At 44.1% G+C, this 121,896-nt stretch overlaps 17 protein-coding genes, 3 non-coding genes and 1 pseudogene across 25 annotated transcripts; 9 read left to right on the top strand and 12 right to left on the bottom strand.

Annotated features, from left to right (window-relative positions):
- Nucleotides 1-2,712: 2,712 nt before the first annotated feature.
- LOC108104637 lies at nucleotides 2,713-3,638 on the bottom strand. The gene has a single exon (XM_017210812.1). It carries the CDS (start codon nucleotides 3,628-3,630, stop codon nucleotides 2,908-2,910), a length of 723 nt encoding a protein of 240 aa, XP_017066301.1. The 5' UTR covers nucleotides 3,631-3,638; the 3' UTR covers nucleotides 2,713-2,907.
- Nucleotides 3,639-7,903: 4,265 nt separating this feature from the next.
- Nucleotides 7,904-9,169, bottom strand: LOC108104674 (glycoprotein-N-acetylgalactosamine 3-beta-galactosyltransferase 1). The gene is made up of 3 exons (XM_017210866.1): nucleotides 8,637-9,169; nucleotides 8,217-8,586; nucleotides 7,904-8,159 (listed from the first exon to the last, which is right to left on the bottom strand). The coding sequence occupies exons 1-3, from the start codon at nucleotides 9,080-9,082 to the stop codon at nucleotides 7,956-7,958; spliced, it is 1,020 nt and encodes a 339-aa protein (XP_017066355.1). The 5' UTR covers nucleotides 9,083-9,169; the 3' UTR covers nucleotides 7,904-7,955.
- Nucleotides 9,170-9,255: 86 nt separating this feature from the next.
- LOC108104673 (glycoprotein-N-acetylgalactosamine 3-beta-galactosyltransferase 1) lies at nucleotides 9,256-10,737 on the bottom strand. The gene is made up of 3 exons (XM_017210865.1): nucleotides 10,096-10,737; nucleotides 9,665-10,031; nucleotides 9,256-9,609 (listed from the first exon to the last, which is right to left on the bottom strand). The coding sequence occupies exons 1-3, from the start codon at nucleotides 10,533-10,535 to the stop codon at nucleotides 9,394-9,396; spliced, it is 1,023 nt and encodes a 340-aa protein (XP_017066354.1). The 5' UTR covers nucleotides 10,536-10,737; the 3' UTR covers nucleotides 9,256-9,393.
- A 627-nt stretch (nucleotides 10,738-11,364) lies between these two features.
- LOC108104671 (ubiquitin carboxyl-terminal hydrolase 10) lies at nucleotides 11,365-35,408 on the bottom strand. 3 transcript variants are annotated; one of them, XM_017210861.2, is made up of 10 exons: nucleotides 35,048-35,408; nucleotides 33,351-33,920; nucleotides 32,328-33,233; nucleotides 31,962-32,202; nucleotides 16,467-18,315; nucleotides 15,893-16,148; nucleotides 15,748-15,831; nucleotides 15,523-15,690; nucleotides 14,987-15,215; nucleotides 11,365-14,927 (listed from the first exon to the last, which is right to left on the bottom strand). In XM_017210861.2, exons 2-10 carry the CDS (start codon nucleotides 33,807-33,809, stop codon nucleotides 14,581-14,583), a joined length of 4,539 nt encoding a protein of 1,512 aa, XP_017066350.1. In that variant the 5' UTR covers nucleotides 33,810-33,920; nucleotides 35,048-35,408; the 3' UTR covers nucleotides 11,365-14,580. The 3 variants fall into 3 exon arrangements, with proteins under 3 accessions (XP_017066350.1, XP_017066351.1, XP_017066352.1); XM_017210862.2 differs by lacking the exon at nucleotides 35,048-35,408 and adding an exon at nucleotides 34,165-34,347; XM_017210863.2 differs by lacking the exons at nucleotides 31,962-32,202; nucleotides 32,328-33,233; nucleotides 33,351-33,920; nucleotides 35,048-35,408 and adding an exon at nucleotides 18,445-18,462.
- LOC108104672 (monocarboxylate transporter 12) lies at nucleotides 24,935-29,570 on the top strand. Its single transcript, XM_017210864.2, has one exon. It carries the CDS (start codon nucleotides 25,922-25,924, stop codon nucleotides 28,367-28,369), a length of 2,448 nt encoding a protein of 815 aa, XP_017066353.1. The 5' UTR covers nucleotides 24,935-25,921; the 3' UTR covers nucleotides 28,370-29,570.
- A 259-nt stretch (nucleotides 35,409-35,667) lies between the features above and the next one.
- On the bottom strand, nucleotides 35,668-41,163 carry LOC108104740 (cyclin-dependent kinase 12). 2 transcript variants are annotated; one of them, XM_017210977.1, is made up of 6 exons: nucleotides 40,804-41,163; nucleotides 38,878-39,426; nucleotides 38,564-38,753; nucleotides 37,721-38,365; nucleotides 37,455-37,658; nucleotides 35,668-37,273 (listed from the first exon to the last, which is right to left on the bottom strand). In XM_017210977.1, the coding sequence occupies exons 2-6, from the start codon at nucleotides 39,371-39,373 to the stop codon at nucleotides 36,604-36,606; spliced, it is 2,205 nt and encodes a 734-aa protein (XP_017066466.1). In that variant the 5' UTR covers nucleotides 39,374-39,426; nucleotides 40,804-41,163; the 3' UTR covers nucleotides 35,668-36,603. The 2 variants fall into 2 exon arrangements, with proteins under 2 accessions (XP_017066466.1, XP_017066467.1); XM_017210978.1 differs by having other exon boundaries at nucleotides 37,721-38,086.
- Nucleotides 41,164-42,225: 1,062 nt separating this feature from the next.
- Nucleotides 42,226-47,002, top strand: LOC108104745. The gene is made up of 7 exons (XM_017210986.2): nucleotides 42,226-43,126; nucleotides 44,664-45,156; nucleotides 45,303-45,417; nucleotides 45,598-45,823; nucleotides 45,883-46,060; nucleotides 46,122-46,258; nucleotides 46,314-47,002. The coding sequence occupies exons 1-7, from the start codon at nucleotides 42,811-42,813 to the stop codon at nucleotides 46,436-46,438; spliced, it is 1,590 nt and encodes a 529-aa protein (XP_017066475.1). The 5' UTR covers nucleotides 42,226-42,810; the 3' UTR covers nucleotides 46,439-47,002.
- A 123-nt stretch (nucleotides 47,003-47,125) lies between these two features.
- LOC108104625 (enoyl-CoA delta isomerase 2) lies at nucleotides 47,126-48,488 on the bottom strand. Its single transcript, XM_017210800.1, has 3 exons — nucleotides 48,133-48,488; nucleotides 47,957-48,076; nucleotides 47,126-47,898 (listed from the first exon to the last, which is right to left on the bottom strand). The coding sequence occupies exons 1-3, from the start codon at nucleotides 48,403-48,405 to the stop codon at nucleotides 47,503-47,505; spliced, it is 789 nt and encodes a 262-aa protein (XP_017066289.1). The 5' UTR covers nucleotides 48,406-48,488; the 3' UTR covers nucleotides 47,126-47,502.
- A 359-nt stretch (nucleotides 48,489-48,847) lies between these two features.
- Nucleotides 48,848-55,644, bottom strand: LOC108104631 (centrosomal protein cep290). The gene is made up of 14 exons (XM_017210806.1): nucleotides 55,330-55,644; nucleotides 55,094-55,267; nucleotides 54,629-55,036; nucleotides 53,986-54,572; nucleotides 53,675-53,919; nucleotides 52,627-53,561; nucleotides 52,435-52,567; nucleotides 52,216-52,369; nucleotides 51,464-52,153; nucleotides 50,740-51,387; nucleotides 50,541-50,673; nucleotides 49,494-50,482; nucleotides 49,108-49,438; nucleotides 48,848-49,039 (listed from the first exon to the last, which is right to left on the bottom strand). The coding sequence occupies exons 1-14, from the start codon at nucleotides 55,642-55,644 to the stop codon at nucleotides 48,848-48,850; spliced, it is 5,934 nt and encodes a 1,977-aa protein (XP_017066295.1).
- Nucleotides 55,645-56,803: 1,159 nt separating this feature from the next.
- LOC108104715 (gustatory receptor for sugar taste 61a) lies at nucleotides 56,804-58,615 on the bottom strand. Its single transcript, XM_017210936.1, has 8 exons — nucleotides 58,471-58,615; nucleotides 58,208-58,399; nucleotides 57,963-58,157; nucleotides 57,743-57,909; nucleotides 57,454-57,576; nucleotides 57,243-57,397; nucleotides 56,935-57,187; nucleotides 56,804-56,884 (listed from the first exon to the last, which is right to left on the bottom strand). The coding sequence occupies exons 1-8, from the start codon at nucleotides 58,613-58,615 to the stop codon at nucleotides 56,804-56,806; spliced, it is 1,311 nt and encodes a 436-aa protein (XP_017066425.1).
- Nucleotides 58,616-58,708: 93 nt separating this feature from the next.
- Nucleotides 58,709-60,366, top strand: LOC108104712 (bifunctional peptidase and arginyl-hydroxylase JMJD5). The gene is made up of 2 exons (XM_017210931.2): nucleotides 58,709-59,300; nucleotides 59,350-60,366. Exons 1-2 carry the CDS (start codon nucleotides 59,028-59,030, stop codon nucleotides 60,274-60,276), a joined length of 1,200 nt encoding a protein of 399 aa, XP_017066420.1. The 5' UTR covers nucleotides 58,709-59,027; the 3' UTR covers nucleotides 60,277-60,366.
- A 287-nt stretch (nucleotides 60,367-60,653) lies between these two features.
- On the bottom strand, nucleotides 60,654-62,611 carry LOC108104714 (B-cell receptor-associated protein 31). 2 transcript variants are annotated; one of them, XM_017210933.1, is made up of 3 exons: nucleotides 62,496-62,611; nucleotides 61,832-62,397; nucleotides 60,654-61,143 (listed from the first exon to the last, which is right to left on the bottom strand). In XM_017210933.1, exons 2-3 carry the CDS (start codon nucleotides 62,333-62,335, stop codon nucleotides 60,961-60,963), a joined length of 687 nt encoding a protein of 228 aa, XP_017066422.1. In that variant the 5' UTR covers nucleotides 62,336-62,397; nucleotides 62,496-62,611; the 3' UTR covers nucleotides 60,654-60,960. The 2 variants fall into 2 exon arrangements, with proteins under 2 accessions (XP_017066422.1, XP_017066423.1); XM_017210934.1 differs by lacking the exon at nucleotides 62,496-62,611 and having other exon boundaries at nucleotides 61,832-62,469.
- Nucleotides 62,612-62,982: 371 nt separating this feature from the next.
- On the top strand, nucleotides 62,983-63,797 carry LOC108104741 (protein DPCD). Its single transcript, XM_017210979.2, has one exon. The coding sequence runs from the start codon at nucleotides 63,114-63,116 to the stop codon at nucleotides 63,780-63,782; it is 669 nt and encodes a 222-aa protein (XP_017066468.1). The 5' UTR covers nucleotides 62,983-63,113; the 3' UTR covers nucleotides 63,783-63,797.
- A 23-nt stretch (nucleotides 63,798-63,820) lies between these two features.
- Nucleotides 63,821-64,877, bottom strand: LOC108104742. The gene is made up of 2 exons (XM_017210980.2): nucleotides 64,683-64,877; nucleotides 63,821-64,618 (listed from the first exon to the last, which is right to left on the bottom strand). Exons 1-2 carry the CDS (start codon nucleotides 64,704-64,706, stop codon nucleotides 64,010-64,012), a joined length of 633 nt encoding a protein of 210 aa, XP_017066469.1. The 5' UTR covers nucleotides 64,707-64,877; the 3' UTR covers nucleotides 63,821-64,009.
- Nucleotides 64,878-65,023: 146 nt separating this feature from the next.
- Nucleotides 65,024-66,555, bottom strand: LOC108104633 (UPF0415 protein C7orf25 homolog). The gene is given in 4 exon segments (XM_017210808.1): nucleotides 65,024-65,246; nucleotides 65,319-65,870; nucleotides 65,929-66,255; nucleotides 66,312-66,555. Coding segments are annotated over 4 exon segments (1,116 nt in total). The 5' UTR covers nucleotides 66,471-66,555; the 3' UTR covers nucleotides 65,024-65,168.
- Nucleotides 66,556-66,918: 363 nt separating this feature from the next.
- On the top strand, nucleotides 66,919-73,398 carry LOC108104702 (splicing factor 3B subunit 3). 2 transcript variants are annotated; one of them, XM_017210917.1, is made up of 11 exons: nucleotides 66,919-67,036; nucleotides 67,312-67,571; nucleotides 67,966-68,331; nucleotides 68,592-69,066; nucleotides 69,129-69,463; nucleotides 70,022-70,329; nucleotides 70,509-72,483; nucleotides 72,670-72,724; nucleotides 72,903-72,948; nucleotides 73,123-73,175; nucleotides 73,233-73,398. In XM_017210917.1, the coding sequence occupies exons 2-7, from the start codon at nucleotides 67,346-67,348 to the stop codon at nucleotides 72,480-72,482; spliced, it is 3,684 nt and encodes a 1,227-aa protein (XP_017066406.1). In that variant the 5' UTR covers nucleotides 66,919-67,036; nucleotides 67,312-67,345; the 3' UTR covers nucleotide 72,483; nucleotides 72,670-72,724; nucleotides 72,903-72,948; nucleotides 73,123-73,175; nucleotides 73,233-73,398. The 2 variants fall into 2 exon arrangements, with proteins under 2 accessions (XP_017066406.1, XP_017066407.1); XM_017210918.1 differs by lacking the exons at nucleotides 70,509-72,483; nucleotides 72,670-72,724; nucleotides 72,903-72,948; nucleotides 73,123-73,175; nucleotides 73,233-73,398 and adding an exon at nucleotides 69,642-69,747 and having other exon boundaries at nucleotides 70,022-70,133.
- LOC121529926 lies at nucleotides 72,522-72,600 on the top strand. Its single transcript, XR_005993697.1, has one exon. It is a non-coding gene; the product is annotated as a small nucleolar RNA Me28S-Gm3113 (small nucleolar RNA).
- LOC121529927 lies at nucleotides 72,752-72,834 on the top strand. The gene has a single exon (XR_005993698.1). It is a non-coding gene; the product is annotated as a small nucleolar RNA Me28S-Gm3113 (small nucleolar RNA).
- On the top strand, nucleotides 72,984-73,055 carry LOC121529923. Its single transcript, XR_005993694.1, has one exon. It is a non-coding gene; the product is annotated as a small nucleolar RNA Me28S-Cm788 (small nucleolar RNA).
- A 22,175-nt stretch (nucleotides 73,399-95,573) lies between the features above and the next one.
- On the top strand, nucleotides 95,574-96,029 carry LOC108104619 (calmodulin-2/4). The gene has a single exon (XM_017210792.1). It carries the CDS (start codon nucleotides 95,574-95,576, stop codon nucleotides 96,027-96,029), a length of 456 nt encoding a protein of 151 aa, XP_017066281.1.
- Nucleotides 96,030-101,806: 5,777 nt separating this feature from the next.
- Nucleotides 101,807-102,291, bottom strand: LOC108104618 (annotated as a pseudogene).
- Between the last annotated feature and the right edge of the window lie 19,605 nt (nucleotides 102,292-121,896).

Raw genomic sequence — 121,896 nt, 5'->3', positions numbered from 1 at the left:
GCAATAATTAATGTTCGAAAATGCATCGTTTATGCGGCATAATGCATTTTCATTTCCATTCTCCTTTTCATCTGGCTGTGGACTGTGTGTGTCTCAAAAGGCTTTTCAGGCTTTCCAGCAAGCCGCGTGCACTCTTGCTTGGGCAAATCCTCAAGGATCCACTCCACTTGTAGCACATGTTGCCCATTGTGGAGATGAGGCTGCCTTTTTGGGGGTTCGCTCTGTGTCCTGTCAATCCTCTCGCCACTTCCACTGCCACTGAGCTGTAATTAAATTTTTCGCTTTCATAATTTCATGCAATTTCTGCTGCTCGAACAGGAAACTGATTTGGTTTCCAGGGCGCGAATGCTTTTTAATTGCATTTGGCTTCCTTGCAGCAGAAGGGGTCGATAAATCTGCTACCAATTTGCATTACTCTATTGGGCATTAAACTTGAAAGCCCCAAATTCGCTGTATCTCCGGGAGATTCAGATGCCAATAAGCCAATCACAGCATGTGCGACTTAATAAATATTCAGCCCAAAGAGCTTAGGGTATTTGGACAAGCTAATCCTCATTGAAAAGAGCGGAAAACTGAAGGAAAACACAGCTCTCCCCCAAAAAGGCTGGAAGCGAAAGAAAAGGAAGTCCTGCCATAATCATAATAACAGTCCTCCCGTCGTGAGTCATGCTCGAATTTAAATAAAAACAATTATAATTTTTAGCTGCCATAATCATATGCAATTTGCAATTGCAGCCTCGGGTCTTTAGGGGTGTGAATATTTTTAATTGCATTTCGGATGAGTGATGACGGGGTGTCACAAGAGTTTACCTCACATAAACTGCATCTGAAACTGAAAGTCTTGCAAGCCAATGGCAGCAATAGCTTTCCTCTAAGCTTAAGGAATTTGCTCGCAAATCCCACTAACAGAAAAACAAAACTCCCCGAAAAATTGCGAGTGACTAACCCCGGGAGAACCCGGCATAAATATGGTCGAACTCGTATTCCTACAGTTGTGCAGCATTCATAAGGACGCCGCAGGACGCCAAAACTCAAAGGGCCAGAGCGAGATAGAGAAACGGGAATTTCTAGAGGGGGATCGAAATCGAGGAAAACAACAAAAAACAATCACAATTCACAATTCTGTCGGGTGTCGAAGTGCTCCGGGCACGCGACCGTCGACCAACGTTCATTTGCCGCTGCCCTGCCGAGGATTGTAAACTGCGAATTGGTCCGGTGCACATACGTCAGTATATACGGTGGCATGTGCGACAGGGAAATCACAATGCAACCACCACAGTCAGCAATCCGAGGCCGAGTTCCTAGTTCCCTCCCCGAAAGTCGAACCACTGGCAATCGAGGCCCAAAATTTAGCCAGGTGCATTTTCAAACACCAAAACACAACACACGAGCCAAATAGCAGCACCACTATCGCAAATGTGGCAAGGCGAGACAGTGAGCACTGGCTATGGGAGACGAAGAAAACAATTTGTTCTTACATCTTTCATGACTCTGAGTTCTGACTGAGTTTGGAACCCTTAAATTTCACCTAAAAGGAAAAGAAAGATGGGTCTAACATAAATTATAATCAAGTAAGTTCTATATAGCCTAGTCCATCAAGCGATTGCCTACTGTAAGCGGCATAAAGCAGAGCTCAAGCGTGGTGCGATTTCGATACCGCTCAAGTCTGAGGCTGTTGCTGATTCGGAATAGGGTTTTTTAAAACGCTGCGCCCTTAGGGGTGGCAAAATGCACCCAGAGTGGAAGGAGGGCTGCTCCGCTGGCATATCCGCATGTCAGTCACAGTGCATGAATGTCTAGGGAGGGTTTAGGTTTAGGTTTACAGCGGCGGCGAATATAAAATATTTCATTTTTACCCCTTGGCTCGCTTATCAGACTATGCATATAAAATTCCAATTGGACGCGTTCACCGCAAAAGGACGCGGAAAACGGGGGGTGGGGTTGAGTTCTCCCCTCGCGTTTTACGCCTAAGCCTGCCAAGATCCTGTGCAGGATTCCCCTTCAAGCTGATGCTGCACTGAGGGAAAAGGTAAGCAGCTATGTTTGATCAAAAAATGAAACGCAGGCATGAAGCTAGCCAAGCTACCAGGATTTTCTCGCAGTGCCTTCTGCTGCTGTGTGAAAATTGCACGACTTGCGCTTCTGCTTTTGACAATGGCCTCACATTAACTAGTTTCCGCTGCACTCGCAGTCGCAATCCCAGAACCCAATGCCAGTTCCACTTTTAATGAGTAACTGAGCGAAATGGGAACTTCATTACAAAAGCACCCCATTCGCAGGACCCCTTCCACATGCCCGCGACGCTTCCTGTTTGGTTTGTTTCAATTAAATCGCATGTGCGGCCCACGAACAGGCGCAGGACACCAAGGCTGGCATTAAAACAGAGCCACAAGCACAGGACACATTGCAGGACACATGGCTCATCTGTTACTTAATCATGGCATTGCCATGGATACGCGTACCTTGAATTGCGAGGGTGCCGTAGTTCAGCCCGACCTTTGAGCAGCCAGCAAGGATATTTATTGTTATTGCCCTGGGGGAGAACGAGATTTCTCTGTGGCTGGTTGGAGAGCAGGAACTTAAAGTCCTGGTGAGATTCTGATTTGGTGGTATTTCTCTTCAGGTCTTCAGTCTGCCATTCATGTGGAAATGCCTTCAAGATTGATTTATAGTTGCTTATGACAGAATCACTTTCGTAGCCAGAATGAGTCATTGAATGTTCTTTCGCATGTATTTTAAATCGATAAAAGGTTAAAAGTAAGTATAAGACCAGAGTTTTCGCACTTTTCAAACTTAATTTGATCTGTTAATACATTCCTTTGTAACAGAAAGTAAGCAAGTATCATAGTTGGTAATACTTTAAGGGTAAAGAGGATATTATCTTAGAGCCTTTACCGTGAAACATCTCTAGTACCACAGGTAATTCGAGTAATCAGGGCTGGAATAGGTGCTGTTGCTCCAGCCGAATTGATACCGTATAAGGTTGTCCAAGCCACCCACATCCACGCCCAGTCGATTGAGCTGAGCAGTGACGGCCTGGCCTGAAGGAGTGGCCAGGATCCGTTCGTAAACTGGGAGCAAGGCCACCAGACGACGCCAGAGTTCCGAAAGAAGAGGGCTAGTTTGGATGGCACTTGGTTCCAGGAGTGATCGAATGACTTCCACTGGATAAATTTGGGCAAACTCTGTCTCGAATCCCCGGATTCCATTGACGACCTGCGACCAGAAAGGATACTTATTGATGATCTTGATCTCCAGTTCCAGGTACTCGAAGATCTTGGAGGAGCCACCGGACAAGATCAGCTGTTGGGCAATCCATAGTTGCAGTTGTCGAACTTCGGGTTGGCTGACTATTTGCCGGTAGAATTGATACGCGGGTATAGAGTTGATGGTCCGAATCAGACCCTGGAATTCGACGTCGTTCAGAAGGTATTTCTGTACTAGTTTCTCGATGCTGCCGACGGGTATCTGTCGGATTACACCTTTGAGCTCCAAGGCAAAGTTGCTTTGAGGAGCAAGGGTTCCATTCACACTCTGCTTATATTGGATAGGAGCCAATAAAGCCGGCGTGGCAGCTGGAAAAGCCACCAAACAATGCAAGGCCAAGAAAACACAAGCGATGAACCGCATCCTGATCTGCTTTCCCTACTAGAACTGATGCAGAAGGCCAATCCACTGGCTGCTTTTATAGCAAAGTGCGATCTCTGTTATCTGGCTTTGTGTTTGTGGTTTAGCTGCCACAGTGGACACTCTTATCGGAGACAGTTTGCTTTACAATAACTGACGTGGTTCACCCAGGTGGAGAAGGCGAAGATCTGTGTACCGCCAAATGCCAAGATAAAGGGAGTCTATTTACAACCCTTAGTCACTTGCCTGCTAAGCAGTGGCTTCTTCTTAAAAAGTCTATCAATGGGTTCTGAGAATTATATTTAGATATGTTATTATACCAAAACACAGAACAGTTTTCAGATTACAAAATGAAACCATCAATCAGATCGATTAACATTTATTGCTCTTTACTTTAAAGGGAAGTATATAAGTTTAGGAACATAGAGGAAGCATAGAGATTCATTCATTCTCCTGAAACCACCAACACCAAATGACTTGGAATTGCGTGTAAGATCATCATATATTTAGAGATTTAATAAGGCGGTGATTCTCGTACACGTACCTGAGATAAGAGAGTGAAAAAACAAACAGCAAACAAGTTATTCTAACTATTCACGGCAGACGACTTCTCAGTGATTAATCGCTTTAGTCTCACCTGGCGAAATTCGGTCAAGTTAAAAAGCACATTTGACTGTTATAAAAAAGCGGAAAGTGACAGTGAAGATAAGGAATAACCAATTTTACAATGGGAAATCCGTATGCAAATATCATAAAAACAAATCGTTTTAAAAAGTAATAACTAAAACACTGGAAATCCTCTTTATGTGAGGTTGGAACATTATTCGGAGCATAACAAAGGATGTCATTCAGCCGATCTTAATCTTCTCTGATTGAATAAAATGGCAACAATGGAACAATGAAATCTATATAAACTGATGAATGCATCAAAGCCAAATGGTCTTAATAATCTCCGAATGCAATCTCCGACAGAACTTTTCAAGGACACCCTCTGGTCAAGTGCAGTCCCTGGGACTTTAGAGGAAACTAAACAGCCTGGGCATGTAAATGGACAGATGTTTGTGGGTAATTAGTTAGTTAGTTGCCTTCACCCGATCGCATATCCGGTCCAGGCGACATTAGTTCCACTCGAGGAGAGCCCTACTGGAATGTTACATGCATGGTAATTAGGATTGGCCAGGACACACCTCCTCTTCGATTCGAGCAGGAAACCCTGACAGATTTGCTGTGTAATTTCGAAATTACCAAACTTTTGAGAGAGTCTGTAGAACTGGAGAATCCAGAGAGATGCAGGGCGAAGCCTCCCCCAGAGCCAGAGAGCTGGGAGGTTAGGGAGATTTAGGGTGATTTCGGTTAGGGGGTTGGTTTTGGCCGCCCGAGCATAAGTATTTTCGTTGGCCAGGGGCGATCGCATGTTTGGTTATCGGAATGGTAAGGGGAGTTGGGCTGGCAGCTGCAAAAAGTACACAAAACGAAACCCCTTGCAGTGCTTGATAAATCATGTGTAAAGGTATTTGTATAAAGTTTTTCGGGTTTTATTTTCTATCTTGTATGTTCGATTGGCGGCAGCTGCAGCTCGAAATCCTGATGCTGGCCCAGGAAAAGCCGGAGAGCGGAAAGCGGGAAAGCGGAAAAGCCAGTGTTGCCATGGAAAGTATGTAAAAAAAAACAAAAACGCCTCGCCGACAGGACGAAGAAAATATTTCGTTTTTAATTGATTTGGCATGCTTCAATTTAACGCTTCGCTGCCACTTCCTCTTTTGCATGCGAGTCCTGCACGTGTCCTTAGTTTAGTTTTTAAAAATTTCAATATTTCTACATACTCACTCGTATGTGAAAAGTGCAAGAACAGGCCCTTCCGCTCTCTGACATGCCAATGAGTCAGAGTCCCGCAAGGACCTGAACCTGAGCTCCTCTACTTTCCTAGCTACAGGTATGTCTTGGGGTTATTCCTTGCCTTAACACCACACCCCTCCCCTTTTTGGCACGCGTCAGAAAGCGAAGGGCGAGAAGTCAGTGGATAATTTTTAGGGGTTGCTCATCGGGTTTTTCTTATAAGAAGCATTCCTCAGCCGGAAGAAGCGAGCAACACGTCCAAGACATTGTTGAGTCACCACTGAAGTTATGATTAGCCCCGGAGACATCCACACTTTACCCCTGTGTGCCGGCATTTATTCCATTCAGGGGACCTCGCGAACCTTCGGGATCAGCGTTCTTATCGACGGCGCCTTGCTCGGGGCTTGTTCTTTTAGGGTCCTTTCATTCAGCCATTCATTCATTCCTTCATCACTTAATTGAGATGTGGAGGGAAGGAAAGGAAAAGAAGGAGGAGAGAACGAGGAGGACAAACCAGAACGAGCCCATAAAAGGGGCAATTCCTTTCGCCGGCTAAGTGCCAATTGTAGGTTTCACTTTAGGCTACAAATTGAAACGCCCCTTGCCAGGACTCTTCCCTTCTTCTTCCCCTCGTCCTTTTCTCCCTTTGTTTACCTTTTCTCGGTCTGCCTTGGCTTCCCTTGAGGAGAAGCCATTAAATTGATTATAAGACATTGTTGAAATGTGTAAACTGTTCCGTCCCAGACACTCGGTCGCCCAGGGAAGTCCCCTTTTTGTCTCAGTTTCTCTGACTGGTTTGCCCAATTTCTCAGTTTCTGAAGGCGTGGCATCTCTGAGTGAAGTCGAAGCTGAGGAATTCGACTAATTAGAGGGGAAGAACGAGAGTTGCATACAAAAGAAATAGGTGTCGAGGGGCCATTTGGGTAGGTAATGCCTCACCTCAAGGGGTTAATGAAGGTAAGGAGTCATTGCTGTGTTATTGAGGCAACAAGGTGTGCTTGGTTACCAAGGAGTTCCCCCGGAGAAGTCAGCTGAAACCACAGCTTAGAATGCTTTGTTCATGGGGTTAATGCCCGGAAATGACTCAAGGTGTGAATGAAGATCGGTGTAAGAGATTAATACTAATGGGTTAAGAAGTAAATAAAGAAAGGGAATCCTTTTCTATGTGTTAAAGTCAGCTTCTTGTGAGTAAAAAGCAGCGAATCAGAATGTTGTGATAAAGAACCAAGTTCCTTTCTGGTAATGAAAGTCTATATAAAAGTTGTAAAGCCAAAAGAGGAGTGTTAGCAATGCTTACTGCCTCCTATTATTAATAAAAAGAAAATCAAACAAAAAGAAAATCAAATGCAAATTTAAAACAAGGGTCCAATGACTTTCCCCGCCGGTTGCATCCTGTTCAGCTGGAAAAGTCAGCAGCTGCTGCAGGCGAAAACCTTAATCGGAAACCCAGATAGGAGTTACAGCCCAGAAATCTGTCGGGAGCCCGTTTTACGGCCCGTTAGCCAGCACACGTGTGCCATTGCATTAGCATATATTCGTGTGTGGATATCGAAATAGGCATAGGAAGCCCATGACGAAAGCTCCCTCCACGAAAACCCATGCTAAAGGGCGTCTATTAGGGGAAACAAAGCAAACAGCGCCGGCGCAACTGGGGTTCGAAGTTCAGATACCGAAACTGGGTTGGGCACGTTCCGAGGGTTCTTTTTGACTAGGACCAGCACCACCCCTGGCTTAGATAACTGCACACAGGAATATCGGAGTACCAGAAATACCAGCTGCCTTGCCAAAAACGAGTTTATCCTTATCCAACAAATTCAGGACTCCCTGAACTCGCGTGCCGTTGGACCGGCTTTTGGTTCCCTTCGAGCTCATTTCGTTGCTCATAAATAACAATGCAATGATCCCCAGGTATTTTTCACGTGTTTGGCACGTTTCACTCGATTTTCCGGTTCTCGATTCCCTCAATCCTCTGCACTAATCCCCCCGGAAAGAGGGCACGCGTCCTGTTTGATAAATTGTGCTTTAAAGCGCAGGGCAGAGAGGTGTTTCTGGGATTCTGTTTCTGGAGCAAACGCCTTGACAAATGGCCAAAACAACTCCGGAGGACAGGCCACCACGAAGAAGACGAACCATTGTCAGCCTTATTACTGGAATAAATCTTCATAGCCTCCAGTGCTCCTGGTTTATTTATCGAGCTATAGCAATTACATTAACTCTGTTATGGTCACGAGACAACGACCTGGGACCCGTATCGCAGCTGGGCATGCATGCAGGAAGAACTCCCAGAGGTCACTGCCCGGGGGAAAGCTGATCGGGAACTAGAGCAACAGACATGGGACTGCATTCATGATTTATGACTCACAAATAATCGAGTAAGAAGTCCTTTAAAAATATTTATTAATTAACTAAGGTAATTATTATGGTTTGAATGTAGCTTAAATTCCATCCGAATACCTATAATCTGAGTTTGAGAAAGTTTGAGAAAACCTTCGTCAACCTCTGTTGTCGGTGACTTGGCGGGACCAATGTTGCAGGCGCTCATTCATTTGCCGGAAGCCCAAGCGCGATGGAAGAGCCCTTTGGGCCTGGTGAAGACCAAAGACTCTCAAATGGTAGAGAAAGAATTCGAGAAACTCGAACTCCACGTCCTTGACATAGTGGAAGGATATGGCCGAGGCAGAACAGCAGTCGCTTCTCTAAAAAGATTTAAAGAATAATTTAGAGTGAGAGGGCAAATCAATACAAAAATATACATTTGGCTTGTGGAAAAAGTAACCATTGGTCCATGATTGCAGTTCAATGAAGGGCATCAATTCATAGGGACTGATGGGCAGAAAGCGGTGGCGTCCTTGAAAGTCCCGCGTATCTCCAGCTATAACACCCACATCCTGCAGGCAGTGACCGATCTGGAGGTCCTCGGCGAACTCATTCAACTTGCAGGTGGTGGTGCTGTTCAAGGCGAACAAGTTCAGACGTCTTAGGGCATCTCGGCTGAGCACATAGCCTGCGCCACCGGACATGTAGCCCTGGGAATATCCAGATTTGAAGCGACAGCCGAAGAACACCGACGATTCGGGATCGTAGGGATAAAGAAACAGGCGCAGATTTTCCATCACAATATAACTGGGAAAATAAAAATCTTTAAAAGATTCTTAACAAAGTCATCCACTTACGTGTCATCGTCGGCCTTCAGGAACCAGTCGAAGTCATTTAAGTAATGCTTGTGGGCATAGGCCATCCCTGTGCGCACTTTGGCATAGAGATTACCCCGGGTTTCGGGTATGTCCATCTTGAGAATACTTAGATTGGGATCTGTTTGGCTGCTCAAGAAGATCAGCTTGTTGCAGCGGGCTCCCCAGGTGCGGTTCACTCGGGCAGCCTTTGTGCTGTGTGAGGATGGCATGGTGAGCACTAAGCAGAGTATTCGCACCTCTCGATCTAGCCAGGTGGCCAGGACTTCCTCCGAGGCCACCGGATACTTCAGCAGAGCCGCCTTCTCGCTCGCCCGCAAGTCGCTTTCCCTCCACAGCTTCAGGTAACCTATAATATCAGTTAGTCGAACGCCCAACATGATGCCTAATACTAAGAAGACAGTATTCCGGACCATCACTGGGACCATTTCAAACTGTGATCGCAACGATTTTACGAGGAATGGGGAAAGATCTGACTAGCGTATCAAATTAATTTCATATACCTAATTAGCATCCATTAAGCCATAAGTTTTGTGCTAGTCTTAACATTATTTTAGTAATAATTCAAACTTCTTTAGCCCAGTTTCTAGCTGCTTACAGATTGGTTTTGCGGAAGTTGATTTATTTGACTAAGCATATCCTTCGTTAATTGGCAATAATAAACACCTTTTGGATTGCTTTCTCATATAACTACTTGTATTAAACTCTTGTTACTTCTATAATTAGTTGTAAATACTTCCTAAGTTAGCCAGGCGTTAGGGTTCGTGCTGTTTTCCAGAGACCAGTGGTAAAGCTGGTTCTGCATTTGATTGGGTTCCAGCCTGGGTGGCAGCGATCTCTGGGACAAAGGATGTCCAAAGACCCGTAATCGGTAAAGCAGAAACTCGTACATTTCGAACTCATAGTTCTTGACATAGTGAAAGCTAATGCCTGAGGTCGAGCCAGTTTCATTAGCCTAAAAAGGGCCTATTAATCTTGGTAAGCAAACACATTTAACAACTTGTACTTACAGGTTCATAGAAGGTCAATTTGTGTAGCCAGTTATCGGTGGGAAAAGAGGGCAGCATAGACTTGAGAGACAAGGGCAGAAACCGGTCACGTCCTTCCTCATCTCGGGAGTCCCCCGCCACCACGCCCACATTCTGCAGACAGAAGCCGATCTGCCTGTCCTCGGACATGTTGTTAATCGGACACAAGTGGGTGTTGTTGAAAGCAAAGAGATTGAGCCGACGCAGTGCATCCCGACTCATCACGTAGCCAGCACCTCCGGACATGTAGCCCTGCGGAAAGGACGATCGGAATCTGTGGCCAAAGTAGAGAGCTGCCTCAGGATCATATGGGTAAAGCAGGAGCCGCAGGTTTTCCATTATCACAAAGCTGAAATAAGGAGGATTTTATAAGTGATAACAGGAGGGTAAAGTAGGGACCTACTAAAACTTACGTGTCGTCATCTGCCTTGAGGAACCAGTCGTAATCCTCTCCATAGTTTTGGTACACATAATCTAGGGCTATTCTCATCTTTAAGTATAAGTTTTTTCGTTCCTCGGGCACGCCCACATCAATGGCGCCCAGTTCCCGATCTTCTAGGGTGCTGATGAAGATCAGCTTATTGCATCGCTTGCCCCATGTGCCCTTCACCCTCCTGCCTCTCGTGAGGTGATTCTTTGGCGTGGTCAGCACCATGCACAGCACCCGCGTCTCGTTATGGAGCCAACGGGCCAGGGCCTCCTCTGTGGCGAGCTGGGGCGTGGCCTCATCATCGAACTGCGTTATCGGCGTGCTCCCAAAATCCGATCTGGTAAGCTGGAAATACTCAAAGAAGTCAGTCAGCCGGATGCCGATGATGAGGCCCAGAGCCAGGCAGAGTATATTCCGATACATTGAGAGTGTGTTCCAGGCAGCGACTAACCAGCGCCAGCTGGCATTTGGTGATTCTCCGGAGGGGGACTTGTGGGCAGCGGAGTGGAGCTCTTACAAAATGAGCCGGGGGAACAGCGAATGCATTTCGCGGTGACGTTCATCGCCGCCAGCTGATCGACGACTGCTCGATGGCCAACTTCGCAAACAGCTTAAAGAGTCTCCCATAACAGAGAGAGAAATCGGCAATTAAGTATTTCGGATTTTTAAAAAATAAGACTCATATTTCTTCAAAGTCAACCCAAAGCCATTAATCATTCTGGACCATTTGGCATTTAGTTTTTAGTCTCCTACGATATGACCATAAAAATCATCTTTAATATTTTATCACATACGGAACCAATTTGTCCAAGGTTAATCCACTTAATCAAATATTCCGCTAAAGTTTTCTTCAAGTGCACTTCTCTCAGCCACGTTGAAACAAGTTTTCGAGTTTGGCTTGTGATTGGCATTTCTAATGAGTCACACGTGGAGCGGTCGTCTTCGCTCTCGAGCTGTCCACAGTTTATATTCGGCAAATCTTTCAAATAGTCAACAATAGAGAATCAAAACAAGACTCACGACTCACGTTGGGCCAATGCCGAAGCCTATCGTCGGTTGACTAGCCGCCGAATGGTTTCCCTTTCCCTTTCTCGAACCAAGATCATCCAGAGCAGCGCCAGCTATTTTTGGGAGCAACCGGTTTGGAGCTTCCTCTTGACCCACTCTGGCATAAATTAGCGACTCTCGCCCACTGAAAGCCAATTTAATCCACCGAACCGAACCGCTGAACCGCTTTGCTTGGGCAATGAAATCAAATCAATTTTAGTTTATTGCTAGATAATGTTTCATTTCATTTCGTTTGTGTTTTAGATTTCCATGTTACAATATATAATCGGCTTGTTATGCTTACTTAGTACAACTGAATTCGTTTTAGTTTGTAGATTTACTTTAGCATGGTTTATTCTTTAGACTAAATGTGGACTAAATATTTCGCTTTACTTTGTTTTGTTACTCGTTTCGCGTTGTTAAACAGCAAGTATCTTGTTATTCTTTGTTTTTCCCTTTTGGCCATTATTTTTCTTCGACTTAACTGCGGCCTAGAAAACTTTGTTACAAGACTTTAAAGATTTGTTTGTCTGCAGGCTAAACGTACTTAGAGCTGCTCTGTTACTCCGATCTATTCCCCGATTACACGCTAATATCCTCGTTATACGTTTAGTAAGTGCACTTGCCAATTTCTGTTTATCGGAGGAGCCGCCTCTGGCCTCAAAAAGTAGAAAAATGTTGCAAAATAAACAAAAATTGTCCGGCAAACTGAACTTCAACAATCGGGGTAGTAGTCCCTCTCCACTCTCACACCTGATCATACGCAAAGTGTTAGTACTTATCGTTAGTTAGTTACACAGCCTTAGAAACTACTTAAGAACTAAAACATACATAAATCGAGGAAAACAAAGTGCCAAAGGGTGTTACAAAAATGATCAAAAAATACAAAAATCCCGATTTGGTTTAACAAACTAAAAGGATAAAAGAACAGTGTGTTTTTAGACCATTAGGCAGTTGGAGGCTTACGCAAAATAAATGTTGATTGATTAAATATGAAATAAATTCAGTTTCGACTGCGTCTTCAGAATCAACTCTAAAACACACTCTTCGGACTGGACATAACAATAAGTGCTGGCATAATTGGTAATTTTGTTTTAAAATAAAAATATACACAAATTTTTAGAGTATTACATAAATAATATAACAATTGACAAAAAAAAAAAATGATGTTTGAATTTAGCGAAAATTGTATAATTTTACGTCTTTAGTTGTATTTTTATCCTAATTTTTCTTTCGTTCATGTTTGACATATTAATTTCGCTTGCAAAAATATATGTTACTGGTAATTCAACTTCTTTCAATCTTTCATTGTAGCTTTTCTTGGTTTTGTATAAATTGGATTTATAAAGTTATATGTATTGTATGCTTGTTTGTTTTCAGTGTATTTTTACTGTTTATGGTTTTAGCTTGGCTTTAGACTACATTTATCAGTATCTTTATTGTTTTTCAATTTTCTTTGCTTCAACATTTCGTTACGTTTTGTGGTTTTATCATTATCATTTTTTTTTTTTTCCATTTTTCTTATAGTTTTAGGAACCTATTTGTAACTAGCAAAACGCAGACGCGTACAAGTTTCTATAAAAATGTTTCCCTATAATTTGGCTTACAATTAGTTCATATTTGTATAACATCAAAATATATATGTAGATTTATATTAATTCGCTTTTGTGTCCTATCCATAATATGTTATATATGTCAATGTATTCCTCTAGTATACGATTAGCTTAGGGATATTTCAAGATTTTCCGCCTTCCTACTACCGAAGTCCTGGTACTTAAGTAGACCGCAGAGTTGCCATCTATTTGAGAACGAGTACTTTTCTGTGGTATCAGCACGCATACCAATGATCCTTGGGGAATTCGAAACTGTACTACTGTGCAGTCTAAAAGTATGCAATGAAATTTCGCATTCCCCAACAGATGTTTAGATGCGTTATTCTTAGTTAGCCGCTTGTATATATTCCTTTCTTGCTTAGCCGCCGACTATACAAAGCTTTGACATGCTATTAGCTTTTCTTTTTTCAAATTCTTTTTTTTTTTTTGTGTGTTTTTTGTAAATTATTAGATGCTTTAACATTGGCACGATATCTATAATATATATGCGTTTACATATAGCTTAAGAAAATATATATGGGGTGTATACGTTTGTTAGATAGCTATCAACTAGTATGATTGATTAGTTTTAGTTCAGACCCGATTAGACATATTTAGTTTTCCCTTGCAATCGGTCGCTTTAAACCCAACACAATTCTCTAACATGGTATACTAAATGCTCTACGCCTAGGCAAATTATGTTAAGAGCTTGAATATTATAAAGGCAAACAACGAATCTAAGCCAGGGGTGGGATCCCAAAAAAAGTTTCACTAACTATGAATAACAAGTTCCGTATATATATATACATGAATCTGCCTGCCTAACTGATTGCGTATAAAACTAAACAACATATAAAATAAATTACAAAATGAACGCGCTTCTAACTTAGTTACTTCCTCTAAAAAATACAAAATAATGCAATGTACAGTGTGGTCAAGCTATAGCCTTCACGATAATCATTTCTTGACATTATCTTTTCATTTAAACTATTGGAGGTTTCATAAAGTACCAAGTTCAACCTTCGATCTGAGCAAATAAAATTTTATCAAGGGAAGATCCTATCTGATTTCGGTCTCCAAGACCACATTCAAAATTTGGCTTTTCGATTTTGAGATTTTGCGGCTATTACTCTGACCACCACTGCCTTTAACTTTTACTTTTTGTGTCGAAAAGACCTTGTGTTCTAAATGTATATTCCTTTAAAGCATATTCAAAGCATTCCATATATTGTTGCTGGGTTGTTTGTTTAAATGCAAGCTGCTTGCCGCGAAACTGATCAACTACAATATATGATTATTTTGTGTATATTTACAGCTCTAAGCGTTTGTCATAACATATTGAGGGAAATTCTAGAGGGTTTTGGGGGCTTCCCTAACAATTACTACGAATAAAGGCTGGGAGAGCTTTTGTGCCACAGATTAAATAAGGGAGTTACATTTCGCTGGAGAAGTTTGTAGATTTAGCACTAGGTTTACTCGCTGTTTAGTTTACAGAGCCCTTTCGTTCCTCCCACTCTTTGTACAAAGTTTTCGATTATCGAGTTCTTTTTGCTGCTTATGCTTCTGCTCAATCTTAATTCTAGGCTAGCTTAGAGCTAAGTTTCATTCTTACACAATCGCACTCTAACACACATGCATGCGCTTTGGACTTTTGGGCTTAAATATATACCGCTCGAATATATCTAATTGTTAACTTGTATATGTATATGCATATAAAACCAAACTCTCACTACTCTCGCTCACACGCACTGACACAAAAAAATATATGACTTATATAGCTAACACTTAAAGTTCTGATGTATTCTTACAAAGCCCCTTGCGGTCGCTTTTCACTTGTTGTCCCCGGCATTCGATGAAGAGGAGCTGTTGCCGACCACTCCACCCGATCCTCCACCATTGGTGGTCTGCTGCTGGGCATTCTGCTGCTGTGGGGGCAGGGTATCGGAGCGGCGGTAGTACAGAAGGTAAGGCACCCGTGGAGTATGCGGCTGGAGAACATGCTTCTCGCTGACCGGCTTCACCGAGCTGTCGTCGTAGCGCAGCCAGCTGCTGTAGCCCGTGTGGAACACATCCGTGATGTAGTGGCCCTTCGAGGCCTCCTTGCCATCGTGATAGACAACCGCAAACAGGCGATAGGCGCGCTGTTTCTGCGAGGTCTTTTTCGATCCAAGGATTTCTGCGAAAGGAAAGGTTAATCAATAGGAATAGGATTTGGGGAGTTCTACGATAACATACTGGCATCGATCTTCAGTTCTACGGGGAAATCCACCTTCTTCAAGATTTTTGTGCACCCATCAGACCGGTAGTCGAAGTACTTTAAATGCAATATCAGGACGACGGGCAGTTTCTCCAGCGTCATCTGCTGCCAGGCCACAACCTCCTGCTTGGTCTTGCTGCCGGTGACACCCTCTAGCTGGTCGCGACCCACCAGGATCTCCAGCGCTTCCTTCACAGAAGCAGCTTTCTGTAAAGTAAAATAATTCAAGCATTAAAGTAAGCCATCTGACTGAGTACCTTAATATTGTATTATTTCTGTTTGTGCCTACTGTTGAAGAGAGAACCAACTAGACCGGAAATTCTCTAATTAAAAGCAAAACACGTGCATCAACCTCAGCGTCTAGTGAAAATCGCCAGAACGGAGATCATCGCCAAACGCAGACGAGGCTAATAACAATTAATCTTCCACGGACGTAACACAGACGGCGGCAGTTAGTAGAGGCCGAAGTGTCTGTTGACTTGCCCGTGGCTGCAATGCATTTCACAAAACTTACTTCGATGTTTAATTGAAGCGTAAAGAAAGGCTGAATCACATCCGTCGAGTGTTCTCCCTCGCGTTGCAGCCGGGAACGCAGTTCTCCCCTAAAGATATCGCTTACAGGAGTCCGTCCAAAGTCGGTTTGACGGGTGACACTTCCCTTGTTGCGATTGTTGCAAATCATCTGGTGGAAGAAATATTAAATAAACTGAAGTTTCTTCGTAATAAAACAATTACTTACCTGCCAGACATCGCCGCCATCTTCTGGCTCGGCTGGCTCCTGGCCGTTTTGCTGGGGTACAGGTTTGTCAATCAGTTTGATCACCTAAGACAAGGTAAAAATATACATGAATAAAATTTAAAAATAAATATTGTTAAGTACTCACCTCCAGCATCTCATCGTTGAGCTTGTTAAGGACGTAGCCCAAAAACTCTTCGGCATCCTCCTGGCGACCTTCGACGTGCTCCTCCCGACTGTCGTTCCACAGCTTGTAGATCTCTGTAGGCTCAAAGGCAATGTCGCATTGCAAATCAGAACCCACAAACTCGTCCTTTCCCTTGCTCTGAGATCCCTTGTTGAGATTGTTCAGGCGCAGACGTAGGCCACTGGGCAGCGATGAAAAGTTCGTCATAAAGGACATCCTAAAAGAATTTTGGAATTTTAATAAAAAATATTGCATTTTAAGTTGAAAAGTGTTTGTGCCCGATTCGAGGATGTACGAAAAGTAGAACCCTCTGCTCAGAATCGGGGCACGTACAACAACCCCAACGGTCAGCAGTTACCGCCAGAACGGCAGTAACCAAAGATCGTAGGCGGAGTCGCTGAAATTTCATCTTCCACAAACGTAACACAGACGCCGGCTGGCAATTGGTGCCGAAGTGTCTGTTGACTTGTCTGTGAATCGGAATCAAGTCTTCGACTCTTCCTAGTTATCAAAAAATTAACCTCCCATCACTTACATGGCGTTCACAGTCGGCGTTTTGACCTCGCTCAAGACAGCTGCCTGCTTGGGAATGGAGCGCAGCAGGTTATAGAACGGCGAACAGCCGAGAAGAGCCTGCAGGATGGAGTTAATATAGCAGTAGTTGGACCTGTTGGTCAGTCCCCGTGGACGCAGGCTTATCGGCACCAAGTTAGTCTTGTGGCGTGTCAGGTACTCCGCGTACTTGTTGGTCCATTCATCTAGTTGTTGCTGCACCGCGCGCGGGGGCTCTGGCTTCAAGGGCTTCACGGATGCGGAGGCGGGATTAGGAGCAGGCACTGCCTGGGCAGATGCAGCCGAATAGGACAGAGTTCCTGGAGTGACAAGCGGAGCTGTGGGCGCCGGCACAGGAGCTGGCAACTGCGATTGCTGGTGAGCCGTGGGCAGTGGCAAATTTTGGGTTGGCGGTGCCTGTTGAGGCACTGGACCAGCAGCTACCACTTGAGCTGGCTGCGGAGGAGCCAATTGGAGCACTGGATGAAGCTGCTGCTGCTGCTGCAGAGGCTTGCTGGACTCATAGGGCGCCACTTTGGCCACGGGTCTGTTACTGGCGAACAAACTGGCCCACGAAAGCTGGGTACTGTCGCTGCTATTCTGCGAAGCTGGTGGAGCAGGCGGAGCAAGATTAAGCTGTGGTTGAGGACTGCTTGATGAACTGGAGGCCACCACAGAGCTTAAGGCCACTGTCTCATAGCTTTGATGCTTTTTAGCAGCAAAGCTGCTGTATGATTTGGTGGGTGCTGCTGCTGCGACAGGCACATGTTGCTGTGGTGCTGGATGCGGAGCAGCTACTACTGGTCCTGCGCTAGTGTTGCTGATCTCCTGTTGGAATTGATTTGGGGAAGCCGTAATGCTGGCCGTTGAGGTAGTTGCTGTTGTGATTGCCACCGTCGTCGGAGTAGCAGCTGGTGTTGCCGCTGCATGCTGGCTGTTCTTACGCTCCAGCGTTGGTGCTGTGCTAGCCACCGGAGAGGAGGGCACCTTCATAGTGCCATAGGTGCGCACCTGAGGTTGATTATTAGTGCTGCTTGAGCTGCTGTTGCTGCTAGTGTTGCTGTTGTAGTTGTTCTGATTCTGGTAGTGCTGCTGCTGCTGCTGGTAATGCTGCTGGTTGGTAAACGTCTTTGTGGTGTGACTGTAGTTGGTCTTGCCCGCCGGTCCACTGGCAACACCCGATCCATTGTTTACATTATTTGGCGAAGCGGTGACCGAAACCGATTGTGTGGACTTTTTGTGCTGAGCAGAGTGGGTCCAGGACATAGTCTTGGTAGTCTGGATGCCCGTGTCGCTACTACCGTGCTGGTGGTGGTGATGATTGTACTCCGAGGAGTACTTACGACGCACCTGTTGCTGCTGGGATTGGTTGTATTGCTGCGGTGGCTTGCGCTGTTGCTGCGGTTGTTGTTGTTGCTGCTGCTGCTGCTGTGGCAATTGATGTTGATCATGGTAGCTAGTCTGCTGTGGTGGTTGCTGCTGCTGCTGCTGGGGTGGTACCACCACCGGCGATGTTTGCTGCTGCTGATGCTGCTGCTGCGATGTTGGCTGTTGTATTTGAGGTGCCACTGTAGCTACTGCAAGGTTTGGCACTTTTGTTGGCTGCTTTTCAGTTTGCTGCGCTGGCAATTGTGGTTGTGGCTGTTGTTGTTGTTGTTGCTGCTGCTGAAGCTGCTGCTGTTGTTGCAAATGCTGTTTCTGTAGTTGCTGCTGATGCTGCAGTTGCTCCTGCTGCTGCTGGTGGAACTCCAATTCAATTTGCTGCTGCTTCTCGCTGGCCAACTTTTCATCCAAGGCCACCTCGTTGTTGTTGTTTGTCAAGCCCTTGTCAGCTGTAAGAAGCGAGAACGAAAATTGCAATCAATAAGTGCTTTTACTTTGACCTTAAATGGAATTCCCACCACCCTTCAAGTAAGACCAGATATCCAATTGCCGCATGCAAACTAATTTACGAGATCTACATAATTGATGCCAATTGATGCTAAATGCTAAGAGCAAGCATGTTCAGCAAGCACTGAAAGAATGCTACTGATGGTTGAGAAAGAAACTACACCCAAGCAAAGGAATTTTCGGAAGCCACGGGCAATTAATGCTTTATTAATTTGTTAATAAGTGGAGAGTTGGGACATTTAATAAGCTGTATCCAGAGTAAATACAGATTGTCTGCTGCTAATCATACACATATAGATGGTCCAATAACTGCCGCCAGGCATTGTTCTCATGTCCGCATTTCTGCTTTATTTGCCCTGATAAGCGAGCCATCGATTGCAGCTATCAGCTATCAGTGCAAATAGAAAACATAACTAATCCATGTCAAACTCAAGTAGGGAAAAAACAACACGAGAGTTCTGGGGAGTAGACCCCATTTAGGGGTATTCGACGGAGCAAATTGTTATTAAATCACTAGCCGATGGCCTGTTGCTAGGTGTTTGAACTTCGCTCTCGACCCTGATATGGGGCAAAAGATAAACGGCATTGCCAGCCACCACCCATTCGATAAGAGCCACAACAAAGTAAATCCGGAATAAGGTTAACCCCCAGCAACAGAGGAATGGGAGTCAACATCCATGTGATCTCCCTACCCAGATTAAGTTCAAACAGATCGCTCCCTAAATTAAACTCGTACAAAGAGGAAATCAGATCATTAAATATTGCATTGCTTCTGATAAACATTACAAATGATCTCAATTTTATGATACAACATATTGATCATTTCTATACTTATCATGATGAAACATCGATGAGTATTAAGCCACAAGCAATAAGCTATCCTTAACATTGGTTTCTAGTTAGATCATAAAAGTAAATGGGAAACCCATTCCGTCAATGGTCTACTTACATTTTCCCGTGATCCTTCCCTATTTGAAATGCCTTTCATGAATTGGTTATAAAAAAAGGAAATATATTCCTTGACAACATAAGACAACTTTCCCAGGGCAGACTGTACTCTTTGCTATCTCTGATATTTATTTCTATCTTTAAGGCATTTTAAACGTGCTAAAACTAGATTGATTTGATACCCTCCCTCACAAGGGTTTTATTTTGGCGGGAAATTAGCGAACGAGCACTAACTAAGTGCTCTTCAGTTGGGAATTTGGCAATTGGTTGGCGGTGTTAAACGCCCATTTATGGGGCATATATTATAGGACATGATAGCAGATTCACCCCCGCACGACCCCCATTTAAAAGCATCATATGACAATGAGGCCGCCGGCGCACTTCCTCACTCCCCCTCTGGAACTTCGAGTGCGCTAATTAATTTCAATTAGCGACTAACAGCCCGAGAACTAAGTGTGCGCGTTGTTATTCAATAAATATAAATATAGGTGAAATCGAGCAGATCGAGTGCAAATATTGTATGGAAATGTGTGGACCAACAGCAGCAGCAACAGCAGCAGCAGCTGAGATTAATGCATTAAAAATAGTTGCAAATACGAGTATATAGGCGAATCTGAGACGTATCTGTGCCAGGGTGTCAGTTCGGGTGCAATAACAACAGCTTTTCGAACGTGTTGCCATAACGATTCAATAGAGAGGGACGCACTGTGTTTGGGGTAGTGCGAGAGAGAGCGAGAGATCCGCACTGTCACAAGGTTGGATGGATAATTACAGACATGAGTGCACAGGTAAATTGCAATAAGTTGACTGCAGCAACAAAAGCAAACAGGGAAATTGTCAGGCACGAAGCAACAATATAACACACAAGCAGCGAGACTGTACTTCATTTCCATTTGTTATTCCATGTTCCGTGTGATAAATGAAAAATCGACGGGGTCGGGGGGTGGAACAAACACAATCCATTAGAATATACAGCACCATCCCCACCATGCACTTCCACTTCCACTTTCGAAAAACCAACTCGTCTTGAATATCGCTTTCGGTTTCATCTGTATAACAGTTAGCCCCCCAAGCCCGCCAAGCTTCATTAATTCAAATGAATTTGTTTTCCAGTCTCAAATGAAGATACAATTTTAGAGAAATCCATTGGGTTTCAGTAATTGTTTCCCCCTTCCCAAATTGAGCATAAGCATCCAATGAAAATGGGTCAACTTTTGGTTCATTTACTGGCATTCCTAAAGCCTCCCCCTTTTCTTTATTCCAGTTTTCATTTGTTGATGTTATTGAACGCGCGATTTTATTCAATTTTTTATTAGCTAGCAACAGAAATCGTAGGAGCCGGAGGCCGGGACCCAGTCTATGAGTAATTTATGCTCATTGAGCTTCGATTCGATCCGAGAGAGCCGCAAGTTGTAAACACGATATGGGCGCTTTTTAATTGAAAGAATCAACAAGCGTAGTACAGAATACCATTCCGGCTCCAATGTTTGAATATTGGAATATAGTAAAAATCGGATCACAAATATATGTACAACTATATAGATATGATGTGATAATTAAAGTGTGAAAAATAAACTAATTACCACGAATTAAACTCTTTATTTTAAGGCTCTATTGACGGAAGCATAATATTTATTGATATTGATATTGATATTAACAGAAACTGTCCCATAAAAAGTTTAATAAAATATATATTATATTTTTCATACTCTGCTGATTAGTTTTTAATCAGTTCCCTCTGAGTCACCAACAAAATGAACACAAACCAAACCAGTCTAAAGTATATTTTGATGACAAAGAAACCAGAATAAAGAGTTCTGTAATTATGACGCACATATGTAAGTAGATAGCATTGCTCTTCTTCAAAAAATATACAAAGTTTATATAAATAAACTTCTTGAAAGACAGCTTGATGCATATAAAATATTATTATTACTCATCTGTTTATTGTTCTCACGATTCTTCCCATGCCTTTAAATGCAATTAAATCAAAAAGTGACTGAAGAAAGCAGTAGAATTTTCCAGCCAACGAGGCATGTGCGTAACGTGAGCCACAGACATTTCCCAGCCATCCATCCGTATTGATTGAACTGACCCGCATGCGATTAAACGAGTGGTCTTGCCATAATGAAACTTGTTCCCGGCATTCTAACTGCCGAGCCCCATTGAAATTGATAAGTAATCTGCTCCAGCGATGGTTCATTCAATCCATTGCTCCAGCAGACTGGGGGTACATGGGGGATACAAAACCACATACAAAACAAAGACACTCAGTATCCACCGCCTGGCAACAGGGCCGAAAACGAATTGTTGTAGACAATTCAATTGAATTCATTTGTGTCAATTTACAATAAATAATACCCAAAGCAGAGCAGACACAAGCGGGGTGGAAAAGCTAAAAACAATAAGTGAAATTGAGTGCAGAAGAAAATTGCATAATTCTATGAGCCACGCGACCTTCGCCGCAGAAGAAAAACAAACAAACTATAAAGTTTTACTGCGGATAGATGGGTTAGTGTTCCCTCATCATATCGCCGAATTTTTACGAGTGGGCGGCTGTTGACGGTTTTTTTTCGAAGTGGCTTTAAAGAATCCACTGATAAGCATTGATGGCGCGACGAAATGCCAAAAGCAGTAGAAGTTAAGGTAAACTGACAGCCGAAGGAAGTATGAGCAGCTACTGAAATGTATCCTTTGGCCACCCCCTGCCCTCATTAGCATATAAATGCGTGTAACAGATTACGAAGGACATTTGTGCTCACTTCAATGTAACCTGTACATACAGTCCAACTTCTTTTGACGAAAAAAAGGATTTTTAGCAACTTAACAAGGAGCAGCTGACAAGACAAACATACAAAATATGGTGCTAAATGAAATCTCTAGTTAACGTAAATTTTAAAAGTAAAACATCGAATCGAATTCAATCCCCCCAAGGTATGTATCCAACAAGTTGGATTGATTCCCCTCCAAGCTCGACTGTAACTGCCAGATAGGCAATATATCTGACAGATACTGAGGCCAGGTTCGTCGGTAAAACATGCGCTGCATGCCAAGCGACGCAACGCAACAAGTTGAACAGGCAAAAAACAGCAAGGTAAAACAGTCGAAGCAACAAACTGCGTCATTTTGAAAACACAATATTCTACAAGCTGTATTTTTGTATCTGTCGCCATGTATCTGTATCTGACTCGGAGCAATGGCAATGGCAAGGAAAGCGTTGTCAGCGTAAAAAAAACGCTTAGCAGCGAAACAAAGCGAGAAAAGCATTGACTGCACAACACGGCGTATGCGCAATTTTCATTTTCATTAACAAAGAAGGCATGGGATCTAGGAATCGGAGGGGGTACAAGATATCACGGGGGTGCTCTTAATGGGGTGCTGCAAAGGAGGTGGGGCAGCAATAATTGAAGAGTCATCACTGGTTCATTCAACCTGTTAGCAACGAGGAAATAAAGGAAGAAAGAAAGCTCTTGGCCAGCTGGAGAAATCTTTTTATGTTCTTGTCTCTGTAAAGCTCTTTTCTCTCGGCAAAAGATGAATAGTTCAAGGATAGTTTATTCATTACTCAAAGTGAACATCTGAGACAGTGAGAGAAAGAATGTAATACAGCATCTTTACCTATCTTGGGGCCATTAATCAAACAATAAGTATCTTTAGTAAAACTTAACACGTAACCTTTAAAAAGAAAACACTGATAAATGCAGAGTAAATTATTCTTTACTACCTAATTTGTTTTTCTGAATAAGCAACTTAAGATAAATGAGTCAGAGTAATACTAGGAATTGAATTTTTAAATAGGTTTTTTAATGTTTTTCCCAGTGCATTGCCCCATTTCAGCCGCATTTCACTTGGTTGCATTTGATTTTTTGGCACAGAACGCAGTACGAATTCCGTTGAAAATGGGGCAGCTAATTTCACAAAGACACCTGGTTCATGCGGCCACTACTCAACCCTTTAGTTTTACCCCTTGGCACTGAAAAACTTTAGCCACGCGCCGGGATATTGGGTGTCCTGTGCCACCTCCTCATTTTCCCCAAAGTACTATGCCTTTTGCATTTTGCATTTTGCGCCCCATGCATTTTTAATGAAGCTTTCTAACCACACGCATTGCGGTAGAACAGTTTTGCCGTGATTACCGCTATTTCGTATTACGTTTCAGTTAGGCTAAGTGTAATTTGCAGACACACTCACAGATTGTCGTCCAAGATTGGAGGCGTTGGCCATTTGAGTCCCGACGTAATGCTTTAATAGTAGGGCAAACAAATCGAGTTAGGAAAACGAAAAAAAATACGTGGGAAATCGGAGAAAGAGCCAAAGTGGCGCCCTCTGGCGTTGACCCACAATATCGGAGGGGTTTCTTTTTCCTCCATGTGTGCGTGTGTTTGACATGGAATTTTTATGAATGACATTGACCAACCACCCGAGAAGAACAAGAACTGCACACATCCCTCCCCCCGAAGAAAAGAGAGAGCAAAAGAGAACGGAAACCCTCGTACGAAATCTCTTAAGACGTTTCACCGCAACTGCTACAAAAAAAGTGCTAACCATGCCGAAAAACTGTTATAAACCAGAAGGCGAATAAGCACATTTTACGTTTTTACGACCTGGCAACAGTCGGAAAGACTTGATAAACAAAATAACTACAAATATCTCAAAAGCCTTCTTATCGCTGCGTGTCGAATGCATTTTATTATTTAGGTGAGCCAACTGTTAAGATAATGCGCAGATTATACAATTTGTCGGCGCCTAAAAGGCGGCAGCCGAAAATAACACTTTCACCCAAACACGCACTTAATGGAACAGTAATACTTCAATAACTGAAACTTTGAATTTAGGAGTTTTTAAGTTGAAATTCCAAAAAAAAAAAAAAAATATATTAATAATAAAAATAAAATAAAAAAAAAGTCATATTATATCCCCGAAGTTCAATTAACTTTGTAAAGGAAAGGTGATAAACATTTTAAATAAAACCTTTTAAGGATTAAAGTTCATTCCTCATTCATCAATTTCATCATTAAATAAAGGTTTAAGACAGTTTTGAAGAAAGTTCAATTTGCATTGTCTTCAAAAGTTGTCCTGTACGAATGAGAGTGTGTTTTAAAAAGTAAAAGTCTTTTGGGGGCGAAATACAGTTAACCTTTAACCTAAATCGCCAACAAAGAGCAACAGTTCCGGCGCTCTTTGATACTTTTACTGCTGTTATACGAGCGCTGTACGATAGTACAATTAGAACAGTAACATTGGCCATGTGGCAAAAGGCGGTTACCGGTTTTTCAGGCTTTACCTTTTCAAATTCAAATCAAAGAAAAGCAAAAGATGGCACAAAAAATGAAAAAGACAACCCTTGGGCAAACAAAGAGGGGTTGTTTGTCTAGTTCGCTTACTCTCTCTCGTTGTACTCCTCGCGCTTTGTTTTTGTTTCAATCAGCTGTTTTTTGGGGGCAAGAGAGCGAGCGAGAGAACGTTAGTGGAGCTTGCGCTCTGTGAGCTTGAACTTCAAATGCAACGAGCGAGAGAGTGAACGAGAGGCAGCGAGAGTGTTTTTACAGAAATTTAGAATTTGTCTTTGTATATCGTATAACAGTCGCTTTTTGCTGCCGTTACGAGGAATTTTCATTTTCATTTCGCAGCGAACGGCGCAGCAGTCCAGAACAAAAGTCGGGCAATTCGAAATCGGAATCGGAGATTGTTATTTTTCGCCAGATTCGCAAAAACCAAAAAGAATGAAAATAAAATTGTCGCTAAAATGCAACTGCAGCTAAAAATTATCGAGTAGTGTTAGTGCCGCCGAGTGTGTGTGTGCGCTTTTTATCGATCACACTCCGCACTTCTTCCTCCTTCCTTCCTCCTCACTCCTCTCTCTTTCACTCTGGCTCTCTCCAATTGAATTTCAAAGCTGAAAATCGGAAAATTATACAATTGCATTCGCAAATTACGACGTACACACGTACGTACGTACAGCACCCCCAAAAAAGCTGAGCAAAAGCGAGATAAACGCAAAATCAAAGTCAAAGAAGAAAACAGCAAAAAGGCAAGGAAAATCTAAGGAAAACAAACATTTTCTGGTGACCTCAGATGCAGCTGCAAGTGCAAGTTAAAAATACACAAACAAAGCGGAAATAAGCAACAAAAAGCGGAAAAAGCACAAACAGTAACGGTTCAAACTAAATCGAGCACAAAACAAACTCAAAACTAGAGCTACAGTACTTATTTACATGGCTGGAAAGGCAACCATCATCTAATATTTACTTAAATATACAGGCAGGCAGGCAGCCCACGCCTTTTATCGCTTGTGAATTTATGAATTTATCAAACTAAAACAAAAACAAAAACTCAATAACAATTGACACACACAAGACCAAGCACACAACTGCAGTGGGAGAGCCAAAGAGAGATTCAAAGAGAGCGTGAGTCGAAGAGATAACTTGGGCTCTCTCCTTTGCTTTTGGCATTCGCACGCGGGCAGCGACGCCAAGCGGACGTTCCTCCTCCTTCTTCGCCATCACCATTCGTGCTTTTCGACCCCTTTTTAACTCCACAAAAACCGCGTGTGCTCGGTACTTAGGCACCTAGGGAACCCTAACCCCCAATCCCACCACCATGGTGGACACAAACAGTTCAAATCCCGGCAATATGGGCGGCAATTCCGCCTCATCTGCACGGCTAAGGAGATTCGAGAGGACAGACAGCGAGTTGGCCTGTGAGGAGGCGGCTAGACTGACGGCCGAACAGAGTCCAGAGGATGAGGACAACCAGGAGGAGGATGATGAGGACGAAGAGAGCGTCTATGGGGAGCTGCCGCCTCCGCCGGACGGAGGATACGGCTGGGTCATCTGCTTCGCCAGCTTCATGTGCAACATGATAGTGGACGGCATAGCCTACACATTTGGACTCTTTCTGCCGGAGTTTGTGTCCTACTACAACGAAGGCAAGGGCACGGTCGCCTGGGTGGGCAGTCTTCTGTCCGGAGTTTACCTGAGTGCCGGACCCATCGTATCCGCCCTAGCCAACAAGTACGGATGTCGAGCTGTCTGCATAGCCGGCAGCATAATCGCCTGCATAGCCTTCGTTCTCAGCACATTTAGTGGCACCGTGACCATGCTGATGGCCACCTATGGTTTCATGGGAGGATTCGGTTTTGGTATGATATATCTGCCAGCTGTTGTAGCCGTGGGATATTATTTTGAAACCAAGAGAAGTCTGGCCACCGGAATCGCCGTTTGCGGTTCCGGCGTTGGAACCTTTGCCTTCGCCCCTCTGGCCAGATATCTTCTGGAACAATTTGGCTGGAAGAACGCCCTGCTCATATTTGCGGGTCTAATCCTCAGCTGCGCCATCTTCGGAGGTATGATGAAACCCCTGACCTATCCGAAGAAGAAGAAGCAGAAGCCCTTGATGCAAAGAATGTACGAGGAGAAACAGCTGCAGCTCGAAAGAGGGTCTTTTGCTGGTTCCCACTTCATGGTACAGCTACCCGATGGAACCATGGAGCGTAAGCTTAAAATGCCACTAAACGCCGATCCAGGAGTTCACTCCAGCTTGAATCTTGAGCTTCTAGCTCAACAGTCGGGCGGCGGAGGAGGTCTACATCCAGTTTCCACTCTGCCCACCATCACGGAATCCAAAGTGGTTGATGTCCATAGGCAGAACGGCGCTCAATCCCCTCCAAATGGTGACAGCAATGGGCAGTTATCAGCTCGGTCCGCTGCTGGAGCCGGACGTCGCCCTCACAGGAATTCCGAGTCGGAGAGCAGTCCATATCACTCGCAGGATGCCATGACCCGCAATGCCTCGCAGCCCGCTTTCCTCGCCGGCGATCATCAGAGTTTGCCCAAAAACGGATCCGTGCCTTCGTTCAACACGCGGGTAAGAAAAACCTCTGCCTCTGAACGCTATCAGCCTTCATTGGCCGCCATCAGAGCCTCTTCTCGGGGTGACTTGGAGGCAGGAGCTGGCGGCGATTTCGTCTCGTCCAAGCTGTCTCTCTCACAGAGGCAAGGCGGCAGTCAGTCGGGCAGCAGCGGCAGGATGGTCCGACCCATGTCTCGTAAGGATATCTTCTACTCGGGTTCCGTCACGAACCTGCCTCAATATCAATCCCAGAAGTCCCTAACCAACTACAGGAATTCGGTTCTTTCGCTGACAAAATACGAGAAAAGCATGCAGAGTGTGGCCAAGTTGGATCCCTTGGCTGAGGCAGAGAAACACCGTGAGGAGTACGACTTGTGCCCCTGCCTGGGTATTCCCGATTCCGTTAAATCTGTGGTCAACACAATGTTGGATGTGAGTTTGCTGAAGGATCCTGTCTTCATGATGATAGGAGTCTCGAATATTTTCGGCATGGCCGGGCTGTACGTGCCTTTTGTCTACCTGGTGGATGCGGCACAGGAACATGATGTACCCAAGAGTGATGCCACCATGCTGCTGTCCATCATCGGCATCACCAATACAGTGGGTCGTGTTTTCTGCGGATGGGTGGCGGATCTGCCCCAGGTCAACTCGTTGCTGCTCAACAATTGCTGCCTTGTTGTGTCCACCATAGCCGTGAGCTTGACTCCATTGTGCTATAGCTACTCGGCCTACATAACCATGTCGATATTCTTCGGACTGGCCATCTCGGGATACATCTCGCTGACGTCAATTATCCTGGTCGACCTACTCGGCCTGGACAAACTAACAAATGCCTTTGGACTGCTGATCCTGTTCAGAGGATTCGCCGCCTTGATCGGAACGCCTTTGGCGGGAGCCATCTACGATATGACACAGACATACGACCTGCCCTTTTACATGGCCGGTGCCTTGTTCGGAATCTCTACGATAACCAGTTTCCTGGCGCCCTTCCTGAAGCGATGCAGTCCATCCGAAGAGACTCCCGTGCATGTGGAGACACTCACGCCCATCGACGAGGAACAAGGCGAGGATGCAGAGGACGAGGACGAGGATCAGCCCATCACCATAGTGCCCAAGATCATCAAGACGCTGGCGAGTCCACAGCAAGAGGAGGGACATCCACAGTTCCCCCAGAAGACAAACGAATCGAAGCTCTAAGTGGGATCAGTTGAGGATAAGATGAATTTACAGGAGACATTGCGGGGCTCAAGAGGATCCGGTGAGATATTTTTCTATTTACTTATACAGCAGAGGAGGAGATCTGAGATCGAGCACACCTATATACAAAGCGGAGAAGACGGATATATATATAAAGCCAGCCCCATACCATATATATATACATATACCTTTAAGCCTAAGCAACAGCCGGGGGGATGAGATGAAGAAAAAGGAAAATCCACTTTTCTACCAAGATAACTCAGCTTAGCTTGCGATAAGATATAGAAGAAAAACCTTCGGCTATATATACACTATAGTACGCTCATAAATTACCGATCGAAAACTGATACCGATCGCTGGTAGATTGCAACTGTTATACAGCAACCACAAAATATTGTAAAGTAACCTCTATTATTATTTGTTTGTTAAACCCTACGATTACTATGATTACCATTATGATTACTATTAAAGATTATTGTGTACTACTATAACATAGTTGTTGGCCAGGCGTTAGAAATGTGTCATACCGTAGAGATGTGCTATATGCGATATAGCGATATATAGCGTGTGTGTAAACTGTTAACTGTAATCTGTAGCTAAGTAGAAGAGGCCCCATTAACTTAAACAACAACAAACAGCGGCGACAGCAGCAACTATTTCGAAAACTAATAAATTGTATATTTTTTAAGAAGAAACGCTACACACAGAACTCAAAACAAGAGCGAAAAGAACACAAATGAACCGCATTAAGAACTAAAATTGTTTTCAATTTTACACTCATCATTTAGGTGGCTAACACAAAATACAAATTTACGGCTCATTTTTGTAAGTTATTAACTAAACTAAACTCAAGTCCAGCAACAGAAAAACCAAAAGTTAATACATTTTTAAGGCTTGTGTGTGTCTGTTTTTAAGCTATCCAAGTAAATAGCCTAGTAGCTACGAACCATAAGCAATACGGCAAGTGCAGTTCTATACAAACTAAATTGTTCACGCGGCTAACTAACTAACTAATTAAACAGTATCAAATATGTACCACAAGAAATATTCTAAATCTGTTATACGCATAAGGACAGGAGCAACAACAAGTGAACGAGAGGGTAACACATCAAATAAACATTTAGAACAATAAGTGTTGAAGGAATGAGAAAAGCAGCCAGAATATGTTAGTAATAAAAGAAATTGCCATACATTTTAAAAACTGTCAAAACAAATGTTTTTTCGACGATTCATCGAAGGGGGAAAAGGGGTTAAAGGGGTAAGTAACTCTACATTTGCGACCTTCGCTATGTTCGGCTAACAGAACAACAAACATGGATTCCAGGTCTATTTGAATAAGTACTTGTATCAAGAGGCAACTCGTGAAAGCCTTAGCTTCCAGGGTAGCGCGTGGCGCTCTAAAAACCATCGATCAAAAGTTCGCCTTGGACTTAAAATATTGCGTTTGTCAGTATCAGTGAATTTGAAAATCAGATCATAACGTGCTTACTCGTAAAACCCTCGCCCCAAATGATTAGCCTAATCAATGTGCCACAGGGGAGTTATGGCTGCACTTGAGCAACACTACTAATTGCGGGGACCAAGGGAGTAGTATCGCCTATCAATATAGTCTTTGGGCAAACACTTGCCGGTATCGCTGTATTAAAACCCGTCTAGAACGCCAAGTGCTTCGAAAACAGCCATAAAAGGAAAACCTCTCCACGGAGCTCTGCCAGACACAGATACTGATATGGGGTAAGAACCAACTGGAGTCCAATCAGGCTGCATTGTCAAGACCTCTTACATTACGTGTGTGGTTTCTAACTGCTCCATGTGCATTCAAGCCCAATAGCTAATAAAAATAACACTTAAATATCAATGAAACAATCATAAATCAATCAAAATCGTGTAATCTGCTGTGTGAGTTGAGTTTCAGGCGAAATCAAGGAAATCTTCATAATTGCCTATTATAAATAAGCAATTTATCGCTTTCTATTAACGGAACTAAGAATACAAATAGAATGCTACTATAACCCATACATTATATTTCTACTTGTGAAAAATAATGACTCCTATAAAATGAGCAATTCGAAGTAATTAAATTTTTAATTGAGTATTATTTTATTTTCAATTAATAGGCCTAACAATGTGTTACTCATTCGAGGAATTATTAACCAATCCGTCAAATTTTATGAATTTATTATTCTCAGTGAACATATTTTCCCCTCCACCAACTCTCCATTTAACAAGAACAACTTAAATAAGTAAAAGTTAAACAGAACTGCAAACTTTTAGTGTATATCATCCGTGCCCACTTGGCCTATTGTCTATCAATTAGGCATGACACGAAGGGAGTTGCTACGGCGAATCCCTTGGCCCGGCCACATGACACACTCAATTACGATTCGTATGCAAGTGGTCAAGAGACGAGTACTCCGGCTTTTCCACTCGGACCTGTCCGTCTGTTCGATTGATAAGCGTGAACAATGCACACAACAAACGGGCAAAAAAATAATAACAAAGAATTGGACGGAAGCCACTTGAGTTGCTGATTAGAGAGTAGAGGATTTGCTGGGCGAATGGGTGTCTCTGTGGCTGATTGGGCGCAACTAAGTGGTCAGCAAGTTCAACACCTGTTGGAGGCTCCACGGGGAGTGAGTAAAACCCAAAGCGAAAAAATCCCATCCGAAAACCATTGGATGGCTGGCAACAAGACAGACCAAATAATTAAGGCTCAGAAACTATGACAAAATGTGTTGACATCAACTTTGCTCCCCAGAGGCTTTTCAGGTATATATGTCATGTGACACCCGAGAAGAGTGTAAGCCAAGGGGAGAGAATATAGTAAAAGAGAGCGTGGAAAGGCAAAAGTAAGCAAAAACTGCATATATACACGGGGCCAGTCGACGATATCGAAGGCACGCCATGACGAATTCCAAAACACAACATGGAAAATGCCATTAAATATGTGTAGAGCACCACGAAGCCCAGATACTCTGGACATCACTTCGGTGTAAAGTCCACAAAATACTCCTATTGGCTTTATCGGGGCCTCGTTCCAAAACAATAACAAGATAAATCGAAAGTTCTTTTATAGTACCGATAGAGTGGTCGGCTATTAAAATCTATTAACTGAAGCTTCCCCTAGTAGACTATAGAGCAGAATGGAAGTACAGAATGGGTAATAATGAAAAATATATCATAGTTCTAATTTAAGGAAATCTTTAAAATAATTTTGTTTTAAATATTAACAGGAAGTTTAAAAAACTTATAAAAATGTAAAACTCTTAAAGAGAAGGTTGTTAAAGTGACAACAAACAAAACATACTACTATCATCGTCAGACGATCCCCAATCTGATAATTCAAGAAAAGTCATTGACCCACAACAAAAAGATAATTCTAATGCTGGTGATTCAGCCAAAGTGGAAATTATACATTATACAACTGCCGTTCAAAGTTGAATAAATTATTCATTATTATCAACTGGCATCTTTTGAAATGAGATTATAAGCGGCAATATGAGAAAATGGGAGATTAATTTGCAATTTAGTTTGAATTATCATTTTCAATTCCCAAATGAATCACTAATCAATATTGGGCACAAGCACTCACCTATTTGCTCCTGGTGCGGTTGTTGCTGCTGAGGAGTGGGTGTTGGTGGTTGTGGAGGTTGAGGTTGAACCATCTGGGCCGGTTGTTCGATTAAAACCGGTGATGTTTGCTGCAAGATGTGATGCGGCGGGGGCAGCAGAGCTGGCTGAACGCCATCCGGTGGCAAGGGCATGGCAGTAGTCCAGGCCACCGGAATAGCGCCAGGTGGCGGAGCTCCGCATTCAGCGAGTTCGTCCTCGTACTATGGACAATAAGAAATAATTATTAATGCTACGGTCTTATATTATAGAAGATCTCATTCAGTTTTCACTATTGATTGTTCTGTGAAAACCGAACTAGGCCTGGTTTTGTGCCAGGCACACTCACCTGTGGCACGGGACCCGCTCCTGGATGAATTGGCTGCAGGGCGGCAATTTGACCATCTTCGTAGATCTGCATCACGCCCATATGGTGCTGCATTTCGTGGATCTGCGATTCGTAGATTGGGTAACTCGGACTGAGCATGCTCGACGTCTCCGAGGAGGGCAGAGAAGCGCTGTTGTGGTTGAGCTCATCGCCCACATTAGCTACTCCTCCATTGGGATTTACACCCACCTGTTGCTGCTGCTGTTGTTGCTGCTGGAGAGCTTCAAAATCCTCGGCGTACATTGGGGGAGCCGAGTGCCAGATCTGGGTCATTCCACCATCGGGCTGACCGACACGTTCATCCACTCCAGGCTGGCCAGCGTCTTCCGACACATACTGATATTCAGCCGGATGCATCATAGGGTAGATGTACCCACCTGGATTAAACCATGCAGGATTGCACATAACCGGTCCGGAGAAGAACAGCGGTGTTCCAGTCGCCTGCTGGGCTGCTGTGGGATTCGGAGGAGGCAAGCTCGCATGCTGCGGTGTGAAGTAGGGCGGGGGATACCCGTACGAGTAGGTAGGTGGGGCAGCATAGTACTGCTGCAAGTGCTGCATATGCGCCTCCGGCGGCGGCAGCTGTTGAGCCATCTGATCTGGCTGAAGTTGAAGTCCAGGAGTGGCTCCATCTTGAGGCGGCAGTTGCTGCTGCGGGGGCAGAGTGATGAGTTGCTGCTGCTGCTGCTGCAGATGACGTGGCCCATGGTAGTTATTGCGTCGCAGACCACCACTACCATCACGGCCACGTGCGCGTCCTCGTCCGCGTCCACCACCCATGCCGGGTGTGTGAGGATTCGGAGATCCGCCCTGGGGCGTCAAGTTAATGGGCACAGGCACAGGCATATGCGGCATAACGGCATTGCCCTGGAAGAGTTAAAAAGTCAGGAAATTAGTAATTTAGAACATTTTTAGTTTCTAACTTTAGTCCACTTAGCTATAGACCCAAACGTTCGATATTTTCTAAGTGTCTGCTGTTCCTACCTGTTCTTGGGGCATATCGCCGTGTCCAATATAGTGGTGCTGACCTCCAGCCGGCATGTAAGTCGGAACTCCGTGCGGCCAGCCATGCAGGTTGACATTGGCAGTGACGTTGTTCACGTAGACGTGGTTGCTGGGCATCTGGGGTATCATGGTCGGATAATGGGCTCCAGTGTGCGGGTGTCCGTGGGCAGACATGTATACGTGTGGATTGTACATGGGCTGTCCGGCCGGAGTAAAGGCCTGCACAGGCGTCAGCACGTTGTTGTTCCCGGTGGGCGAGACCAAGGTCGTGTTGTTGTTATTATTGTTGCTGCTGCTGCCGCCAGTCGGCTGAGGCGTCGACGGTGTGGATATGGGCGTGGCTGATCCCCCGCCTGCTCCGGAGGATCCTGCCGCCGTGGTAGCCGGCGTCGAAGTGGACGGCGCTGCCTGCTGCTGCGGCTGCGTTTGCTGTGCCATGGCCAAAAAGCCAAAAGTGCGGAACTTGGCTCAGATCCTGATTGGTTCTAATAACGGCTTAAATGAGTCTCAAGAGTCGCAGCAGGCGTCAAACATTGAAATTGTTGTTTGCTGTTCCGAATGAGAGGCAGAAACAATTAACATCAGTGGTACAATTAGAGAATAATGAAAAATAATAGATACTTAAATAAATGATCAGACGTTGCTCAGGAATAAGGGAAAGCCCATATAAGTCCAATGGATTAGTTAAGGAATGATTAAATGAACAGATAAGTGACATAAAATGCAGCTGTTGGGTTCTATACGTCCAAATAATTTCTTAGATCAACTTAATTAGATTTAAATTAAAAATTACCTAAACAACAAAATATAACAAAACTAGAATATGAATCATAGCAGGTGTTCCATTCTCTACACAACTATTATTAAATACACAAAGTAGGTGAATAAGTTAGCCACATCTGCGGGCTGCAAAGCACATTTTACACTTCTTTTTTTTTTTTTGACACGGGTTAAATTCTAATTGAATGCGATTTTCAATTCACGCCACTCCGCGTGCCGCAGCCACGCAAGCGATCTGGCAACTCCCAGCTGCTGTCGGTGTTATAAGTAAATCAAATAAACAGAGCAAAAGAGACGGATAGCACAGATGGAGACTTGGTAGAAGGGGTTGACAAAAGAGCAGACACATCAAAAAATCCATATTAATCCAAACAAAACTAACTGCATGCGATTATAATCCGTATTTTCTGCTCAATTTTGTGGTGCCACACGCCGCCCGCTAGAGATGGGCAATCGCAACTATTTGCCGGCTCACGAAAATATCGACTACGAATGTAACAGGTTCAAAGTGCTAGTTTTATGGAATTAGTTGGTTTGAATGGGGAAATGGGGAGGAACACTAATAATGGTTAAGTAGTTTAAGGTGTTTTTGAAAGTTCTTTATCCCGTAATTGTTTTGTGTGTGATTTCATGGTTCTTCGGCAGTTGAAATTACTCATCTCTGCCAAACACAACCACACACAGACAGGAACGCACACACACACTCGAATGGAGGCAGGGCAAATGAAAGAAATTGGAAAATAACTTTTGCTGGAAGTAAAAGCTTAGGATTGTCGAGTATTTTCTAGGGTTAGGGGAGTTATTGGATGCCAGTGTTTATGAAAATGGAGCCAATCGGGGTTCGATGTTAGTTCTTGATAATTGTAAGGGTGGGGAGACGACTTGATCGAACGTACCTTTTGTTGAGTGGCCAATTGAAATCAATTTTGCAATTTGATCATATTTTATGCGTGCGGCAATCTCTCTTTCCTCGCTCTCTCTCTCTTCTATCGCGCTCTCTCTCTCTCTTTCTCCGCGCGGTGCCACGATAATTCCGCAACTTTTTACACGCTGCCTGCTCCAAATTCTGCTCCAACAAATTACCACGAATCAAGCACTTTCGCGGGTCTACAGGTCACGGGGCACGGGCGAGAGGTCACCGGTTAACACGGCACTCACTCTCTTCGTTGGCGATCCCTTTTTTGTTGCTGCGGGCCACAAACGTTTTACTTTATTGTTCTTTATTTTTCGACCGAAAAACCTTCCTGCTGCCAGGGTTATCGCACATCGATGACAGTGCGATAATTAGCGGTGTTTCTTATCGATTGGCAGTGTGGCCACTCTATTTAAAATCGAAGTGACTCGGGTGGGAGCGCTGCGCTTATTAGGCGCGCAAATTCAAATATCAGGCTGGAGTCTACAGCTTTAAAAACCACCAACCTGAAAATGAAATTTAATGAATTTATTCGTAAAAAACAGCTTATATAATATTTCTGTTACACAAAGGCAATAGCTAGTTAGTAAAACACAAAATCAATTTAATAGACACACATTGTTTGCTTTTATTTATGCAATATTAATCATGCAATGAACAATATTACAAAATTCGCCGCACATCAACAGGGTTTCTTTGCCCGCCTTCTATTAAAACTAACTCCATCATTTCGAATTTTCGGGCTCTGCGGGGTTATCAACACTTATGGAACGAGAAACTTTGTAATTGCTGGCTTACAAATAAACACTCAGATATATAATCGTATAGGTACTTGTAATGTGGGGAATAACACTGAGAGCGTAAAACTAATTATGTGTATCGAACATAATCCGTGTTCCGATTGCTTTTCATTGACATGTTTTCTTTCGCTGTTGACCAATTTTGTAAATCAATTTGCTAATCAGTCTTTACTATAAGCTGATTGTACTTTTTACAGGGTATGCACAAGTCTGGCAATTTGTATTTGGCCTCGCCCTCGTATCTAGATCGTTGTGACTACACATCCTCGTAGAGATTAGCAATAACAGTAACCGATAAATAGTATTGATAACAACAGTACACCTATAAGAGCCTCGTGGCCCAGGATATAGGCGCTGTAATAACGTGATATTTCTCATATTCTAACAATAGGAAGACTAGTGCCGACAGCTGCGAATGAAATAATATTTTTTGCATATGTTCAGTATTTGCAAAACCTATATTTTAATCGCAACTGCAGTTAAATGTTTAATAACATCAGTTAATCCAATTAATAGACATCGTTGAAGATTCGTTAGTTGATTGCTTAGGCCCGAGGCAACACAGAGATAATTGCTGGTATAATATATATATATAACACTTATCTAGGTACGATCTAGGGGTTATAAAAATAAACGACACACACGCACAAAAATACATATACAAACATCAATCGAGTTGCTAAAGTAATTGTCGATGGCTGCTGGCTAAACGCTATGACGTGGGGTTATCCTTTCGATCCTAGGGATCATTGTCCTGGATTGTTTCGGTTGGAGGTGGATTAAGCGAAGGCGGAGGAGGCGTTGAAGGAACAGGTGGAGCAGGTGGAGGATCATGGGGCTCATCTGCATCCATCTCTATCTCGATGGAGTTCTCCCGCTCCGTAATCTCAGGCATTTTCAGGGAGAAGCTGCTCAGCTTTCGTTCTGCCGACCCCAAAGAGCTTTGCGAGTCGGCCTTCAGCAAGGTGGTTCTCCTTTCGTTGATGACCCTCAAGGAATCATACATCTGCTCATCCGCACTTCCACTTCCGCCATTTCCAGCCAATCCCCTTTCCATGGATCGTATGTAGAATACGGAATCATCCCGCTCGTTGGGTACTCCCTTTTTGGGTCTGTAGAACTGGCGCGAACTGTTACTCCTGTAGAGCGGATTGGCCACTGGCCTCTGATCCTCTTCCTGTTCGCTGCGGGCGATTGGCAAAAATCCAGGACGCGTCTTCTTCGGTGGCAAGCTGCTCGTATGGTGCTGCAGCTCGGTAATCTCCTCGTATGATGTCTTGGGCTGGGAGGTAGTCTCTTGCTCCTCCGACTGATCGAGACTCTCCTCGGGAACAGCTGGCTCCATGCTGGATTGTCCTGACAGCTGGCGCACCGGTGGCGGTGGCTCCGAGCACACGGACAGCTGGCTACTGTAAAGGAAATTAGGAATCTCAATACCGAGAACTCTTTCTTGGAAATCGGTTAGCGATTTGCGTCCTGGTTTCAGGAGCGATGGCTATATGGATAGAAGACTATATGGATAGATATATCATAGCAGGTGAACTTCTTGACTACACCTTCCCATGACTTTAATCCTACGAATTTTCTTACCGAAATTCCTTCTCCACGGAGGGCGTGGCCGATGGACCGGAGCTGTAGCGCTTGGGCGATCGCAGAATCGACTTGGGCATCACCTCTGGACTATGCAGATCCACTTGAACACGCCGAGATTCAATACTAGATGTTCGACTAGCGATGGACGCACAGCGAGCCGTCCAGCGGCCGCTATACGAGGAGTCCGACATCGTGGAGTTCCTGTGAGATTGACTTTTTAGATTTAGTTTAAGTCCTTGAGGAAGCTTTTTTCCAGAACTCACCGCCTGTGACCCAGAGGACTGCGACTGTGATCGCGAGCCTCCTCCTGCTCGATCGGTCTCTGCCTGGAGAGTACATGCCTCTTGGCGGTGTCCGACCTCTTGTTTCGCTCGCTGCGCTTCTCCGCCCCGGAACTGATGCCCAATCCTGGCGGTGGGTTGCTGCCGCCGTCGAAGGAGGAGGCCTGCCAGTAGACACGACTTGCAGCCGGAGGTTGGAGCAGAGAGCACTCCCTGGTGGCCCTTTGGATCAAGCTGGAGGAGTTGCTAATGATCCGTGCGGATGAAGAGGAGCCAGCTCCTCCTCCTCCGGCCGGATTAGAGCCCGATCCGGATCCAGGACGCACTTGGCGCACTCTACGCACACTGCTGCTCGAGGATTTGTGGTGGTGGTGCGAATGGCGATGGTGGTGGCGACGATGTCGGCGGTGCGAGCAATACAGTTCCCATTCCAACGGCGACAGTCGATTCAGTGAGAGCAAATTGTAGTAATTAGTGGTGGTCGGATGTTGGTGGTTTGTGGTATTGGTGGTGGTGGTGGTGGTGGTGGAGTTGGTGGTGTTGGCATGAGCATGAGATCCGGACAGATCCGGAGCGGAGCCAGCCCCTGAAAGGCGGCGCCACTGGTGACAGAAGCGATTGGATGCACTGAAGCGGGATGCGGATGCGGATTTCAAATATCAGATGTCGGATTTCAGATTTCAGATTTCAGATTGCGGAATGCGGAAAGCGAGAAGCGGGCGGTAAGAGCGAGAAACAGCCAATTGGATAAGTGAATTTCGATATATACATATATTGATTATGTTCCCAATGAGGTGTCCTTGCCCAATGACCCACAACCTTTACCTGAGTGACCTGGAGAACTTGACCAGTTCGGCGGTGAGTGCCTCGCGATCGAAGGGCTGCTGCGAATGTGAATGCGGATGCGGATGTGTGGCCGATATGCAGGCGGTCTGCGGTTGCTGGTGAGGATCGCCGGGCGAGGAGCGGAACACCCCGAAGTGCTGATCCCAACGGCTAGACTGGTACTGAGCCCCTGATATTTAAAGAGATTTGATTCTATATTACTGAGAATATGACTTCATTTACGAAGGTAGATTAGGTCAGAATAGGTCAAACTGATCTGTTTTACCGAAAACAAGTAAGGGCTTGCTGCTTACCCATTCCGCGTCGCTGAGATGCGGAGCTCCCTTGGTTGCTCCTCGAAGGATTCTTGCTGCTGCCGCCTCCTCCAGCTCGCAATCGAGCTGGAACGACCTTTGCGGCGGAGTCGCGGGCTTCGAAGGTCATCACGCAGGAGGCCACCACGATGAAGCCACCGAAGCCCATGACAATGGGGCCCACGTAGGCAAAGTTGTTCAGATGGAAGCCTTTCAGGTCGTTCTTGACTCGCACCGTGACATTGCCCCGCAATTCTGATCCCATCGAGAGGTGATCCGCGTAGTAGCCCAAAGTGGCCATTCCTGCGCCGAGGAGCATCAAAGTGAGGCCCAGAATCAAGGCTCGACAGGCGTGCCACAGGCACTTCGAGGACATCTTGCCCCGCACCACCTGAACGTTCCATGTGGCACCGGATGCAGGATGGGCTCGACGGAGGTTTCCCAGCGAGTGTTTCCTCTTGGTGGTGCCACCGCCACCGGAGCGACGTGACGGCATCGCAACGGCTCCTCAATTCCTTTGGCCTAGATCTGCTATCATCAATAGGGGATCTGGAAAATGAAGATAGGAGACATTACACTAGACTACAAATTATTTTATAACACCATGAATAAATGATAACTTGGTCAAATCTGGGTAAAAATATATTTTCATATAGAAAAGTTGCACTGAAAAAGATGAGCTTCCAGCGATGCTGCCACCTCCCCACCTGTTGTTCGAGGAAGGTCACCATGGGTGCGGTGCTCACGGCTGTTTGCCGAAGAGGAGGTGGAGTCCCGAAGCGGAGGAATTCAGAGGACGAGCTAACAAGGAGGGGACGCCGGACCACCGGTGCAACCTGCGAGTGCCGAACAATTAAAATCCAAGGCACAATGCCAGCGACAAGAATAGCTGAAGCGGCTGACAACCGCGTGACGGGGCTATGAGAATGGCCAGAAGAATGGCCGACACTCCTCCAAGGGCCCAGAGTCGGCTAAAGCCGCAATTAAAGCCAAACAAAACGCACGACAGTCAGATAACAAGGCCCACAATGTCCTCAGTGTCCTGTCCCCTGCTTCCACTTCCAACAAGTGCGGTGCTTGACACGCTTGCCACGCTTGCCTCGAGATCCTGCAGCTTCTTAAATTTAGACATATGTACATGCTGCGCTTCTCAGCAGGCACTTGGCCTAATTGCAGGGTGTCCCCAACTTACGAGGAGTGACGCTGAGAACTAATACGATTATGTCTTGAATATCTTAAAAATTGCATCCTTTAGTAAGGCAGGGAATGGGTAACATTTCGGTGTTAGCAGAAGAAATTAATATAAATCTAAAGTGACTTCAATATCTTGTAGCCGATCTCAACGAAGTTTGATGACCAATTCATGTTTTTCCTTAAAATCAGATATAAAACAACTTTTGAAAGATATACTTAGTACGAAACTCTGCTAAATCAGTTCTCTAGGACCCAAGGATAACAAGGTTCCTTGCAAATGAAATATGCATGCAAGCCAAATGCCACACTTTTGCATTTCATGTTTATTTCATTTTTCAAGCTCTTATTTTGCCGTAAACTTAGGTTTGCTTTCTGTCGCCTGACTTATTTTAAAGGTAAGTAGATTTATGGTTCCTTACTTTTAAAAATGCTATAAAAAAAGGCCTTAATTATATGTGATTCATTTGAATTTCGTCGGATTGACCTTTCGCTTTAATCATAACATATCAATGAACCTTTTTAAGTCACAAAGTACGATAGAATAAATGTCTATCTGTTAACCGAAAGTCCAAAGGATATTTTGCCTGATTTAATAAGACTTAAATGAAAAATAAACGCATGATTTAAATCAAAGTTATTGCTATCCTGCCAAAGTATCCTTGAAATCGGGACACTTCAGGGGAAAAAGGCTTTGTTTGCTGAGGGAGTCTAGGACGGCAGTCGACGGCTTACTTGTTGGTTCGTTCTTGGAATTCCTTGGCTGCTCCTGTTGATGTTAATGCTGGTCCTGCTGCTGCGAGAGCCTTTTGTGTGACCTAAAAGCAGATTTGCCTTCGCTCCGTCTGTATGTATACTGGCTTGTGCATATATTTTCGCGACTTTCTTTGTGCAAAACCCCACTCGTCATCGTAGTCGGTGGCTTCTGTGTCCTGGTGCCAGCATTGTAGCTCCTGCTCCTCCTGTGGCTGGATGCCAGGCGATTGCTAATTGGGAATTTGATTAATTTTCACAGGTGAAAACACTGGTTCCCGCAGGCTGTCTCTTCCCTCAACTCGAAACACTCGATTCTGGCAGCTGTGCGAGACGTCTGCACACGAGCAGCTTCCGCGCGCGTCTGATAAGACGAGGTCCGTCTGGAATCCATCCGAGATACCAGAGCCACAACAGAGTCAAATCATCCCTCGTTTAATCCACTATAGGGACTGCTGCAGATTGATCTAAAAGGACAGTGGGCACCCGCTTTCATTTCTTCTGTAGGAAGGGCTTACACTCAATAAGAAAGTGCTGAAAAGTATGCTACATAAATTTCTGGAACGTGTCCTTGGATCTTCGCTGCAACAATTTTATAATTTGAGGTTTGTGAGAATAAGAATCCACTGTGAAAATGAATAAGGTACGGGAAAGTAGGGAGGTCTTACTGTAAGCTGAATAAGTGCCGCCCTCTGGTGTACTTTTTCTATTATGGCACTGTATAAGTTCACCACTTTTCAGAGCGTCTTATACTTCGACTGCTTTAATCGACTGCTTGTGTGTTATATGTTCTCTTTCTAGGAATGGTGTTAAACCAGTAGTTCACTGCTTGGATTTAAACTGCTTCCTTCCTCTGCTTCTCGCATGCTAGAAAATATGTGGTCTGAGGACTACCGTTCAAAATATTTTGTTGCATACTTTTAAACAAAGATCTTAAAATGATTTTAAGACGAATAACTAACATTTTTCCAAGTGTGTAAAAAAGTTTATTTCGGTTTTTAATTGAATTTCTGATTTATATCAAATGTCATAATTTATCATTGTTTAAAATAATTCAAAAATGTTGCATTTTACTGATGTTTTAAGAAATTATTGTTCATTTTCACCCTGCCTTTGGTAGTTTTTCTATAGTGGTGTCCATCAGCAGCACTGCTTGAAACTGCTTTTCCCACACCGAATCCACCCACGCAGACACCCCAGCCTAACTCCGAAAGGTGAGTCCACCGAAACACACCACAAACCACCACAGAGGAGTAAAACTGAACGAAACGAGAACATGCGCAGATGAAATCCGAGAGAGAGCATCCTGTGGGGAAGCCGAGAAGAGGACGAACAGGACATTAAGAACACCCAGTTCCTCGACGCGACTTGGGTAACCAGTCATTGGCGAAGTCTTCAGGCGCGTTGACGTTCTTCGCGAAGAACCGGATGCCGAACCCCGATATCCCGATTTCGACCAAGTCGGTGTCGTCTATTGTACGTGATGCAGTTGAGCCCGTCCCAGCGACTTGCCTTCGTGACGGTCAATCTGAAGAATGCATGAGGATTAAGTCGCCTGCCAAATGCATTTCCCAGCCTCAGATCCAGCCTCGTGTCCTCGCTCCGTTCCCATGTGCATATTACAACCGGAAGTGTGCCAGCCAGTGAGTTCCGAAACAATGTGAATCTCGAAAATATTCTGAAATCGCAACGGCAACGGAAAGTGTAGTTCTTCGGGGTTTTCTTAACGATCGTTCCTAGAGCACATATTAAGCTAATCAATAAGGATATCCCTGCATTATGTGAATTAATCAAGTTGATATTTACGTGACTCCGTTCCCAACCGAAACCGAAACCCAAAAGGATGGAAAAAACAAATGGCTGAAGTGCGTGAGACGCCATAGGTGACCCCAAAAAAAAAGTTAAAGAAAGAGAAAAAAGCGGAGAAGTCGGCCATAAAGAAATCGAGTCCAATGCAGTTTGTTAGAGCCGACTACTCCAGATTGCAAAATGCGTTTGAATGAACCAGCTGAAAGGACGCGACCCAGAACTAAATCAACGACAGAAGCCTCCAAGCTCTCATCATCCTGGGGTGACCTTCACCTCGAATGTTCCATATACAACCTGATCAGGCTGCTCCTCCTCATCTCAACGATCATGGGCGGCGGATTTGTCCAGGCCAAGACCATCTACGACACCGTTAACCGGATTCAGGCTGCGGGTCCCTTGCTGGAGCCACAGGAAACATCGAAAGTTCCCCTGCAAACGACTGCTGGCACGCCCACTGCCGCCCACACCCACGTCTCCACGTTACGGAGTAGTTACGGTAGGCAAATTGCGAAATTGCTACTTGCAACTTTTGCAATGCGGTTAATGCATAATTATATAATTGGTTTTCAATTATCCTGCTGACTCAATTGCTTGCCATCCGTTGTCTGTGAAGTCCTGAGACGTCCAAAATACATTCCACAATTACACATATCCTTGGCTTTACGGCCAGATAGGACACCTCCTCCAGACACTGAAAGTTATGGTTGGAGAAAGGAGGTCACTGCTAGTGGGCTTACTTTGCTGCTCGCAGACAGGTCGCCTTTTCAGGAATAGTTTAGATTAGTTTAGTCACTGCTCGTGGCCCTGAACTTAATTACTCAATTTGGTTCCCTAAAATTCAAACCCTCATTGAATCAAATTTATTTGCACTTCAAAGGTTTCTAATTACAAAAGTCCGTATTTTGTGTAAGGGTCTACGAATTGTGAATCAAATTTGCCAATCTAAATTATTAACATTTAATATTTCTGTAATAATCGAATTCAGTTCAATCCCTACCTGGCTATAATCTTAACAATTCAGTGATGTAAATAACCATTTTATACATCCCCAACAAGATGTTAATATTTGTCAGCAGGAAAGACAATAATGTAGTTAGATGTTTTCATATTTAATTTATTCATAAACAGTCGAAATTGTCTGTCAAATAAAAGTTGTTACTCATAGTTAGGCAAACTAACTTTGGTTGAATGAAAATATAAACCTTTTTCCATAACCTTGACCGTATCAAACTCAAAACTCGTAATTTTCAAATCAGTAAAATAAAAATTGTGAAAACTTTGAAACCGTAAATTAGATTTCCGAGAGCAGAAGTTTAGCTTTGCCAAATATCAATACACCCGATGACTGGCAAAATATTTCTGCGTTTGCTTTTGGAGAATCAAACTAAACATTTGTCTAATCCCAGGAGGTTTCAGTGTACTCGCAACGAGCAAACAAACTGCCCCTCCCCCACACATGTCGGCCAACTTGGCATTAGAATATGAAGATACAGCTGCGTTAAAAAGAACTGGAAAGTAGTTATCTTAAAGCAGATTCCTGCGATAAAAACTCGTTTTATTTTATTTGTTAAGATATACCAGGATATATGGGAAGTTAAATACTTCTGATGAATGAATTATTAGTTGAAGGAGTAACACTAAAATGCGCCTTAAATTAAAGGTTTACTTCGGATTCCAATGCAGGGCAAATATTCAGAAATATATTCATAGCTGTATTTATGCAAAGATCTATACAGTATAGTATGGAACTTGAAGTTCATAAGTTAAAGAATTTATTTATAAAAGAATATCCATGAACTATCTCTTACTTTAGTTCTTTTTAACTGCTTTTAATGAAGTGAAAAAGTTATAATTATATAAGAAAGATCTAGCAGAACGTAAGCTTTAAAAGGCAATAAATCTTATGAATTGACCCTGCCCCAGTACTATTGCCATGAACCCTGCTGTATGCACACTTGAGTCGTTGAGCCATGTCATCATTTCTCAAATTTCGCCCACATCTCCTCTATTTCTCCCACAAAACCAAAACCTAGATTCGAGTGAAATCGATAACTCCTTACCAGAGGATTCGGATAATGGTGCGGCTGAGGATTACGTCATCCCAGATGGTCAGACATCCCCAGTGGCGATCCTGGAACAGGACAATACAGCCAAGGTCCGCGATCTGGAGTCTTTATCCCTGCAGGCAGGATCGGGCACAGTTTCTCCGAAGGCAAATCTCGATTCTGCCGGACGGAAGAACTCCTCCTTCCAGCAGATCGGCAGCCAGAATGTAAATGCCTTAGTGCCGCCCACAGTGGCCACCACATTGTCCGGCAGCTCGTCTAGTGCCAACGCCTCCGCATCCTCCTTGGCCACTCCCACTGAGCCGGCAAGGAACCGGAGCACCGGCCATGTCCGCAACTCCGCCGTCAAGGTGGACAGCAAGCATCCACTCTCAAAGGGCCAGAAAACGGATGCACCCATGCTGAACTACATCTTCGACACGTTCTCGTCGGCCAACAAGCATCACCATCACGATCAGAGGTGAGTTGGGTAACCTCTAAAGGGATTAGGACATATATATCTTTCAGTTAATTTGGATAAAAGTATTATTGTTTAGAATTTGACTTGATTTGATTTGCTTATAATTTTTTTATTGCCTAATTTTCGTAACTTTTTTTTCTCTGCAGATATGGCCCCCACTTCGAAGATGTGCAGCGTGTTGGTCAGGCCACCAATCTCACCGTTCAGGCGGGCTCCAGCATCCACCTAAACTGCCGAATATCTCTACTGCAGGATAAGACTGTAAGTAGTAAACTAAATTTAAAATTAACATAAATTTATAAGTTTAAAATGAATGTCTATTACTTTAACAGAGGGCAACTATTCTAAGAGTGTTTCAAATTATGTATGCTACTTATTAAGTCTTTCTGAATTTCAAAGAATCTTATTTTTGTGACCTTCTCGACATCCTCTAAAAACCAGGTCTCTTGGGTGCGCCACAACACGCAGGATGAGGGTAACGCCCTGGACCTGCTCACAGTGGGCATGCACACTTACACGGGTGATAAGCGCTACAAAATGGAGTTCCAGTACCCCAACAACTGGCGACTGAAGATAACCAACGTGAAGAAGGACGACGAGGCCATATACGAGTGCCAGATCTCAACCCATCCGCCCCGTGTCATTCAAATCAATCTGCATGTGAACGGTGAGTACTGAGCTCTATGATTTGACAGGGAACGGATTTCAAAAATAACTATTACATAGCTCCTAAAGTGATGATAGTGGACGAGGTGGGGGATCCGCTGCAGGAGAAATACTACGAGATCGACTCCACCCTGCAGCTGTCCTGTGTGGTGCGAAATGTGGCCATGACGAGTTCTGTGGTCTTTTGGAAGCACATCGACAACGTCCTCAACTACGACGTAACTCGAGGGGGAGTGAAGTGAGTGTTTGCTCCAGTTTCCTGGGACTTTGAATTCCATAACATCCCGAATCCCTTTCAGCGTCAAAACAGAACTGATGGAGGATGGAGCCAACTCGACGCTCTCGATAGCGAAGATCAGCAAAACGGATTCCGGCAACTACACGTGCTCCATCAGCGAGTTCCAGAACTTCACCATTGTGGTTCACATTCTGAATGGTGAGTTGGGAATACGAAAATATTGATCCTTCGATGAACCTACATCTCATTCCAGGCGAAAGCTTTGCCGAGCTGCATCATGGAGGAGCGGGTGGGATGGCAACCACGTGGTGGAGTCGGGTGATGATACATTTAATGGCACTCCTCGTGCTAAGTAGCTTAAGGGGGGAGTTTAGCTAAGGTTCCCGGTTATTTTCAGTAGGTTAAGTGGGAGTAAGCAAATTGAGATAACATCGTTTTTCCTGTAGCACTTTTTGTTGATTAATTGTAAAGATTCTTAATTGGATAGGGCAGTTATTAGAAATAACTAAAAACGCAGCCTAAGTTTAACTGGCTATTATAGATATGTTTCTACGTCTATCATCAAATTGTACATGAGCAGGCACGCCTAGGAATAAGTTAAAGTTAAGCTTAAGTGTATGGAAAGATTAAAGACAGAGAGAGAGGCCAACGAATTTCCCTAGCAGAATGAAAGAGACATTACGGGCTGGCCTAGATCTAGTTGATACAGGAATGTAAAGCATAGTGTAATCTAAGTCACTACAAGTTCATTATCACAAGCTTTGGCGGCAAGGATCTGAACTCCTGTGGGAACTACTCAATGTTGAACTATTATAAAGTGCAATACGGTCATATACATATTATATACATACACACACACACACGAAAGGAAGCATTGGTCAAATGATATGTTAATAAACGAGTACTCGTATGTATGCAATAATAAAGTGAACTATAAATGAATGCAAACTGAAATAAAATTTGAAAATCGATAGTTGGTTCCCTGTGCTCATATATCGATAGACAGATTATCGGAGGGCTGCCAGACTTGAATTCATTTTGAATTGCTTTTATAATTTAAACATATTTTAACAATAATAACTATTTTTATTTTCAGCACCAATATTCAAACACATACAAAATTTAATTTACTATTACTATGATAATGCGCTGTTTGCTATATACAATAAGACATATGCTGGAGTACTTAAATTATTTTTAATCAGCGCAGAACATATGTATGTACATATATAAATTCACATGTTCATTGAAAGTTCAAGGAGATTAGACTACGGAGCTTGGTGCAAAATACACTCATAATACCTTTAATCTAATCTTCAAGACCATTCGTTTTCCCTTATATTTTATAAAAATAAACAAACGAAGATTTTGGGTCTAAGAATAGGCCAGCATAAAGCAAGACACTGAGACATCATAGAGATAGTAACAGACTTTAAAAATATTTACAGTTTGGACTTGGTTTTACGGCTAGCAAAGTCCATAATCGCCTGGAAAAATTCGGGATGCTGGAACTGCTGTAGCAGCTGTTTGCACTCCGCGTCATTGGCTTTGATCAGATTCTCCAGGAATCCCTCTTTAACAAGGCGTTTTCCTTGCAAAAGAGAGTTTGTGGGTAGCTCGGAATACTGACGAAGTTTGGGCCAAACCACAGAATCCAATTCGCTGTTCTTAAAAATACGTGACACAAAGTTAAACTGATAGGCCTCCTGGGCGCTAAGGGGTTCATTGAGAAGCAGGACCTCCGAGGCTTTGGAACGGCCCAAAATCAATGGCAGCATGTAGGAAGAACCACCTTCTGGCACAAGACCCAATTTGGTGAACGGGGTATAAAAATAGGCCTATAATGACATTTATTGGTGAAACATTGGGTAATATCGTAAGAAACCCAAAACTCACGGTTTCGGAGCACCAGGCCACATCGCACAATCCTACGATGGTGGCTCCAATTCCTATTGCCGGACCGTTTACCAGGGAAAATACTATCTTCTTACAGTTCACAAAACTCAGTACCATGGCCTTCAAGTAGAAATTAATCAAAATCTTTCGGTATCTAAATGTCAGACATATCGTACCTTGAACGTTGCATTGGATTGCTTGAAGAAGGCGTCGATGTCTTCGCTCTGGGAGGACTGAGATAAGTCGTTTCCGGCCGTAAAAAAATCGCCAACACCAGTGAAAACCACTAGGTTCACACCGTCATCGCCGTTGACCTCGGTCAACACACGGGTCATCTCCTGGTAGGCGAACCTGTTGATGCAGTTCTTCTTTTTCGGATTGTTGAACTTCACCACCAGCACTTTGCCCTGCTGCTCCACTAGCAATTGTTGGTATCCTTGGTACGACATCTTCACGGAAAAGTTCGGCTAGAATGAATGGCAAAGTCCGATTAGGGGATCATTTAACTTTGATTGCCGGTGTTTATTGTTGTTAATTTCATCCGATTACTGATTATCAGGGGTACTCCCTTGCATAATAATTGATAAGCAAAATGGTGTGCGATAGTTGGTGAACTGTTCGCTATGATAAGAAGTAAATGATTGCGGTTCTTTAATTTAAAATAAAATGTTCTAATTTATTCAAATTTAGATGAACAAATATAAAAATATTATTCGGATCATAATACACACTATAACAATCTCACGAATAAAATCACAAAAATACAGCTACGCCCCACCATGTTGATCTGGCAACTCCGGAATAAGGCGCCTAATTCATAACACCACCAAAAATGAAAAAAAAACTTTAGTTTTATTTTTCTTTTCTGTACAACATTGATCTTATTATTGGTTATTCACTAATTTCATCGATCACGGGCACATTTTGCAGTTCAGAGCACTTTCGTTTCCATAAGGCAAGTTGTTCCCTCAATACTTTTTCTTTAGCGGCAGCTCGGGTCAAAAGGACTTTCGCCTTCTGCAGGAGTTGCGTCTTTTTCAGTAATTGCTCCTTGATGAACTTAAGCTCCTCGTTGGCAGCGTCCTTTTAGAAGTTCAGGTCATTACAATTATATATATATAAATTCCTATAGAATATTACGATCTCCTTACCTTACTACGTCCGCCGCATTGGCTACACTTGGTTCGCTTTTGCAGCTCCTGCTGTAGAGCGCTAATCTTCTCCAGAGCCTCTGCATTTTGCTGCTGCAATCGCGTGGCATCTGCCGGTGTGGAATCCGTAGAGCTTCTGGACTCTGTGGAACGTCGACCGTCCTTCAGAAACTTATTCTCGGAACGCAACTTCTCTACGAGATTGCGCAGGGACAAAATTGTCTGTTCCGCCGATTGACCCTGATTGGTGTTCATTTTAAGGCCACTGCACTTGCACAATTCTCGACGCGATTCATTGCGAGCCATCTCCTCCTTCAGGGCGATGATGTAGCTGAAAAAATGGGACTGTGAAGTCTACATCTCCAAAACGAAACCATTTTACTCACTCCTCCAAGTGCTTGATCCTCTTCTGCAGGCGATCGCTACTGTCTCCCTGCCTCAAGAGATCTGAGTCCAACTGCAGTTGGAGGTTTCTGGCCTCAAGTCGTATGTTTTGGGCCTCAATGGCCTGGCTTCGTTCCTGCAACTTTTCCATCTCTGTGGTCAAAGCATTGCTGCCCCTGCCCTCCAGCTCCATGGCAATAATCTTGCGCTGCTGTAGTTCTATGCGGGATTTAAGGGCCTCTATAAGGTCCACCTGACTTTGGTCAAACATCTGAGGATGATGATGCGCTGGGGAACTGCACTCGCTGCTGGGACCCGTATAAGTTTCAGGACTTTCGGAAGGTGAGGGCGTGAACTTATTGACACCCACATGCTGGAGATTCGGACAGGATGGGGTTCGGCAGCATTTGAGGTTGTTACCACCAGAGCCATTACTCGGGGGACCGCTCCTGCCCAGCTTGGACTCCAGGATTTGCTTGTCCTTTTCCAAACGGGCAATGGTGGTGCGTGCTGCTTGCAGGAGAGCTCGGGTCTTATCCAGTGCCAGCTCAGTTTCCTCTAATCTGGTCTTGGTCTTCTCCGCCTGCTGTTGATACCTTTTTTGCTTTTCCCAGAGTTGGACCTCATTGGCACTCCTCGTGCGTTTGGCCTCCAAAAGGGTTTGCTGTCGTTGCAACTGGCCACGTGCCTCATCCAGATCCATTTCCAGCTGCTGGATTCTCTTCTGTTGGTTCTCGTTCTTCACCCGTGCATTCAGTTCAGTCTTTATAGACACCACCGGACGTTTGAGTAGCTGCTGGCGCAATGATTGACTGAGATCCCTGGCTTGTTTTTCGCGCTGAGTGACATTTGTCAACTGGCGACGAAGTGCCTCCATTTGGGTGTGATAGATCTTGTTGGTGGCCTCGGTTCGGTTGAGATCGGCAGCCAGTTTGGCTATCTGATCCTCTGAGAAATTGGAAGTGTCTTTGATATAGCGCTGTTGGTCGTCCTGGAAGAGCAGATTCAATATAAGAATAAGGATAAATAAGGTAGGTTTCAATATTTACATGGAAGTTCTTAAGAGTATCCATCAGATCCTTAATATGCTTATCTTTCTCATCCAGAAAGACGCGAAGCTGATCCAGTTCTGGATTAAGATTGCTTTCAACAGATTTTTCCCGCTCTTGGCAGAGTTTTAACCTGTTTTTTAATGATTATTAAATTTAATAATATGCCTTATAACTTAATACCTGCCTTATAACTTACTTTTCCTTTAATATCTCCAACTCCTCTTCTCTACTTTTTAAATTCTTTTCGCTGTACTCTAGCTTATCCTTGAAATCCTTGATTTGCTTGTGCAGCGTAGACACTTCCTTGAGCTCCTCTGTGTCTTGCTTTTCCTCCTCACACTCCTGCTCTTCAGTTTCGGGGTCCTCAGGACCGGTATGAGCTTCAACTTCTTCTTGAGGTCTCTCCACCGAGCTGCTTTCAAACAGTTCCTCGATCTTTTCATCGGTCAGCTCATTAACCGAGTTCTCGGAACTGGAATTCGAGACTGTCGACGTTATATGCTCTGGAACTGTTTTGGGCTTCTGCTCCAACTTCAACTTGAGCTCCTCAATTTCTGCATCCTTGGTCTTGATGTTGAAGTTTAGGTTGTTTACTGTGGCCCTAAGGGATTCAATTTCAGCTGCCTGCTTACTGATGGCTTGCTGATTCTGATCTCGCTCGGTCTGCAGAAGATCCTGGTACTTCTGTATGGACTGATCCTTCTCCAGGAGGAGTGTGTGGAATGACAGTATGGTTTTTTCCACCACTCCACTGTGAGGACTACTCTCGGACTCGCGGCTCACCGATCTAGAAGCCTCCAACTGCTTGCCGAGGACCTCGATGCGCTGATTTGCTTCCTGGAGGCTGTTAGGGAGTGTGATAACATTTATATAATGTATCCTTATAGCTAATGAATCATTAATTTAATGGGGGAACTTACGTTTCTTGCATTTTCTGTAGCTCCGCTTGGGAATCTCTCCTGCTGTCCTCCACTGCCTCCGCTGTCTGAACGGATTGATTCTGCTGGCTGAGTATGCCATTAGTTTGAACTGCCATCTCCGAGAGTTTAACTTGAGCCTCTAGAGTCTGGGTGGCAGAGTCCAGATGTGGATGCTTTCGGAGAGGCGATCCAATGGGTGAAGATTGCCTGTCAATTAACTGTGCTGCCCTTCTAATGGCCGGAATAGGAGTGATTAATGCTTCCGTGTTGGTTTCTGCATCCACTTTGGGTTCAATTTTGTGAGCTCCTTCTCCGAACAATGCCTGAATGGTGTTCCAATGTTCGGTGTCGGTGGCCTGTCTCATCTTCAATTCACCCAGTTCCCTGTGGAGCTCCTCCTGCTTTGCCTGCATGGTCTCACAACGCTGTTCCAGGAGCCTAGTTTGCGTTTCAGACTTTATAAGCTTCACCAGCTGCTGGGAAGTCTCCTCATTGGGTGCCATTTTGGCATGGACCAATGCGGTTACTTCATCAATAAAGGCAGAGTGATCTCTCTGCCCCTTCTGCACTTGCTCCTCCTCCAGCCGACGCTGGAACTTTTGGTAGGCGAACACAAAGTTGGTAAGGAAGACCAAAGGCGTGAATTTGGCATATTTATCCTTGAGCATAAACAAGGAATGCTGGAGGAATCTGAAAGATTTGATATTATACAGGATTATTATATGGATTCGATTATATAATCTGACATATACTTGTGCTTTATATCGCTATTAGTGCGCTCCTGCTGAAAGTCCTTATGGGCCTGCGTCAATGAGGTTTCGCTGGCCTCCAGTTGAGCTTGCAGGGAGTCCGCTTTCTGCTGCAGTTGCTCTCGCTCTGTTTCCAAGCGGGAGCACTCAGCTTTTACTGCAAAGTGGAATGACAATGAAAAATACAAAGTGTTGATTAGATTATAACCAGATTGGGCTTACCACTATCCAAGTCCCTCTGCACTTTAGCTAACATTAGCTTCTCGTCGGAACTGCTCTGTAGATCGGCAACCAAATGCCGTAAGCTGATGTGGTTGTCTGTGATCTCATTGAGAAGCCTTTGCTGGGAGTGAATCTAAAAGGAAGTTAAAAGTTAGGGCTTCTTTCAGTAATTTGACCTTGGAGGTCACCCACCTGTTCATTGGCTACTTGGAGAAGACCTTCCAACTGTTTGGTCTCCCTCTGCAGTTCCGCCTGTTTGCTTCTCCAATCTACCAACTCCTTCTGCTGCCTCTCAAAGTCCTCGGCTGTGATATAATCCAACTGATAGTTATCCTTGATAATACCATACTCTGCGCATATTTCCGAGGGCTTGAGCTCCCCCAGCATGTGCTCCACGGCCTGTCCAAGTTGCATGCTCAAAATGGCGTTACGTTGCTCCAACTTCTGGTGCTCGTCCGCGGTATAAAGGTTCCTACGTCTCAACTCCTCCAATTGCTCATTAGTTCCAAATAATTCACTCTTTTGCTGTTCCAACTGCTTGGATAGTAACGCCTTCTCCTCTATGAAGCTTAGTTCCTTTTTCCTAGTCTCAGTGAGCAATTGATCGAAATCCCTGCGCATATACCTATAGGAATTCCCCTGCTTTTCCAACTGCAATTCTAGTGTGATTACTTTATCATGGAGTTTTTGGTTTTGGTTCTTTAGTTCACTGCCATCGGCGGACATATGGAGACGCAGTTCCTCGTAATGTTTTCGGAGGATGTTTAATTCTGCCTGGACCTCGTTCCTAGGTTCCACTTCGGGATCTGGTATGATAGGTCTCTGTAAACCCTCCGTTGCTTCAGTGGGTGAGCTTGGTCTGGTGGCTGTATTAACACCGGGATCCTCCTCAATGGGTTGTTCCTCTGCAATCTCAGGGACATCGCAAAGGCTTTGGACAGAGGATAGTTCTCCTGTTTCCGAATCACTGCAGTTCTGCTGCTGGAGCAATTGCCGCAGTGCCTCTTCCCGGGCCTTTAGCTCTAAAAGTTGACCCTGAAGGCGCTGCGGAGTCGCCGTCCCGCTGGGAAGAGCTTCGATAAGGCGCCGCAGCAGATCTGAATCTATGGTGATATGCTCTGAGGTGGCTAAATGATTTTACATGGTAAGACATAAATGGATAAACCCGATTTAAATTAAATTTAAATTAATTCGTCAAGAACACGATGATTGACCAGAAATCTTTTTTTCTCACACTTACCATCGTATTCCCGAAGCTTCTCTAGAATCTCGTACATGCCAGATCGTAGTGTCTCGTTCTCTGCCAGCACTTCATCGTAGCGATTCTGCATTTCGGAGCTGGCTGCCCCATCGCCTTGCCCTCGTCTTGGTGAATTCTCCAAGGGAACACTGGCGGGTACCTCGCCCACTTCGCTGGGAGGCTGCAGAGACTCATCCAAGGCTGCGGGCTGCGTGGGATCCTTTTGAAGTTCCATGAGCTTTCGTCTGTGGAAAAGATAAGATATTAAATTTTATGGTAAGCGACTTACAAGAATTACTTCGAGCACGCACCTCAATTCACTCTTGTCCAACTTCAGTTGCAGACGCAGTTCCTCGGAAGTCCTTAGTTTAAGGGCAAGTCTTTCGATCTGCTTGTCCTTATTGCGCTGCTTGGAGTGAACGTTTTTGGCCAATATCACCACATCATCGGGGATGTTGAGTTGACGCCGCAACAGCTCGTTCTCCTGGACCACTTCATGAAGGGAGTTTAGTTCCTGGATGTAGCTCCTCAGCTGCTTATCACGGGCAGCTAGCTTCTGCTCCAGCCCGGAACATCGTCGCAGAGCTGGGGCCAAACCATCTTTGTCCTGTTTGTAGGACTCCAGCGCACTGAGAGCATGTAGTGCCTGCTTGGACTTGAGGACATTGTCCTGTTCAGCCGCCTCCAGCATTTCCGAGAGCTGCTGACTCCTGGCATTGGCCTCTCGGAGGCGTTCCTCGATCATCTGACAGCAGGCACGCGGCTGCTCGGGATCCTGAGAACGCTCCTTCTCCAAACACAATTGGTTCATGACCTTCGTGGAGCTAACCATCTCCTCCGCCATCGATTTAAGCCTTGCCTCCAACTTCTCGATGCGCTGCTCCCGGGATTCTAAGAGCTGCAATGGAACTTGTCAAGTTAATCTGAAAATTTTAAAACTTTAAAAATACCTACATGTCTTAGTTTAATATGATCCTCCTCCTGTTGACTCTGACTACTGGAAGAATTGGTCTGGACAGAGTGGATGCTTCTGCCCTCTAATTGTTTTCTGAGACGTTCCACCTCCTTGTCCCGATCATCGAGAGCCTGCCTCCATCCCAGAGACTTGGCCTCGTGCTTGTCCAGGAACTGGCGCATTTCCAGCTCCTGCTTTTCGCGCTCCACCTCGAGGAAGGTAACATTACCCTCAAGTCGTGTAATCTCAAGACCTTGCTGCTGCTCCTTTTGTTTTAGGGACTTGCGCTCCTGCTCGACTTTAGTGATGTCTTGACTTAGCTGCACTAGATTGGCCTTGATATTTTGCAGTTCTCGTTCGTGGAGTACAATGGTCTTGGATTGAGCTATGTTTTGGTTTTGAAGAGTCTAAAAAAAAATTGTTTTATTTTTTCAATTGAAGGAACACCCAAAAATCTGACTCACCTCGATTTCCTTTAGCAGTCTTTTAATGTGTTTGTTCTTGGAGTCAATGTTCTGTAACAGATGCTCCTGTTTGTCCAACTCCGACAAAGGATCCGACGAGTCCTTGTCGCTGACCTCTGCCTGTTGGGCTGCCTCCCTCAAGCGCAGTTCTAGTCGTCGGATTTCCTCCCCTAACTAATGGGATTTTGGGGTTAAAAAAAGATTGTCTTCACTATTTTATGTAATCCACCATTCACCTCCTTTGTTTTGCCTTTTAGGCCATCACGCTCATCCTCCAGCTTCTGCAGCATTCGCTGCAACTTCTCATTTTCATCATGCAGTCGTCGGTCAGAGGATAATCCTCCAGTTTGATCCTGCAGCCGTTGAACCTGCTCGCCTTTGTACTCCAAAACGGCCAGAGTGAGTTCCAAGGTTTTCCTCAGGGACTTCTTGGGCAGCTCCTCAATGGATTCGGCCAGTTCGAGAAGTGTTTCGTAAAGTTCCTGCTTCTGGCGCGCCGAAAAGTCGCGGAACTTGCGCAGGGATACGGTCTCTGGAATATCCATGCTCATCCTGGTGGCTCATGGCCTCGCTCCTCGGCGGTTACTGACGTTCTGAGTGAAAATATTCCCCGATTCTCTACAATAACTCTCCCGTTTCGGGTTTTTCAATTTCCGAGCGGTTGCCATGACAGTTGGGTCACAACAAAACCGAAACGCGCTCAAGGGTTGCCAGTCCGGAAACGAGGGTGCCGGTTCTTTTCCAAGTGACCCGGCTTTGTTTTTGCTGGCATTCTGTTTTGCTACCTGCTTCGGATGCGTACAAAGTTTCCTGACAGGATAATTGCCTTCTGGGTGGCTCCACCGAGGCGCGCTTGGGAGTACCCTGGGCCCCACCACAAACAAAAATGGCAATCGGTAACCAGGAAAGTGTTAATTGGCAAAGTGTCAAAGGCCAAGTTCTGAAATTGAAAACCCATTTCGGTTTAGTAGCTTTTTCTTCCTTCTCTTCCTCTTTATATTAACTGTTCATACACGGAAAGAAAATATTATATGATATGCTAGCAATGAAGAATATGTAAGAGTAAGCTAATGTATTAATCAACATAAATACATATTTGATTGGGGAAAAGGAAAATGAAATATTCAAACTTGTGATTATTTACGATTCGGTTAAGCTATGTTAAACCGTTATCTTTGAGAATGACATTTATGGTTCTGCTTTTCCTGTGTACTCCATCTCCTGAAATTGAAATTTTCCAACTCCTCCTCCAAACTCATCGAGTTGCCATCAACATTACGTTTGTCTACATGTGTAAGAATAATTGAAACTAATGGCAAACGACTTTGGTTGGCCTCCCATTTGTGGATTCGCCCTCTGCTAGTGACAGCCTGGCAGAAAATTGAAATGATACTTCAAATAGCCAATTATCTGGGAAGCTTTTAGGCCATTTAATAACCACCCGAATCGGGTGAGATTGATGAACTCGCACACGAACTGCAGTCGAAGCAAATGCTTTACCCAATACCTATTGTTACCTTAATTGAAACGATTTTTGAGCGATTTAACCGTAACCATAACTATGTGTATTAGGTCCTCCAGATTAAAAACCTTTAAGATATATAAATCTACAAATAAATTCAAAAATTACGAATTTAGTTTTATTAAGTTAAACTTTCTGTTATTAATAGAATTTATCATACACACGTAATTAAAATATTTATTAAAGTTTTAAGCGCATTGTAGATCCTTGTGACTCTTCGCGTCCAATTGGAGTAGCATAAGTTCATAGGTGACCAAGGTGGCCAGCATCTATAGGAAATGGTTAAAAATAACCATAATCTTAATGAAAAAATACCTACTCCAAATAGACTCTTTCTTGTCAAATAGAACAGACGATAGCCAGACAATCCAATAAACTCGCTCGTCAGCTGGTTTGCGAATCTCTGGACTTCCTGAGTCCAGTGGCCACTAGGGACCAGATACAAGGATCTTAGGGGCAGAAGCGAAGCGTCATGTATCCTGGAGGCGGTCATAAAAACAAGACTAGTCCTGGCCAGCAGGAAGAGCAGAGAATACCAGAAGTACACGTAGTTAATGGGATGCCGTAGCTTGCTGAATAGATTAATATAATAAATTATATAGAATGGTATCAGTGTAGCCCACTCACGTGAAAATAGCAAGTGCCTGATTGCAGATCACATATACATTATTTGCACAGGACACGAAGACTATATTCGACATGCTGGCATCGACCAAACTGGTCAGTTCACACAGGCGAATGTGATCCCGACGGATTTCGTACCACAGAGCATCGGGAACATGCTAAATGAGAAAGTTGATTAATACAAAATGAGGGAAAATATATTTCCAATGTTTACGCGACCCTCCAATGCAACAACACGGTCGGCAAATTGTTGAAACCTTTGAGCCAATCCTATACTGGTGATTACTATAAAGATGTCCGTGAAATTCCACAAAAAAGTAAATGCTCCATTTAACCACTAGAAAAAGTGTGAAGCTTTATGAAAAGACTTAATAACGAACGATGCCACAAAAATATCAGTTCTTAAATCACTGTAAAATTCCAATTTATAAATGAAATTTTTTGAAGTTATTTGAAATCTGTGTGAGTTTCTGTGGCATTTCGATATTTGGATTACTGCTCACAAATCCATAGCATATAGAGAATAGGTTGTGGGGCATTAGGAACGTTATGTCAGAGAACTCCTTTTCCAAGTAAAATCCAAAGGTAATCTGAGACTGATTTGTGTGGCACTGCCAAATGTGCATGCTATAACTGCAATATCCAGAGGCGTAATACATCATGTGATCTCCTAAATAATATAATTTGCTAATAATAATAAGAGGAATATTAGGAAAAACTCACCTACTGCCAGGAATCCCACGATCAGTACTATCATGTTTACCTTTGACCTAAGACTACGTTTGCAACGTTTATAGGGAGGGAATAGCATCAAGATATCCAAGGAACTCCAAGGTAGCATTATGTGCGACCAGGAACGGGCAAACCCAACGAAATTTAACCAGTTGACGATGCCCACAACAAGGAAAACCAATCCAACTATTGAGTTTGAAATTAAGTTAAGATCTTATTTTACCACAACAACTCACCCATATTCTTGGCATTGAGTCCTGCTTTAAAGAGGATATTTGCACCTATTAAAGTCTTGATGCTACCGAGTAAAAGAAAGAGGAAAGTAACTGCCAGACTAACGCTTCTTACTTTAAACTTGACATCCTGGGGATCGCGACTCAGGAAATTGGATAAGGGCATAATGCCAAAGAACTGGGCCACACAAAGATCTAAAGGAAAAATATGTAAACCCCATATAACCATATTTTTGATGGCAATGAAGAATTCCTAGTTCGCTTACACGGCCTAATGGCTCTGTAGAAGGTGTCCAACTGTTCGAACTCGAATCCTCCTTGGGCACATCGCCATCTCATGGCCAGTACAGCCCTTTGCTTTTGGCGTCGCGCCTTCAGGTGCTTCAGGATGCTATCCGAAGGGTTCGACATGCTTTTCAAGTCTAACCTCCACTAATCGCATTTTACAAGTAGCGTAATTGTTGTTTACATCCCGAAGCCAGCTTAGTTAAAAACCCGTAATTAGTGACACTTTAGTGCAGGCAAATCCATTGTGGGGCTTTCGCGGCCCAACTCCGCCCATAAAAGCTTGAGACTTACTTAAATTCCATGTCAGTGCAAAATAGAACAGCGTCATGAGAGGACCGAATGTAACATTTAAAAACCAAACTGTTTTTCCATACTTAGCAGTTTTAATAAGTTATATTTAATTTAATTGTTTTTATTGTTTAAGCCGTTAAAAATCGATTAGAATATCAATTATCGATATACAATTTATGAAATAAATCTGGCAACTCAACGACGATGTAAGCAAATTAGTAAACAAATAAAGGTTCATGAACATATGGATCCAGAGTTTCTTGATCTAACGAAATTATTTCCTCGTTGGGCAGATATAGAAAATGTGGTCCAGAATGAAGTCGAGGCACGCTATATACTCAAAAGAGCCACCGAATTCATGGAAAATTTCCGTTTTAGAGAAGATTCCAGTGAAGAGGATATTGGCTACCTTATAAGTGCTTTGGTGGACAGATACTGGGAACGAATACACACGGGTCACTTTAGCAATGTGCCTTTGGTTACAAGGAAGATATATTCTATAGGTTGTTACTTTAAGGTAGGAGTTACTTGTCCATAAATACCCTTACTAAATGTGAATGTTTTAGATATACTTCTTACTCCTGGAGAGCACAAACCCTGGTCAGAAAGAGCTGTGTAGTGGGATTTTGGATGAGGCTCAGCTATTGGGCTGCATGGAAAATTGGAGTGAGCTGAAGGAGGCCTTAGTAGATTACTTGGATAAGGACAGACCAGAAGATCCCGAAACCTTACCCATTTTAGAGCCCTTGCCCCGAATATCCTGTACTTGCAATATACTTCAACTGGAAGCTCCCAGTCTGGAAGAGTTTCAAACAAAGTGCTTTCAGGCAGAACAGCCATCACTCCTTCTGAACACCATTCAGCATTGGCCAGCTCTGGATAAGTGGTTGGATCTCAATTACCTTCTCCAAGTGGCAGGAAATCGCACTGTGCCCATAGAAATAGGTTCAAATTATGCCAGCGATGAGTGGTCACAGCAGCTGGTGAAAATCCGCGATTTTCTACGCAGGCAATTCGGAAAACAAGACAATAATTCAAGCCATGATATTGAATACCTCGCCCAGCACGAACTCTTTTCCCAGATCCCAGCTCTTAAAAGAGATATTTCAGTTCCTGACTACTGTTCTATAAGCAAAGATGATCCCCCGGGAGTTGTGGACATTAAAGCCTGGTTGGGACCAGCTGGAACCATTTCACCCATGCACTACGATCCCAAGCATAACTTACTGTGCCAAGTTTTCGGCTACAAAAAAATAATATTAGCTGCTCCTGAAGACACCAAGTACCTTTATCCCCACCATAACGAGTTCCTTGCTAATACATCCCAAATAGACGCTGCACATTTGGATCTGGAGACCTATCCTTTGTTGGGAAAGGTAAAATTTTACGAGTTGCTGCTTCAACCTGGCGACTGTCTATACATGCCACCCAAATGGTGGCACTATGTGAGATCTGAGTCCCCTAGCTTTTCAGTAAGTTTTTGGTGGGAGTAATAACATTTTTTAAATAGTAATTATAGTTTTAACTTTGATTATCACTTTTCTTCTTTTAGTACTTGAAAATAAATGTTTAGCAAAGTCTTACTTTCAAGTTTGTATTTCTTATCAACACCCTTCAACAAGTTCCAACTTAAAATACCTACTTAGGAAAGCCTAGGTAATGTTATTTGATAATTATTAGAATATTATTAGTTTATTCTACGCAATAATAGAATAACAAGGGTAATGTGTAACAGCTGTTCAAAATGTTTTCTAGCTCCGAACGATCATTGACCGACAGCTGGACAAACAGGTTCCCATCTGACGTCATTGCAATAAACTAATAAGAAATGATGTGGGCTATCTGCCGAAATATGAATCATCGTATCGACTGGAGTATGATTGTTCTTTTAATAGCCACGACGCTTTTTGTGTGTGTTTCTGTGGCAAACAAATCTTAACACATATGAATTAAATACAACAAATTTCAGGCAAAACGAACGCAAAGAGGGACCATTATCAATAATTCCCATTCGTTATCAAATGGTATAGTGGTGTGAATGAGGATTATCATTAAGATGTGTGTGCTTCTTATCGATTTGAAATCATTTATAATCTTTTTAAATGTGCCTGCTTTCGCTGCCCCACCGCCAAGTATAAGTCTTATCGTTATTTAAATGTTGGACTCGGTTCCAGAGCTTAATCATCCTTGTTTCCGGCTCCGCCGATGGTGATCTTCTTCTGCAGCTTGCTGTACTCCTCGGTGAGTCGGTCGTACTCGCGGTTTAGGCTCTCCGCCTGGGATTTAACCGCCTCCTTGTCCTTCTTCTCGCGGTTCAGATCTCCGGTGAGCTCCTGGACGCGATCGCGCAGCTTGTTGAGCTGCAAAAACGATTTCGGTTTGAGTTTCAATTAAGTTTTTATTCGATTCGGTTCGGTTCGGGATTTTGGGAATGGTTATGAGGTGGGGGCTCTAGGTGGGATACTTAGGACACTCGGGCGGTGAGTCCTTGGACACGTCTCCGCAGTCTTGACAGCTGTTTAAAGAGTTAACAAAAGGTTTTAACTTTTGAGTAATGGCTGTGGTTTTTGAAGGCCCAACTTTTGCGTTTGGGTGTGGTTTCAGAACGTTCAGCTGCGGTCAAAATTTAAGCGTAATCCTATAACAAGCTGCAGTCTCTACGCTGCTTTCTGTTTAGGTGTAACTTATGATCAAGGAGTTAAGAATGTTAATCATATTTACATAAAATAGTTGAAGTTCTGCGATTTTGTAAGTTCTATATTTCTAAATGCCATTTGTATATAAACATTTGTTCACACACATATACTTCAATGAAAAATGTTTTGGAGCAAATTAAATTTGTTTGAATATCGTATTGGTAATGGATATTTTGTTCGCTTGCATTTATGATATTTATTTGATAAACGTTTCTTTTGACCACACCTTCTATATGCATTGCCATATCTTTACAGCTGGTAGTAGCCAGTTTAACTCCAAAGTCTTATATGTTAGCTCTCTAGACATGCCATTTCTGGTGATCGGATGCAGGGGGTTAACAGATGGACTTACCTCGATAAGAGTGGTATCCTCGCCGGCTTCCTTGGCCTTTTCGGTCTTCTTGTCTTCCAACAAAGAGCGTGCGGCAGCTGTGGCACTTTGGGCCTGCTTCATGGAGGCCTCGCTTTGGGCCAAAAGATTGGCCTGAGCGGAGATCAAAGACACCAAACGCCGGATGACCAAGACAAGGAAAATGGCAAATCCAGAGATGTAGAAGTTTCTCTGGGCACGGAATAGCTTCATGCTGTGCTGCATTTCCACGTTCAGGTGGACATCCCCACTATGTTCGTAATTCGAATACTTTCTCATTTCGCGAATGGCCTCCAGAAGGAACAGGACCAAGAGACCCATGATCAGGAAGAAATACAAGTGCGCCTGTTGGCCCAGCATGGACAGGAACTTGGACTTGAAGAGCCGGTTCCACCGGTAAGGACTTGCTACTGGCAGAACCAACAACAGGACAAGTGCGATTTCTGCATAGAGAAATCCAGCGATCAAAGTCCACTGCAAACTCATTTTTAATGTTTAATTAATTCCCGTTTTCGAAATTTCTATTTTCACTTTTTTTCGTCTGCTTTCTGAAAGGAGAAATGTGTCCAAATTAGCTAGTAATTCTACGGATTCCGGACGATCTTGTGGCTATTTATAAACTACACCCGGAATACGTGCTGCTTACTTTAAATAGCAATAATTAAATCGCTGCCGTGATGAAATATGCGAATATTTTATGTAGTCACTGCGGCGGCCACGTCAACTCTGTTTTTTTGTGTACAAACGGGGCTGCCATCCCGCGCTAAATAATTTACTGCACTGGAAAATAGCTAAATCTTCTAACTCATTTATTTGAAATACAGTTTACCCTACATTTTTGGAGAAACCATGCCTACAATACATGCTTATATATGCATCTTAATACAAATATTTGTTAGTAATAACTGTCATGAAAAAATGTAAACAGTATAGTGTTAAATATATTTAAAAGTATAAAACATCAAATTTTTACTCGGTTAAAAAGTTTTCCTAATTTTAAATCAAGCTGAATCTTAATTACAATTTAATTAAGTTTAAATAAATTTACTAATGTGATAAAAATATAAATAAAAAAACGAATTTTTTTTATTTTCATTCGCGGTGGCAGCCATGTGTTCGTTGTAAACAAACTAACAGATGGGTTGCCAGGTTTCCAACGAAATGTGCTTTTCAACAACTTTTCAACTTTGCGCCATCGATCAAATTTTCTCCTCCAATCAGTTGCTAAATTCGAATCCCCGGAAACGTAATCGTAATCCCTAAGATGTCCTACCAAACCTGGCTGAACTATCTGCAATCGGCAGAGAAGAACTCGATGATTAGCGGTCGTGTTCGCAAGGTGCTCTATAAATTTCCAGACGGAAGGCAAATGGCCGAGGAATACAACATGGATACGGGAATTGTACAACGAAGGGCCTGGAAGTCGAAGAGCAATAAAATAATGGGCGAATCGGAATGGGAAATCGAACTGGGCGAGGAGCCCCGTCAACTAAACTGGGCTGGCAATAAATCCCAAGGATCTGGCGATGATGCGGACACCTTAGCTGGTGGTGACTTCACTTTGCGCGAAAGTAACACAGCTCCCCTTTTAACCAAACGGATCACCAAGAAGAACATCGAGTGGCGCATCCGTAATATGCCTTATTCTCTGGATGTTTATAATGTTGCCGCTGATCCAGAAAAGCGGGCCATAGTTGTCCGCACCTCGAACAAGAAATACTACAAAGTCATCCAGACTCCTGATCTGGATCGCTGTGGGGTCAAGCCTTCGCAGGAGAGTCTTTCCGTGCACCACCAATTCAACACTCTTATAATAACCTACCAAAAGCCCGCAATTCTTTGTGAAATGGAGGCGCAGGTCTTGCTTTTACTGAAAAATGTCGAGACCGAAACGGACATGGATGATCTGCTTAAGGGTCTGATGGCCAAATAAATGTCTTAGATTGTAGATTGTATGTTGCTTTGTGTGTATGGTTGGCTTGTTTATTGCACTTCTAAACTTTTTTAACATATGCTTATACTAAATTAGACATATTTCATTTAACCTAAGCCCTTTTTAGAAAGGGTGCTTTAATTTGGGATCTTAGGGTACTGTATTACAAAGAGATCTTCCAAACTGAACGAAGTGTGATATAGTGTGTGGGCCTTTAAATCTTTATCCTATTTCTGGAAACTTTCGGCCATGCCGGCATAACTGGCTAACGAAGGAGCCGAGGAGCTGGTGAACAAACTATAATCGAAGGAGGGCAACTCCAATGGTGCCAAGGAGGGCAAGTCTAGATCTCCGCTACCAGTCAGCCGGTAATCATATGTATCTCGTACGGGTTCATCCTTTACAGGATCGCTCTTGTTCAGCGTCTCCATTTGAGGCTCCGAGTTGGTGTTGGTGGCCTTCGCCACCAAGGTTGAAGTAAACTTGGCATCGAATTCCTGGACTGTTTTGTCGATGGCCTTGGCCACGGATTGCGCCGAGCCTGCTGCTCCACTTGCTCCGTTTTCCGGCCGGAGAGGCAACATTGGACTGGTTTCTTTCAAAGGAGCAAAGTCTTTTAGCTTATTTAATCCATGCTGGGTCTTTCTCATCTCAATTTGGCGCAGTTTCCGCTGAAAATCTAACGTTAATGTGTCCAAAACTTCCTTGGATTTGGGCAAAGCCACCCGCTTATGGGCATCCTGCATGTAAATTAATGAGGTTTCCAAAGCTTTAATGGCTTCCTCGTAGCGATGATTCCGCATAAAACGTTCAGATCTTCGCTCATGGAAATGAGCCTTCAATAATAACAAATTCTTATTTTTATAACTTGGCTAGAATATCTTTTTTTCGAGTTCTTACCAAATTTAATGGTGCGCAGTCCATTGTTATTAAGATTTCCTCGTCCTATTTGTCGAGTCAATCTTTGTATCAAATCAAATATTATTAAATTTCAAACAAACTGTACTATTATTAAATTTTAAATAAACAAAACGTTTATTCTTTTACAAGAACGCAATTTCCCAAAATTTCTTTTTTGTTTACATATGTTTTCTGCCTGATATGTGGCAGCTCTGGTACACATATTATCGATAAGCCAAATAAATCGCCCTGAAATCCTAAAACAATCAAATTCAAAAAATTATAAATGTAATTGCATATAAACAATTTAAAAGTTTGTATATTAAGACAAAAATGTTTTATTTTAAATAAAACAAAATTTATTTAGTCACAGAATTATTTTCGCACAGAAAATACTCATTTCATCTTTTAAGTTTAATTTTTTTTCCAAAGCGCAGTTTTTACAAAACCAGATAAAATATATTTAAATAGTCAACAAATTGCTTTTCAAAGTGGTCTTCCTGTAGCCTGTTTACCCTCAGTAAGAGCAACGGAAGCATGGACAAAAACAGGCACATTGATACCCTGCAAACCACAAAAATGAAATTTTGAAGTTGAACATCTGTAATTTGTAAATAATTCTAGCTTAAAACGTACCTGCATTTTAGCTGATCTAACAAAAGCCTTATTCGAAGTCACGGTAAAAATTTTTCGGGCCAACCCAAAACTAAAGATTTTCAGACTTCGCTCGTTCACATTGGCAGTGAATCGTATGTGTGAAAATTCCTCAGGTATATTTTCAACATCTGGAAAAACTGTAACCCTTTTCATCAGTTCCTTCGCTCGTTTTCTTTCGCCCTCGCCACCCACAATATCTAAAATACTTTGGAAGGCATCGTAGGCTAGTTGGCAGCAGACCAAAGTTTTCCCTTCAAGGATTTTTTCCAATAGAGGCTTCAAAGGTGAGGCTCTTTCCCTTTCTGCTTGTTCGGTGAGCAAGGGTTCCTTGTAGACCCAATTGGCCGATCCATTAGTCAGGGCACTTACGTAGGCCAATAAAGTGGTCACATCCAGATTCAATTCATTTGAGGCTGTGGCGTATTGGTCAAAATCACTATCTGGACAGTCCAAGGAAGCTGTTTGCACGCCCATTTCCAAAAGTTCTTCATGAAGGGAATCCTCAATTTTGTTGGAGAAGTAAAACACTATCTGAAGAGGGAATCGAAAGCTTTGGACATAGAATTTCTGGGCTATTGTACAAAACTACCTTAGGCCTCTGGAACATGCAGAAACTCAGTTCACTGGCCTCCAGATAGTCCTCCGCCTGATCCAAAACACTCCTAGCTCCGATGCTCACACATCCCCTTGCCGCATCCTCGACGGATTTCGAATTTCTGGCTATCACCTTCACCCACTTTAGACCGTTATTGGCCACTATATCAACCCTCAGTGGATTATCCCTGTATTCCAGACGGAATACGGCATTGATATCAACAACTCCTTGTTGCAAACGCAGAGTTTAAATGAGAAAATCATAGTACACAAAGTTACTACTAGTTATATGGTGCTCCCTTACGGACTTTGTGGAAATCACCTAAAAAAAACACCTGTTGTAAGGTTGTTGCTCTGAGAATTATACAAAAATCAAACCTTATTAAGAAACTTTAATTCCTGCTGAATTTTTCGCTGCACTTTGCTTACTCCCGGAAGGTCCTCAAAGTCTTTAAGAGATTTTTTTAGTTCTTCACCCAATATCACTTTCTTGTTGGCTTCTTTGTACAGCTTTTCCTGATCCTCTGACTCCTCCATTTCAATTTCTATAATATTTACAAAAATCACGAAATAAATGTTTTCATCTGTCAGCTGTTACAGACAGCAAACATGGCAGAGGATATCAAAATTTTACAACACTGATAACGGGTATTAGACAATTACGGTAGTTGGTCACTTTAATTAGTTAATCGATAGATATATTTTATTGTAAATGGGCTACTCATTTAAGGGATTTTATTTGAGTATTATAATAGTATAAGCAATTCAGCAATCTTTGTTGTGGTTTTTGAATGCGGTAATTATGATGATGTTGAAATACTTTGGTTTCATTATACCACATAACAATTTGAACGTGTGACAGTTTACCGGTAAACCGAATACCCAATATACATTCGACACCATCAGCATTTTTAAAAAATCGACTATCGATAAATCCATCCAGCCATGTTTACCCACCCCTATTTCCACCTTAATTTTTCTTTTACTTTTTGTCGGCGAAGGAGGCGGTTGTGTAAAATGGAGTTGTCTAATTAATATACAAAGTTTATATCCAAAGATATTGCTGGTAAAATGTGCTAAATAACCCATTTATCCGGCAAAAGGTAAGCAAATACACTCGCTTCTACCAGCATTTTATATTACTTTAGGGTTTTTGCACGAAGTATCTCCAGAAATCAGAAGTGTCTGTGCTTTGGTCGCATTTGAAGCGTGCTAAATTAACAATAAAATGCTGCTTACTAGCATCGTTAGGCGACACGACTTCCCATACTGTGGCCATGGTTTTCAAAGTAGTACAAAAGATAATACCGAAATTTCGATATTTAAGTGACTTTTGACGGAGACTGTACATAACCTCAACTGTACTTTTCTCTTGCAGTTCTGGACAAAAGTGAAAAGTGTAGTGCTGCATCATGTATCTGTACAATCTGACCCTGCAAAAGGGCACGGGGGTGACCCACGCGGTGCATGGAAACTTTTCTGGCGGCAAACAGCAGGAGGTCCTATTATCACGTGGTAAATCGCTGGAGTTACTCCGTCCGGACCCAAATACGGGAAAGGTCCACACCCTTCTCTCTACGGAGATCTTCGGGTGCATTCGCGCTTTGATGGCATTCCGATTGACGGGTGGAACTAAAGGTAAGATTTATCCTTTAATATTTCATGAGTGTTGGCAGAAACTTGGATCAAAAACCCACGCGGAGACCACGTGTTTTTTTTTTACACATGATTTTTTTTATTTTTTTTTTTTGTTTTAACAATCCTGAATTGCTTAACAAATTGTTTTTAACGACTGCAAACCGCACAAATCCCTATTGAGGCAACATTTTACAGTTGACCCCAGTAAGACCTTCTGAACGCGTCTAAGTGCGAGAAAGACCGAAAGACTTGACGTCGCATTTGCCATAAACCAACTCAACGGAGTGGCGAATTGAAACTTCGAGTTACATTCAAAAAATATATATATTTTTAAATATTTTAAAATCTTAAATGTTTTTCTAAAACGCAAATTCATTTTCGTGTTAATTTCCAGATTACATAGTAGCTGGTTCCGATTCGGGTCGCATTGTAATTCTTGAGTATATTGCTTCAAAAAATGCTCTCGAAAAAGTACATCAGGAGACCTTTGGAAAGTCGGGATGTCGGCGAATTGTGCCTGGTCAATATTTCGCCATCGATCCCAAGGGAAGAGCTGTGATGATTGGCGCCGTGGAGAAGCAAAAGTTGGCCTACATCATGAATCGGGACACGCAGGCTCGTCTGACGATTTCTTCGCCTTTGGAGGCTCACAAATCGAATACCCTGACATACCATATGGTAGGCGTGGATGTGGGCTTTGATAATCCTATGTTTGCCTGCCTGGAGATCGACTACGAGGAGGCCGACATGGATCCATCAGGTAGGTTAATACATTGTTGTTTACGAACCGAAGATGGCGCTTTAATTCACAGGTTTAGTGGGTTATCCACCACGAACACTGACTGTACTTAGTGCTAGATAAATTGTGATCACTGAACCATTGGTGTTGCTGTAATTACCTAGCCACACTTCACTGATTTGTGACCCACACTTTGAACCTAAAATAATTGGTTGAGATTATGATTATTTTAGAGTATTTTTAAACCTATATCTAACAAATACTCCATCTGTGTATTTCAGGCGACGCAGCCCAGCGTACTCAGCAGACGCTAACCTTCTACGAGTTGGATCTTGGCCTGAACCACGTGGTTCGCAAATACTCGGAACCCTTGGAAGAGCACGCCAACTTTTTGGTCTCAGTTCCTGGAGGTAACGATGGCCCTTCGGGAGTGCTGATCTGTTCGGAGAACTATCTGACCTACAAGAATCTCGGCGATCAGCATGATATCCGTTGTCCAATTCCGCGAAGGAGAAACGATCTTGATGATCCTGAAAGGGGCATGATCTTTATCTGCTCCGCCACACATCGCACCAAGAGCATGTACTTCTTTTTGCTGCAAACAGAGCAGGGAGACATCTTTAAGATCACTCTGGAGACGGACGATGATGTGGTATCTGAGATCAAGCTGAAGTATTTCGATACAGTGCCTCCGGCAACGGCCATGTGTGTGCTGAAGACAGGCTTCCTGTTCGTGGCCAGCGAGTTTGGCAACCAGTAAGTAACATAATTTGTTTTTTCCTGATTGATACTAATTATGGATTTTCTTTAACTTCTAGCTATCTCTACCAAATTGCTCACCTGGGTGATGATGATGACGAGCCAGAGTTCAGCTCAGCCATGCCTTTGGAGGAGGGTGAAACCTTTTTCTTTGCACCACGAGCCCTAAAGAACCTGGTTTTGGTAGACGAACTGCCGTCATTCGCACCAATTATCACCTCTCAGGTGGCTGATCTTGCCAACGAGGATACACCTCAATTGTACGTCCTTTGTGGCCGAGGTCCTCGTTCCACACTGAGAGTCCTTCGACATGGCTTGGAGGTTTCCGAGATGGCCGTTTCTGAGCTGCCTGGTAATCCCAATGCTGTTTGGACAGTGAAAAAACGAGCTGATGGTGAGTGTCTCTACTCGTATAAATCATGATTGTAAGCTAAGATTAGACTAAGATTGAAACATGGCTAATAACTCAACTGGTGCATTGATACAGATCGAGATATAGATTACACCTAGCTTTATACACGATTCAAAACAAGTCCCACAAGTTATCAACCACCAGTTCTCTCTTATTTCAGGCGCTTAAACACAGACGTCAATGTGTGAACTATCGAAAAAGACAAGCGAATAAAGAGAACTTTCTCTCGTTTGTGTAAATTTAAATTGTCTTTTGTGAAGCGATAGGTAAGGCAACATTTACTGCAGCTCATAAGTGAAACAGATACTACTACTACTACTACCACTCGTATTTGAAAAAAGAACATACAAACCTATATTTAAGTCAGTCGGACATTGAACATGATGCGATATTTATCAACCGTGTTTCAGCTGAATTTTCCATTGATTACAACTTGATAACCTGATTATTCAATGTCCCCTATAATAGGCAAATCTTACTGCTGTTCAAACATTCCTTTATACTCACGTCCAAAGTACTATTTTGTTCCCCTACTTTTAGACGAGTTTGATGCCTACATCATCGTATCCTTCGTGAATGCCACTCTGGTTTTGAGTATTGGCGAAACCGTTGAAGAAGTCACGGACAGTGGCTTCCTGGGCACCACACCCACACTTTGTTGCGCGGCCCTTGGAGACGATGCCTTGGTTCAGGTTTACCCCGACGGTATTCGCCACATCCGATCCGACAAGCGTGTGAATGAGTGGAAGGCTCCGGGCAAGAAATCAATTACGAAGTGTGCCGTGAATCAGCGCCAGGTGGTCATCACCTTGTCCGGCAGGGAATTGGTCTACTTTGAAATGGATCCGGTAAGCATTCAGATCATAGTTTCCTTCAAAAGTTACTAAACTTAGCTCTGATGACAAAAACACGAAAAGAACAATCATGTTGAGACACTATGTGTCCTGCAGTGCTGAGCTTTATCGTGAAATAAAAGCGTTTTTATCTGTTTTAAACAACAAACTAATCAGGATGTGTATCTTTACAGACTGGCGAGCTGAACGAGTACACAGAACGCTCGGAAATGCCTGCTGAGATTATGTGCATGGCCTTGGGTACTGTTCCAGAGGGTGAGCAGAGATCTTGGTTTTTGGCCGTTGGTCTCGCAGACAATACCGTGCGTATCTTGTCTCTGGATCCCAACAACTGTCTCACTCCCTGCTCAATGCAAGCGTTACCCTCGCCAGCCGAGTCCCTTTGCTTGGTAGAAATGGGACATACAGAGAGTACGACACAAGGAGCTGCGGACGATGATGCGCCTGCTCAGCGAAGTGGAAGCAATAAGGGAACCATATACTTAAACATTGGCTTGAGCAATGGTGTCCTGCTGAGAACTGTACTTGATCCTGTGTCCGGAGATCTAGCTGATACGAGAACTAGGTATCTGGGTTCCCGACCTGTAAAACTCTTCCGGATCAAGATGCAGGGAGCCGAAGCTGTACTGGCCATGTCCAGTCGATCCTGGTTATCGTACTACCATCAAAATCGATTCCACTTAACACCGCTTTCTTATGAAACGCTCGAGTATGCTTCTGGCTTCTCCAGCGAACAGTGTAGCGAAGGTATAGTGGCAATATCCACCAACACCTTGAGGATCTTGGCACTGGAAAAACTGGGAGCGGTCTTCAATCAAGTGGCATTCCCCTTGCAGTACACTCCTCGTACCTTTGTAATCCACCCGGACACAGGCCGCATGTTGATTGCGGAAACAGATCACAATGCTTACACAGAGGACACAAAGAGTGCTCGAAAGGAGCAAATGGCTGAGGAGATGCGCAGTGCAGCGGGCGATGAGGAAAGGGAATTGGCCCACGAAATGGCCAATGCTTTTATCAACGAAGTTTTGCCCGAGGATGTTTTCTCATCTCCCAAAGCAGGATTGGGTCTTTGGGCCTCGCAAATCCGGTGCTTGGATGCCATGCATGGCCAGACGATGTTTAGTATTCCGCTGACCCAAAACGAGGCTATCATGTCGATGGCCATGGTGAAGTTCTCCATAGCAGCTGACGGTCGCTATTACCTAGCTGTGGGAATAGCTAAGGATCTTCAGCTAAATCCAAGGATCTCGCAAGGCGGCTGCATAGATATCTACAAAATAGACCCAACCTGCTCCAGTTTGGAGTTTATGCACCGCACAGAAATCGATGAGATTCCCGGAGCTCTTTGTGGCTTCCAAGGTCGTCTGCTGGCTGGTTGTGGGCGAATGTTGAGAATCTATGATTTTGGCAAGAAGAAAATGCTGCGAAAGTGCGAGAACAAACACATTCCTTACCAGATTGTCAACATCCAAGCCATGGGTCACCGAGTCTACGTGTCGGACGTTCAGGAATCTGTATTTTTCATACGTTACCGCCGAGCGGAGAATCAGTTGATTATATTCGCTGATGATACTCATCCTCGATGGGTGACTGCCACCACTCTGCTGGATTACGACACCATAGCCATTGCCGATAAGTTTGGTAACTTGAGCATTCAGCGACTGCCTCACTCGGTGACCGACGATGTGGACGAAGATCCCACGGGCACAAAGTCACTCTGGGATCGCGGCTTGTTGTCTGGAGCCTCGCAGAAGTCGGAGAATATTTGCTCCTTCCATGTGGGCGAGATCATCATGTCGCTGCAGAAGGCTACTCTTATTCCTGGGGGATCGGAAGCCCTTATCTACGCTACGCTAAGTGGTACTGTAGGAGCGTTTGTTCCATTCACCAGTCGCGAGGATTACGACTTCTTCCAGCACTTGGAGATGCACATGCGCAATGAGAATCCCCCACTTTGTGGACGCGATCATCTCAGCTACCGAAGCTCATATTATCCAGTAAAAAATGTTTTAGATGGCGATCTTTGCGAACAGTATCTGTCCATTGAGGCAGCCAAGCAGAAGAGCATCGCAGGAGATATGTTCCGAACTCCGAACCAGATCTGCAAGAAGCTGGAGGACATACGTACACGATATGCCTTCTAAGGTGAGTTGGAATCCTAGATTAGATAGTAGTCTGCAGGGATTTTGTGATGACATAGCTATTTTACCTTGGGACACCTATGAAATGCCTTGATTAGCGTAAACTTCAACAACTGATAAAGCAATATAAGCAAGCCGTTTTGTAACTGCTTAAAAAGATAACTAATGTAAAATTCTTTACATTTTTCAGCTTTCTGCATCAGACGAAGACGAAAAATGTCAAAGGGAACTTAATTTTGGATTAGGTAAGTTGGGTTTTATGCCACAAAATTTGGTTCAATGATGATTTACGTTTTTACCTTGGGACACCTATGAGAGACCTTGATTAGTGTAAAGTTATGTTTTTCTGATAAACAACCAAAAGCCTAACTATGTTTATAGTAAAGGAATATTATTAATGCATTTTTTCAAATTATTTTCCAGTTCCAAATGACAAATCCATCAAATGCTGCATCCAAAACGTTTGAAGGTGAGAAAAAGACCGATTAAACCCTTTTGTTCTTAGAAATCCAATGATGTTTTTACATATGTTAGACTAATGAAATGATTTGATTGTAAATTAGTAACTGAGCTTGATAAATGCATTTTAAGCTTGATTCGAGTTTATATACTTCTTATTAAATTAAAGTTTTTTATATTGCAGATCTTCTTTCGTTGCGGTATGTGGCGTTTATTTTAAAATTAAACATGCATTAGGTAAGTTTAAAAAGATGAAACATGCTTTATGTCGATACTAATTAATTTCTCTTACAGTTTGTACGTCTACATTAATTTCACATTGAATCACCGATCAACCACTAATCGACTGCCGCCTATTTATATTAGTATAAATCACTGCAAATTCGACTGTTTGCACAACATAAATATATAACCATCTTTAGTCTAAGCAATTTTCAAATAAAAAGTAACCAAAAACGAACTATAAGGAATGCGAGGAGATTTGTGGTCGGGTTTTGCGGAGACGAGACTTTGCATAATTTCAGTTGATGTTCGCATGCCTTGTTGCGGCCTTATTATGGCCATTACCATGTGTCTTGGTTATTATATCTCGGCCTTGTTTGCACTGCTCTTTATTTTCCCGGCACGGAGAGTCCCGTTATGGGATGGGAGATATTTGCTAAACGCCTCGTTTTCCATCCGCCCGGTATGTACGCAAAATCGTTGTAATTTGTTATGTTTGCGGCATAAGCACAGTAGTTATGCAAATTGTCTGTCGGCCCGGTGGTCGACTCACTTGCCAAACGGGCCAAGTGCAGCAGTGCTGCTCGCCTGGCTCCTTGTTAGCTGGATCTTTTGATTTTATATCTGAAAGGTGGTTTTCTTTAGCTGTGATAGCTCGATCTGAAGTGTAGTCTTGTTTTATGCTTTATGCTTTTTATTTAGCATTAAAATGGTCCAAAATTGAAATAGAAAACAAATTTTGTAAGTTAGTAACAAATTTAACAAGAGGATTCTTTAAGAATTTTCAAAACTCCCTCATCTCTGATGCCCGATGTCTGGGACTTGAAGAATCCACAGAAGCAGCCAGGCAGCCTCCTTTCCGATCTCTAGAAAGAGCTGTGCCATCTGGTTAAACGATTTATTAACTTCATTTCTAGATCATTAGATCGCATAACACGGACATTCATCACTTGGCACTGGTTTTCTCAGCTTTACTCTTTTTTCCTCGGATGTTTTTGCCAGACTGGCACGCAAGTGCAATCTGCGATCTCTAGGCAGCATCTACGCATGCAATTCGCGCCGCCTTTCCTGTTCGGTTCCCCTGGCCACAGCGATCTGTGCCTTCGATAAGGACAATCAACGCTTGGCGCAAACACTTGGCACTCCCAGACAAAAAAAAAAAAAAAGAAACCAGCCCTGCAACACCTGCCACGCCCCCTTCTGCGGCGCCTTGCAGCAGTTGCCATTTCTGGGATTTCTGTGCGAGTTGGACTGGGGCGAGATGAGCAGATGCCCAGCTGGAGATAAGACAATGGCGTCCACAGTCTGCGATGCTGCAGAGTGTTGTCAAGTTGGCTTTTAGCTCGTCGAAATAGGGATTAAAATTAAGATAGCTATATACATATATCGACCATAAGTAAAGCCAATATATGGCTTAAACTGGCGCAAATCGAAGTCTTTCTTTTTAAGAAGTAAATATTAAGATTTTATATGTTATGTCTTTTATGTTAGAAATATTTATCTTGGCTTCAGTGGCTATATAGCATCACTGATCCTTTGTTGAGGGGCGTGAATTTGGACCGCGCGCATTTGGCGATATCAGAGCATGCTGATCGGAATCTCCTGGCCAAGATCGCGGAATCGAAGTCATATTCGCAGAGTTCCCGGGTCCGCAGATGCTTATCATCTCAAATGCCTTGCGTGATAAAATTTCGCACGAAATGCTCCACGATCTGATCTGGGGACTTTTTGAGGCAATGAGGCAATGGGTGTTAACGCAGCAACTTTTCAGCTGTCCGCCGCTTGCGTGTAAGAATTTTCTGCGAAATTCTGCCGGACACGCCGAGATTTTAATCAGATGTCTGGACCGGAGTCTAGATGGTGGACACTGGCTAGAACTGGAGAGGAGCCAGCTAGACCGACACTTTCCCTGTGCGCGAGTGCGAGTGCGAGAGCGAATTAAATAGCCATTCGCCAGTCACGTCTTTTCACAGTTAGCAACTTTATTAAAACTAACGGGCATGGCAAATAATTAAAACGCAGCGGAAAATTGCAAATTGCCTGCCGTGTAATAAATAGAATCATCAGAGCGGCTGGCGTATCCGAAGGGGAGTTCCCGAGTTCCCGGGACCCGGCCTCATCAGCATCGCCAACAACATCATCATCAACATCAGCGAAAGGCAGCAGCGGCAGCTTTATTTTAATTCACTTAGCATCGCTGACATCGGTTTTGGATACACGTAGAGAAATAATGCATTTTAGACAATAGTTACAAGCATTCCCGAAGAGCTAGAGCAATTATCAGCGAAGTAATGAGTGGATTATACAATAATTAGTGTTTCTTATTTCCGAAATAATATCAAAGTTTTCCTCAGTGCCTGTCTTCAGCCGAGCTTTTCTTTTCTTCAGCCTCAACGCAGACACATGAGCATGAGCTGAGGCTTTAAAGACTGAATCTGAGGCTAAGACTCCGACTTGGCCGGCTGCTGGCAGCTCGACAAACCAATTATAAAGCGTAGAGTTTGATGTGCACGTGTTGGGAGAGATTGGGATTGGGATTGGGAGAGGCTGTGATCGCGATCTCTAACCCGCGGCGGGTATATCCAATATACGAGTATATCCAAATCGGCCAGAGGCCAATTAATGTGCGATAAGAGCTGAGCAGAGATCTGGGATCCACGGAGGAAAGTAGGTGAAAGATGGTGAATGTGGAGATAAAAGGTAAGTGGATCATAAGAAGTAATTTCTATAGCGGAGTTATGGAGCTTACAGAAATGACTATGCTTAAAATAAATTACTATCTCAGCTTATTAGAAGAAGTTGTATTAAGTAGTATTAGTAATCTTAACATTATAGGCTAGTAATGAAAATATAAAACTATCCTTCCCTTTGTAGTGTCGCTGACTAGTCGGTTATGACCAGCTGACCGCTTGCAACATATAAACTGCTGACTGTCAAAGGGGGAAATGAGGTGGTTTCGCTGAAGGGGCAGAGTGACACTCACATGCGGCAGAGCCCCAAGACCACGAGTCCACAACCGTTGATTGCTGTCAGCAATCTTTCGCCATGATTCAAACCCGTCGTCGCTGCTTTTTGCGGCTTTTTGTGGTTCTTGGGGCCTGACCCCATTCAATGTCATTAACTCGGCCCAAGGTCTGTTTGTTTTTGAGCTAGCCCCAAAGACTCTGGCAATTTCGCATAATTGGCTGAAAATTATGAAATGCTCCGAGGGACCAATCGCAGTCTCCTCGTTGCGGTGGCATCTTCATTTTATTCCCTGCCTCCTGAACTCCAATGAACTCTCTCCTGCGGCCTGCACTTGTAGAAAATCTTGTTAAATCAGGAAGATAACCCCGATCCCTTGTCAACAACCAAAACACATCTTCATGGGTTCGGACTGCTCCACTTCCTTTCACCGACGATCTCAACCGTAAACGTTTCAGTCACTTAGTCAACAATCTGTTGCATCTAATTGTCTTTGCAACAAATTACTCAATTCCAGTTGGATGCTGAAAGGAGATTGCGACCGGGAATCAGAATAAGATTCTCAGATTCAGATCCAGATCCAGATGCAGGTGGACAACGAGAGGATGAACGAGATCCAAACGACGACCGGCTGGTCAACAGGTTTGACATAATTTTCACTTTAGTTTGTTTTTAAAAGCACAAATTTGCACGCAGCTGAAGGATCCCCAAGACGAGCCGAAGATCTGAGGAGCTGAAGAGCTGAAGAGCTGAAGAGATCTCTACGAGGACGATAATGATAATAATGATGACGCTGCTGGAGTAACTCAATCGCAAGATCCCACATGGGCATCCCGATCCCATCTCCTCGATGAGTCAAACCGGCACTTTAGTGGGCGTGGCGCACTTCCGCAAGTAATTTGCTGCGGTTTCGGTGGGGATCGGGGAGGAGGTCTTATAATGGAACATTTTAATGCTGAAACCTATGCTTAAAATCAAACTCATAAAAAAGAAATAAGTGCGGCACCGTGGAGGTAAGATAAATATTTGCTCTCGAAAATCCAGGTAATTGTTTATAATCGAAAATTTCCCTTTAAACCAGCTGGTCTTTATAAAGAATAATATTATGAAGTCAAAGATCATTACTAATAAGATGTTTTATGAGATAAAACCCTAAAGAATGTTTATTATATTACTTACTAAAAATGATTACATTATTTAAGACTAAAGTTTAGTTCGCTTTTCAGAGGTTTCCATGCCATCGTACTGCGATGATGGGGACAATAATGGTGCTGTCGAGAGTGCAGTTGCCACAGTCGCAAGATAAATACAGAAAGCAACTTGATCAGTCGCACACGGAGATCATCAACACAGAACACGAAACATGGCCCAGATGGACCCGATGGAGAGAATGGAGAGGATGGAACGGATGGAACCGATGGATATGGATGGTTAATGGAGGAGGGTAAAAACTTGCCAACGGAGACACGTCAACAATGAGGCATAAAAACGGGAGCACAGTCGCATGCAACGTAATTGAAAGCAATTTGTGGTCCTGAATCTGAATCTGTATCTTTGGATCCCGGGCCCCAGCGTCGGCATAAACATTACATTGATTGCCATTGCCCCACACTCACTGCACACTTCACCCATTCCATCCACAGCCACATCCACATCCACATCCATCGGCCATCCAGCCATCCAGCCATCCGCTCATTCATTCATTCATTCACTTGCCCGGCCAGTCACTCACTCACTCGCTCACTCCATCAGTCACACGTGTTGTTTGTCAATCTGGAGCATGAGGATCGCACACTTTTGCACTGAGAAAAACTATAGGAGGTCACCAGAAGAGACCTCTTAGGATTCAGTGATCAAAAAGCAAAGTCCTAACTTCTAGCTGATCTAACTTTATAGATGTATGACCATAACAATCCCTTTAGTAAGAGTTATGAAATCACCAAATACTTTTTCTGTTTTGTACAGTAGTTTTCTTGCAGTGTATGGCTGCATAAAATCCCCAGAAGCCGAACGGCTGTTCGAGTGGAGCGGAAGTTGCTTAGTTCCGGCGAATGGCAGCCCCATTCGCAGTTCATCTTCATTTTCCTGCCACCTGAAATGTAAACTCATTGCTCATGCTCGGTTCCAGAACCGAAGATCTTGTATCTGGGTCTAGATGGGGTTGTGGGGTTGTGCGGCTGTGGGGCGGCTGTTACGCAATTGTGGCAATGTCTTTGATTTGTATCTTTGACGTCGTGGCCGCTGCTACTTCCAAAAAGTAATTGCCAACAGCTGAGCAACATGTGCGGCCGCCAGTCGGACTTCCATTTTGGAATTGCCTTTCCCAAAATTCCTGAATTGTGCAAAGTTTTTGGAAGTGCGCTGCTCGTATTGCCAGCTGCCCCATTTTATCAACTATTTTTTGTGGTTTGTAAATATTATTTAACTGCTGTTCCATAAACCTTCCTAGCTGCCATTGTTGCTAAGTTTAATTCAATTTAATTTGCAGATAATGTGACCATGACAAATGGCAATCTGCGAACCATTAAATTCAGGGCTGAGTCCGTGACGAAGTCACCTCCTGGTTGCTGCTTTGCCATCGCATTTTTGGGGTCACTTCGCTCGAGATAAGCTCCGCTGAGCAATCGACATGGGGAGGGGAGGGTCTTGGATATATGTACATATATACACACTCAAGTACACTCATTTGCGAGTGATACATGCAATAGCCACTTCCTACAGATGTCGGGGCTTTATCATTGCGGCGATGTTTTTATTGTTTGTCCGCCAGACAATGATCAAAATGATGTTGCTACTACTTATAGGAACTCTTTAGAGCTGAAACTGCACAGTTGGCTGAATAACTGGAAGTAGCTACGTTGATGTTAAGATTTTCCTCTAATAACCAAATCGATTTCATTTTGGCCAGTGCAGTTTGAATGCCATCTCCACGCACTTTTGCCCACTTAGCATTTAAATTGTGGATTTGAACGGGCAAGGCGAACGGCAGTGGGGCCGGGATCCAGGTGGTGCTAGTTTAGCGATCTTTGGATCTTGGATCGAACAGCTGTTGGCCATGCTAATGTTAATGCCAGATCGCGCATACGCCTCGTTGTGCAGCCAAGCGTTGGAAGCCGCTTGTGTTTGCTTAGGTGGCCCTTAGCCCCCAGCCCCGAACCCCCATCATTCAGCAGCAAATTCAAGTGCAGTCCTCATCAATAAAGTGAAATTTGTTGGACGGCTTCGGATATTCTGCTTCTGCTGCTGCTGCTGCTGGGTCTACATAAATGCGGTACGTTATCCACATACTCGTACTTGTATTTATTTTCAACAGCAGCAGCTGAGCCGCAGCAACCGGACGCACGTGTTCATTTTCATTTGGCGCAGAGAACCCAACAACGATAAACAGCCGCAGCGGTGCACTTGGGGAAAAGTGTTTAGGAATGGGGAAAAATATTGAGATACTTTTAGTTAATATTAAGGGGTTATTTCTTAAGATGACATGGCTTAAAGGTCGAAAAGAATATCGCTAGAATAACTTTTTGTACTTTCAAACCTACTAAAAACTCTCCAAATCATTCTTCTCGAATTGAGCTGCTTATTTTTTCGAGTGCCTGACAGAATCTTTGTAGACGGGGCCCAGCGGAAGACGACCGACGACTGCGGAAATTATTCATTCAAACTGCTCGACTGCGTCGGCCGTGGCTGCTTTGCTGCTGCTTCTGCGGCGCTGCCGTTTTCACTGGGCTTTTCATATTCAATGCTGAAGAAATTTGAAATTCATACAAATTGCAGGGCGCAGCAACAATGGCTTTGGATGGGGATCGGTGGAGAGCCACCCATGCAGCTCCCCGGTGTCCGGCAGTTGCGATAGTTACTGTAACAATGAAAAGCAACGCGGCAACTGTCCGTCAAAAAGTCAGCGAAGCGCAAAAGAGCAAAAACGCTACGCTTTTGTTTAGCTTTGGCCCCTAATAATTATATGTTGCTTGTTTTTGTTTTTGTTTCTGTTTTTGGTTTTTGTGTTAACAATTGCGTAACACAAAGGCCGGGATGAAAGCTTCGTGCGGGCAGCCCGAGCTTTCTCTGCCAGTCGAACCCAATCCAATCCTATCCATCAAGATCGGCTTTTTGGGAGACACACAAAAAGTGAAACAAAAACGAACGAATTCAGTTCGTCTCTCACACAGGTGTGCGCAATCAATCAACGTGAGATCACATTAATCCGGAGGGCAACAATGGCCACCATAATCACACTCAGCTGGGCCGAGTCTATAGCCCCTATACTGCAGTCGGACCTGGCTAAGCCGGATTTTTTAATCATCAACAAGGTCAAAGGGGGGTTAACTTGAAACTCTAAATACATAATCTTATATTTAATTACAGCTTAAAAAATCTTAAATATTTTGATACTTCTCTTAAGGTATGTAAAGAGTGATGAATGTGGTCAAAAATGTGCAAGGAAAGCCTTAAAGTCACATAAATTTAAGTTGCTTCTAAGACTTAAAGGCTACTAATTGCCACCTATTCTAGCAAAGTTGGCAATAGGCAAGCTTGCCTGATCTACGCACCCGCAACGTGGTCCATGGCTCCACGCACATGAGCGTTGATAGCTTTTGTTTTTTGTTCACATAATATTTGGCTTTGGTTGGGGGCCTCATTAAGACCCTCGCATTCAATGACCATTTGTGGCCACCTCGGGTGATGTCGAGGGGCAGCAGTGGGGCCGCTGCCTGGACCGCTGAATAGACCTGGCTGATTGCTGTAACATTCCACACTTAATTAGTGGACCTGCGAGCGGCGGTTGAAAGAGCTCTACGCCTGTATAGACATTTCCAACTCCGTTTTCTTCATTGTTAAAAAGAGTACAGGCCAAGGGAGAAAAAAGCAATGGCAATTCGACTTCGTTTGGGTTGTGTATCATTAACGTTGCGTGATCTGCCAAGAGGAAGTCGAAATGCTGGGCCTTTAAATTGACTTTATAACCAAAAAGTTAACTTTTGTCTATAATCAGAGAATGGCTAAGTTGAACTTGAGATTCGTAGATCAGCAAAAGAGCAAACTTAACTTAGATTTCCCCGCTGTATGACATTGATTTTCCATGTCTATGCCCCCTCATTAATTAGACCCAAGTGTTAGTTATAGATCTTAATCCCTGGATGGTGGCACCCTGTCAGTCGACTTCCATATGAAAGTAGTCAACCGATTCCCCACTCCAATTTGTCCCCCTTTCGAACTCGCAGGGAGTGGCATCCACATAAAAAAGAGCCGAAAAGCCGCAAGTCAATATTTGTCGCCGCGATGAACAATTTTAATTGGATATTTGTCGTAACCCCGACTATATGGCACCCCCTTCTCCGATAGGCCCACCGCAAGTCAAGAAAGCGACAAGTGCGGCCGCCTGTCCATATTTCTGTGTCTTAACGCTGGCGAAATTAGCATATGAATAAGCTCTTCGACGGCTCTGCGAGCGTGTGTTTGGGATCGTTTCGCTGGCTTTCTGGCTCGGCTCGGGTGTCCCACTGTAGAAGGCGGCCTGGCGGCGGCGTCCATCAAAGGCGGACCACACCGAATCGCGGGGAGGGGCAGCATGTGCACTTCAACTTAACGCACATGAAACTGATCCCGAATTGGAGGTCACGTAGTCGTCCGCAGCAATGGCCAGTGCAGCACACTCGCAGAAAAGGAATGTCTCAGTGCGATTAATGGAAATGGAATTAATATTTAGAGGCAGGGAAGGAAATGTTGAATGAATATTACCTTTGTTTGTAGATCGATTATATCACTTTCATATTCGTATGAATATTTATTACTATTTTCAGTTTTGTGCATTTTTCTGAGTATTTCTCAGAGTGCTTGCCGAATGCCTTCGTTTTGGCCTGCCTCATATAAATTACACAATGCAGCCGCTGGAAACCCAAGCAACAATCCAAAGGCGGCAACGGCAACGGCAACGGCAACAAATCGAGTGGCAGCGGACCGCAACCGCCGATGGAGGCAAGTGAAACCCTGTAAATGCAATGAAATGGTTTTTAACTTGTGCAATTTTTCAAAAGCAGAAACCGAAATGCAAAGCCAGCCGAAGACGAAGATGAAAATTAAAGATCGCAACTCGGCCAACAGAAACAACGGCGGCATTCCGATAATTTGGTTTTGATGTTTCAACAAGGTCAAAGCATCTGCCACAGCCGCCGCTCCCGATCCCGCTCCTGCCCCCTGACCCCATGACCGCCTCCACAGTTCCAGAGCAAACAAAAGCCATAAACATAATGCGCGCTTCACGCAATATTTTAGCCAAGGATCGATGCACTGAACAAAATTGCTTACTTAGTTTGAAAATTACTCTAAAAATAAGTCAAGTTTATCCTAAGAGGTTGGTGATGATCTAAGTTAAGGGCCTTACTAATGATAAAGAATATCCAAATCCGTTTAAAGAAGTTTAAAAATGATATTAGCATGATTTCCTCTCAGTTTAGCCAAAGTTCGAAAGGTTTCGGCCTGGCCATCGAAATGTATTTGGCCCTGCCTCAGTTCGTCCTGGTTAGCTTGAGTTCGCTTCGCTGGTTCCTTCGGTTTGGGTCTTTCTCTTTGAACCTGAAGCGCCGGGTTCGCGGTTTCGGGATTGAAGAACGGAGCTCGGGAAATGGGGTCTTGGTACCTGGGTCCTCTGATTGGCAGTCATTCGGCCCATCATGGCCATCGATTTGGCATGCTCGGGGATTGGCGTCAGATGCAGATCGTGCAGTCCCAGGGGTCACAGGCAGTCTGAAAGCCATTAGTGGTAATGGCTAGGGACGTGGATCAAGGGCTTAATCGGTTTTAGTTTACACTCCAATTTGGTTGTCTGAAATCTAACAAAGTTTATTATAATTTAAATATAATTTAAGCTTTAATGGTGATCTTAACCTACTAATGGGCATATCAGAAATCTGTTCCTTAAGAACCAAGAGAATCTTCTACAAAGAACACGATGTTTTGATGTTTTTATTAATTTCCAAATCAGATCTGGACATTGTCTTCATATCACTTTATTGGCTCACGAAGACATAGGCAAGGGATCTTTGACTTTGACTACCTTTTCCACCCAATGATTTTCCACCTAATTCAATCAATAAAATGGAAAACCCCACACTTCTGCGATGAGGAAAACTGATCAAAGGCACGTGGTCGGCTGTTTGTATACGAATAAGTATCAAAATGTATATGTTTTATTGACTGCGGATGCAGTTCATAAACAATGGCAATGGTGGGCAAGCCGTAGTCGAAGTTCTCCTGCCCGGGACCGGAGTCCAAAAACAGTCCGTGATCCGTAGCCGCAATATGGCGCGCATCTGTTACATGTTACCATATTTTTCCCAGCCGCCGATTCGAGGAGAATATCGTGTATTTATGAAATCAAACATAAGGTAGCCAGTCGATTGGTTCTATATCTGCCTTCCCCCTCTGCAGCTCAGCTGCACATTTGGCACACATGACAGCGGAAATTTTCTGAAAAAAGGGGGGCAGATGGGGCGGCCGAGGCGGAAAACCACACACATGGCGTGGCACCCGAAAAAAAGGGAAGATTTTTATGCGTTTCCAGTTAAATCGGAAGTGGAAATCAAGATCCAGAAAGAGGGCAGGCCGGCGTGCCGCGATTATCACTCTATTTCTGGAAGATCGGATGGTATCCACATGTCACTGGGCCTCCTCTGCCACTGTGTGGGCGGGGGCTTTCCCGGCGAGCTGCTAATGATGCCAACGGGTTAAAATCTCTGTTTTGTCGTCTACTTCGAGGGAGACACAACTTTTGTTCATATTCTATCAAGTGTGAGATTCTTGAATATTATAAAATATTATATAAATGAAGATTGGAATGATTTCGAGGAGACAATAGGCTTTTTTTCTTTTGGCAACTATTTAAAGTAAGGAAAAGCGTCGACCTATCAAATCCCCTGGGGGAAGAAGATGAATGCTTAATTTTTGGTCATAGTCCACCGGGTGGTGTTGCCCAATATCTTAGCTTTCTTTATGGCTTCTTGATATAACCCACGTGTCATATTTTACGAGCTGCCGCAGTCCACGAAATGGGCCTGCTCTTGGGAACACTTTTCCCGGTGTTATGAGCTTTAAATTTAAACTGGCAGCCTGATTTCGGGGCCTCTACAGCAGCATGTCAAACGATTCTTCGATTCGACCATTTTGGCCCCGGCATTTCTCGGGCAGTCGAAATGCGTTTTGACACAAAATTGACATTTAACAAACTTGTTGGCCATGTTGAGGCAACTGTTTAGTGCAACGAGCCGCGACAAGTGCATAAAACACGCCCAAAACGACGGCAAGTGCGTTGTCAATGCCTGTAGATGCCGCAGAAAAGCAAATAGCAAAAAAAAAAAACATCGAATGAAAAAAGGAAAAATAAATAACAACGCCAAAATGGTCAGCACTGGGCGAACAGTTGGCCACGATCCGTAGCGATCCGATCCGATCCGATGCGATCCGACCTGCCACCGCCATATAAAGCGGCATATGGCGGCGCTGTCTCTGGCTCTATATGGCCATTCGACCGATATTTCAAATATATACTTCACTATGTTAGTTTGTTTTTGCGTATTTGGCGAAATATTTCAGCCAGCTGCCGCGATGCGAGTCCATAAAATCATATAATTCCTGCACCTGGTGTCGGAGGCCTTACACCTTTCACAATCAGACATAACTTTCGTGTTGCGCGATACGAGAGGCACTTTCGGTTTCAGGTTTTGGGTTGTAGGTTGTAGGTTGTAGGTTTTAGGGCACTCCAAGCAAACAGGTGATTAAGGTGGAGGGAGCTTCACTAAGGTTGCAAAACAAACCAACAAAGTCAGGAAAGTAAGGAAAGCATTTAAGTAGTTAATGATAAAGATGTAGTTAGAATATAAATCATATGCCAACTCCATAATAATTTTCAATTAAGATTAGAGTTCCTGGAAGTAGGAGACCCCAATTAGAATCCTGTTCAGCCGCAGTGATTAATCCCAGAACTGCATCCTCGCATCCTCCGCATCCTGCAATCTCAGTCCCGAACATTTGCAGCGCATTAAGCTGATTAATTGAAGTCATCATGGACTGTGGCAGGCAGTGAGCAGGAACTGGGGGCCGGAGACGCCACCAGATTGCCACATAAATTCACTTAAGATTGCAACAAGCTCCGCCAATGGCAATTTGCAGACAGTGCCATCCACTGTGACTCTCTAGAAGTTGAGCTTTGGATTCAAACTCTAACTGGAGGACACTTGAGATCTGCACATAGGGAAAAGGGAACTGAGTTGCTGACTTATACTTGATTTTACTTAGATCTCTTAGAATAAACTCACACGATGTTATCCTCAGTGTAAGCCATGCTGGCACAGCACCCGGAAAGCAGCTGTGACAGACTGCGGGGGAATGATTAAGCGAACATTTAGCGGCTGCTAATGAATGTGGTGCAGCATCGGAGTCGCAGTTGCAGTTGCAGTTGCAATTGCAGGGGCAGCAAATGTCACACGCGATGTTCGGGGTCGCGAACTGCTGGAAACGACAACGGAGGCGTCTTCGCAGCCAATCAAGAACCCATTGCAGCCGGAGATGTGGCAATGTGGAAATGGAGATGTGGAGAAGCCGCAGCAGAACTCATCATCAGCTGCAGACAAACTGCAATTGACTTGGGCTCTGGCATTGCCCCTCCTTAAGTGCCGGCGCGTCATAATCCCACATGGTCTGGGTCTGGGTCTGGCTTTGGTATCTATATCTATGGTCTCCTCGCTGCATCTGAGTCTGCGGCGGTGTCTGCCGTTGCCGTTCGCCGTTGACTCGTCTGGAATGCAGATGTGTGCAGTTGCAGTCGACGGACAATCGGCCAATCATGTGGTCAGCACTGAGAGAATTTTCTACTTAGAGTGGGAAAATATATAAAGATGCGATGCTGTAATGACTCATTAATAGTTCTCAGTGCTCAACCCACTTGCTGCTCAGAAGTTTTGTATCAACAACGCTAGGCATTCAGTCAAGGAGTCGTCATCCGAGCAGTCAGCCGTCCCCATTCCAGCTGCGATTGCCATTCGCATTCCCATTCCAGCCTCAATCCCATTCCACGGTTTCACTTCCCACTTCCTTGGATTGGGAGGCAGACTGCAGACTGCAGATGCAGCTGCGAAATGTACCAGATTGTACAAATATTACTTCTTCACTCGAAGACTAATTAAATTTGAATTTTTGTATTAAACGAGCGGGTGGGAGTGGGACGACGATGACTCAGGCAGGGGAGGTGACTTGTGGAGGACCACTCGAGCTGCAGCTCCGACGCAGCTGCAGATGCCATGCGAGATCCCCAGGAAAGACACACTTGCAGAGGCGTTTGCCCGCAGACAACTTGGACCTGGCTCCCTGCATTGCTGTTTCTGCACAGCTCCATATGCATGGCCATATAGCCCCGACACCCGATCCCCACCGTCTCCCAGCTGACTCTGCCACTTGGCTGGTGGTCCAAGGCGTCTAAATTTATGGCTTAATTTGGCGCTCTTGTTAAATGCGTGTGCTTGTTGGCGGGGGGCTGCGGTGTGTTGGTGGGCGTTACTGTCAAAAATTTGGACATTTTAAGTGTGTTGTTGTTTTTCTTGTGAGTGGGCAAATGTTTGCACAGCCGAAGTGCAGTTGCTTAATTGTGGGAAGGTCTGGGCCAAGCGGGGAAGCTGCTAAGATTAGCAACTGGAATGGGTAATGTGAGAGGGCAAGGGAGGTGTTGATATTAAGGGGTCCTATGCTAGTATATAACATCATTTAAGGGCACTGAGATTTCAATTTACATCTAAATTCCCGAAATCATCTGTCAGTCTGCGGTCGTAAAAACATTTTCGCATATCGATCGATTTGCATAGAGTTTTGGAGCCAAAGGTAGGGTTCATTCCCCGCCGACTGTCTGGCTGTTGGAATTGGCCATTGCCGATTGCCGATTGGTAAGCGAGGATTGTCCGAGATACTGGTGAATGTCTTAACTGGTCTCCCAGGCCAAGCCAAGCCAAGCCAAGCCAACTGGCTGAAAGCGGGGGCGTTTTGCGGCCAAGTCTGGGGCCGAACCTTTTCTAATTGTCATGCGACAGGGCAGCTCCGGATGTCAGCGATGTCGTTGTCGTTGTCGATGTCGATGTTGTGTTCCTCGTGTCGCTGTGCGTGCCTTGTAGTCGCTGCCCGATGTGGCCGATCGGTCTGCTATATCATATAGCAGCGGGGCTATATAGTACTTTTCAGTGTCAGCTGGGCCTGATTTGAATGCGCCTTTGGCCGGGCTTTGGCCATTTTGGTGGGCCATTTGATTGCCGCGCTGGCCCGCAAACAAATCGGGCTGCAATTAAGCCAAAAACAACGGCGACAAGACAACTCGTTGTCTGAGCTTTAAAAATAGCCACGCCCTGTCTGTCTCTCTCTCCCCTCTTTTACATAATTATAATTAGCCCCAGCCGGAAATCGGTCAGCCACTTGACGGCCTTTTACGGATTTGTCGCATAATTCAAATTTAATTTGGGTCAACGGAATGGAAGGAAGGGGAGTTAGAGTACTGGGAAGTCTAAAAATAAACCTAAAGTTGAAGAAAGTCTAAATAAAATAGAAGTCTCATGTGGAAGTAAACTCTTTTCTGATTGGTTTATTGATGGATTTAATCAGTTATGTTATAAATGTGATGTGTTTTGACCTTAAACTAACATTGTGGTAACCAAGATTAGGCACTTTCCCTTAAAAGAGGTACAAAAACTGTGCAGATTTTTAAAAATATTCTAAACTTAAATTCCCCTTAAAGCCGAGTGTGTGTTTTTCGAGGTGTATGGGGGTGTGTCTTAGCTCGTTTGTCGTGCTGGAAGGTGCAAAAGTTATGATTTATTCGATTCGAAAATAAAGATAACACTCAGTCGGGGTTGTGGACCGACAGGGGCCACAGGGGGCAACGTCGTGCCGACGCCAGCAGCGCCAAGTCTGGCACAATGGAGGTGACAAATCTTGGCCAGCCAGTTGGATTAGACACCTGCAGATTGCGACACCAGTAGAAGCAGGAAGCCAGGATTACCCCAATGGTCATGGATGAGAGGCATCTCGAACATCTTTGTAGGCAACTCTGAACATACAATCTTCATTTTGCTTACGAGTACTAACTAAAAAAGCTTACATCGTTGTCACATCAGATAATAGTTGTAAGTCATGTTTACCTTAACGTTGATGTGATTTATAAGACTTGAGAATTATCAATCATTTAGTTTAATAACAAATATTTACTATTATTAAGCCAAGTAGTTAAAAGTTTATCGAGCAACAACCACTTATGTGCACTTTTGATACGATCTAATCATTATGCTAATTGATCGGTAATGCAAATCTATATCTATATTGCCAATATGATTGAGAGGTTGACTGAAAAAGTTATAAAGGCTGTAAAGAGCTGATTCTGATTAAAGTTCAGTAAAGAGAAAGCTTAGAGCCGCTTTCTACAGAAAGTTCTTGTCTTCCCGCATAAAGAGAGAAAGAACGATGATGATTTTCCATCAGCATAATTTTCCCGTCGCTACGTGACCTCATACCGAAAGCCAGCAATTGAATCTCGGAAGCCTGGCAGCAAATTGGAGATGCTCCTTCTCCACTTTGCTGGCCAATTTGTGCCCAATCTCCAAGGGAGCTAACCCAATCAGGCAAATTGATTGCGCCGCTCGTTTCCAGGACAAAGGAGGAGGCGTTCTCTCCCATGACCGTTCAAATCAAACAAATGCCTCAATTAAGTTTGTATAACCGAATTGAAGCGACACACGACCTGGCCGTTCGTCAATTAGGCGAAAGGCTGCGTTAGGATATGGCGGTGGTGGTTGATCGGGTCCCTGCCGCACGCCCACTTTCCGGGCAAGGCGGCCACGTGGCCGGGACTTTGTGCACTGAGTCAACAAGGCCTGGGATCGGACCTCATTAGTCCGGGCACTGCGAGAAAAGAATGTCCTCGAAAAATAAAAGGCTATCAAATGATATTTCTGAAACCAAAAGAGGAAGTTGTGGTATGAAAGTTGCTTTCATCAAAGGGCATTATTAAAGTGAATGAACTAATAACAGATGTAAACTTGACAACTGCCATGACTTATTTCGCTGAGTGTGACCTGTGCTCAGGTAAAAGTTGAACGCAACGGGGAACGGAAACGAGCCTGCAGCTGCCTCGCATTCCTGGGGCCACGTGTCAGAAATGCACGTAAGCCTCCTCCCCCCGGAGATATATACTGGGAATATGTATAGCCAGGCCCTCCCCCGATTTGCACTCCCGGTGCTCGTGTTGTGTCAGCGAACAAATGTCGCCAAGCGCTGCTTGACCCAATTGCCATGCTGGGGTCATGATAATTTCAGGAGCTTTGGCTTTTGTGTACTTCGTGATCGTGAGTCGAGTTCAGCTTGCTTTTAGCTGGCTCTGAGTCTCAGTCTCAGCCTAAATCTGAATCTGAAGTGGAAGTCGGGCCAGAAGCAGGCGCTCCTTTGACGGTTGCAGTGTTGCACGTGGTCTTGGGCCCAACAACCCAGACAACTGCAATTCGAAGACAATTTCTGGCCCGTTTCGGTTTCCCATTTGCATAAAAATCAAAGTATGGAAAAGCAATGTCTTTCGGCGTGGATTTATGGCCGGGTGGAAAAAGAAGGCAGCGCCAAGGTGGGCGCCACACGAACGGAAAATCAATAGGAAAATGTCTACACAGTGTTTGTTTTCTGTGGGGGCTTTCCTTGGGGGTTGCATTTTCTCTCGCTCTTTCTCTCTCTCTCTTCATTTATATGCAAATCAATTCAAAATGGCCGTCTTCATGCGCCGTGAGAGCACGCGGAAAATGCATTTCCAGAGAGAAAGTTTGGAACTCAGAGAGAGCCAGCGGGAGAGTCTCCAAAAAGTTTTGTCACCCGGACAACGTTTAAGGGTCCTTCACGGGGGTTGCTGGGCTCCAAAAGCTGGGGGTTGTTGCCTGGGAAAGCTGCGAAATCGATTTATGCGGACACCAGATGCAAGGAATTTCGTTGGCCAACTTTAAGCGGTCGGGATGTGATTGGGTCTTAAAGTGGTAACAGAACTGCGGCCTTAACCACCTTGCAAAGGTTTCGGTGGGAATCTCGGGTACTTGGCACCAGGTGCATCGCTTTCCGTTGGCTCACGGGCATAGACTCCCTGTTCTGTGGGGATAGCTACAAGGATCTTGAACCCCATTGGAGTTCTTGGTAGTATGAGTAGTCAGCACCCTAATCTGTTAGCTTTCTTGATAGCTTTTGGCATCAGATGCAAGCAATTTCGTTGGCTTATGCATTTCTATGCATGGATTCCCGTTGGTTAAGGAAAGAACTCCACCCTTGAAAGAGATTTGAACAAGAAAAAACCCGCAATGGGACCTGATCTGATCTAACCTTGCAGTCACAGCTTCCCATCGTTTTTGGATATTAACTTGGACCTTTTGTAAAGCCCATTTAAAAGCTGCCACTGATGATATGGAACCGCCCAAGTAAGACCAATCTCAACCACTTGACAGCGAGAATGATGATAAAAAAAAGCTGAAAATACAGGGCGGAGGAGAGCATTGCACACGTGACCTTTACAAAGGCGACACGAGGCAGCGTTCTGCTCATTAGAAGCGTCTGACAAGCGATTTTCGTGTTCCGATATGATCTTTGCAACATCCCAAAACCCAACCAAAGTCCCAGCCCTTCTCATCGTTTTGACCGGCCTGAGATGAAATCTGCTAAGCTGACAACGCTGCACAGTGGGCTTAATGCGTTAATCTGGCGAACTTCCCCGCTTCCCACCCTTAAGTTGTTGCCACTGATTTCCAGTTGATTGCCTGTGTTTCCGCGTTTTGTAAAATGAGTTTTTGATATCATTAAGATTGGGAAATGCGAGAAAGAGTGGTGAAGGGGTAGGGGTATCTGTGAAATAGGATATCTCTGAAAGCACTTTCGATGAATGATTTACATTTTAATCACAAGAAATTGATATGACTTAAGTAAGGTCATTCAAAATGTATTTCATAGATTACCTTAAACTTACCTACCTTCCCATCTGTGCTTTAACCCCTTTTGACCTCTGTAGTCCCTCGATCATTCGTACTTTCTTCCAGGCATTTCCCTTGACTGGAGCTGCAACATCTGATCGTGGCACATCCGTGTCCTCCGGAGTCCCAGCCACGTAATCATGTTACGACATAAAACTGACATGACATTTTCAGCAAAAGCGATTAATATCGCACACGACTCGGACTTGGAAATTGGACTTGGAAGTTGCAAGTTGCAGTTGCCCGATGCCCGATGCCCGATTGCGGATTGCAAGCTGCAAGTTAGGAGTTGGATTTGGTATTGTTGTCGGTGGCACTTCAGCAACTCTTGTTGCTCCTGGGGCAACGCGGGTTCGGAAAAGGAGTCTTTTAAAATGACTTAATGGGGCACAGCTCATAAATTCACGAATTTGCATAAACCGAGACTATTTGGGCAACATTTGAGGGACAGTTGGAGGGAAGCGCCTCCAGGGCCCAGTGAGTCAGCCCGAAACTTGCAACGCGAGACCCAAACGAGTCGAGACTCGCATTGTCTGACTCTGTGTGACTGGCAGCCTAATAAACACAATTAACTTCATCATTTTGAACTCAAATTATTTCATTTCAATGCGATAAAATCGCAAATCACGAAGCGAAAGCTGAGCAGACAATAGAGCCAGAGGACCACGACCGGCGACGACCAGGACGGTCGGTGAAAATTAAGTCAAACTGAGGCTGCAAACGTTTACCAATCGGAGCGATCGGGACATGCTGGGTACACGGGAATAAATGCCCATTAATTACACTTGAAGTTTAGTTAGGAATAAGAAATGGATTTGTAATTTTCAGGATTTTCAGGATAGAACTTGAAAAGGTTTATATTCCCATGCCATCTTTCTTACCGTGACTATCATTTGAGTACTTTTTAGTATAATATTTTTATGAAAAAACCTTTTTCTGCAAGTGTAAATTATCTGTCCAGAGTTGGAGCAGCCGCCCGCGCCACTTTCAATTGGAGTTTGCAGCCTTTTGCAGCTGCAACCTCGGGAATGGGAATTGGGAACTGGGAAATGGAGTCTGGAGAATGGGGAATGGGGAATGGGGAATGGGGCTTGGGGGATCGGGATCGACGGCCTCGAAGGAGCAGAAGGAGAATAATGTTGCATGTCGCGCCAATTGTGTACACGATTTGACTTGGCAGCCTGACAGTGCCTGCTGCCCACTCTTTGGCCTGTTGTTGCATTGCTGATTCTGCTGCTGCAGTTGCTGTTGCGGAGTTGCTGTTGCTGTGTCAGCTAATCAGACGGCAAGTATCTCATCTTCGAGGACTACTAGCAACTGCCAAAACACAGGCAACACAGACAACAACAGCCGAAAGCCAACAGCAACATGCACACGAAACAAAACTACCAAGTCATGTTCGCTGCCTGCAAATAAATCTCTCGGCTGCTGGTCGGTTCAATTGGGCACCCAAAACCAACAGAAAAACATAAAAAACGTCCACGAAAAATGGAAAAAGAGGTGGACACAACACAATCAGACCCAGAAAGCCAAGAAAGAGTTTCCTGGAAAGAGTTTCCTGCATTGGTAATATCTATGTTGCCAGTTGCCAGTTGCCAGCTTTGCAGTTGCCAGTTGGCCGCTTTCCACTGATTTAGATCGCTAAATGTTGGCAGTTGACTTTATGAGGGTCAATCAGGCTAAGCCAAGATGCAATGGCATCCGATGGCCAGGAATGCTATCTACGAGCCAAGCTCCCAACTGGAGCGATGATAAAGTGAAAGAATCGGTGGCCAGCTCTCCGATTACTGGCAATAGATGTTCTTTTGTCCGTTTATGTGGGATAAAGATTGCTCAGCCTCCGGATCTTTGACCTGCCTGCAAAGATTTCCACTGGCGATAGCTTTATTTGGCGGGAAATAAAGGAAAACTGTTATGGGAAGCTTTGGGTTATTGCCGGGACTGTCTAGGGGATATATGTTACTTACTACAATGTATCAACTTTAAGGAATGCATTCCTCTTTTCCAAATGACATTCATCTGTATAAACGAGATAAACTGATTAATAAACTGAGACAATAAGTTCAATATTTGGTACAAGTCCCACTTCATCGCTTAGTCTTAATTTACCACACAAAGTCTCCGCAAGCTTAACCCGAGTGCAGTTCATTCATCGAACTGATCTCAGGTGCTGACTGGCTTCATATTCATAGATGCATCTATTCCGCAAAGTGCCCCCCTTGGACCGCTCCCCTGCCATGTCCATGTCCTCCTGCGCCGGCCACTGATTACACTAAACGACTGCCGAGATAGCCGCCTTGGCTGCCTGGCTCTTTTGGCATTCCTGGACGCCAAGCGCTTTCAAATGCCCATAAAAAGTAGAGAGGGGGAGGGAAAGGGGCCGTGGAAAGGTGGGGCAACCGCTGCGCAGGCGCGCGTGTTTGGAAAGAGTTCAAGTCACAGCTGGAGACTGCACTGCTTTTGGCGCATAACTGGACAAGAGCTGCAGTTGGAGTCCAAGTCGGAGATTGAGCCCAGACTGGATGGCAGTGCACGGCGAGAAAGTATTACTAAGTTGGGTTATGGTTTGGGGATTCAATTTGATATATAATTTAATCTATTTATGCCATCTTACTTTCATAAGTTAAAGGAAAAGTCGAAGGAAACTTGACAAATTTTGTTTTCCTTTATTTTCAGTGCAGCAACTTAAAGTGGGAAAAGCGGAAAGCGGGGGAAGGCGGGGGCTTACCTGTGCTGCGATTTGAGTTTTATGCTGTCGCCGCCGTGTTGAATAACAGGCAGCTGAGCTTTGTCGGACAAGGCGGGAGTTGGCCTGGCCATAAAAATTGGAAAATGTTGCGTTAATGCGACGTTTGTTCGAACACAATTTCCAAACAGATCGACGCCGGCAATTGTTTGGACAGCCTGTGTCCGAGGTTTTGGGCTTGGACCGCTTGGTTTCGGATCTGAAAACTATGCCAGTGCAGCGGACAGATGGAGGAGCTCTTTGGGAGACTTGGCCAGACTTTCTGGCAGGCCTTTTTTCTTACCTTTAAGGTTTTAAGCTGGGAAATACAAACTCATTAACATATTCTTACTAAGTCTTACGAGAGGGGAAATTAAGGGGCATTGTTTTAAAAGTGAGTCACTACAGATGTGTAGATTTCCTTAGTTTTCCTCCGTTTGTGTGTCTCCCCAAGAATGCCTCCCTTTGGAGCTCTCTCATTTCCTCAGTTCTTAGCTCTCTGAGAGTTTTTCTTACTGCGCAGCAATGGCGTCTGCTCCACCGGGCGCCACCCACTGAAAGGGGAGGTGGAAAAGCGATGGATGCGCTGGGGTACTTGGCAACAGGATGCGCCTGGCATCGATTTTCCCAGTGCGATAGGGTTTCCCTGCGGCCGAAGGGCTTCCGGTCGCATCGTCAGCTGAATCCTTTCGATGATAAACACAAATCCAAGCACGTGCACCGCATAACGGCAGATTCCGGGGGTAAGTCTCCGGCGGAACACGTGTCTTCTGATCCATCCAAGGAGTCTAGAAACGGAACTTCCAATTGAGCACGCAGCACAGTGGTTGCGTGTGTTTAGTCCTTGGAAACCCACACTTTTCGGGGTTAAAATCTGAAAATAAAAGAAATTTTAACCATTCCAAAAGATACTATTAAGAGAAATTCGATTAGCTTTAGTTTTGTTATTTATTTTCACATAGCAAACCTCAAAGAAGACCCACTGTACGTAGCTGGAAGTCGGAAGTGCATCCGCAGGGGTGGTGACTCGCTGATTTCCCAGTCTTTGTGATGATGTCAGCAAATGCGGGCTCACAAAAGGACAATCGATTGTTGTGACACCGCCTGTGTGCTGTGTGCTGTGTGCACTCCCATCCGCATATCCACTCCCCTCGCTCCTCCCTGGCCGATTTATCCAATTTCATGAGCGTTCAATTAACGCTGCCCAGTCGAAGCCAGAAAGAACCACCATCATCCCATGCCCATTGCGATTGCGATTCCGATTCCGATTCCCTTTCCCAGCATTTTTTACTTCGATCCCACGGCGACGGCGTCTGGCGGCTTGCACGTGCAGCGCAGGACATTTATTGGATTCTCGGCGTGCCTTTATTTGTTTCTATATTTGCCCAAGATTCCAATTAAACGCCATGGCCCTTGGTTCGACGCGGATCGCCGTCTGCTGTTTGAGATCCCATGGAGAGCGTTTACTTCCTCTGGCTTCTCGGGGAAACAGGGTGATTTTTAAGGTTACAGCTCTGAGGGATATGGTTTTGGGATAGGACTTCTGCAAGATAGTTGGCTTTGAAATAAACTTCCTAACTTTAGGTTCAAAGTTAGAGCCTGACAAGTTAGTACAACTCCAAAGCTGATGCTGAAAACATCAAAGCGCGGAGAGCAGAGAAAACTTTACAGAAATACATTTCGAGCAGCTCAAGTAGACAGCCTAGGATGGATCCACCTGAGTACGTCCTGGCCAAGGACGACATGGAAGAGGTTCAGCGGGCGTTCAACTCCTGTGATCCCAAAAAGACAGGACGGATCAGGTCGGAGGACTTGGGAACTGTACTGCGAGCTCTGGGCCACAACCACACGGAGTCTGAGATCTACAGATATGTAGATACCCTCGATGGGGAATATGTTGGAGAGATAGCCTTCGAGGGTTTTGTCGAGTTCATGACGAAAATGTACAAGTTGTTGGATCAGGATGACCACTTGAAGGCAGCCTTTCAGTGCTTCGATCAAAATAAAAATGGAGTGGTAACATTGCCCGACCTGCGAAACATTTTCATCAACCTTGGCGATAAAATCACCGACGAAGAGGTCGAAATTGTATTTCGCCAGATTGACATCGATGGAGATGGCAATATCAACTTGACGGATTTCATCCATGCCTATAGGTCCTGATCTAGTCTTCTTCCATATCATTGATGGTTCCTTTTGACATTTATATACTTTTTGGTAAATAAAAGCTAAACATTAGGAAACAAATATTTAAAGAAGGGGCTAACTTACGTTTGAAGAAAGAACTTTTAAGGCTTCTCTGCCTCTTCCTCCCCTAACTTATAAGAACTTTTCCCAGCCAACTTGATCTGACATAGAAGACCTAGAAGAGTTCCAATTTCTGGGGCTTCGCTACTGCTACTGCTGTTGACATCCAGGCACCCTGTACTCGATTTAATTTCCTCCTGGCCATCAGCGTTAAACGGCGATGGCGCAAACAGCAATTGAATGACGCCGTCTTGGCTCTAGTCTGTCGTCCATCCCCCTTCTTGGCAAACCCCCCTCCACGAGAGACCACCTCCTGCCTTGCCCATTAACCCAATAGGACGGCGGCGCACGCTGAGGATTAGACGTGTAATCAGCATAAAATGTTGCCAAAAGCCGCGCCCGACGCACTGCGTCGCAAAAAGTGGCAAACATGAAATCCAATATTGCGATACAGCGAGCTGAGCAACCGCATGAAATTGTAATGGCAACCAGAGTGTGAGCAGAGGTACAGTGGGCACTCGATAGTTGGCAAAGTAAAGTCTTCTCTTAGTATAGTAAGGGAATAAGGGAAGAAAGCTGCTTCTTACAGATAGTTCCATTACAAAATGTCCACTGACAAAGTCTTCACTGTATCGTCAACGCTACAGGCTGCTCTGACGCCGCTCTAGATGTCGATGGAAACGCGGACGCCGCTCGTACGCATGTCCTTATCCAAATACAAATACGAGAGGGAGAATTCGAGGCGGAGAGAACACGTGCAAAGCCGCGGGGGATTGCACGACTTTGTCCGAAATGGAGTTCAAATTGGGACTTGGACTGGGACTGGAGTTCCAGGCTTTGGGTATGGGCTTGGGCTGGGGATTGGACTTGGGATTGGACGTCGATGTGGGTACGCACCGAAAATCTCCAAGCGCGTTGCCTGTCGCATTTAATAACTGTTTTTAATAAGTGTCCCTCGGGGTTCCGCTCAGCTCAGCCTGACCTCCTTGCAACCCACTCTGCCTCTTTTTGGTGCGTTATTTGCATGAAGGTGGCACTGAGGAAAATTAGGAAGAAACAGCAGAAAAAGATGGCTATGAATATGGTAGTAGTAGAAACATTTTAGACTGATTAATTTCAATATTTCTGTTAATTAAAGATTTAAGAAGTATCTGAGTTTCCATCATCTAAGACAGGGAGCTTTTTCGCTCAGTGTAAAGCGTATTCCCAGCTGAATGGCAAACGTTGTACTCTAATTGCACGCCCCGGCGTTGCGTCGCTGTTGCTGTTGTTGTTGGACGGAGGTTTTTGAGTCACGCGGCGACTTCAGTGGAAAGAGGAAGACCCAAAGGGGGATCCACGAAGTGGCTGCGAGAGGGGCTGAGGCGGGGGAGGTAACTCCCCGGACTCGTGCAGCATGCAACATGTTGGCCGCAATTTATTAGTGCTGCCATTATCGTTTTTCTTCAGATTTACCTCCGAGTGCCTGGCTGCGTGTCGTCCAGCGCTCGGAGACCCCTTGGCCCCCGTCCCCGAAAGTATTTATTACTATAATTTTCCATATGTTTTCCTTGTGCGTTCTGCTCGTTGCACTGCATTTTTTCTCGCTTTTTCTTGTTTTTTTCTCTGTTTTTTTGGGCAAATTGCGTCTGGAAATTGTGGTAATAATTTGCAGCTTACTAAATATGAAGATCAGCTTTTGGAGCACGATCCGTGTGTGTGTGTCTGCTCCTCGGGAGAAGCAGGAGGCAGCCAGAGGAAACAAATTTATTAACTTGTGCAAAATTAGTCGCTTACAGTCGTTTAGACATTGCAATTTGATTTTTACGGCCGTTCGCTGTTTGCTGGTCGCCGTTTGCTGCTCGGAGTATCTATGAGATACATTCGAGTGCTAACTCGCGGATCCTTTGCCAGCTGCAGCGTCTTTATGGGGTTTTATTAAGTTTTATGACCCTGAAATTGTTGCACTAATCAGCCGACAATTTATGAGGCATTTGTGTTTGGCCAAACTAAGATCTCTGGTCGTGTTCATAAAATCAGAGAGAGAGAGAGAGAGAGATCGGAGACACAGACTCATTCGGCTAATGAAAATTAGTCGAAATATGCAAAGCACGCGGCTGCGGCTACCTCTGATTAGTGGCAATCATAAAAAGAACCCCGACTCGAGTCGCTTTTAATGGCTCTCCCGGCATCTCGGGACGTTGGGTGGCCCCCGGAAAGACAGCGGACCCTAGCCCATCGAAGCCATCTATAAATTGCCCGGACAACTGCCTTCGATGTCGCCTCCAATCGTTATGGGTATTTATAGGACGGGAAAGGTTAAATTGAAGTGAGTTTCAGGTTATATTCGATTTCCTCCGCCTCCAGAACTAGATGTTCCTCGGAGATCTTTGACAGTTTTATTTCAAGTGCGTGATCTGCTTGATTTAGTGGCCATCACGTGGAACATAGCTTCATTTATGGGTTTGGGGATGTGACTTTCAGCTGGAGAGAGTTCTTGGATTTCTTTGAAATTGGTAAGAGATATAACTTTATGTTAGCTGAATTAGTTAAGTAATTGTAAGTTTTCTTTTAACTGGGAAACTATCATTCCCTGTCCCATTTCCTAAGATATCCCCCATTGATCGATGTCCTCTTGTCTGGCCACACGATTTCCTTCCATTTCCCGGAGCCAGGCCAACTGCAACTAAAATCAAAACCGCATTTAGTTATACATAAACTTTCAAATGCCAGCCATAAATCTGTCTAGGCTGGCCCCCTTAACCCCCCAAGTCCACGACTTAACCCACTCCCTGAGCAGACATTTGAAGAGTCGCCAGTCGCAGCCAGTTGGCGTCTTCCATTGGCCATCTTCCATCTTGCTGACAAATAATTCACCATAAAATCAACGACAACTGCCAATTTTTCAGTAATTAGCCCCGCCAGAGCTGACCCCTCCTCCTCCTCCACAGCCCCCTCTCAGAGCACTTGAGCGTAATTAATAAAATATATAAGCCCCAAGATCTGGCGAGGCGCATTGTTGGGTTCAGTGAGGCTGCCTGCCTGCCAGGCATTTGCAGAAAATTAATTGTGCTCCACGCAGATTAACACATGCGTGGCAGGCAGCCGTAGAGGGGCAATGAGGGGTTAAGGGAGTGTGCACTGCGAGGAAAACTATCTGTTGGGATCTTGTCTTAAGATCAAGAACTGCATCTTTATCTGCAAGATACTTTCTACGAAATTTGTAGCAGTGCATCCAGAAGATACTCCTGCGTTTTGGGAATTTTCAGCGTTTTACAAATTTGAAAATTTCTTGCCGCATTTTTACGACTTCCCCGCTCGACGTCTGCATTTTTATGTCGATCGTGTGTTGTCACTGAAGTTGGCCTGGCTGCCTGCCCCCTTGCTGCACGTTGCATGCGGCACGCGCGTCGCATAATTAATTAAAAACGCATTTAAACGAAGCTTCACGACAGTCAATCGTTCGTGCACATTTGGCCACAGTCTACGTAGCATGTGGAGCTGTCTTGGGGCAGGTTTATGCATTTTCTAAGAAGCCTTTCGTCGACCGCCATAAATATAAATCAGGAGAATGGAGAACTATATTATACTCGTTAGAAGCGCTGTCTCCGCCTTTTGTCTTGCCACTCCGCGACTCTGTGAGTTTGCCACTCTGCCACTCTGCCTCTCTGAGTCGAAGGCAACATGTGTCTTTTGACGAAATGCTGACAAGCCTTTGAGTTTCATTTCGGGTTTGCAGTTGTTCTGCGGATGCCACAATTGATGGCCTCCTTGGCGGCCCCTTCAATCCATTCACTTGGGATTTGCATACGGAGAAGGCAGCGCAGAGGTTGCCAGTCTTTTGACCTCTGTTTTGGGGGTTTTGGGTCGCTTTGGAAAGGTTGAAAGTTGGCTGGGAAGATAGAAGAAGGCTTGAGAACAAGATATTGTCTATCTAAGATTGGAAGAGAGGTTACAGAAGTTCAAGTTAATAGCAGAAGAGTTAAGTTACGAATGCCCACTGCAATCATTCACCAGTACATAACCCACAACGGATGTATAATTTCTCGTTTCGTTTCAGCTCAATCAAATCAACTTTAATTCACTTCCTGAGAGCAGCTGGCAGAATTTTGTAGAATTTCACAGATTGCCCGAAACTGGGCCTGCCAAAACAATCATAATCGGGCGAAGCATAACATCCTCTATGATATTTACTTGCCCCTTAAAACAGAGACCTCGCACCCTTGCCACAGAGGGAGAGAGATATTTATTTATGAAATTCCGCACTTATATCGCCTTTGGTCTTTTTGGGTGTTCGGGAATTAAATAGCTCACTGAAAGCCACTTAACAGTTGATTTCAGCTGAATTTAATGCAACATTAGCGCTTCTTTATGCCACTTCCACACCGCGAGGGACCCGCGGAGGTGATAGAATCTGCCAGCCAGACAGCCACCGCAATCGATGGACGCCCATGTGGCAAGCGCCGTTGATGGGAAACAGCTGACCACCGCGTACCGAAAATATTTTATTTATGTGCCAGATAAATAAAGCGAAATACCCCGAAAGATCTTGGGGGGAAACATATGTATATAATGCTTCGTGGCACCTCTGATTGGCAGGGCACATGGATGTGAAATGGTAGAAAGTCGGAGCTGTCTGGGGAAAGAGTGCAGAAGCCTCGAAAAGGTGGGCCAGCTGAGGAGTTCGGTTTGGTTTCGGGATGATCTCAGGTGGTCTTCTTGGTATTTTCGGCTTCTTATGAACTTTTAGATTTAACATAGATTTATACCCAATAAAACAGACTAATTATACTCCATAAAAGTAGAAAACTATGGCCAATCTGTAGCAGTATCATGTTGCGCCTTGTCATGTCGAGCTTTCCTCATTTAGGCCAGCTAAATAACCCCATGAAGTGGTAATAGAATCCTTCAGCCAACAGCAGTTCTCTTAGCCCCGCGATCAATTTATAACAGATCGTAGCCCGTTGGCCCGGCCAAGAAATCGCTTCATTTAAGCCCACTTTGGATCCTCGTTCGCCACACTCCCAGGCCAGACACCTCGGCAGGAGCGAGGAGTTCGAAGGGGGAACCCCATAACGATCATTGTCATGGATGGTCAGCACAGCGGGGCGGCCATAGCCGTTAACTACTGTACTGAATGGGCGCATTTGCACAATTTGCACTCACTTTTTAGGCCGTAATAAATTCGCATAAACTCTTAAGCGAGTGGCGTGCCAATAAGCGAGCGATTTGTGAGCCTAATGAAGGCGATTTGTTGCGGCACCAACTGCCACTAAATTAGACATGGCCACTGATGGGCCCCAGACCCTCAAGGTGCTATCAGCACACACGGGGAAAACTTAACGAGCCGCCACTGACATTGCCCGCACTCGCTCTATTTGGGAAATCTGTGTGGAAATATTTTATTTTATATAGTTCGATCAACTGGTCTGCGGATCGTCTGATCGGCGCATCGTTTCTGCTGCTTCTGGACAGCTTCTGGACAGCGTCAGAGTCGGGCTGTCCAGGGAGGGCCTGTTCTCACCCCATTCGGGGAGATGTGTTTGTTTCTTTTCCATTTTTCCCATTGCGGCTTACGCACTTTTCACACAAACACCAAATTTTCCGAACAGGTGAATAAATTATTCCCAAAAATGATTTCGGACTTGCCTTATTTAAATATGGAGATATTTCTCATTACGATGACAACTTTTTTCAATCAAGCCTTTGTAGGCCTAAAGCCCTCTGGCTTGCTGGAAAATGTCTACAGCTGGTCGAAATGGGAAATGAAAACACCTGCAAATTGCAAAACATTGAGTGGAATTCGTCAGGGAGGTGGGCTTGTGGGCCGAGACACATCCTCCCACATGACCGCGAGGCAATAAGTCAGGGCCGTGCACAACCCTCGCAGCTGGCAGGAAGCCAAAGCCTCGAGAGGGGAGGTTTTGCCAGGCGGGTCGGGGGCAGGAGTTCCCCCCACAGGCAACACCTCCCACACATAAAAGCCAGCTGGCTGGTAAGAGCCGTCTCATGAATACATTTGAACTCGTTAACTCCGACGACACACCCCAACATTTGCTTTTGGGGGTTGTTCCGAGTCCTTGCCCAGGAGCTCACTCATCCATCTCGAGCCCCCCGCCTGCCTGTCCTGGCTTTGCACGTGCACAATTTCGAGTTCATCAAAAGGAATTCGCTTTTGGGGAGCGTCCTCGTCTGACATTTATTAGAATTCTTTCCGTTCCGCAGAGCCAGGGTCGCCAGAGGGGGCGTGGAAAATTCAGCTACGAAAGCTTTTAGCCAGGAATAAAGTTTTCACAGTCAACATGCTTGGAGCACTGAGAGAAAGTGTTTGCTGGTAGAAAATAAGTAAATTAAGTTAGGGGAAGATTTATTTAAACTTTAAGAAGATGGGCATAGAAGTTTTTCTCAGTGCTCTTGGCAACTTCGTTTCGGTTTGTTGGTTCTAATGTTGGTTGACGGCCATTAAAGTTCGGTTGTTCTCGCTTCAGCTGGCTGGGTGGCAGTGGGTGAGGGACATGAATCCGTATCTGTGGCGGATTTGGGTGCCTTAAAGCTATTTGCAAGCCATTGAAATCGGAGCTGGAACACGCCACGCATTTTGACTTTTGAAGCTGTGAATTAAAGGGGGAAAGAGTTGCAGGGAATCTGAAGGTGTCTTCTGACTGGGAAGTTACCATGATAAATGTTGTCCATAGGGAAATCAATTGAAAAGGCAAATAGTTGAAGGTTTTGATGGGAGTAATAAGAAGACAGTACAAGTAATGAAAGGCATATAATAACTTGCAAGTTATAATCATATAAGGAAGTGTAAGCCATGCAAGTAATAGAATCTGCCATTTGTTCAATGTTTGTCTTCCTAATTTGAGTACAGCTCGTAAGCCACCCCTCTCATGTTTGTCCACTAATTCCATGTACTATTCCCTCGACTAATTTCGATCGCAAAACAAATCAAGGAACGCAAACAGGCCTCGGACATGTTTGTCGGCCAATTTCGTTCGTAGTAGAAGGACAAATTAAAATTACTTATTAACATTTGCCAACTGAGGCAAACAAACTCGGGTAAACATGCCACGGACCAGGCCGTTCGTCACAAAATTCGACATTTGGTCGAGCACAAAGACAAACAGTCCCGGAAGGATGAGGATTAGGACCACCGCCGGCGACTGCTGAGCACTTGTTATTCCAATTTAATTAAGTTAATTGCTCGGATTTCGTGTCATTCGGCGATGAACTCCCGGCCCCGAGGGTTGATCGGTCTATCGATGGCACCTTCAAGGCATTTCGATTTCCCAACCCCCGAACAATGCGACCGAAATGTGCACAGACTTGCCTGCGCCTGCGAATTATATTGGCAAATGTTCTGAAAAAACAGTTTGGCCGAGGAACACTTTTTCGCACATTTGTTTTGTAATTTCCGCATTTCAGCGACTTTCCTTCTGGTTTGCTCGGCTTTCGCAGGCATTTGTCTCAGCAAATATGTGCCATTTCGAAGGGAAATCTGTGCGGATTGCGGATTGCAGATTGCGGGTAGCCGACTGACGCTGCATTCTGTTTTCTCCGATCGGAATCCCTTGACTTAAGTGGGCGCGACAGTTGGTCGATGGGCGGCGGCAGCTGCATCCGAGTGGGCCCACTAATTGCTCTATGCAAATCACTGCTTTCTCACTGCTTTTGCCTCGAAATGCCAGCCAAACAGATGGCTCTATTAACCACTTGGGCATTAGAGGTATTAGCAGCTCATTAACGGGAAGAAGATAACAGAAATTGGGAGTATTTCTCAGGGATAGTACTAATTATTCTTCAAAGAATGACATATTCCCTTACTAGATCTTACTTCTATATAATAAAAGCTGTTTCAAGGTACAATACTGGGGTTATAAAGTCAAAGTCCAATCAACGTCCGAGCAATAGCTCCCCGTAGTGAGGTTCTTTCTGGGTTTAAGTGCAAACGAAGATCCTGAAGGAGTGGGGAATCAGTTTTTATAACTTAATCAAGGCAGCCGTCGCTAATGGCACATGTGGGGATTGGATTGGTATAGATTGGTACTGCTTTGGCTCGGCTCGGTTTTCCTGTGTCATCAGACCGCCCCTTTTGCGGCTGCAACTTGCGGCACAAACATTTGACCAGCAAAAAGCGCAAATGTTGCAACTGCCTGAGTTTTGGGGGTGGCTTTTCGTATATTTGGGGGATTGGTTGACGGCGTCGCAAGTCAGACCTAAATGCGTTACGGACTATCAATCTTGATTAGACGTGATTTCTGCTTTCCGAGCACAAAGCACAAAGCAAAAGCAAAAGCATTAAAGTTAACGGCCGGCGGGAGGACATCCCATGAAGTGGATGACAACAAAAGATGGGCACGTGGCTGGGAGATATATGGATGGCATTTTGGCTTTTAGGGAAATTTGTTCTGAGCAGATTTAATGACGTCTACGGTTACATGACTCAGGCCGTGGAGCGGAAAGCCAAACAACTTTGCAAAATGAAAACATAAAAATGTCGGGCCGCAGCGATTTTCTCATTATTTTGCACCGTTTTGTGGCAATTTCAATAAACAATAAACAATAAATCCCTACCGTGTGCGGCCCCCAAAAGCAGCCAACAACACTGTTTGACTATATATTTCTCCCCCCCAGCTGGAAAAGGCCCGATCTGGCCACAATTTATAGCAATTTTCACATGAATTGAATGGACTTGGCCAGGCGTAAGGCGCAAGGCGCAGGCTTAGGCGCCTGCCAACAAGAGGGACAACAAAGCAGCTGGGATCTGAATGGAATGGTTAGGATCGGATCGGAATGGAGCTAATCTGGGGTTGGGTTCTACACTCTACGAAATAGTTGAGCTTAGGAACCCAAAACTATTTATATTTTATGACAAAATTAAAAGACAGACAGAAATAATCCGAGAATTCCAAAATCAAATTAAGAACTTACAGGTTTCTTTACCTTATTTAGATACTAGACAGGTGTGTAATACAGACTATTTTCCGGTGCAATCTGCAGTGTGAGAGAAGGGGCCAGAAAGTCTGCTGGCGCGGCTGTCGTCGGGGCGTATGAGTGACGCGACTGTTGAATGGACTTGGAGCGGGAGTCCGGGGTAGGAGCTAGGAGCTGGCTGGCTAAATTGGACGGAGAAGCCAACTGACTGGCTTACTGGCCATTGCCTGTTGGCCAGCGAACATAATCGTAAACAAATAAAATTATTGCTGCCGATCATGCACACAAATTTAAACACACACGGGAACGGGAATGGGAGCCATCATCTCCCCCGCCCTCTAACTCTGCCACTGCACCCTCCTTTGCCTATTTTGCACTAATTTTCCAGGCGAAAACGGCCAAAGTCTTGGCACGAGGTGTTGCCGCAAGCTGTGTGTGTGAAATATGCAGCAACAGCGTGAAAAAACATGAAGGCAGCGGCCCAAGACCTGGCTTTTCATGGAAACCACCTCGAACACACACAGCGGGAAATGCATTTTCGCGTGCGGCGGCGGCGGCGGCGCTTGGACAACAGCAAACTTGGCCAGCACATCTGGCTGAAAGGCTGAAAAACTGAAAACTGGCAGCCAAATGTTGCGAGACCACATAATACAGGTAGTCAGTCAGTCAGCGCCGGCCAGTGATGAGGTGTTAGTTAATGCACAGTGGTCTCAGATCAATGGGGAATGGGTGGAGTCAGTAGTAGTAAATGACTTTTCTACAGATGGTTGAGTTCTATTAATATATCAATTAATCGTCTAAGGATTTAATGGAAACAATGGCCTAAAACTACTACCAGGAACTACAGAAGTCCTGCTCTCTCTGATAATTTTTGAACTTTCAGAATCTGCCTCTCTTTGTTGCAGCTTCTCCATCCAAGAAGGCATATCATGTCCACAGATTTAAGACGCCTTTGTGGCTAATGAAGACTTGAGCATGACGTGCTGATAAAGATCACACACGAAGCCAGGCTTCTCCAGTGGCTCCTCATTCCATCTCCTCTACTGTCATCACAGGCCTAACATTAGTTTTCATGCTGGGTGGGGATCAGCGATATGCTGCCTGAGCTTAGGACGGAATGGGCTGATAAACGTTGAAGTGGGCGAGGCCCCAAGGCCAAACCCTTCATTAGAGCAGTTCTTGCAGTCAGATGTTTACTGTTTACAGTCAAAGGTGGCTAAAGAGGATAGACAGCTGTCATAAAAATGAAATTCTTACATTTTTGTTAGGAAACTTTTCCTTGTAACCTTAAAAGTTATTTTAGAAATGTAAACTGAGGACTTAGTTTAATTGAGTTAGTGAGTGTTTACTGTATAGCAAAAAAGGGAAAACCTGAGAGAGACAATGGCTGAGGCTTCCTGCCCTACTTCTACGGCCAAGGGTTGCTGATTGCACCCTCTCCAGGACCGACGCCGTATCAATGGCATTTGTTTGACTTGTTTTTGTTGCCTTTGTTGGTGCTGGCCCTTGTTGTTGCTGGCTTTTAGCATAATTAAACGACACATGCCACAAAATGCACTTCTACGGCATTCATATCCTCGTTTCGACAGCGTCATCATCATTCGACACGGCATCCATATGTTCTATTACTACCCATCCCAGACCCTCCCCCACCCCGACTTCGTCTCTCTCACAAATTACTCCGTATGGCTGGAAATTCGTGGCGAACATAAGGTTTCATTTTGGGATCCCACACACTCGCAGTTTTCCTTTCAATTCAATGCAAATGAGTCCGGCTGATGGATTAGTTTTCTCCACGGCCCGCCCTCTGTGGCCTGCGCTGTTTTCCAGGCTGATGGATTGCAGTGGAAATGAGGCTTCGGCGCTTTTCATACTAAACTTAATCGTGCAGGTGCAGCAGGGTGGTTGGATGATAGCGATAGTGGAGGTCTCTAATTAACGATGGCCGACATGTATAGCATTCAATACCCTCTGAGAAGCACCTGACACATGCATCGAGATAGAGCAGATCTGCCTCGTTGCAGTGAGAGATTAATTGCCAGCCCCGACTAAGCTACTAGCTGTAATTGCAGGGGAGAAATGTATGTGTCGATGCGCTGGCCCCCGGCCAGAAAGCTATCTGCGGGACATTCTGTTCGGTTTGTTGTTAATTATTTTATTGCCAGTGCAGGGGATTGCATTTGTTTTCAGGAAAACTAATTAGGTCTTTATCTTAGAGATTGAAGTGCCTCTGCATATTCCTCATATTTCCCCAACTTGATCTCCTCATCTTCCTGAGATCCCGTGTGGTCCTTGGCTACTTCGCAGCCATGCCGCTGCACATTTCACACATAATTATGAATTGCATGCGTGTAAAAATGTGGGCATCCTTAACACCTCAATGGCTGGGAAAACGGAAAAGTATTTTCGCAATTTTTCGGTCATAGTCATAAAAATGCAAATGGAAGAGCCTCGTCTGGGGGGGAAACTAAAAGCTGAAGGAAAACGCTGGGCGAAATGAAGAAAAACAATTAAAATATTTGCAAGGCGTGTTACAACGCCGTTGGTTTTTAATGATGTTTTATTGTCTGTTTCGAGACGATCGTCTGAGATCTGATCATGATCGTGATCATGATGATGATGATTTTTCAACTAAATAATTGAATGCAGCTGGTTGGCGGTTGTCGCATTAAATTTAGGTGTCTTGTCGCCTGGCGTCTGCATTGCAGCGCCTCGCCATTGGAGGCTGAGCCAACGACCGCGACAAGTGACTGACTGACTGGCTGACGGAGTGAATGACTGACTGACTGACTGACTGTCTGAGGAGCCAAGACGCGACGATAATAAATGAAGCGATTGCAAGTGTAACAGAACAATGACAGCAACAATTGCGGTGTTTGGCATTTGCCAACAGCGGCAGCGGCAGCGGCAGCGGCAAGCGCCAGACAAAGGTCTATTAATAATCAGTTTTTGGTTCAATCGGAGCACAGTGGTTGGAGGTCAATGAAAAGGAGTTGAGAATACTAATAAGAAACTTAAAGTGGGATAGCTAATGGTAATGATATCATGCTTTTCTAAGCCTTAAGTAAAGGTTTTCCATCTTCTGAGTGATTTCAAAGCTGTTTCTTAACTTTCTCTTAAAGTTAAGAATTAATATTTAAGGAGTTATATAAAAGTTGATTATTTATTAAAGAAAAACAGTAAAGAAGTTCTTAAAAGAAACGATCTTGTTAAAGCTTCCCTCTTTATTTCCCATAATTGACTTGTCAATTTCATCACGAAACCATCAGGCCTTGCCCCACTGTGACCTGCTGCCATCGGAAGACAAAAACAGCGACGATGACGACGGCGACAACAGCAACAAAAACAACAACAACTGGCAACTAACGATCGACAACTGCTGCGACGAGTATCCAACTTTGACTCCGTGAAACTCCGAGAGGAGGCAGGAGGAAAATCAGGGGGCATGAGAGGAAAATCAGAGGCAGACAGGCCGGCAAATGCGTCGCGTTGGCTTTTCCAAAAATAAAAGCCAAACTAATGAGCCGGCAACATGCAATGCAACAACTGCGACGCACGTGCAGCAATCGGCAGAGATCGAAAATCAAGAGGAAAAACTCAGAGGAAAATCCAAAGGAAAAACAGTCAAAAACGAATAATTGATGGCCGCTTGCAATTGCCGCCGCTGATTGACGGCAAATGGCGACAAAAATCGGCATCTGATTGACAACTCAATTGTGTGAGTGCGTACGGGTATGTGCCGAAAACGATGCTTAATTGATTTCCCGAGCATTTCCCGATACCTTTTCCTTCCAGCCTCCGTCACCCGCCTATGATTTATGGCCACAAATGTTCCGCGGAAAACTTTCAAGTCCAAAATAGACGAACATGCATCTGCAACTTAATTTTCTATTGGTATGCTGGCCGTTCTCCCGTGCCGCCTGGCTTAAAAACTCTCATTTGTCATCGCGTCTATATATCTATATATCTATATTCAGAGATCGATCGGAAAACTGCACTCCCAGTCGCAGTCGCAGGCGCGTGTCTATTTTGACTGTCAAAATTGTTTTGCGGCTGTTCCCGCTGACATTTTATTATGTTTGACTTTCTGTCTCCATCCAATGATTTTTCCTCTCCTCCGATGATTTTTCTTCGGGGATCACGTCTTTGTTTTAATGTGTTCCTAAGGATTCCGATTCAAAACTTGTGTCTTAGTCGGCAGACAAATCTTTGGATTCGAACGTTTGACCTCCAAACTACTGGAGAAGATCATCGGGGGAAAAGTGTGAAAATTCTGGGAGTGTTTTAGGGGGGAGAGTGGCATTTATTTTGGTTCACAGAACTCACAATTTAAATCAAATTAAATGGGGTTATCATAGATTTATGATGAAAGTTAATCTGCAGTTTATTAAGTAAAGAATGCGGTAGTTATTAAGGTTCTTAGTACTGCTCTTCAAGTTGCAACATTGTGGCAACAATTTTATCTTTCACCCAATTCCATTATCAACTTGGCCAAACATTTGCTTTTCTCCCTCAAAGAACACCTTGTTCCTCTAATCTCTACTAGCCGAGATCAGTTCTATGTCTTAGCCATGTTTACCCAAGTCGTTCTGTTTGACTTTCCATTTAGAGTCGCATTTTCCAGCACACATTTTCCAGCACAGGGAAACAGCGAGAGAAACCGCTCCGACATCTGGCCAATAAACAAGCATAATTTCTGACAAAACACTCCCGGGGTAACAAGGTCCGAGAAAACATCTCTACCCACCGATGGGTGACGAGGGGCCGCATGTTGCAAGGCTTTCCCACTCCTTTCCCCACTAAATGAAATATAAGTGCATTGGCAAACAATAATAGCAACCGGCAGCAGCAGCAACAATCGGTTTGCATACACCTGCGAGATGTTGCCGACATTATCGTTCGCTCCTCGCCCCCTGGAAACCCCTCCTCAAATCCGATCGGAGCAGGTGTTTGCCGACTGGCTGGCTGCATAATGAATTCATGGGCCTCCCATCGGAGCTCCCCCCTCCTGGCTATCCACCATCTACCATTCGTTACCATTATGCACCCCACATGCATAAAAGTCTCATTCATCTAGTACATAGTCGCATCTTCCCAGCACAGAGAGAAAACTTCAATCGTGTTGATATGAAAACGACGCTTGTACTTATCTAAAATGATATACTCTAGCTTAATAAACTGTTGAGTTGATAGATCGATATCGTATTTACTTAATTCAGTTAGCATTCAGGTTAGTTAGCTAGCATTTCTCGCAGTGCCCCTCCTCACTGGCACCTTTTCGATTCGCATTGGCATATTCAATCAGCGCCTGGCCAGCATCTAAACAGGTGCAATGCTCTTCGGCGTTTTCTAATTATTTTTAGTCGGAGCCTTTATGAGTTTTCACTGGCACCAAGACACCGAGGCGGACCATTTGCTACCTCCGCTGGCTCATAAATTTCATTGCGCTTTTATTGCACAATTTTGCATGTTGTTTATAAACAAATGCATTCATTGCATTTGCCGCTAATGTGATTGAGCGGGTCCAGCAAGGCCCCAATAACGGCCAAGAAAACAAATGAAATTAACAACAAATGCCATAAAATTCGCCACAGTGCACCTGCAATGCATCGAAGTGCAGTAATAATTATAAAAACAAAGCTCGGACATGAGGTGGGAGCATGAAATTAAACTGGAGTTAAAAACTCAAATAAAAAAACCATTCATTGGGGGGAAGTAACTCAGTGTTTGGGATAAAGGAAAGTGCTGTTACACACAGATTTCGTTATTCAATACTGAATAGTTTAAGCTTAATACCTTTAACTAGGCTGATTACCTTTTATGTGAGATCTACTTTGGGTTTGATTTATTGGACTTTTATTGCCGAAGTAAAACTAATCAGTTAGCTTTGGGGTAAGACACAGTTTATAATAACAAAAGGCAATACTAAAAGTTAATAACAATATAAATTTTAAGCTTTCCCGAATCCACTCTGCTCTCTCTTTGTTGCCTCTTAATTTCCTGGCGTTTTCCAGGCAGCGACGTCGAGAGCAAACATTTTGCCACTTTAACGTTCGTATTAAGCGACAACATTAATTAACTTGCAATTTAGCATAAATACATCATCGCTCAGCCGAGTGGCAAGTTGCAAGTTGCAAGTTGCAGGTTGCATGTTGCTGCCGCCTGCATTTTCACCTGGAAAACTCGTATGAAAAGTGCTCCAGTTTAACTTGGTGCACGTTTTCGACAGGCGGCTTTTCCGCACCAAGGGGCGGCGGGGAACTTCGGACTGGGATTGTGATTGGGAGCTGGCCAGCAGCAGCAGCAGCGGCAGCAGCAGGCCTTGTACGTGTACGTCTGAATGTTGTATAGGTGGCCACCTGTTGCACTCGCCGAGTTTTCTGTTAGTCAGCCGCTGGGAAATACCAGTTGGCTGACTTGACTTCGTTTTCCTCGGATCACAGACCTCTGTGGGTAAGACTCTGGGCCCCAGTGCGACTTTGAGACCACGAGGTGTTGCGCAGACGCCGTGGGCCGTCGTTGTTACAGTTACCGGAGTGCAGATGGACGCAAAAGGTGCACTGCGAGAAAAAGTGGCAGGTGGTTGGTAAGTATTCTCCCTAGGAAATTCATGTAATACGAGTCGTATGAGTTTAAATGTCTTTTCTTAGGATATTCGAAAGAAAGAAGCTTAGAGGAAAGCCTAGTTTTGTTTTCTGTGCATTTTGTGAATGATGCAGTCTGGCTGGTGATGCAGATGCCGTGCTGCATGCAGATTGGCTTCGATAAGGTGAACCTCCAACTCAGCCCCAACCCATCCCCACACCCATTGGCACTCCATCCCGATCCCCGGATCCGCCATCTAATGGCCTTTCTTTTTGACGTTGTTGCTGTCTAATTGCGGGGCGTTGTTTCTCCTCGTCGGGGAGTTGCTCTCAGCGTTTTAGCTTTTGTTTTTGGCTTTGCTTTTGTTTGTTTTTTTAGCCTTTCAGCTTTTGTTTTGTTTTGGGCAATTTGTCTAAATGACACTAACTAATTGCCAGACTAACGCCCCATAAATGGGCGAAAAGCAGCCAGGTGGGACTGGGGCAGCTACTTTCACCTGGTTCGCGGAGTCCGAGGTTTTGGGTCAGTTTAGGGGTCTTAACTCATCCGTGAAGCGTAATCGAGAGGGCGATGCGTGGGCACCTTTCCCGCTTTTCCCGCATTGGGAAAGGCCTTTGGCGAACCTAAAATTTAAATAAAGAAATTCATGGGGATATTGCTGCCTTGTTTATGGTTTTTATTCGACTCCCCTCGCTTATGTTTGCCATAAATTATCGCACCGAATATTTGTGCACACATTGTTATACTTTATTATGAGCATTTTACTTTGTTCTCCTCGTGGAAATTCTTGCGGCATTTCGTGAATTTCGTGGCCCCACGCAGCTGCTGTCGATGTGTCTTGCCATTGGTGTGTGCAACAGCATCTCTCGCTTATTCAAAAACTTGAAGTGTCAATTGTTGTGACAAGTCGAAAAAGCGTGAAAATATTGCGAATGAATGCGGACTGACGGGCGGACGGACTGGCGGTCTGGCGGTCTGGCGGACGGACGAGGGCCACAGGTGCGTATGAGTAACATTGAGAAGGCGGCCAAACGACTCAACTAGTTGAGCGTAGTAGTAGTTGGCCAAATGGGATCCACAGTCGTCCGTGGATAGCTTGAAAACCAGCTGAAGTCGCGCCACCTGACAGGCCGAACGGTAAACTCCAAGTCGAACTCCGAAGAACACTCGAGGCAGCTTATTGATGAACATTTTTCTGATCTGCTCTAAATAACTTTTGGTTAAGACATGAGAAGCTCTGAGACTATAGACAACCAGAACTAGAAATGAACTACAATCTCAGGTCACTTAGCCAGGGCCCACTGTGACATTTCAAGGAGTGCTCGCCATAAATCTACCGGCCATTTAGTGTCCATCATTTCGTCCGGTTAGTCATCGTCACCGGTGGCAGGCAAATGAATTGCCACCGGCCATTTTCTGAGCCAGCAGCACTTGCCCGCTGTAAATTTGTCAACTTTCGGTTCGGTTTTTCGGATCGGATCTCGCCATGGATCGGTTTTGTATCTGGCGGATCGAGGTGGTGCCTGTGCACCTGCACCTGCTGTGCTCATTTCACGAAGCTGCCGTTTCTGCTGCCATTAGCAGCGGCGGCCGCTAATGGGCGCCCAGTACCGCCCCAGCAGCAGCAACAACAACGGCAGCAGCAACACCTAAAACAGCAGCAACATGTGGCGCACAGCTGCAACACATCAGCGGCAGGGTTGTCAGAGTTGCCACCCACTGCTGCGGGCGATCTTGTGCGACTTTCAGTGTGTCATCAGGCGCTTCCCTTCACCAGAAGTTGAGGAGGAACAAGTCGAAGATGAGATACCCTAAAGGAGGGTTAAGTTATCTTCTCTTAGTGATGACTAACTAGACTGTCTAAGATATAAACCTGATTTATCCTAAGCTAAAGCTTTAACTTAGATTTAAAAATGAGATGACTGAAAGAAGCTTTTCCTATATAATCGTACTACTTGTACTTTAAAGTAGAGAAAGATAGTTTATTTACTTCGAAATTCCTTCTTCAATACGTGTCTAACCTCTGACTAAACTTAGTATATCCTAAGCAAGGGTATTTAAAAATAAAATCGAAAGAAAGACAGACCGCCGGCCTGTCATTTTCCGTCTGTGCACCTGTTTGAAGGCATTTCGCTTTTATTGATTGCAGCCCCTGAATCCGAATCTCAGCCTCCTTTACCTTTGCGAACGAGTGCGAGTATCTGCATCTGCATGAGACTCGTATCTTTTTCTCCTTCGGCACTCGCAGTTTGCAGTTTTCAGTTTTCAGTTTTCAGCTTGCGAACTGCAGTTGCGGTCATTGAGCCGCTGATTTGTGGCGTTTCTAAATTGTTTTTCATGTTTCGACGGCAGCTGCATAATATGTGCACTTTATTGACAGCAACGCCACTTTGATTTAGACACCACTCAGCACACTTTTTTCTCAGTGTGAGCGTGTCGCAAGTGCGTAGATTGTTTGGCCATTAAATGAGTGCCAAGACTTGTCACGCCGAAAAGGAAAACAACGAGTTATGACAAATATTCGAGTATTTGCGTTTGAATTACTCTCACAGGCATATCATATTTTAAGGGAAAGCCTCTGGTTAGTTAGTGTCTGTTACTAGTAGTACAGCAACCCCAACTATACGTAATCACTAACACCCGCTACTAATACTTTTCGGTGATAACAATAGACTAGACATAGTAGGTCAAACACCCGGCTATTAAGATTAGCGAGCAGAAAGCAGCTCAATTTGTTCTAATTAATCAGCACTTACTTATAGCAGTCTTGGGATTCAGCATTCTTTAACAATATCGGGCTTACTTCCTATTCCTCTCTTCCCCTTATCGATGAGTTTTATTTAAAAACAAATTAAGACTTTTTAAGATGAAGGTTAGTTTATTATCATTATCAGTTTATTAGCATTTATCTCATGTTTACAGAATAGTGTTAAGCTTAGTTAAACTTATGAAAGCACCTTAAAGTGCATGGTGAAGGATTGTTTTCAGATTTAACGCTAACTATATGATGTACTTCCCTTCCGTGGAACCCCATTCTGTCCCCTTTATCGTGTGCAATTACACGCCATGGCATCATTAGTTTAGTTAGTTTTGGGGGACTTGTGGAGTGAATATATCTGTATAAAGCGGCGCACTCATTGCCATGACTACAAATACTATAAATACAATGAGATTCTAAAATTCAAGTGCAAAGCAAATGGGGACTTTATCGGAGTGATGCGAAGTGTACCCGACCGACTGCGACGGCAACGGCAACGGCAACAGCAGCTGAGGCAGCGGAAGCGTCGCTGATAGCTGATAGCGTCCATCGTCCGGCCAAAAAAAAAAAAAACAATAATAATACTACAAAAACCCCTACAATATAAGTCATATAAAGCCAAATACCAAATACCAAAACCAACTACCAAATGCCGAGTGCAAGAGGGGCGCTGCTCGAAATGGGGCGTGACCACCTGCGGAACCACCTGCTCAATGGTGCGATGTGCGATTCGTATTGTTGTGGCGTTGTTTGTTGTATTGCCAATGACGAGCGATCGTTAGGCGTTCTTGCTGTTTGTGTGTTTCATTTGCTCAGGTGTTATGCACCTGATTTGCGCGCTATCGTAGAGATAGAGATAGAGATTGAGTCGCATCTGGGGGAGAAAAGGTGAAGCGGCACACTGAGAGGAAAACTCTGCTAGTTGGGAGGGTTAACTAAAAGTCATCTTCAGGTTGAGGTGATATTTCTAGATAGTAATAAGAGTTAGTAAAAGAAAGTGAGTATCATTTTCCCTCAGTGCAGTAACCGACCAGGTAATTACTTAACCCGCCTCACTGGGGCTGTGTTGTTTGCGCATCAATTGCCCTGCGAGGGGGAGTGGGTGGCTAGGTGGGGCAGATTCAAAATGGCAGTTCACTTAGATATTCACATTCTACACCTGAATGAGAGAGAGCATCCATCCTGGTATTTGCGTTGGAACTATTAATGGTAGTGAGGTTAGTAAGTGGTTAGTAAGGGGCACCTCCTAATGATAATTACTCAATGGCTCCTTAATCTCTGCTGGCTCTGAGTAGCTTGCGGATTGATAAAAATCTGGGTGAAAGTGCTCAAGTGCCGTCATAAATAATAAGTCACTTGTTTATTTTTGCTAAATTGATATTGTTCTCGGTACATTGTAGTAAGCCCTAAGCCAGCGCCTTCCATCGAAAGCCCATTACTAAGACGGATCGTAAAACGATAACTGTAAGGTTGTAAAGAGTGTAAAAATAACATATGGGAGAGATTAGAGTACAAGTTCTGAATAAAAGCAAATATTACTGAATTATATTAGATAATAGTAAACTACAAGGAATCTACTTAAACATTATTAAGTTTTAAGGAATCTTAAATAGGTTTAGAGTAGGGATCTCAGCCATCTCTCAAACGCCTTTCGACATTTTTAGTTCCAAAAGCCTTAGATTTATGGATGGATGTAAATCTGGTCGACTGACTAACTGAATGACTGACTAAACGACGGCATGACTGACAGCCTTCGCAGCTGACTGGCAACGGCAAATGACACGAAATGTTTAACAAGCCATTGAACGCGATCGCTGATGGTACGAGCATTGCCGTTGTGCTGTAACATTGTCGAATGTTCGTTGGACATTTTCATTCTCATTTTCATTTAACTATTCGGCGAACACAATAAAAATAAAATCTATATAAATCTAGCAAGAGCAAGTTTAAAGGCTTTTGGCAAATGTTAATGCGTTGAACACGTCTTGGCCATTAAAGCGGGGAGCCCACATGACGTATGCGTTATGACAGACGGCCGAATGCTGTTTCGGTTTCTGTTTCTGTTTTCTGTTTTCTGTGTTTTTTAGCATTGGTTTCTGGTTTCTGGTTTCTTTTTTGCTGTTTTCTGTTTTCTGACTTGTCTTTTCTGCCGTCTTGGCCAGTTCAGCCTCTCGCAGAGCGCACCCATTCAAATGAGTTTCGAACCCGCGCACACCTGTTGTCTTGGCCATGGCAATAAGGTCTCTATGCGCTTATAGATTGCCACATGTGTGCGTTGCCATTGTTTCATGCCAAAAATATAAATACAGCCAGTTTTCTCCCTTCTGCCGAGCAGCTGACAGCATTTTCGGCCTGCCCCCTTCGATGATGACATAAAAATGGAACAAATGGCCTATGAACGTCGCAAATTAAGGCAGTGCAAACAGAGATCCAATTGGAAAACAAAGCCTCGCTAAAAACACAACATTTGTTAGGTCCCCCGCCTCCCGGCTCGCTTTATCATCCGACGGATTTCCCACCCCATCACAAGGCCTGTCATCTGCCTTATATAACTCGTGTTAAATTTATTCAAAACCTCTTGACTCCGCCGTTCAACCCCCGTTCGAGTGTGTGTTCTTGTCGATTCCAATGCGGTTGGTTCCTGTCCGCGCCAGTTGGCCAAGGGGTGTGTGTCCTCTCGAGTGTTTGAGTGAGTGTTTGGTACCAGTTACCCCTCACCCTCACCCTCCCCCACCCAACTCCTGGACTTCCGACCCCTTTGCGAAGTCCCTTCCAACAGACTGATGTTATTATTACGTTTGTTTGCACATTTGTCGCCCCGAATTGGCGGACAAATTGCGGGGCGAGTTCATAAATTCTAGTGTTGCGACAATTAGATGACTGCCACGCCCTCCCGCACCTGCTTCTCAAGCACCTGTTGCAAAGAGGCCCTTGATTGGCGGTGATCAATTCACTTTTGCCATTATCATTAGACTAAACACCTGAAAGCTAAGCTAAAGCTGATTATTAATTCTGTGTTCTTCGGGTGATAACTGTTGGAAATTGGACATCTTAAAATAAACATTTACTTAAATGAATTTTTTTTATGGCCAGTTAAGATCAGTTATAAGTCTTGTTAGGAGTAACATAACATATTTTCCTAAAAATTGTACTTTTTGATCCTGGTATACAGTTCGACGGGGAATCAAATTACGAACTCAGCGAAGTACGACACTCCTTTTTCTGACCATTTTTGGCGTTGTTGTGGGAAATACGCTGATATATTAAGCATAACATCCAAATTATGACTTTTGAGCACAAATCGCGGTATTTTTAGCAGTATTATGCTTATAACTCTGTCAAAATACGACTCACAGCTATAAGGATGATTGTTTTGAGCAGCTAACGACCCCAGAAAACGTTCTATCTGGGTATGAAGTTGATTTTCGAAAATTGAAATTTTTCTGAAATTTCACCTTTTTGTAAGGGGTACCATCATCTTTTTTATGAAAAATTGAAAAAATATTTTTTTCTTCAGATTTAAATGGGATTTCAATATTTTGAAAATAGATTCAAAAAGAAGCCTAACGACATATGGAATTCCGTATTCCGACTATTTTTGGCTTTTTTATAGACAAAATACTGATATATCGAGCCTCAAATCGGGAAAAACCGGTTTTTTCATTTTTGAACATCATAAAAATTTCCGAAAAAACTCAAAAAAATCACTTTTTGAGTGTGGTACACAGTTCGACGGGCAATTTCAGTACGAACTCAACGAGATATAACATTTCGTGATATGAGCATTTTTGGCTCCATAATGTGGGAAATACTGATATTTTGGGCTGATAATCAAAATTGTGACTTTTGAGTAAAATTCGCGATATTTGCCCCCAGTATTATGCTTATAAAGTTGTCAAAAGAAGTCGCAGAACCAAAAGAAAGACTGTTTTGCGCAGCTTACGACCCAAATAAACTTTCTGTATCATTTTGGTGATGATTTTCGAAAGTTTATTTTTTGTCAAATTTTGCATTTTTTGTAAGGGGTCATCATTTTTTCCAAAAATTGAAAAAATATTATTTTCTTCAGATTTGAATGGGACTTGAATATTTTGAAAATAGATTGAAAAAGAAGCCTAACGACATATGGCATTCCATATTCCGACCATTTTTGGCTTTGTAATGAAGAAAATACTGATATTTCGAGCCTCAAATCGCTTTTCGCGTTTTTTGAACATCATAAAAATTTACTAAAAATCTAAAAAAAAATCAATTTTTAAGCCTGGTACACCGTTCGACGGGGAATTTAAATACGAACTCAGTGAGGTATGACATTCCATGTCACGACTATTTTTGGCTCTGTAATGAGTGAAATACTGGTATTTTGGGCTGAAAATCAAAATTGTGAATTTTTAGTAAAATTTTCAATACTTTTCCCCAGTATTATGTTTATAACTTTGTCAAATTAAGAGCTGCAAACAAAAGGAACCCTTTTTTGCAGCTAACGACCCCAGACAACTTTTTATCTGGGTATGAAGATGATTTTCGAAAAATAATTTTTTTGTGAAATTTCACTTTTTTGTAAGGGGTACCATCATCTTTTTTTCGAAAAATTGAAAAAATATTTTTTCCATCAGATTTGAATGGGACTTCAATATTTTGAAAATAGATTCAAATACAAGCTCAGCGCCGTATTACATTCCAAATTCCGACCATTTTTGGCTGAGCTATAGAGAAAATACTGATATTTGGAGCCTCAAATCGGGTCAGACCGGTTTTCGCGTTTTTTGAACGTCATAAAAATTTACGAAAAATCTCAAAAAAATCACTTTTTGAGTGTGGTACATCGTTCGACGGGGAATCAAAATACAAACTCAACGAGGTATAACATTCCATGTTAAGACCACTTTCGGCTCTGTAATGAGGAAAATACTGATTTTTTGGCCTTAAAATCAAAATCATGACATTTTAGTAAAATTGGCGATATTTTCTCCAGTTTTATGCTTATATCTCTGTCAAAATAAGACTCACAGCTATAGGGAGTATTGTTTTGAGCAGCTAACGACCCCAGAAAACGTTCTATCTGGGTATGAAGTTGATTTTCGAAAATTGAAATTTTTCTGAAATTTCACCTTTTTGTACCATCATCTTTTTTATGAAAAATTGAAAAAATATTTTTTTCTTCAGATTTAAATGGGATTTCAATATTTTGAAAATAGATTCAAAAAGAAGCCTAACGACATATGGAATTCCGTATTCCGACTATTTTTGGCTTTTTTATAGACAAAATACTGATATATCGAGCCTCAAATCGGGAAAAACCGGTTTTTTCATTTTTGAACATCATAAAAATTTCCGAAAAAACTCAAAAAAATCACTTTTTGAGTGTGGTACACAGTTCGACGGGGAATTTAATTACGAACTCAATGAGGTATAACTTTCCATGTTACGATAAATTTTGGCTTTGTAATAAGGATAATACTCTTTTTTGGAATGAAATTTGACACCATAGAGAAGGCCTTCTAAAAATGTGCACCTATGCAAAAATAAAGACACTTTTTGTGAAATTAAACTGCTAAGAAACTTCTGGGCAATCTCATGAAAGCTTATTAGTAGAGATATTATTTTAATCAGTTCAATCATGAAGTAAATTTGTAGCGCTTCCTTATCTGTGCCATCCGAAATACATATTTTAAAGCCATAATGACGCCATCGAACTGATATCACTGATATAAAATACGATTAATCTGTTCTTGATATTAATAGTCCGTACCTAGCAGCAACTGCTTACAGAACTACTGATAGGTCTTAGCCGAAGCAAAAAGTTCCCCTTTCCATCGAAAGACCATAAAAACTATGCCACTTCCGGCAACCTCACGCATTTTGCACTCGCCACCGCTGTGGGCGAAATCTCAACCCGAAAGTATTCCGGATTGGCTGGAGAGGCCATAAATTAATTAGAGCGACTATCGGAGGAATAGTTTCGATTAGTGCAAAATACCTGTAGGCCAAAAAAGAGCAAAAACCAAACCAGATCCGATGGTAAGCCTGTTTGGCCAGACGACAAGAGCTGCTGACGAAAAAATATAGAAATACCTGTACAGGTGAGCAGCGGGCAGATAAAAAACAGATTAGAAATTCAAATGATGACATGTCTGGGCCGCAACGTTCGCGCCCATTCTGATAGCACTGCTTACACAGGGAAACAAAACACAAACATCGAAATGCGTGGCCGTAATGTGAATGGGTCGGAGATTGCCGGTTAGACACCTGTGGCCACTTAGGGGCCTTCGTTTATGGCCAGCAATCTTCCTTTCTGGGTGCAAAGCAATTCCAATTCCCATTCCCATTCTCAGCTCTTGTACTTGAGCCCCAAGTGTGTGTAAACAATATTTATCAGTTTGCACTCGGGCTCCGCAACTTAAAATAGACCACGCCGACTCATTCGCCTTGTGCTGGGTGCAACCTGGGTGCCCGGGCACTCTCTCTGGTGGCACTCTGTACCCGTCGTACCGCTCGCACTCAGCACCTTGGCACCTGGCTTATCGCACACACGCTACGCATTACGCCCGCGCAAAAGCTACAGCAACGGCACGGCAAGAGCAAAAAGCAGAAAGCAGCGCCTTCTGATAAGCGAAACTGCTGCCAGATGGCCAAGTCAACCTGCTGGGAAGTGGGGTGGAGTGGGCCGAAGGCATCTGCCTAACCATGGCGTAGTACACGCAGGGAAAATCTTCTAACTTTTGCATTGAAAAAGTTAATAAGAAAAGGATAACTCTGTTTTAGGTTCAAGGTGATCAAAGATAAGGCTTGAGAAATTAATTTCTTTCGAACTCATTTAAGCCTCTTAAAAAGAGATAAGCCACATATTTCTCCCAGTGCAGAGGCTTCCCTGTTATCAGCTCTGATTCCGCGTATGTTGTGACTCTGCGAGTTAACCCCATTGCTCCGATGCCCATGCCCCAGCCCACATGCCAACAGGTGGTTGCACCGGAGCTCTATAGCTCCGGCGTTCCAGAGGGCCGTGTATGGCCTGGGTCCGCTTGGTGCCAGAACCCAAGGTTCATTACGTAGGCTCTTATCTGGCGCACGTTCTTTTCTTTCCGCTTTTTGCCTTTGCTGGCTCTTAAGTGCGTTCCCCCCTCGATCCCAGGCCCCCGGCGACCCCCTGGTGTTTGCTCGTTGTAATTAGGCTGATGAATTTATGGAGCCTACGTACATACACCTTCTGATATGGCCTGAAGTGCGGTGTGCTTTGGTTTCCAGCACAACCTCAGCGCGATTGCGCAAAAAGACAAAAAACCAAAAAGAGGAATCGCGTATTAAAAAAAAACGAACTTTTAATTGAGTTTGCACTGATTTTTGGGTTCAGTTCGGTTATATTTGTGTTTTGTTTTTGTGCTCATCGCACGCCTTCCCCAATTGATAAAGTGACAATTTATAGTCCCTTTTAATTGATATCGTCATGCGCCGAGAGCCCCGAAAGTCCCCCAAATCCCCGATATATGTTTACATGCACCGGGAATTATCGGTGAGAAATGTGCACTT

The sequence above is a fragment of the Drosophila eugracilis genome, unplaced genomic scaffold, assembly GCF_018153835.1.
Source record: "Drosophila eugracilis isolate 14026-0451.02 unplaced genomic scaffold, ASM1815383v1 contig_2088, whole genome shotgun sequence".
NCBI lineage: Eukaryota > Metazoa > Arthropoda > Insecta > Diptera > Drosophilidae > Drosophila > Drosophila eugracilis.
This window is presented reverse-complemented; position numbering and strand designations above follow the sequence as displayed.

Coding starts and splice junctions, on each gene's coding strand:
- LOC108104637 (XM_017210812.1), bottom strand. CDS start 3,630: ATGCGGTTCATCGCTTGTGTTTTCTTGGCCTTGCATTGTTTGGTGGCT.
- LOC108104674 (XM_017210866.1), bottom strand. CDS start 9,082: ATGGTCCCAGTGATGGTCCGGAATACTGTCTTCTTAGTATTAGGCATC. Junction 8,587..8,636: donor CTGAAGGCCGACGATGACAC/GTAAGTGGATGA, acceptor TTATTTTCCCAG/TTATATTGTGATGGAAAATC. Junction 8,160..8,216: donor ACTTTTTCCACAAGCCAAAT/GTATATTTTTGT, acceptor AAATCTTTTTAG/AGAAGCGACTGCTGTTCTGC.
- LOC108104673 (XM_017210865.1), bottom strand. CDS start 10,535: ATGTATCGGAATATACTCTGCCTGGCTCTGGGCCTCATCATCGGCATC. Junction 10,032..10,095: donor CTCAAGGCAGATGACGACAC/GTAAGTTTTAGT, acceptor TCCTTATTTCAG/CTTTGTGATAATGGAAAACC. Junction 9,610..9,664: donor AATTGACCTTCTATGAACCT/GTAAGTACAAGT, acceptor GGCCCTTTTTAG/GCTAATGAAACTGGCTCGAC.
- LOC108104672 (XM_017210864.2), top strand. CDS start 25,922: ATGGTGGACACAAACAGTTCAAATCCCGGCAATATGGGCGGCAATTCC.
- LOC108104671 (XM_017210861.2), bottom strand. CDS start 33,809: ATGGCACAGCAAACGCAGCCGCAGCAGCAGGCAGCGCCGTCCACTTCG. Junction 16,149..16,466: donor ACGCCGACTGTGAACGCCAT/GTAAGTGATGGG, acceptor AAATTCTTTTAG/GATGTCCTTTATGACGAACT. Junction 14,928..14,986: donor AGAACTGAAGATCGATGCCA/GTATGTTATCGT, acceptor TTCCTTTCGCAG/AAATCCTTGGATCGAAAAAG.
- LOC108104740 (XM_017210977.1), bottom strand. CDS start 39,373: ATGCCGTCACGTCGCTCCGGTGGCGGTGGCACCACCAAGAGGAAACAC. Junction 38,754..38,877: donor ATCTCAGCGACGCGGAATGG/GTAAGCAGCAAG, acceptor TTTAAATATCAG/GGGCTCAGTACCAGTCTAGC. Junction 37,659..37,720: donor AGTCCTCTGGGTCACAGGCG/GTGAGTTCTGGA, acceptor TCAATCTCACAG/GAACTCCACGATGTCGGACT.
- LOC108104745 (XM_017210986.2), top strand. CDS start 42,811: ATGCGTTTGAATGAACCAGCTGAAAGGACGCGACCCAGAACTAAATCA. Junction 45,824..45,882: donor AATCAATCTGCATGTGAACG/GTGAGTACTGAG, acceptor ACTATTACATAG/CTCCTAAAGTGATGATAGTG. Junction 46,259..46,313: donor TGTGGTTCACATTCTGAATG/GTGAGTTGGGAA, acceptor ATCTCATTCCAG/GCGAAAGCTTTGCCGAGCTG.
- LOC108104625 (XM_017210800.1), bottom strand. CDS start 48,405: ATGTCGTACCAAGGATACCAACAATTGCTAGTGGAGCAGCAGGGCAAA. Junction 48,077..48,132: donor AATCCAATGCAACGTTCAAG/GTACGATATGTC, acceptor TTCTACTTGAAG/GCCATGGTACTGAGTTTTGT. Junction 47,899..47,956: donor TGGCCTGGTGCTCCGAAACC/GTGAGTTTTGGG, acceptor ATGTCATTATAG/GCCTATTTTTATACCCCGTT.
- LOC108104631 (XM_017210806.1), bottom strand. CDS start 55,644: ATGAGCATGGATATTCCAGAGACCGTATCCCTGCGCAAGTTCCGCGAC. Junction 53,920..53,985: donor TTGGACAAGAGTGAATTGAG/GTGCGTGCTCGA, acceptor TCTTTTCCACAG/ACGAAAGCTCATGGAACTTC. Junction 52,154..52,215: donor AATAGCGATATAAAGCACAA/GTATATGTCAGA, acceptor CAAATCTTTCAG/ATTCCTCCAGCATTCCTTGT.
- LOC108104715 (XM_017210936.1), bottom strand. CDS start 58,615: ATGTCGAACCCTTCGGATAGCATCCTGAAGCACCTGAAGGCGCGACGC. Junction 58,158..58,207: donor ACTCAATGCCAAGAATATGG/GTGAGTTGTTGT, acceptor CAAACTCAATAG/TTGGATTGGTTTTCCTTGTT. Junction 57,188..57,242: donor CAGGCACTTGCTATTTTCAC/GTGAGTGGGCTA, acceptor TAATCTATTCAG/CAAGCTACGGCATCCCATTA.
- LOC108104712 (XM_017210931.2), top strand. CDS start 59,028: ATGGATCCAGAGTTTCTTGATCTAACGAAATTATTTCCTCGTTGGGCA. Junction 59,301..59,349: donor CTATAGGTTGTTACTTTAAG/GTAGGAGTTACT, acceptor TGAATGTTTTAG/ATATACTTCTTACTCCTGGA.
- LOC108104714 (XM_017210933.1), bottom strand. CDS start 62,335: ATGAGTTTGCAGTGGACTTTGATCGCTGGATTTCTCTATGCAGAAATC. Junction 61,144..61,831: donor AGGATACCACTCTTATCGAG/GTAAGTCCATCT, acceptor TCGTTTTTGCAG/CTCAACAAGCTGCGCGATCG.
- LOC108104741 (XM_017210979.2), top strand. CDS start 63,114: ATGTCCTACCAAACCTGGCTGAACTATCTGCAATCGGCAGAGAAGAAC.
- LOC108104742 (XM_017210980.2), bottom strand. CDS start 64,706: ATGGACTGCGCACCATTAAATTTG. Junction 64,619..64,682: donor ACTGCGCACCATTAAATTTG/GTAAGAACTCGA, acceptor TTATTATTGAAG/GCTCATTTCCATGAGCGAAG.
- LOC108104702 (XM_017210917.1), top strand. CDS start 67,346: ATGTATCTGTACAATCTGACCCTGCAAAAGGGCACGGGGGTGACCCAC. Junction 69,067..69,128: donor GCCAGCGAGTTTGGCAACCA/GTAAGTAACATA, acceptor TTTAACTTCTAG/CTATCTCTACCAAATTGCTC. Junction 70,330..70,508: donor TCTACTTTGAAATGGATCCG/GTAAGCATTCAG, acceptor GTATCTTTACAG/ACTGGCGAGCTGAACGAGTA.
- LOC108104619 (XM_017210792.1), top strand. CDS start 95,574: ATGGATCCACCTGAGTACGTCCTGGCCAAGGACGACATGGAAGAGGTT.